General features: G+C 48.6%; 2 protein-coding genes and 1 long non-coding RNA gene across 11 annotated transcripts; 1 reads left to right on the forward strand and 2 right to left on the reverse strand.

Annotated features, from left to right (window-relative positions):
• Nucleotides 1-2536: 2536 nt before the first annotated feature.
• SGSM1 (small G protein signaling modulator 1) lies at nucleotides 2537-104603 on the reverse strand. 9 transcript variants are annotated; one of them, XM_053902235.1, is made up of 26 exons: nucleotides 104484-104602; nucleotides 104344-104387; nucleotides 72815-72890; nucleotides 69488-69650; nucleotides 67782-67934; nucleotides 64474-64541; nucleotides 64048-64193; nucleotides 63784-63909; nucleotides 53114-53238; nucleotides 47967-48034; nucleotides 46618-46781; nucleotides 46070-46202; nucleotides 41304-41468; nucleotides 39273-39411; nucleotides 37005-37069; nucleotides 34543-34688; nucleotides 31238-31366; nucleotides 26306-26488; nucleotides 24870-24938; nucleotides 22763-23353; nucleotides 20674-20798; nucleotides 18214-18296; nucleotides 12557-12666; nucleotides 11807-11903; nucleotides 10238-10405; nucleotides 2537-4745 (listed from the first exon to the last, which is right to left on the reverse strand). In XM_053902235.1, the coding sequence occupies exons 1-26, from the start codon at nucleotides 104500-104502 to the stop codon at nucleotides 4657-4659; spliced, it is 3444 nt and encodes a 1147-aa protein (XP_053758210.1). In that variant the 5' UTR covers nucleotides 104503-104602; the 3' UTR covers nucleotides 2537-4656. The 9 variants fall into 9 exon arrangements, 8 of the variants coding, with proteins under 8 accessions (XP_053758210.1, XP_053758209.1, XP_053758211.1 ...); XM_053902234.1 differs by having other exon boundaries at nucleotides 63784-63915; nucleotides 104484-104601; XM_053902236.1 differs by lacking the exon at nucleotides 104484-104602 and adding an exon at nucleotides 101773-101840 and having other exon boundaries at nucleotides 63784-63915; nucleotides 104344-104375.
• Nucleotides 20792-23710, forward strand: LOC109253509 (uncharacterized). The gene is made up of 2 exons (XR_008422181.1): nucleotides 20792-21362; nucleotides 21565-23710. It is a non-coding gene; the product is annotated as an uncharacterized LOC109253509 (long non-coding RNA).
• Nucleotides 54960-63701, reverse strand: LOC128777029 (uncharacterized). Its single transcript, XM_053902240.1, has 2 exons — nucleotides 61418-63701; nucleotides 54960-55455 (listed from the first exon to the last, which is right to left on the reverse strand). The coding sequence occupies exon 1, from the start codon at nucleotides 63399-63401 to the stop codon at nucleotides 62481-62483; it is 921 nt and encodes a 306-aa protein (XP_053758215.1). The 5' UTR covers nucleotides 63402-63701; the 3' UTR covers nucleotides 54960-55455; nucleotides 61418-62480.
• Nucleotides 104604-143675: the final 39072 nt, after the last annotated feature.

The following is a 143675-nucleotide window of genomic DNA, read 5'->3' on the forward strand; positions in this document are numbered from 1 at the left end:
GTACAAGTGTGCAGGTGGGGCACAGACATGGTCAGAATCATGAAGGTGGGCTGCAGGTGACCTGAGTTGGAAATGCTATTAGGAAACGTGGGAGAAGATTCATTGGTCGATGGGCCTGATGTCTCTCAGACTTCAGAGCATCTGCTGGGAAGGAAGGTAATCGGAAGGGCTTCTTCCCACTGTCTTGACTGCACCCCCTCCTCTCCGGGACTCCAGGGACCTGGGGCCTGGGAGGGGCATGGGGAGGGCAAGAAGGAAGGAGAAACCAGATGCAGGAATGCCTGCCAGGCACTCCAAAATGGGATGGTTAGGACCTCCCAAACCCTGTGCATGAGAAGTGCCCACGGCCTCTCCCACAAGCCGAAGGGAGAAAGCTCTAGGTAAACAGCAAATGAAGCACGGCTTTAAAAGAACGTAACAGCCAGAAGGGCCTTCACGCTGCGGGTTTGTCAGGCTTATTCTGAGGAACGGCATCATCCGGGTAGAAACTGGACGAGACACCATCCAAATGTTCTTGGCTACAAGGAAAGGAGGCAGAGGGAGGAGAGGGGGGAAAGAGAAGAGAAGGAAGGGAGGATGGCGGGAGGAGGAGGAAAAGGATGACCGGAGTCCAGCCACCCCATGTTCCATAAACACAGAAACCAAGGCCACTTCCCCATCCCGCCACGGAGTCGTTAAAATATGCCTGGTGATCCACGACTCCTCTTTTCCCATCCATGCAACGCTCAAACGCACATACTTAGGAAGGCCTCTGCAACGACAAAAAAATATTCTCGTGAGATTTCTTTTCCCGTAACATACATCGTCAGTGACCGTAAGTCGACGGTGCCCGTAACCAGACATTCGTGCGCACAGAACTGGGGCGCTGTGCTGCCTGACTCCGGTGCGGCCAGGCAGTAGCTGTGAGCCCTGGTGGGACCCTCCGGGAGGACAGCCACATGTACCAAACTATGGCTGGAATTGGAGAAATGATACTGGGGAAGCTCTGCAGCAGTGTCGGGACATCGGATCCGGTCTTTGCCCTCAAAAGCTTCTCCCCCCCGGGGTCGCCTGGGTGGCTCAGTCGGCTGAGTGTCTGACTTCGGCTCAGGTCATGGTCTGGCAGTCCGGGGGTTTGAGCCCCGCATCGGGCTCTGGGCTGGCAGCTGGGAGCCTGGAGCCTGCTTCGGATTCTGTGTCTTCCTCTCTCTCTGCCCCACCCCCTCAAAAATAAATAAACATTAAAAAAAAAAAAAAAAAAGAAAAAAAGAAGCTTCCCCCAGGAAGGAGCAGACCTTCCTGCTAAGAAAGCCCCCATCCGAGCTGGCAAAGGACAAATCCCCACCCGCCCACTGCTGTGTGCCTTCAGACTTACCTCTGCTGGCAATCTTCTGAGAATGTGACGACCAGACTCACCCAGGCTGCCAATGCCACCTGCCAACTCTGTCTCTATTTTGCGGGCTTCTTTGGAAATCTAACTTTTTCTACATAAAACCTGGAATTCTCACAGGTGCTCATTAGGTTAAATCGAGTTTTGCTTCTGCAGCCAAAAGCTAGTTGTTTCCCTCTGACCCATGTTTAGAGGCTGCTGGGGGTGGACATCCATGAGAGGTCGCCATTGCCTGATGACTAAGGTTCTGAATGGTAGCCACTAGTTGGGACCGTGGAGGTCACGGGAGAGTAGTTGGGCATCTGTGGACACATTGGGGGTGAGAGCTGAGCAAGCTCAGTGGGTGTCAACTTACAGGTATGACCTCGAGTCAAATGGCTGACCATCTGGGGACCTTTCTTGTGTTGTGCCCTGGATCTGGGGGGATCAGGCAGGCCATTTGCAAAAGTGGCCTCAATTATTTCTGTGACGGTATCCATTCTCCTTTTCCATGTCCCTCTGCAAAGCCACCCACCAAATGGTGGAGTCTATTTTCCCTTCCTTTGAATCTGAGCTCAGCCATGTGACTTACCCTGAGCAACAGAACAGAGCAGAAATGACTTTATGCCAATTGCAAGCCTAGGTCTCAAAAGGCCTTGCATACTTCTGCTTGCTCTCTTGAAAAACTGCCACCATGGCCACATAAACAAGCCTGAGCTGGCCTGCCAGGGGATGAGAGACACATGGCCCGGTTTCCCCTACTCTCCTGGCCAACAGTCAGCCAACTGTTGGAAGCAGAATTGCCTCACTGGCCTTTGGCTGACCACAAACACATGAAGAAGTCCATCTCAGACCAGAAGAACCTCCCAGATGAATACGGCCCATAATGTCAACCCACAGAATTGCGAGCTAATAAATAAATGGCAGTGTGAGGCCACTAAGTGTTGGGGTGGTTTGTTACGTGGCATTATTCATGGTGACAGCTAACTGATACAAGGGGGTGAGAAGTGCTTCACCTGCCTTGCACCTCCTGGGGCAAGACCAGGCAGCTATCATGAGGCTCTGTCCCCATCTGGGTATGGGCCACTGGGGTGCGGCTGGGAGGACACAGTCTCCTAAAGGAAACCATTCTTCCCTACGCATTAAAAAATTCCCGAAACACAGAAATGAAAAAATAACCCATAGTCACACATTTCTCTGTTTATATATATTTTCTCTCTCTATAGACACAACTCTTCAGTAAACAGTTACAAGATATGTTGGCAACACTGAGAGAAGGAGGAGGGCACTCCACGGACAGAATGACTCCCACGCACTCGATTCCCGGACACAAGGACGCACGATGTACGGAGACCAAAATAAACACTGTAAGCTGAACAAATAGGAGTTGTTCCAAATCACAACCACGGACACTTCTCTGGAACACCACGAGAGAAGGCGGAGAAGAGATTGTGTGCTATACTTTGGGACTAGTCTGTCGAGAAAAATAAATCAGAATCGGAAGGTCTGGGACCCGGGTCTTGCTAAAATAATGTCCTCTGTAATGAAGAGCTGAGTGGCTAGGAAAACTTTGATCTGGATGTGTTTTCCTCATCTTGGGAAGGTGGGGGACCAGAGCCAGGAGGTGCAATTTTCACGGAGCACATTCTTCAGAGGCAAGGGACACTTAGGTCTCGTCTGTCCTGCTCAGGAGGCCCCATGTGGGGGGCTGGGGGGTTGGGATGCAGTTGAAGGCACTGGGGCCCAAGGGCGAGCCTTCACAAGCACGCAGGGTAGGGGTTCCTCCCCCTCCTGGTTTGCTCAGGACAGAGGACTAATGTACCCTCTCTGTGAATGCTTCCTTGTGCTTATGAGTCTCCTCCCCTCTCCAAAATTCTACCTTCCATTCTGGGGAGAAGCCTTCCAACCTGACTCTGTTTCTCCCATGTGTGTTCTCAGAAAAGAGCTGGCAGGACTGCTCTATCAAAGGACAGGTAGGCAGGGTGAACCAGCTGACTCGGGGTCTGTTTGTGACTGGCGACCCTTTGTGTGAAGACCCGGAGGGGACCGCTTCCAGACTCAGCCATCCATGTTCCGGGGGCCAGTTCATCAGCATATTTTCCAAGGAAAACACCCATCACAGTCTACTCTGGTGGACCTCTGCCTTCCTGTTCTTCCTTTGTCCTGAGTGATCAAAGGCACCTAGGGAAAAGCCAGCTTCCCCCACCTCCCTTGAAGTGGTGGCCACTCACACACACCTTCCAAACTTCTGGAGCATCAGACCCAAAGTGCAGGAGAGGCGAGATCTTCCCTAGGAGGTGAAGAAAGGGATGTGGACTCCACCCTGTCTGGAGGGCTTTGGGCGGGACCTCGGGCTAACTCACACCTACCACACTTCTCACTGTTCCGCCCTTCCGCCCTTCCCTCCCTCTCCGGGGAGCCTCTCAGGGAGAGGCTTTCTTGAAAAGAAGGAAAGAAGTCTCTCCTGGGGTCAGGTGGAGGAGAAAAAAAATGAGAGACCACAACAAACAGAATCCAAGTCCCGAGAGAGATGTGGACTCCTGTGTGCCTTTTCTAAGTGGGAGAAAGCCTCAGGAGCAGGTGGTTAAACAAAAGGGGGGGAAAGAGATACACTTGCAGCCCCTCCTCTATGCCACTGGTTCTCAAGTGGGGACATGTGGCAAGATCTGCAAACCCTTCGGGTTGTCACAGCTGGGTTGGGGAGGGGGCGCTACTGGCATCTTGCAGGCAGAGGCCAGCGATGCTGCTTACCTTTCAACAATGCACAGGACGACCCCTCTCAGAAGACGGTTCACCCAGCACCACGTCAACAGCGCCGAGGGAGGTGCAGAAACTCTGCTCCAAGCCTGCCTGCCGGCCATGTTCTGGAACATCTCCAGAGGCCCCTTTCAGAGTATAGAGGTAGCCCCACAGACCTCTCCTACACTAGTTCCCCAAGAAAAACTCCTTCCCCAAGTCTCCCCTGACTGAACAGTTTGGAGGGGTTGGGACAGAATAAGAGAGAGGCAACCATTCTGGAGACCACAAACGAAACTGTTCCCTCCATCCACTGACGTACCCCAACTCCCACAAGGGAGAAATCCCAGACTTGGACAATCTTTGGTCAAACAGGAAAACGTAAGGCTGAACTCAAGGGGCAAACCCTCGACCCCACCTGCCTGGCGGCCAAAGTTGGGGCAGTTTCTCTCTGCACAGAAGTCCATGCTCATGAACAGACACCAGGACCTCGCTCCCGGGGCAGCCGGGAGGAAAAGCAGGCTGGACAGGTGGGTGGCGGCACGGCTGACAGGGCCGGGGTGAGGTGGCCCTCACTTGTTCTCAATCAGAGTCTGCACCTTGTACACGAGGTCCCGGGCCAGCTTCAGGACGTGTTTGGTGTTGTGCCGCTCAGCCATTTCTGAAAGAGCAGAAGGCAAAAATCTCATGAGCCTCCTTCTGTGTCCATCCTTAGGTCACTTGCAGCTTCTAGAAGGGAGGAGGGGAGTTGTCCCTGGGGCATCCTCCTCCTCCTCATCTGGCATCATCTCCAGAGGAGTTCCAGAAGCAGACACTTTGGAGAAGGCCTGCACCTCTGGGCCCTCGTTTCCTCATCTGTAAAATGGGGACTGCAATAGCATCTACTTCACAAGGCTGCCGTGAGATCAAACGACATGATGTTGGCTCACAGTGCTTGAAAAGAGTTACATCTTCCCACTCGCCTTGCCTCGTATAAACATGATGACTGGGAACCTTTTGAGAAAACCATGCTGGGCACATTGCAGGTGTTAAAAGATACAAAAGAAGGAAGCAACAGGAGAGGGGGGAGCAAAAAAAAAAATTTTTATTAAGTGCCACATAAATACCTAGGAATAAACCTAACCAAAGATGTCAAAGATCTGTATGCTGAAAACTATAGAAAGGAAACTGAAGAAGATACAAAGAAATGGAAAAACATTCCGTGCTCATGGGTTGGAAGAATAAATATTGTTAAAATGTCAATACTACCCAAAGCAATCTACACATTGAATGCAATCCCAATCAAAATTGCACCAGCATTCTTCTCGAAGCTAGAACAAGCAATCCTAAAATTTGTATGGAACCACGAAAGACCCCAAATAGCCAAAGTAATATTTAAAAAAAAATTTTTTTTTTAGTCTTTATTATTCATTTTTGAGAGAGAGAGACAGTATGAGCAGGGGAGGGGCAGAGAGAGAGGGAGACACAGAATCCGAAGCAGGATCCAGGCTCCAAGCTGGTAGCACAGAGCCCAACGCAGGGCTCGAACCCATGAACCGTGACATCATGACCTGAGCCGAAGTCGGACGCTTAACCGACTGAACCACCCAGACACCCCTAAAGTAATATTGAAGAAGAAGACCAAAGCGGGAGGCATCACAATCCCAGACTTTAGCCTCTACTACAAAGCTGTAATCATCAAGACAGTATGGTATTGGCACGAAAACAGACACATAGACCAATGGAATAGAACAGAGACTCCAGAATTGGACCCACAAATGTATGGCCAACTCATCTTTGACAAAGCAGGAAAGAATATCCAATGGAAAAAAGACAGTCTCTTTAACAAATGGTGCTGGGAGAACTGGACAGCAACATGCAGAAGAATGAAACTAGAGAACTGCCTTACACCATTCACAAAAATAAACTCAACATGGATGAAGGACCTGACTGTGAGACAGGAAACCATCAAAACCCTAGAGGAGAAAGCAGGAAAAGACCTCTTTGACCTCAGCCGCAGCAATTTCGTACTTGACACATCTCCAAAGGCAAGGGAATTAAAAGCAAAAATGAACTACTGGGACCTCATCAAGATAAAAAGCTTCTGCACTGTAAAGGAAACAATCAACAAAACTAAAAGGCAACCGATGGAATGGGAAAAGATATTTGCAAGTGACATATCAGATAAAGGGCTAGTATCCAAAATCTATAAGGAACTCACCAAACTCCACACCTGAAAAACAAATAATCCCATGAAGAAAATGGGCAGAAGTCATGAATAGACACTTTTCTAAAGAAGACATCCAGATGGCTAACAGGCACATGAAAAGATGCTCAACGCCACTCCTCATCAGGGAAATACAAATCAAACCACACTGAGATACCACTTCACACCAATCAGAGTGGCTAAAATAAACAAATCAGGAGACTATAGATGCTGGAGAGGATGTGGGGAAATGGGAATCCTCTTGCACTGTTGGTGGGAATGCAAACTGGTGCAGCCGCTCTGGAAAACAGTGTGGAGGTTCCTCAAAAAATTAAAAATAGAATTACGCTATGACCCAGCAATAGCACTGCTAGGAATTTACCCAAGGGATACAGGAGTGCTGATGCATAGGGGCACTTGCACCCCAATGTTTACAGCAGCACTCTCAACAATATCCAAATTATGGGAAGAGCCTAAATGTCCATCAACTGACGACTGGATTTATATATACAATGGAATACTACTTGGCAATGAGAAAGAATGAAATCTGGCCATTTGTAGCAACATGGATGGAACTGGAGAGGGTTATTCTAAGTGAAATAAGTCATACAGAGAAAGACAGATACCATATGTTTTCACTCATATGCGGATCCTGAGAAACTTAACAGAAGACCAGGGGGAAGGAGAAGGGGGAAAAAAAGTTACAGAGAGAGAGGGAGGCAAACCATAAGAAACTTAAATACTGAGAACAAACTGAGGGTTGATGGGGGGTGTGGGAGAGGGGAGGGTGGGTGATGGGCATTGAAGAGGGCACCTGTTGTGATGAGCACTGGGTGTTTTATGGAAACCAGTTTGACAATAAATTATATATATATATATATATATATACACACACACATATTTATAAAAGTGGAAATGCCTAGTGACTTTGACAATACTATACTTATACTATATTAAATATTATATATTGTATGCTAAATGCTAAATAAAAACGTAGCCAATACTAAATACATAAATAAATAAATAAATAAATAAATAAATAAATAAATAAATAGCGAGCCACATAAAATGATCGGATCTTGAAAGCGGAATAATCCTAAACCTAGACGTTTATCATAAAGAAATCATTTATTGGATTGGGGCGCCTGGGTGGCTCAGTCAGTTGAGCGTCCAACTCTCGGTTTTGGTTCAGATCATGATCTCACAGTTCATGAGTTCAAGCCCTGCATCAGGCTCTGTGCTCACAGTGCGGACCCTGCTTGGGTTTCTCTCTCTCCTCCTCTCTCTACCCCTCCCTGCGTGCACACATACACACACACACACACACACACACACACACACACACACACACTCTTTCTCTCTCAAAATAAGCAAATAAAACTTAAAAAAAAAAAATTATTTACTGGATGAAAAAAAAAAGGGCCTTAAGACCATGGTTCCCAAACTGGCTACCAAGGTACCCCAGGGTGCCACTTCTATAAGTTGTGAGGGAAACATACTGATATTCCGTATCTGTTCAACACCACATAAACTGGTAGCATCAGGGAGGTCACACATTGCCCTACATGCCTATCAATGACTTCATATCTTTGTAACGCTAGGTTTTCTGCAAGCAGTTAAGCAAGTTTGAGAAAAAGCAAAAACCATGAGAAAATCACTGTGAAACAGGAAATACATGAAGGTGAGGGTGTCTAATCTGGTTTCAGTGTTTGAGAAGCTGTGCAATGCCGAACAGGTGCACATATCCCATTAATTGTTGTGCTTATTTAAGAATGACATAAAGAGGCGCCTGGGTGGCTCAGTCGGTTGAGCATCTGACTCTTGGGTTTCTTTCGGCTCAGGTCATGATACCAGTTTCGTGAGTTTGAGCCCTGCGTCTGGCTCTGCACTGACAGCACGGAGCCTGCTTTGGAATCTCCCTCTCTCCTTGCCCCTCTCATACTCGTGGTGTCTCTGTCTCCCTCAAAAATAAATAAATAAACTTACAAAAAAAGAGAATGACATAAAGATATTATTTTCTTTGGACCAACAGGTATCATTTTTGCAAACAGCTGCTAAGTTGTTGGGATATAAATAGTTATCAAGTGGTTTGGATCTAACTACTTGCTAAATGGAACTTTTGGCCTGGGGTGCTGTGAAAATTTTACAGAGGCAAAAAGGGCACTTTGTTTTCTCAATCACACCCTCAAACTGAAAACAATCTAGCTACCCAGCAATAGGGACGGTTCCTTATGTTGCAGACAGTCGCTATAGGTACGCTCTACAGCCTTAAAAAAATGATTAAATGGAAGACACTTGTTAAAGTATTAAACGAGGGGCCCCTGGGTGGCTCAGTCGGTTAAGTGCCCGACTTCTGCTCAGGTCATGATCTTGTGGTTCGTGAATTCGAGCCCCGCGTCGGGCTCTGTGCTGACAGCTTGGAGCCTGGAACCTGCTTCTGATTCTGTCTCCCTCTCTCTCTGGCCCTTCCCCTCTTGAGCTCTGTCTCTCTCTCTCTCTCTCTCTCTCAAAAATAAGTAAACATTAAAAAAATTTAGAAATTTAAAGTATTAAGTGGAAAAAATGGGATACAATTGGATTCTGTGATGGTAACAAATACATGACTGGAAAAGATGAGAGGGGAAAAAAAGGTTTTCTATTGAATCCACTAAATGCCATGTGGTTTCTTGGGTTGGAAAATGTTGCAGCAGAAAAAGGGCATCAGGTGAAATCAAAGTCTGTAGTTTCGTTAATAGTAATGTACCGATGTTAATTTCTTAGTTGTGAGAAAAGTTCTAGGACCAGGCAACGCAGAGACCGAGGGGTGGCTGAGTGAAGGAGGGCAGGAATTCTTTGTACTATATCTGCTACTTCTCTGTAAATCTACAGTTATTCCAAAATAAAAAGCTTATTAAAGAAAAATCATGTTTCTGGGGTAAGGTCAAAGGTGGCTTTTTTTTCCTTCCTTCTTTTGCTTCAGGTTTTAAAAAATTAAAAATTTTTTTAATCTTTAAGAAGGCTCCACGTCCAATGTGGAGCTGGGACTCATGACCCTGAGATCAAGAGTCTCATGCTCTACCGACTGAGCCAGCCAGGCGCCCTCCCTCTTTAAAAAAATTTTTTTTGTCTTAAAACATTAAAAAAATATTTTTTAATGTTTGGTTTTGAGAGAGAGAGAGAGAGAGAGAGAGAGAGAGAGAGAGAGAGATCGACCAAGCGGGGAAAGGGCAGAGAGAGAGAGAGACTCAGAATCTGAAGCAGGCTCCAAGCTGTCAGCACAGAGCCTGATGTGGGGCTCGAACTCACAAACCCCAAGATCATGACCTGAGCTGAAGTCAAATACTTAACTGACTAAGCCACCCAGGCACCCCTTATTCTTAAAAAAATTCTAAATAGTGATAACAGTAGCAATAGCTTCTAGCTATGGGGCCCCTCATATGAGCTGGGTATCATGTGATAGGCTTTATCCATGTTCTCATTTAATTGTCCAAACATCTCTGTGAGGGAGGTGTTAGTAGCATTCTACCTCAAGGAATCTGAAGCCCAGAGACATATAAAGTCAGTGGCCCAAAGTCACACAGCACCCGAGTGGCTGGGATCAGAATCCATTATCTGTCTGATTTCAATGACTGTGCCCTTCTCATGCCACTTCAAATGCCTTCCCATGCCTGCTTTTGTGCATATCAACCCTCCGAAGAAGACGCTCTTATTCCATTTTACAGATGAAGAAGCAGATGGGAAACGGCTTATCTGTGGGCATAGCTGGCTGGTGGGAGAGCCAGGGTTTGCCCCTGAGCGTTATTTCAACTTCATGCTCCTTCTGCTAGATTCTTGAGAAAAATGCATTCTCAGTGTTACAAGATGTCAACCCTCCATTTGGAAATAGACATAAGAAGTGGGCGGAACCCCCCTATATCCCCTCCGAGGCCCCACGAAGGGGCCTGTCAGAAGCCCGCACCCCTCAGATGACACCGTAGTCATGTGGGTACCGTTAAAGAATTTGATGATGTCTGTGAAATCCATATTGTTCTCCAAGATGATGTCACGGTAGACCTCCACCAGAGCCAGCGCGATGAACAGGACGTAGTGGGCGGACGAGACGTGCTTGGCTGCCCAGATGGTCTCCCAGACAGAGAAGACGTCATCGTAGACAAGTTCTGCGTGAGACACCAGTACGCACATGCGTGGGGAGAGGGTCAGCCACAGAGCTCACGGTGCTGCCCTCCCTCTGGGAAAATCCCAGGCCAGCTGTGTCCTTCCTTCACTTCTGTCCTAGCACTGCAGAGAGCAGGCAGAACTCAGGTCAGGAGGTAGGAGACCCAGACTCTGTCATTTGACCGTCGGAAGCCTCCGTTTTCCCCATCTGTAGAGGAGGTTGTGCAGACTAGGGGGGATGTAAGTTTCCAGCTTCTGGAAAGGGAGGAACCCGGCATAATCAGGTCTGATTTACACCGACCTGTCCCTGCCCTTTGACTAGCATCCCCTTTTTCTCCCTGCACCTTGTATCTCCTTAGCACCCAGGAGGGTATTCTCTTGCCCCTGTACAAATGCGGAGCTGGCTGTTGTCTCTGGGGCTAGTCAAGAAACTGGAGAGAGCAATGGTTGAGAGCAAGGCTTCGTATGTCCACTAAACTCAGTCTGAATCCAGCCCCACCACTTGCTGGCAAGGTGACCTTGGGCTACCCCAAGGCTCTACCAAGAGCCTCTCTCTCTCCTCCTCTGTACGTGGGGGGAGGCTTGCAAAGATAATACATACAAATGGCTCAGCACACACTGCCCGGCGCGTTAAAAACGCCTTCCCGCAGGGTAGATACTCTTATGAGCATCACTCTGACTCTGCACAATAGCAGTGTGCTGTGCTCCACGTCATTTCCAAGTCACATGTGCACCATGCTGCGTGAGCTTCGGGGCACCTTGTCTCTGAAAGGTGGCAGAATAGAATGGAAAGGAACTAACTGGGCTTGGGGGCTAGACAGAGGCGGCCTAAGATCCTGGCTCTGCCGGTCCTACCTCTGAATTCGATTTTCAGCCTTGGCTTCCCCATCTGTAAAATGGGGACTGTCATGTGGCGGGGTCCCCTCCCTAAGGAAGGACAAAAAAACCTCAAGGTAATCTGGCTAATGTGTGTACATGACAACATCCCTCACGACCTTGTGACATGAGATCCCTTAATCGGACCGCATGTTTGTGTGTTCCCACGTATGGGAGACACAGAGGTGAAACATATATAAAAAAAACTACGCCACGTGGCGTTCGAGGCTCGGTTATTTGGGTATGAACCCAACTGAGCGGTGCCGGCGGGAATAAAGCTGCTTCCTGGAAAGAAAAGCCTGGGTGTCATGACTCTCTGTGCGAGAATCCTGCTCCAGTAACAACACCTACTGTGCGGTGTCACTGTGAAAGAAGGCAGGCGAGCCAACAGTCACAGCGCGGTAAGTGGGTGTTACTCTCTTCCTTTGGCTCTGCTGCAACACCCCTGCCCTCGCCTCCTCGGTACCTGTTCCCTGAGGGTCTGCTGCCGAGACTCTGGGAACAAGACCCCAGTTTGAAGTCCGTACCTCGCTTGAAATCCAGCAGGAACCAGCGGTAGCAGAAGTAGAAGTGAGTGTAGTCCCCGTTCTGATGCATCAACTCAAAGAGCTCGGAGTCCAGAATCTGCCAGCGGGAGAAAAGGTTGGCATCAGCCTCCCGGCAAGAGGCTGGGCCAGAGGGGACAGAATGAGGGCACAACCTCATACCGGACCCCACTACAGCCCCTACAACCAGGTGGAGCTAAAAAACGGGCAGAAGATTTGAAGTGAAAATCAACCCAGCTCAAGTCAACCCCAGTGACTTCTCTAAAGACCTGCAAGTAAAGATCCACAAAGCACATGACAGATGCTCAGTGGGATGAGTCAGGAAAATGCGAATCTAAACCGTAATGAGACAGCACTGCACACGCGCTAGGATGGCAAGAACCAAAATGATGGAGAACCAAGTGTCAGTGAGGAAGGAGAGAAGCTGGGTCTCCGGCACGTGGCCGGTGGGAACGTAACACGGCGCAGGTGTCACCTCACTCCTGAGTGTATCACCAAGAGAAATGAAAACATCTGTCCACATAAAAACCTGTAAGCGAATCTTCCCAGCAGCACAATCCACGAGAGCCAAAAAGTGGAAACCACCCAAATGTCCACGAATGAACGACGGGATGAACAAAATGGAATGAACTGGCTTGTGCTGCATTACACGAAGTGTGGCTCTGAAGTTGATTTGGGGTCCATCAGGCTGAGCTGGAATAAGTTATACTGTTGAACGGGACTGGGTCAAACCTGGATCAGCGACCTCATGTTGGCAAAGTGCGTGTCCATGGCGCCCCCATGGGGAAAGTTCTGGTTCATCCTCTTCATGAGCTCCGTGAAGCAGCTGAAGGCCAGGGCCTCTGGGGAAAGAGCACATCAGAAACGGCCAATGCTGCCACTGCCCAAGGAACCCCAAGCTCCCAAGGTGATCCCAAGGTCGAAGGCTCCAAGCTGGTTCTTGAAACCCACAGCTGAAGGAGAAACACAGAGACGATGGAGTGTTGGCGTACTGCACTTCAGGGGATGTTCTGCAATCTAAATACATACTTCCCTCCGTGGAGGGGTTGAAATGCCTTTCTTTTAGGAAATAGTGGTGATACCAGTTTCCAACTGGTACCATCTGCGATCTCTTTCCTTCAACTCTGCATTCTATTCCTTCTTCTAGAACTTTATGAAGGGAATAATCAAGTATGTATTTTTTATCTGTAGTGTCTTCCACTCAGTATATATACTTAAAAAAATTTTTTTTTAATGTTTATTTATTTTTAACAGAGAGAGAGAGCATGAGCAGAGGAGGGGCAGACAGGGAGGGAGAAACAGAATCGGAAGCAGGCTCCAGGCTCTGAGCTGTCAGCACAGAGCCCGACGCGGGGCTTGAACTCACAGACCGCGAGATCACGACCTGAGCCGAAGTCGGACGCTCAACTGACTGAGCCACCCAGGCGCCCCAGTATATATACTTTTAGATGCTTTAGTGTATTAGTTCATGCATGTGTATTGCTGACTGGTATTCCATTGTATGACTAGAGCACAATTTATCTATTCTTTTCTTGTTGGACATTTACATTATTTAGTTTGGGGGTTTTATGGATGTTAAGCTCAATGCACATTTAATGTATAAAAAAATAAAAGAAAATAATTAAAGATCCCTAATTTGCTCTAATAAAAAGTTGATGATGTTTTCTTGGTCCCCAAACTTTTTTTTTTCTTTTTCAAAATTCTACCAGTTCATGAAATTCTCAAGTCTGGGAATCACTGGATTAAGACAGCAATTGTCAATACTGGAAAGGCGCTGACAGGCATTATGCAGAGAAAGAGTCCAATAACTCTGGGAAATGCTAGAGAGTGACTACATATATTGAAAAGTAAAGGCTCTGAGAAGTCCTGCAATAAAGAAACCTGTTTCTTATCATTTATGAGCCAGCGTTTAGAAAACTTTATTTGAAAATGATACCTTTTTTTTTCTTTTAATACCTGGTAACTCTGGAGAAAGTTACACTAGACTGGAAGGTTTCCCAAGGCACAGTAAGACCTCATTCATTTTTAAAAACACTCTATTTTTCACGGGTGCCTGGGTGGCTCAATTGGTTAGGTGTCCGAATTCGGCTCAGGTCATGATCTCATGGTTCATGGGTTTGAGCCCTGTGTCGGGCTCTATGCTGACAGCTCAGAGCCTGGAGCCTGCTTTGGATTCTGTGTCTCCCTCTCTCTCTTCCCCTCCCCTGCTCGTGCTCTCTCTCTTAAAAATAAATAAACATTAAAAAAAAAATTTTTTTAATAAAAAGACTTGATTTTTTTAGAACAGTTTTAGACTTCTAGAAAAGTTGAGAAAGGAGTAGGGAAAATTTTTGTATACTACATTTGTTACAATTAACAACCCGCTGATGATACATTATTAACTAAACTCCATAATTTTATTTGTTTATTTTCTGTTCCAAGAACCCAACCAGGATAACACATTACACACAGGTGTTATCTCTCCTGGGGCTCCTTTCGGGTATAGAAAGGCTTTCCTTGTTTGTGATGACCTTGGCAGTTGTGAGAGTGGTTGTCACATATTCTAAGGGATGCTTCTCTACTGGAATTTGTTGGATGTTGTTCTCACGATGATACTGGCTTTTGGGGTTATTGAGCGAAAGACCACGTGGGTAACGTGCCATTTTAAACACATCATGTCAAGGGCACCTGTTATCCACATGATTTATGACTGTTAATGGTGATTTCGGTCACCTGGCTGACGCAGTGTTAGGTCTCTCCACCACAGTTTCCCTCCTGCCCGCACTGCCTTCTATGCTGAACTTTTTGGAAGGAAGTCACTGTGCACAACCCACGTCTAAGGACTAGGGAGTTATACTGCCCATTTATTTAACAGTCTTATTGAGATGTACATCGCATAAAATCCACCATTTCAAATGTACAGCTCAGGTTTTTAGCATGTTCACAGAATTGTGCAACCATCATCTGTAAGGTGGGAACGCTTCCATCACCCCCAAAAGACACCTGCACACATCAGCAGTCATGGCCCATCTCCCCCCCCCCCCGCCCCGCCCGCTCCCTGCCCCTGTCAACCATTAGTCTATTTTGCCTCTACAGATTTGCCTCTTCTGGACATTTCAAATAAATGGAACCATATGCTATGTGGCCTTTTGTGTCTGGCTTTTTTCACTTAGCAGAGCCTCTTTGAGGTTTCGCACTATAGCAAGTGTCAAATCGTTCTTTTTTTTGCCAAATCGTTCTTTTTTTTTTTATCATTGCAGGGCTATACCACATTTTGGTTACGCATGCATCCACTGATGAACACTTGGGTTGTTTCCACTTTGGGGCGATTGTGAGTAACGCTGCTGTGCACATGCTCACACAGAGTGTTTGTGCGAACACTGCATTTTCATTTCTCTTGGGGATACACTTAGGAACCAAACTGCTGGGTCATCCAGTAACTCCACCTTTAACATTATGCAGAACTGCCAGTCTGCTTTGAAAGTCTCAGAGACAATGTCTTCATATTGTTACTAACACTTGATATTTTCCATTGTTTTCATTCGAGCCATTTAGTGGGCGTGAAGTGGAATCTCATTGTGGTTCTAATCTGCATTTCCCTACCGAGTAAAGATGTTGAGCATCTTTGAATATGCTTACTGGCTACATGTATGTCTTTCATTCTGTTGAGAAATATCTAGTCAAACCTTTTGCTCATTTTTAATTGGGTTATTTATCTTTTCATTATTGAATTGTAAAAGCGCTTTACATATTTTTATTAACTGATTGATTGATTGACTGATTTATATAGCACGAGTGGGGGAGGGAGAGGGAGGCTCCACACCCAGCCCGGAGCCCGACATAGGGCTCCATTTCACGACCATGAGAGCATGACTTGAGCCAAAATCGAGACTCAGGCTTAACCGACTGAGCCACCCGGGTGCCCCCCTTTACATATTTTGGATATAAGTCCCCTGTATGATGTATGTGATTTGCAAGTATTTTCTTCCATTCTTTGGGCTCTCTTCATTTTCCTGACGGTGCCCTTTGAAGCACAACAGTTTTAAATTCTGTTCAAGTCCAATTCCGTTTTAATTTTGTCACTTTATTCTTTTGGTGTCATATCTAAGAAACCATTGCTTAAAACCCAAGGACACAAACCCAAGGTCACAAAGATGTACGCCTATGTTTTCTTATAATTTTGTAGTTTTCATTCTTATATTTAGGTCTATGATCTATTTTTTAATGTTTATTTATTTTTATGAGAGAGAGGGACCGAGTGTGAGTTGGGGAAGGGCAGAGAGAGAGGGAGACACAGAATCGGAAGCAGGCTCCAGGCTCCGAGCTGTCAGCACAGAGCCCGACGAGGGGCTTGAACTCACGAGCCATGAGATCATGACCTAAGCCAAAGTCGGTGCTCAACCGACTGAGCCACCCAGGCACTCCAGAAATGCTTATTTCTGGACTGCCAATTCTATTCTACTGGTCCACATGTCTATCCCTGTGGGACTACCACACTCTCTTTATTACTGTAACTTTGTAATAGGGTTTGAAATTGGGAACTGTGTGTCCCCTAATACCTTCTCCTTTTTCAAAATTGGTTTTGCTACTCCTGGTCCCCTGCATTTTCAAATGAGTTTTAGGGTCAGCTTGCCCATTTGTGCAAAAACTGCAACTGGGATGCTGATAGGGATCACACCGAATCCAGATCAATTTGGAAAGCACTCTGCCACCTTAACAGTACTAAGTCTCCCGACTCACCAACATGAGGTGTGTTTCCATTTATTTAGATCTTCAATTTTTTTTTAAACAATGTTCTACAGTTTTGGTATACAGGCATACCTCATTTTATTGCACTTTCCAGATACTGCATTTTTTACAAATTGACGGTTTGTGGCAACCCTGCATTGAGAAAGTCCATCGGCGTCATTTTCCAAACAGTATTTGCTCACTTTGGGTCTCTGTTTCACATTTTGATAATTCTTGCAACGTTTCAAGCTTTTTCATTATTGTATTTGTTATGATGATCTGTAACCAGTGATTATGACTTGCCGAAAGCTCAGATGACGGCTACCATTTTTTAGCAATAAAGGATTTTTAAATTAAGGCATGAACATTATTTTTCTAGGCATAATGCTATTGCATACTTAACGGACTACAGGGTAGTGTAGTCGTGACTTGTACATGCACTCAGAAACCAAAAACTTCATTTGACTCGCTTTATCCAGCAGTCTGGAATTGAACCTGCAAAGCTTCCACTTCTTCTGTTCAATTTATTCGTAAGGGTCTTCCTTTAGATAGTATTACAAATGTAAATGCCTTCCTAATTTTGTTTTTGCATTGTTCAATGCAAATGTATAGACATACAAACGACTTTTGTATACATATCTTGTATCTTGCAACCTTGCTGAACTTGTTTATTAGCTCTAAGATTATTTTTTATACCTTAGGATTATCTGTTTATAAAAATCAGATCCTCTGCAAGTAGAGATAGTTTTACTTCCTTTCCAGTATGGCTACCTTTTATTTCTTTTGCTTCCCTAATTGTCCTCTCTACAACCTTTTGTGGCAAAAGTGGACATCTGTGTCTTATCTGTGACCTTGGGGGAAAGCATTCAGTTTCTCACCATTGAGTATGAACAAGCTGTAGGATTTCCTTGGGTGCCTTTTATCGTGCTCAGGAAATTTCCTTCGATTCCTAGTTTGTGGAGAGTTTTTAACGTGAAAGGGTGTCGGATTTGGTCAAATGCCATTTCTTTGTCAACTAAGATGATTGTGTCATTTTCGTCCTTTATTCTATTAATTTGGTGAATTATACTGATTGATTTTCATTCATTGAACCAGTCTTGTTTTCCTGGGATAAATCCCATTTGGTTATGGTATATAGTCTTTTTCTAGATCTTGCTGGATTCAGTTTGCTAGTGTTTCGTTGAGGGTTTTTGTCTTTATATTCATCAAGGACATCACTCAGTAATTTTCTTTTCTTGTGATATCTTTGTCTGATATTAGTATCAAGGTACCAATGGGTCTTCATGTAAGGACTGGCCTTATAGAATGAGTTCCCTCCTATTCTGTTTTTTTGGAAGAGCTTGTGGAGAACTGGTATTAATTCTTCTTTAAGTGTTTGGTAGAATTCACCAGTGAAGACATCTGGGCGTGGGTTTTTCTTTGCTCCCCTTCATGTCTGTGCAATCAGTGGCTAGCAAAGGCCTGGCTGGCTGTCGGGCACCTGGTGATAAGTGTGGACTAACATGGAACAACAAGCCTTTCTATTTCCCTAGGACCTTGATGCATTCACCAGAGTCACAAAGTAAGGTTAAACCCCTCCTTTGCAGTGGGAGTCACAAAGTAAGGTTAAACCCCTCCTCCGCAGTGGGAAGGAAAGTGCACCCCTGGCCTTGGGGTGGCGGGGGGTGGGGGGACATACTCACCGTCATCCAGGATGACCAGCAGTGGAGCCAGGAGGTCACACATGCCCTGGACATAGCCGATCTCAATGTGCTGCCAGATGTAGCTACAAGAGAGAGACGATGGGCCTGAGGATGGCACTTACGACCTCTCTCTCTCCAACCCCCCTGTCCTCTTCCTCCTTCCTGCCACAGCCCCCCATTACTACCTGGACCGCTCACTCCCTCGGCTCCTGCCTCCACCCCTTCCCCAGTCCCACTCTCTTCAAACATCCTATTCTCAGCCACCAGGACGGCCTTCCTAAAGCCCAGCTCCAAGAGGCCACCACATCCTCACAAGCTGCCCACTGCGAGACAACGTGCAAACGCCTTCCCTGGGCATGTAAGGCACTCACTGTCTTCACCGCATCTTCACAGCCCCACCATCGCCTCCCAGTACTTCTTCCTTTCTGGCACACACTCACACCCCGGTGTCTGACCCTAGCACTTCTGTGCCTGGAGTTCCCAACTGCCCTCGAATAACAGTAACTACTGTTTACTGGGCATGTACTGTATGCTCAGCCACTAAACATATACTGCGCCACGAAATTCTCAAAATAATCACACGCAGAAGGTCCTGGCATATCCCATTTCACAGATGAGGAGACTGAGGTACAGAGAGAGAAGCGACATGCGTAGTGTCATACACCCAAGAATACATGGCAAGGGCAGGATCTGAGCCCAGGTGGCCTTACCACAGGGTACGTGTATGCCGGGTGGTTTGTTCAGTCTCTCCTAATTTTGCCAAGGGCCATCTTGCATGTCCCCGCCTCCGTGTGGGCTTCCACACTTTCTCCCAAGGCCATAACCCAGCAAAAGTCGGTCTATCCTTCCTTCTCCCCCAGCACCTTCTCATTTTAATGTAACATATATTAGAGTTAATTATATTTGTGTCTTGTGCTCGCTTCGGCAGCACATACACTGAAACTATATTTGTGTCTCCTCAACTCAATCTTGAGAGGCAGTGATTGCTTGGGAGACTGTAAGACAGAATAGTTATGAGGTAGTACTTATTAATAAAAATGAGTTAGAGCAGGGGTTGGCAAACCTTTCCTGGGAGGTCCAGATGATAATTAGTTTCATCTTTGCAGGCCTAGGTTCTGTCTCAACTACTCAACTCTGCAGAAGCAATCATAGATACTATGCAAACAAACAGGCATGGCTGAGTTCTAAGAAAACTGTATTTGCAAAAACAGGTGGTGGGGCTGGATTTGGCCTGTGGGCTGTGCTAGCAGGTCTTTTTTTTTAATGTTTATTTATTTTTGATAGAGAGAGAGAGAGAGAGAGAGAGAAGAGCGAGCGAGAGCCAGAGAGCCAGAGGGGAGGGGCAGAGAGAGAGGGGAACAGAGGATCTGAAGTAGGCTCTGTGCTGACAGCACAGAGCCTGACATGGGGCTCAAACCCACAAAATGTGAGATCATGACCTGAGCCAAAGTTGGACACTTAACCGACTGAGCCCCCGAGGTGCCCCCGTCCTAGTAGTTTCTGAACCCCTGAGTTAGAGTAGTATGGAAAGACACCCAGGATGCATTTTTTTTCATTTTACTTGAGAGAGAGAGAGAGAGAGAGAGAGAGAATCTTAAGCAGGCTCCATGCTTAGTGCAGAGCTTGATGTGGGGCTCGATCCTGCAACCCTGGGATCATGACCTGAGCTGAAGCACAGTTGGATGCTCAACCGACTGAGCCCCCCAGGATGTATTAAGTGTAAGAAGCAAGTGGTAGAAAAATATAATATTAATCCTACATAGGTAAAATTAAGAAGACATTAAAACACGTATGCACTCATGTTATATAATACACTACCTATGATGTTATTTTACATCTATATGCGGCTCGGGAAGACACTCACTAAATCCTTAGCAGTAGTTTCTTTTAGGCGAGGGTCACTGATAACTGGACAGGGAAAGCAGTCTCTCTTTATACCTTATGAACTTCTGGTTTCCTTGGTTGATCTAGGTATTTTAGAGTTACTTTCATATTTTAAGAAATAAAATATTTAGTATGTAATGAGAATAAGAAGCTCCAGATCTTGGCTGAAAGAAAAAGAAAAAAAAGCACAGATGTTTTTAGAGCCCGAGAGATGTGGGCAAGGGTTCCCGTCCAGCCACTGCCCAGCTGGGCGACTCCGAGCAGTATGGTACCCCTCGGCCTCCACTTCCTCACCTGTTAAATGGGATAATATTTACCCCATAGGCTTGTTGTGAGGACTAAGTGAAATGACGTTAGTAAAGGGCTCGGGGTGGTGCCTGGTATACAGTAAGTGCTTAACGGATGCTCTCTATTATTATCATTACTGTGATGGTCACCTCATCGTCAGGTGGGCAAGGTGCCAATGGCAGAGGCTGCGGTCTGGCTGGGCTCTCTGCAGCCCCCGCCTCTGCCACCCCCTCCCGCTCCCCTGCAGCCCACCCCCCACCTCACCGCCCCTCCCTGCCCCCCAGCCACCTGCACATGACGTTCCGCAGCTTTTCCAGGTTGGGGGGCGTGAAGTACCAGTAGCTGCGGTCACAGCGCTGCACATCCTTCTCGATGCGGTGCAGGTTGACGGTGTACAGGTCCAGGAGCTCCGGCTGCAGGCCCCCAGGAGGGGACGGAGAGAACAATTACACGCCAGCTCCTCACAGAGAGGTCGTGCTCCAGACGGTCTCCCGCCTCCTACCCCCCTCCTGCTGCCACTGAAAAGAACATCCTCTCCCCGGACCAGGTGGGCGTTTGATTTCATTTTTGTGGTTTTCCGAGAAAGCCTCTTTTCACTTTGTACGATGACAGTCCCTTTTTCTTTCTTTCCCTTTTATGAAACAAAACAATGCTCTAAGCTGCAAAGACGAATTCTCCTCACTGTGCACGAGGGTTGGAACTAGCTGGAGATGCACCCACCGCCCCCGCGGGACACTGGACAGGAAGACAGAGAAAGCGGACAGGAGTCCAGTTCTGGCACATGCCGGGCTTGCTGCCCTGATCCCCATCTGAGGAAAAGGTTCAGTGATATGGCAAGAAAAATGAGGAACGATTAAAGGCCACAAATTCACCACAAAAGCAAGAAATACCAAATCTGGCTTTTGCCTTGAGGAAAGCTTCCAGACTGGGAAAACTGAAGCTTGGATTTAATGGTTTGGGGATCCTTCTCCCTGAAGGTAAGGAATCTAATAAGAGATTTTCACGCATTAAGGCAGGATCCCCAAGAGCCCCATCCCCAGTAAGGGAACAGTAGAAAAAGCTACTTACATCTAGGGCCTTAAAGACAACTACCTGTCTTGAACATAGGTGTCAAATGAAGTATAAAATATACCTCCCTGGATAATTAACAGCCTCACACCAGGTTTATATCCTATGCAGGTGGATAACCTAAGAGCAGAAGTAACTTCTAGATGAAGGTGGAGAAAAAAAAAAATCTAAGACGACAGCTATTTACCAGGAGCAGAAGACTGGGGAAGGTCTGAGGCTCTCAGAGAGCATTCTTGAGGCATACAAAATGAACAGAAAACCTTGAGGTTTCTGAATGTTCTAGAAGAGATTTAGAAAACTGGCAGAGTTTGGGGGGCTGGGGGGAGCGAATTAATGATTCATATGTAGCAAACACAGGACAAGAAAACAGAGATGAGGAAATGAAAACACATCCAGGGAAAACAAAATTTTCTGGCAGGAAAGAAAAAATAAATAGTTTACTGCATGGTGTATATACATTGTTTCGTTACACTAGCGTGAACAACAGATAGTCATTGAACTAAAATTATTGTAACCCTAGCGGATGGATGGGGCTGGGAAGGGGTCCCTTGTGTTGGGGAGGCTGTGGGGGTGAAACGTTCATGTCTGGAACTAAAGAAAAAGGAAGAAGATCAGGAAGTAGCAATACAAGTATGTTATTTATAGACACGGGGGTAAACACCAGGTAATTTGGGCAGAACAAGTAACTGCTATTGCCTCTGGGGAGGGCTACATGGGGGCAGATGGGGGGCACTTCTGGGTTTTGTATTCAGCCTGGTCTGTTTCACTCTTTACATTATGGGCATGTATATCTTACATAGAAATAACACGCTCTTCAAAGGAAAATGGATATACACAGTGCCTGGCTCAAAAAACCTCCCATTCAGTTGACATCCTTTGGCTTGGACTTTTTGGCAACAAAGTAAACTGGAGTACTTAAAAGATGTTGGACCTGAGTGTACCCCAAGATGCTCATCATCGAGGCTGCTATTGATGGAAAGCTCACCGCACATCAGGCACAGAGGACTGGACTCCCTACTTCTGAGAACAGCTCAGGCAGGAAGGTACTCGACTGATAGAAGACTGAGACTCAGAAAGAAAAAGTGAGGTGCCTCAGCTGGGACTGAACCCGGGACGATTTGACTGCAAAGCCTGTGTTCTTTAACTACTATACTGTCTGCCCAGAAGGGCTTCTCCAGTGCAGCCTCTGTGATGGGGAAAATGTAACAGATCAGAGGTCATTCTGGGAAACTGAGGCTCGTGGGACACACCCACCGTCCCACGGCTGTTAGGTATGAAAATTAAGTGCAGGAGAATCCTGGTGACTTACAGAGTAAGTGACGCCACTGGAAGACACGGGGGACGCCTCGTTGTTGGCAGAAGTGGCCACGGCCAGAGAGGCCAGGGCGGGGAAGAGACTTTCCATCTCGGGCTCCTCTGAGAGGTTGTCCTCACTGTCCACACGGCTGTGCTTCCCCACCTCACTGTCTCCCCAGCCCTCCATCGCGGCCCCCTCCTTTCCGGGCAGGGCCACATCCATGCTGCCAGTGAGGGACATGAACTCGTCCATGCTCTCGTTGGCGAGGAGGTCGCTCTCCAGGCTGTCCTGCACGGCCAGGTCCTCGCGGGGGGCCTCATCCCGGGAGGTGGTGGCCTCACTGCTCTGCCCGTCATCCACGCTGCTGTCCCCAGGTCGAAGCACCAGAGGGGCATTCCGCTGGGCGTCCATGACACTGTCCTCCGTGCTCAGGCTGGGTTCCGAGGGCTCCGAGAGGCCCGAGGAGAAGTTGTGGGATGACGGATGGCCGGAGTCCGGGGAACAGGTGCCATTCACCAGGTTCCCGTTGGGGATCTTGGGCTGTCTCTCCTCCAACCTGCCTTCTGCCTCCACCTGCTCCACTTCGTCCACAGACTCAAACACCTGAAGATGAGGTATGCACACACGGAGAGATTAGGATGCCCACTGCTTCCAGCACCAATCTAAACATCCATCAGCAGGGGGCCGGTTCAAATATGGAACATGCACGTGGAATACTATACAGTCGGGGAAAGGAGTGGGACGGACCAGGTGTAATGTACACTCCCGCCGTGGGAAATAAAAGAGTGACCCACTGCATGGAAATGCCTAGAATAATCCAGAAAGAAGAAAGCACTGAAACTGAGGAGTATTAGGGAACCGGAGTAGCAGGAAGTGTACCTTTCATCACAAAAATTTTTTTGCATATAACTTTTTAAAGTAAGAAATGAATTTACAACATAGGAAACAGGCTAAAAACAGCATATTATATACATGTGGTTGATTATTACAGATCAATTTTCCAAAGTAGTTAGATGTAGATGAGACACTATGGAAAAGTCTCTGGGACAAGGGCAAGGGTTTGTTTGTGGTTCTTTACGTCCTCAGGCCATATCCCATCAAGGATAGATAGTATAAGACCATGTTCCAAGGTCACATGAAACATTTCTTCTCTGTGTTTATGTCACCAATATGATCTGTTAATTTCATGTGTTTCTGGTTTAAAAAATTTTTTTCTTGGTTCAATTGTTTTAAATTATGTCAATACAAAATTTGCCTAACTCCAAAGTCAGAACTAGGAAACAAGGGATATTCAGGGAAATGTGGCTTCTTTCCCTGTGTCCTCCCCTGCCTCCTGTAGGTAATAATTCTGTTTCATTTCTGGTTTTTTTATCCGTTGTTTTTGAAAACAGATATATTAACATTTCCTGTTTTAATGCCAAAGGTGTCGCAGTGTGCATGTTTTTTTGTGCTTTGCTTTTTATTTAATGTTGAGTGGGATGAGTTAACATTTCATGGAATAAAATGGAAAGCTGTGCAACAACATGTATAATAGAATTTATGTAGGAATTTCCAAAAATTACCAAACAGTGCAATGTATTGTCTTCATACTGTGTACATACTTGTGTGTATGTAAAGGCAAACAGACGGTCTGGAAGGATACACAGCAAAATGATGACATTTCTAGGGAGGGCAAGTGGGGGTTAGGAAGGGTCAAAGCCAAATTTAGCTCTCTCTGCAATATTTTAATTTTTTACAGGAGGAAGAGATTCACATATTACCTGTGTAACTAAAAACTCCTTTTTTTTAATTTAAAAATTTTTATTTTTTTAATGTTTGTTTATTTTTGAGAGAGAGAGAGAGAGAGAGTGCGAGGAGGGGAGGGACAGACAGAGGGAGACGCAGAATCTGAAGCAGGCTCCAGGCTCTGAGCTGTCAGCACAGAGCGTGACGCGAGGCTCAAACTCACAGACCGCGAGATCGTGACCTGAGGCCGAAGTCGGACGATCAACCGACTGAGCCCCCAAAACTCCATTTTTAATGCTAGCATAAAACAAGTGACCTGTAGATGATGGACATCCGATCCCTTTACTCCAAGTTGAAGGGGGGGGGGAAGGGGGGGCACCTCCCCGAGGGTCACCTGTGTGCTGCTGCTGGAGTCACTCTGCAGGCGGACGTGCTGGCGGCCTGAACTGCAGCTCTGGGAGGACTGACAGAAAAAGGGGCCAAGAGAGACAGAGACAGAGAGATTGAAAGTGTGCGTGAGGCTGCATCCCGGCTCTGGGGCCCTACACTCAGCTCAGGCAGGGATTCTGTAAGTGTGGCCTCATCTCTGTTCCTGACTTGGGCAAGTCCCCTGTCAGGGCCTCAGCTTCCTATCTGTACCACAAGAATAGGGAGGGGGGCGCCCTCTGCTCCCTGGCATCTCCTCAGGGGCCACAGCAGCCACTGGACCCCCCTCCCCCCTACTCTTGCAATCAGAAAAACCCACCTTTAACTGCCCTGTCCTCTAGACCTCTGGACAAATATTTAAGATCAACTCAGAGCTCGTGGTACTAATGGCCTGATTTTTTTGTTTTTTTTGTTTGTTTTTTTATTCCCCTCTCTGTATACATGCTTTTGTCCTATAGCTTCTAGTTCCCATCTACTCGGATGCTAGGCTTGGCCATGGGCCCTGCTTCGGCCACTGGGATGTTAGTTAGCAACCTCACCAGAGCAGAGGTTTAACAAGTACTGTGTATTTCCGCTTCATCTCTTTATGGTCTACGTTCACTATGTGAACGTGCCCAGGTCAGCCTCCTGGAGGATGGGACGTGTGGAGCAGAGCCCGGTCGCCTCAGACACGTGAGAGAACCCAGCAAAGATGAACGAGGCTTTTAGCAGACCAGGCACGGACAGCAGGCTGAAGAGTGAGCCCAGCCAGCCCTGCTCAGGGCAGAACTGCTCAGCTGAGCCAGACTCAGGAGTACACACGAAGGGCGTTAATGTTAGGAGTCACCGACTTTTGGTGGTTGCTTGCTATCCTAGGCAGTATTATTGTTGGCAATGGATGAGTATACAAGCACTGGGGAAGAGAATTAATTTTCTTCTCGGCTGCTCCTTTGGGCTGCTAAACTGGAGGTTCTGAGAGGGCAGGTATGTCTGACCTGGTCGCTGGAGTGCTCCTGGCATTCCGGACATTCCTGACTGTTGTTGGCACGTAGTAGGTACTCAGTGAGCACTGGCTGAAAAAACGGGAGCCTAGCACTGTGCTAGGCGCTTCATATGCACTACCTCATTTGAGCTGCACACAAACCTCCCCTATCCAAATGGTCGCGCCCTTTTTATAGATGAAGAAACTGAGGCCCAGAAATAAGGGTGCTTACCTGAGGCCCCAGAGCTAGGAAATGGTGAGGCTAGACTCAAATGCAGGTCTCTCAAACTCCACAGTAACCTTCCACCCAAGCGCTAGGGGTGAGACTCAGTCCAAAGCTCCAGATACCCAGCCTTCACCATTCCTACAACAGCTAAATGGAGCAGATCCTGGCCTTTATTGCCCCCCCCCCCCCGTGCTCCCAGATGCGTCCCGCCTGTCACCTCATTGCTGATGGTGGAGTCCCGGTGCATCATCCGGTGCAGGTGGCTGTCCAGGCTGGCCCCTGATGAGCATTTAGCCAAGGCAGCCGCGTGGGATTCCCGCTCCCTCTGCCGCACGATGGCCTCGCAGCCCAGCCATTCAGCCATGGTCTGTGCGTAGCACGCGTGAATCTGCTCGTCCACCTGCCAGGGCAGATGCAAGGTCACCCCTGGGGAGAGCCGGCCCAACCCAGAAGAGACTGCCAGCTCTGACCTGGGACCTTGAGCACTGGAGACACCCATTCATCATTCACGGACGTCCAACAGACATTGACCGGACACCTACTATGTGCAGGGCCCTGGCTAGGCCCTGGGGATACACAAACGTGCAAAGCTACTTCTTTCAATGTTCTCTTCCTCTTCTCCCTCCCCTCCCTCCTTCTTTCTTACCTTCCTCCCCTCCCTTCCTTCCTTCCCTCTTCCTCCCTCCCCCTTCCTTCCTTCCTATCTTCCTCCCTCCCTCCCTCCCTCCCTCCCTTCTCTCCTTCCTTCCCTTCCTCCTGCCTGCCTACCTTCCTTCCTTCTTTCCTCCCTCCCTTCCTATACACCATTCAAATACTTGCTGAGCTTCTCCTCTGCCAAGCAGTGTACTAAACCCTGGAGACAGCTGAAGTGAGAAGACTGTTTCTTTCTTATTACCTTCCTTCCCTTCTTCTTCATTCACTCATTCCCTTATCCTTTCAATTTGGGAAGCACCTACTCTGTGCTGGGTACCAAGCCAGGTATATGGGATACAAGAAGAGCAAGACGCTTCATGCCATCCATCTATCCACACACCCAACACATTTACTGAGTGCCTGCCATGTGCCCAACACAGGGCCAGGTGCAGAGGATACAAAGACGAAGAGAACTGACCTCTCCCTTGACTCTAGCAATGGCCTTAGAAAAGGGCTACAGGTTTCAAGCATTTTCCTTGTGGAATTTCAGCAGACAGAAGGGCAACTTGCGTTGTTTCTGTTACACAGCCCGGGTAACTGAGGTTCTGAAAGCACCAGAAGTCTGGGCACAAATGGGCGTGGACAAGATCTGAGTAAGGGTGTGGAGAGGCAGGAAGGGGAAGAGAGAGGGCAGGGAGCCTGCCTCCTGGCTAGGGGGGACAGGGAATCCTTAAGCTTTCCAGGGCTTCCAGAGAGAGGCTCAGGGTCCACCCTGCCCAAATTCCTGCCCTTCCTCCCACTGACCTACCTCCAGAAGACTCATCCAAGCATAACTTCCTATTTCCACTGCCTTCCTAGGCGAGGTTCCCATGACCCTGAACCAGGAGGACCCCAGTGGGCTCCTTCCAGGTGCCTGTTTGTCCCAGCCTGGCCCCTCCTTTGCATTTACCCCTCAGCAGACTCCTCTTTGTTTCCTCCCTGGCCCCACCTCTCACTGTTGCCCCCACCTCACTATCCTGTTCCAGCCACCACATCCACCATGTACTTGCCACCCTTCTCCCCACAAACCCTCACAGACCCACACACACACACACACACACACACACACACACACACACACACACTGCATCATACACATGTGTCCTCTACCTCTAGGGCTTTGCTTTTGCTGGCCCCTCTTCTGAGAGGACCTTCCTCACCGCCCTTGCCTGGAAAGCAAGCAGGTAGCCTTCTGCATGGCATAGGTGGCCCTGGTATGCTCTTACAACCCTGGGGTTTGCCTACATCTGACTCTGCACAAACCCCCACTACACTGGCAAGGAACTCATCTAATGCACCTCTGGGTCCCCGGTCCCAAGCATAGGACCTGGCACCCGGAACTCTGTTCCTGTTTGCCAGGAGCCCATGAGACAGGGGTTGAAGCATGGGAGGGCCTCGTGCTGGTCCTGAGATGATTTTAGACAGTTCACTGGCACAGGGTCTTATCATCTGGAATCACAGTGTGATTTCCATTTTCAGTTCCCCTTCTACTTTTCGGATTACGAGGAAGGCCAGTCTGGTGCTACCGTGCCTTGAACACCTCCAATAACACTTCATAATCCCCTCTTTTAACAAAGAGAGCAGGCCTCAGGCAGGCTACAGTATCTACATGGAACTGAGTTATATCATTTGGTCGTATTCTATTTATTTTTATAGCTTTCCTTCTGTTATGCCAAGTCATGTCAGTCTTCCATTAATGGCAGGGATATGAAATACCTTTTTAAATAAGTTACATACATTTTGCAGTGAGTCAATTTACTGACAAATATTTAGTAAATAATAGCACAGGTGGGAAATGGATAAGGAACGTAAAATGCCAGTAGGTATTGAAAACGGAGTATGAATAAAAGAAGTAGAATGTCGCAATACTTTTTATATTGATTACACAATGAAATGGTAACGTACTGGATATGTTGGGTTAAATAAAATATATCATTGAAATTAATTTCATCTTAAGGAAGTGATGTGGACCCACACGCACACACACCCACATCCACACACACCCACCCCCCCCCCCCCCCCCCCACACACGTGTATGCATGTGCGCGAGCCAATGCAGAAGTGACGAAAATCCTAAAGAGGTCTGTGGTGTAGCTAGTGATATTGTGCCGATGCTAACGTCCTGGTTTCGATAATGTGCTACTGCTCTAGGAGGTGTTTCCATTGCGGAAAACTGAGCAATGGGTACAACAGGACCTCTTTATTACAGTTTTTGCAACTTCTTGTGAACTGGGGATGATGTTTAAAACAATTCAAGGCATCTGTTTCCTTCTACTTTTTAAAATGGGACTATTAAAACACTAACTAAACATTTGTTTGTTTATATTTACTTGTTTAATGTGTATTTATTTTTGAGAGAGAGAGCACAAGTAGGGGAGGGTCAGAGAGAGGGAGACAGAATCGGAAGCAGGCTCTAGGTTCTGAGCTGTCAGCAAAGAGCCCAACGCGGGGCTCAAAGCGGGGCTCAAACCCACGAACTGCGAGATCATGACCCCGGCCAAAGTCAGACCCTCAACCGACTGAGCCACCCAGGTGTCCCATAACATTAACTAAACGCTTAAAATTAACACACGGGCTCCAGTCATCAAGACAGTGTGGTATCAGCTAAAGATTTCTCATTACAGGGTGGTATTAGATGAACGGAATGGAATGGAGAATCCACGCTAATATGCCCACCTGAGTGCTGACAAGGGCGCAAAAGCCAGTCAAGAGAGGAAGGCCAGCCTTTCCAACAAACCGTGCTGGAGCGACCAGACATCATAGGCCAAAAATTGAATCTTGACCTAAACCACTCACTGGATACAAAAATGAGCTCAACACGGATCACAGACCTAAATTTAAAATGTACAACTACAGAACTTGATAAAACTTTGAGAAAAGAAACACAGGAGAAAATCTCTGGGATCTAGGGCTAAACATAAAGTTCTTCAACCTGACACCAAAAGCACAATGTATATGAGGAAAAACTGATAAAGTGAACCTCATCAAAAATTTCAACATTTGTTCTGTACAAGATCCCATTAGGAGGATGAAAGACAAGGGGCACCTGGGTGGCTCAGTCAGTTAAGCGTATGACTTCGGCTCAGGGCATGATCTCACGTTTCGTGGGTTCGAGCCCCATGCTGGGCTCTGTGCTGATGGCGTGAGGCCTGCTTGGGATTCTCTCTCTCCCTCTCTCTGCCCCTTGCTCGCTTGCTCTTTCTCTCTCCCAAAAATAAATAAATAAACTTAAAAAAATTACTAAAATCAAAAGAGGGTGAAAAGACAAGACAGACTGGGGAGAAAATATTTGCAAACCATTCACCCAGCAAGGAATAAGTATCAAGAACATATGAAGAGCTCCCAAGTGCAACAGTAAAAACCCAAACGATTCACTTAGAAAAAAGACACGAATGGACATTTCATCAAAGATACACAGATGGCGATAAGCATACAATGCAAAGACGCGCAGTATCACCAGTCATTTGGGAGATGCAAACTAAAATCACAAGGACGCCATCATTTACCCCTTGCCTGAGTGGCTGACATAAAAAATAGTGACAGGACCAAACCTCGGTGAGGATGCAGGCGTGGGTCGCTCATATACTGCTGGTGGGAATATAAAATGGTGCAGCCACTGCAGAAGCTTGGCAGTCTCTTATAAAACTGAACAAGCACGCCATGTGCCCCAGCAACTGTCATCTTGAACGTTTAATGACACCTTATGCTCAAGGGAAAACACGAACGCTCACAGCAGCTTTATTTGTAAAGCTCAAACCGGGAAACGACCCACCTATCCATCAACAGGTGGATCGTCAAACATCCATACCATGGAACGCCACAGAACACTTGGCCATGAAAAGGATAGATTGCCAGAGGATTGTGCTGAGTGAAAAAGTTCATCCCAAAACGTTATACACCATATACTATAGGATTCCATGTATACATGTTCTGGATATGACAAAACTACAGGAATGAAGAACGTTCTGGTAATGTTGTCAGGTGTTATTAGGCGGGCAGTGAGAGCGGAGAGGCTGTGGCCACAAAAGGGCAACAGGAGGACCCTGGTAACATCAGAAATGTTCAGTTTGTTGACCATGAGAGTGATACACAAACTTACTCATGTGATAAAATGTGGAGAGCTACACACACACACACACACACACACACACACACACACAGACAAATGTGAATGCCCCGGTTGTGATATTATAGTTCTGTAAGATGCTACCATTGGGAGAAATCAGATAAACCCTTCTGTATTATTTCTTATAGCCGTACGTGAATCTATAATTCTCTCAAAATCAAGTTTATTTTACACAATGGCATCTGTGGCTTGTGTTGTATTTCTACCAGGCAGCATTGCCCTGGAGCTTCCTGGCTCCCCCATGTTCCCCTGTGCCATCTTGGTCCAACGTGGAACCAGAGCACCTCCATCCCCACAGTACCCAGCTCCTTTTGTTGCCAAAGACCCCACTGCCCATCAGGCGTAACCAACCTCCTTCCTTTCTGTTTCTGTCATCCCGAACTGGTAGTGGCCCAGGAGGAAGGGCCACACGGCCTTGCGGATCTCCGGCTGGATGCCTCCATAGTAGATGAGGCGTAGAAGCTCCTGTTCCTCGTAACTCTGTGGTAGGTGGGAGGAAGTAAAGGGTTTGGTCAACAGGAAAGATGGGCTCTGTGACCTGACAGTCCCACTTCTCAGACCTGGTCCTTAGAGATCATGGTGTGAATAAACAAAGCTGTATGTTCTGGGATATCTATCATGGCATCATATGAGAAAGCAAAACCCTGGAAACCCCCCAACTGCCTGCCGACGGGGGGGTGGTGGGGAACGGGGCATCCCTACACAGTAATACCAACAGAGAGTAAAAAGGGTGGAAGGTGCATCCATGAGAACTTCAACAAAAAGATGTTCGATGTATATTGTTAAGTGGAAAAAAACAAGGTGGAGAATACGTCTAGTGTGAGCCCATTTTTACAAAAAAAAAAAAAAAAAAGGCCAGTAAACAATGAATTAACATTTGTATTAGTCAATTTCGTGCATTGTGTTTATTTGGCCATACCATCTCAAAGTTATTAACCTTGACTCAGCTCAGAGAAAATTGTTTAAAAGCAAATCAATCCAAAATGAACATTTCCAGCTGGTTCTTCATGCACTAGTAACTTCTGTGCACATGAGGATAACTTTAACAACTGTTTGCTGTATTGTCAAATAGGTTTGCCCTCTTTTTAAAAGTCACATTCAGGCAAAGGCTTTGCAGTTATAATCAGTCACACTGAGGGGACCAGCAGGTCCCATCTGTGTGTGTGTGTGTGTGTGTGTGTGTGTGTGTGTATGTGTGTGTGTGTGTGTGTAAAACGCCAATGACTGCTTTTTGAAAAGCCACTCTGAAGGGCAGTAAGGTCCAGTTTCCTCCCATCTCTTTACTGTACATTCTAAAATTACAAGCATATTTCACATTTTTAAGTAGGCTCTACACCCAGCATGGGGCTTAAGCTCACGACCTTGAGATCAAGAGCCCCATGCTCTACCAACTGAGCCAGACAAGTGCCCCACAGATTTCCCATCTTAATGCTAGTCTTAGATGTACCTCACCACAATGGCAAAACCAGCCACTCTTTTGTCTCTGTTGGAAATTTTAATTCACGTTCTGCCGACAGCCTTGTCAAAGCAGTTTAAAGATCAGACAACTATTTGTGGCTGAGGCTGTAAATGCTTCATTGAAAATCCACCTGCTCGGGTCCTGGGGCCCACAGCTGGACTCCATTTCCCAGCCTCCTTTGCAGTTGGATGTGGCCATGTGACTAGGTTCTGGCCAATGGGATGTGATAGGATGTGATACAAGCCATTCCCAGGCCAGAGCTTTGAAGAAGCAGGTGTATTCCCTTCAGACTACGTATTTCTGCTCCGCTGCCTGGAGGCGATGACTATGAGGCCCCCGGGAGGATGGTGGGGCCACAAGAATGAAAGACTCTTGAGCCCCTGGAGGGAGGACAGATGCCCACCCACCAGGAATGCCCACTGAGGACTGAAGAGTGAGCAAGAAATACACCGCATGATGTCAAGCAACTGAAGTAGTTACTGTATTGGTTACTGCAGCTCAGTCCACCCTAATGCAATAATGCAACCAAGAAGGGTAAAAACATGGCCAGTTTGCGAAACTGTTGCAAAAGTGTTAGACAAAAAATACTCACTTTTGACTAATCTATCTTTTCAACCAACTTGTCCTTAGACTAGCACCTCCCAAACTGGGGAGATCACTAGAAGCATTTGGGGAACTTTCAAAAAACAGAAATTCTTGGGCTCCACTCCCAGGGATGCTAAATCAGTAAAGCTGGAGTGGAGCCCAGAAGTCTACAAATCTTTTGAATTCCTCAGGAAATGTGCACTCTCCCAGGCCAGCTGGGATTATGAGCACTAGGACTTTTTGGGAAAGTACACTGGCACATCTATTTAAATTGTAAATGCATATCAATCAATTTTATTTCTAGGAATCTACTCTCGAAATAAAAGCACTAGTCGGAATTATATGTGCTTATAAAGATGTCGACTGAAGCCCTATTTGAAATAATTTTTAAGAAGAGAAAGAGCCCAGGGGCGCCTGAGTGGCTCAGTCAGTTAAACGTCCGACTTTAGCTCAGGTCATGATCTCGGGGTTCGTGGGTTTGAGCCCCGCATCGGGCTCTGTGCTGACAGCTCAGAGCGTGCTTCAGATTCTGTGTTTCCCTCTCTCTCTCTGCCCTTCCCCTGCTCACACTCTGTCTCTCAAGAATGAATAAACGTTTAAAAAAAAATTTAAAAAAATTAAAAGAGAAAGAGCCCAGCTGTCTATCATTAGGGGAAGATCTGAATAAAGTATGGTCTACTCATCAACGAAGTGCGAAGGTTCTAACGTTCAACATTTCGCCTAGAGATCTGAAAGACATCTTTGCTATAAAATGAAGCTGTTGCTTAAAATACAAACTCAATGTCACCTCATTTTTTTTGTTACCTCATTTTTAAAAAAAATAAGAATTACAGGGGCACCAGGGTGGCTCAGTCAGTGAAGTGTCTGACTCTTGGTTTTGGCTCAGGTCATGATCTCACAGTTCATTTAGGAACATTTAGAAACTGTTCCATATGCTCTCCCCCCCTCCCCCTCCCCCGCCCACCCAGTTTCTTGAGAGCCATAAGCCTATTAGCCTAGCCAAGGTTCTGGGAAGTTCTGCAGGATACAGAAAAGCTGACCCCTCTCGCTTCCCAAGCTATTTGACTGTGAAACTTTTTTCACACATAAACATCTTCCTTGCAGGGATGTTTGCCTTCTAGTAAGAAAACCTTAGAGATGCGTTTCCAGGTGAAATATCTGACGGGAGGATTCTCAGGTCGTGAGGCCAAGTGGAAGGGTTCTGCACATTGGGGGGCGGTTTTCTGAGCCCAGCTGCCTCCTCTGACTTAGCTACCATCCTCCTAAGTAGCTAAGTAGTTTCAACCTTCCTGAGGAAGAGACTTACTGCACCTCGTGCAGCACTGTGCATACGTGTGATGCTTAATAAATCCTTGGTGACAGATTCTTTACTCCTTCCAGGAGAGGACGCGCATGCTCCAGCCTCCTGGATCCTCACACCCATGGGCAGAAGGGGGCCGTGGGTTTTAGAACTCTCAAGAAGGGCGGGGCCTTCAGGTGGGGTATGCAGACCACCCCTAAGGTGTCACAGCCGCCTTGAATCCCCGCAAGCAGGTGGGTTCATTGCTCAGATGACAAGACGGTCCCCCCAAGGGCTCTGCCCCACTGCAGGCAGAGCCAGGCCAAGCCTTACTGTGCTGTCCTGAAGGTACTGCTCCCAGATCCTGGCCGTCAGCCCATGTCCGGCATCACAGGGCAAGTCTGGAGACACGATCATGTGATTGACCAGGGCTGACAGGTGGGTCCTCACAGTGGACAGGTGTCTGCAGTAGGCAAGCCCTGGCGAGGGAAGGAAGGAGGGAAAGTGCCATTATCCACCATCCAGCCTGCCTTGCCTTGTCTCATGGATCTCGAAGCGCTGCCCCACCCTGCAATCCTAGTGAACCCTCATGACGCAGAAAGTCCCATCATCCTTCTCTTCCAGATGAGGGAGGCGAGGCTCGGAGGGGTGAAGTCACTTGCTGGCTTGACTGCTTAATAGTTCTGTGAGCCTAGGGAAGTCGGTCACCTTTCTCAGCCCAGGCCAGGGTGCCATTACCGCCTCTGCCCGGAAGCCAAGGCATTTAATCCATGGGCAGGAGGCAGACAAGGGGCAGGCAGGAAGGAGGCAGGGACTCCACATGCTCTCCAGACCTCTGGGTGCCTCCAATCCGTAGCAAGAGAGAAAGAGAATGGCAGAGGTGGGCAGCTCTTGTTCACAGTGCAGCTAGATAAAGAAGGCCCTGGGAGATGCACCTGGTTTGCTTTCAAAGACAGCCCCGCACTCTCACAGAATGCCTGCCAACCTGCCACCCTTCGTCCGCTCCACCCTGGGCACCTGGAGGGCACAGTGCCTGGTACACAGGAGGCACTCAGCCAATGACAGCTTGTGTTTGCTCTGACCATGTCCCCTCCCTTTGGCTGTCCCCTATCAACTCCTGGAGAGGACCCTGGGCTTTCTGGAGCCTGAGGACTCGCCCCTCCCAGCAATGAGGAGGAGGAGGAGGAGGAGGAGGAGGAGGAGGAGGAGGAGGAGGAGGAGAAGGATTAGAAAGAGGGGAAGGAGGGGGAGGAGGGTGAAGAGAGGCAGGAGGAGGGGGAGGAGAGGGAGGAGGAGGGGGAGGAGAGGGAGGAGGAAGGGGAGGAGGAGAGGGAGGGGAGGAAGGAGGAGGAGGGGGAGGAGGAGAGGGAGGGGAGAAAGGAGGAGAAAGAGGGGGAGGAGAAGAGGGAGGGGAGGGAGGAGGAGGAGGGGGAGGAGGAGGAGAAGGAAGGGAGGGAGGGAGAGGAGGAAGGAAGAGGAGGGGAGGAAGGAGGAGGAGGGGAGGGAGGGGAGAAATGAGGGGAGGAGGTAGGGGAAGGGGAGGAGGGGGAGGGGAAGGAGGGGCAGGGGGGAGGGGGAGGAAGGGGAGGAGGAGATGGCTAACACTGACACACGCATACACTACGTGCCAGGGAGCTGCCAGAGCTCCCATAATGCAACTCATTAAATTCTCACAACAACAGTATGAGGCAGGTACTCCTATCTTCTCCATCTTACAGATGAAGAAACTGAGGCACAGACTGCTCGTGTCACCTGCCTAGGTCACATCACCGGGAAGTGCAGAAATGGAATCTGAACCCCAGCTGCCCAGCGCCAGAACTTGGGCTCTCAACCACCATCAGGGATGAGCCATGGCATGCGACAACATTGTTCAAGATCCATCTTGACCCTTGACCCCTTCTCCAGGAAGCTTTTCCATTTGGGTTCCATAAACATGTGTCCACGCTCCCCTGGCTCCCAGCCAGGCCCTGCATCAGGCACTGGGGATGGGTGATAACAGAACAGGCAAAAACCTTGATCCTGAGAGCTCACGTTCTCCCTGCCTCTCCAGGCGTGGGGGGGACATGGCCTGAGCTGCTATTCTGCAGGCCATGCAGGACATAGTAACACTTTTCTGGAATCCCTGAAAATATGTGTTTTATCTCCCCCATCTAGGCTGGGAGGCTGGGGAAATAAAATGTGCTAAGAATCACAGCAGAATGAAAAACAAAAAAAATCAGGCTTTGTGGTCAGTGGGTTAGGCTTGAGCTCTGACTGTGTCATGTATTAGCAGTGTGACCTTGATAAGTTACCTTGCCTCCCTGTGCCTTAGTTTCCTCATTTGTTAAACAGAAACCATCAGAATGCCTGTATTTAAATTTTCATTTTTAACTCCATGAAAAGGGATCAGACCACCTGACTCTTCTGCCCACAGGTGAGGGGAACCGACTTTTATTGAGCACCTAGGACGTGTCCTGCTAGGTGTTAGGGGCTCTATACATGCTTCTCATTTAATCCTGAAAACAAGCCCTCCAAGGTGGGCACTGCGGATGCGATGGTGACTAACCAGACCCCTGCCACTGAGAAGCCCCGTTGTTTGCTGTCCCCCCTCAGCACCTACAAACACAATTTATCCTCAATCTATAGATGAGGCTCAGAGAAGTGCATGTAACTACGCTAAAAAGACACATTCGGGAAATAGGGGAGCAGAGGTTCACGTGCCAGAGCCAGGCACCTTCCCTTCACACTGCTGACATACAACAGGCATTTGATAAATGCCCCCAGAGACCACAATGGCAAGTAAGGCCAATACGCACATCCATAGAAGGCTCTGGAAAGGATCTGGTACTTCATATTGTCACAGAGGAGCTTCAGGGGAGCCCTGCAGGTGGAGGAAAAGACGACACTTAGGAAAGACCACACAGAGCCCAGGTTCCCTGGGGAAGCACAGCTTTTTGCCTGTAGGGAGCAGATTAAAACCAGTCAGTTAAGGGGACTGGGGGCGGGGGAACTATTATTTCTACCCATACAGCATCACTGCCACTTCCCCTAGTCTTTGGGGTCACTGCCTCCCCAACACTCTGGACTGCAGTTTGGATGAGGCTGATTCTACCCAGTACCTGACTCAGGTTGGAATCACAGTCCTTGAATAAGAGGTGGTCACGTGATCCAACCTGAGCCAATGAGAATGAGCCCTGAGACTTTTGTTGGAACTACAGGCAAACAGACCCATTTTTCTCTGTTCAAGCTCCTAAGCCAGAGGGATATAGGACAGTGGCTGCTGGGATCCATTTTTGCCACTCCATAGGAAAGGCCTGCCTGAGAATGAAACCACCACAGAGGCAACCAGAGGCAAGAGTTGAAGAAACAGAGAGATTTCTGTTTTGAGCATCTGGAGCCAACCATGCCTGAAGTCACCATGCCTCTGGACTTCTCCATCCTGTTGTGATTTCCTTTTGTATTTGAACTAGTCTGAAGTGGTTTTTCAGTGACTTGCACCAAGAGTTCTGACTTCTCAAGTGGCCCAGCTGAACCAAACTGAGCCAAACTGCGATTCAGAGTCTGGCTGATTGCAGAGGTGATGCCTCAGAGCTCCTCCTTGCGTGGGGGGTGGGTTTGGGGGCTGTTTTGGCTGAAAGAGGAGAGGGGAGTAAGGGCCAGCAGTGTTGGGGAAATCGAGGACTGCTGAAGGGAGTACTGTGCATGCTTGCAGAGAACAGGATGGAGAAATAGTTGCATATTTTTCTCAGGACCTCCTGGGGGCCACCCAGCAAAACCCAGGGAGACAGGAAGGAGGCATGGTTAATGTCCTCCAGTTACACGCAGGGAGGCATTAAACACGAAAATCACCCTCACTGTCCCCTCAGGTTGGTCGGGTGCAGACTTGCTCAGGTTACCAAAGAACAGCATCACACTGACCGTCCCACAGTGGACTTGGCTATTGAGAAAGGTAGTGAGTGCCCCATCACTACAGGTGTGCACACAGATGCCATGAGAGGGGATACTAGGCTGGAGCTGCGTTTTTCAATGGCCCGCGGACCACCACCCCAGGAATTGCTTGGAATTTCTCCAACATGTGGATTCCTGGGCCCCACAGAGACCTCCTCAATCAGGACCCCAAAGGAAACTGTCTTGGGATCAGTAGGCTTCCCTATCTCCCCCTGGTGATGCTGATGCACATAAACAGGTGAGACTCTTGTTATATTAGTGCTTCTCAAACTTAAAAGCACACACGTGATCTCAGGACCTTGTTAAATGCAGATTCTGCTTCCCTAGGTCTGGCAACATGGACTGAGAATCTGGCCCAGCGATGCTGCGGCAGGTCCGTGGACCATGCACTGAAAGGCAGGCCTCACATGACTTCAAAGATTTGATGCCAGCTCCCATGCCAGCCCCTATGGCTTCAGACTAGACCACTCACTGGGACAGAGGCCCAGCAAGGAAAAAGGGATTCCATTGTCCCCGGCCAGGCCAGGCAAGGTCAGTGGGAAGCAAGACCAGTCACGTGAATGCACTGAGTAGCCCTGAAGACACACAAGCTCTATGGGCGAGGAAAGAGATGATCTGGGGATTTAACTTTATCCAATAAAATAAGTGTCATTTTCTCAACATTCCCATGTACTGGGTACCAGATGCTGGCCACTTTAGACCAGGGTGTGATTTGTCTTACGACAGCTATATACACCAGGCATTTGTATCCCCATTCTGTGGAGGAACAAACTGAGGCATGTGTGCTTGGCATTAAGTAATATTTGGTGTCACCGGGCCCTTTAATGGGCAGCAAGCAGAGCCCCGAGCTGACCCAGGACAGACACATAGTACGCATGATAAATAAGTCTTTGCTGTAAGAAGCCACTGAGATAGCAGGACTGTTTGTTACTGCAACATAACCTTGTTTATCCTGACCGATACATGTAAGGAAGCTCCGCTAGCTAGGACTTCACAAGGCTAGCCTTTGACCCAGACCTGAGTGATTCTGTAGCCTACATCCCTCCTCTGAATTCAGTGCTGGGCAACAAACAGGTGCCTACAAATCTTCTGCAAATGTTTCCATTCCCTCGACCCATGGCGTAAGCCCCTCATACCTCTCATGGTTGCAGCCATTGGTTGAGCCACCATCGGCGGAGCCACTCTGTGAACAGGATGAGCAGGAGGATTTCCGGGGGCTGGGTTGCCATAAGGGTGGTAGGTTGCTCACGGAGACATCCATCAGGTCCTGGGGGGCTGTGGTGGATAGAAGGGATGGGGCAAGAGCCCCAGTTAAATCTATGTGGGTCACGGAAACCTTACCCCGAAGCAAGCAGCTCGCCCCTAGGCCAGCACAGGGATAGGGAAAGACTCTGAATGTGACAGCCAGAAACAGCAACCCCAATCATTATCTGACCCAGATAATGGCCTTTGAGCCCACCTGATCCAATGAAAGCCACCAGCAAGATTTGGGGCCCTTACCAGATGGGAAGTAAAGAAAGGAAGAAAAAGGAAGAAGGTGGGGTGGGGGGGGAGAGTGAGGACAGAAAGAGAGACAGAGAGAGAGAGAGCACACGCCAAGAGCCAAGAAAATAGACCCAGTGCCACAGCAGGAGGCCAAGCCTCACCATGTTGTCATTCAGCTGTCCTTATAGGAGACTGACAAGAAGGAAGAGGGGCCTGCTGGGGGTTTCTGGGCAAGGCTGATGATCCTGAGTCCCCCGGGGTAGACTCTCTGGGAGAGAGAATCTCTAGCAGGGAGGCAGAAGGGAGCCTAACTCAACAGATGAGGCAGGGCACCCAAGGGCAAGGGACCCAGCGGAGGCCCCGCTGATGAGGTTGTCTGCACTGTCCATCAGCCTGAGCCATACAGCTGTTCCATCAACGGGTCTCAAGCAGGCTGGCGACCGCCACCCAGCATCACGCTTGCTGAAAAGCCACATGCCAGTGTCCCACCCCGATCTACTGATTTAAAACCTGCTAGAGAGAGAGACCTTAAGTCTGTATATCAAAAACAATTTTGATAACAGCAGCCACATTCGAGAACCAAGAGAGCACAACTGATCTCCTAACGCTTGGATACTGGGGTGTCCTGATCAAGTGCTCCCAGGATACAGCACTTAGATTTTCCCTCACTGCCTTCTTTCCCAGCTCCATGGAAACCGTGGCATCTGCGGGGCTGCAGGACCAACACGACAGTGACACATGCGTTACAATTTCTGTCGTTAATTTCCTGGCTTCGTGACAGCTCCAGACAGGTGCAAAAATTTTATTTTCTCAAGGACAGGGCTCGGTAAACATTTTCCGTCAAGGACCAGGCAGTCAACATTTTAGGGCTTATGAACCATTTGGCTGCGATCACAGCCACTCAACTCTGCCTTCAGAATGCAAAAATAGCCATGCTCAAGATGCAGAGACATGAGCCCGGGTGTGTTCCAACAAAACTTTATTTATGGACGTTGAAACCTGAATTTCAGATCATTTTCACATGTCACAAATATTACTCTTTTGATTTTTATCGATTAATAAAAATATGTGGAAGCCATTCTTGGCTCATGGGCTGCACAGAATGAGGCTGGCTCCGGCCTGTGGGCCCTAGTTTGCCTAGGAGATTAAGAAGGGTTCACATCGACCCCACCAGCCACGCCTCCTCAAGGATGACCGGTAATCCCTGGCCTCTTCCCTTTGGCTGCAAGGTCGGGGGGAGGGGAATGGTTGCCGAGCCCATGCTACTTGTCATCAGCGCTCAGTAGCCGACAGGGCCCAGCCCTACCCACTGACAGTGTAGACAGCTGTCTTCACAATGTCACATAGAAAGCTCTTCCCCAAGGTGACTCACAGATGAGCTGGCCAAGAAAGCATAGTGAGCCCCTGTAAAATGTTCTAGAAAAGTATCCCCAGTTCTCTGCTTCCCTGATCGATTTCAGCAAGCTGTGGCAAGGCTGCCTGCACCCCAGCCCCTCGCACTCCACAGGCATCGCCAATGGATCCCTTCACCACGGAACCCCTGACATCCCGCACCGGGGAGGCTGGACAGCGTGAGGGCATCGGTCTGTCTCCCGCTTCCCTCGTTGGGACCAAGACTCAAATGACAACATGGCAGAGGTGGCCGGCACCCAGCCCCAGGGTGGGAGTAGCCCACACGTTACTGGGGGGCTGCTGCTTCGGACCCGGCACGGGGAAGGTGGCGTCCCATCTGGCTCGTGCCCACTGACTGCCCCTGGCCACCACTAGCACCGACCGGCCAGCAGGAAACACCGTCCAGGCAGGGCTCACGGAGACCGGGGGAGTGCTGCCCAAGCGGTCGGGAGCAACTTGAGACACAAAACAGAAAGCACCAGTGAAACGGAATGTCCGCGGCGGGCAGAACACTGACACAGGCGAAGAGCCAATTCCTCAGGGCTGAACCTCTCCCCTGCCCTGCTCCACACGGCTCCGTGTTTATAAAGTGCCTACTATGTGCTGGCTGCTGTGCGGGCACAGGATTGCCCTATCGTCCTCAATCGCCCCGTGATGGAGGCCTCTCTTCTCCCATTCTGCAGAAGGGGAAACTGAGGTTCAGAATGAGCCCCAGCCCCAGCAGGTGGTAACTGGCGTAACATTCCTTTCTGACTGAGGTCCCCCTCTCTTTCCGCCAACAACAGCTATCACCTACTGAGTGCAAGTACTACCACTATCCCCTTTTGCAGATTCGGGAACTGAGGCACGGAGCATGGGAGCAGCATGGCCAAGACCGTCCAGCTAACAAACGGTGGGGCTGGGATTCCAACCCAGGGTGTCAGACCCCGAGATCCTATTCAATACTCTCTCAACCGACATTCCCCCGACACCACCCTTGCTCTAGACCAGCAGCTGTCCACTGGGGCACTTTTGGCACCTTGAGGACATCTAGCGATGTCTGGAGACATTTTTGGTTGTCACGACCTGGGAATTTGCTAGATGCTGCTGGCATCTATCTAGTGGGTAGACGACAGGGATAATGCACCAGACCCCCCACCCCCACCCCACCAAATACACAATTATTCAGCCCAAAATATCAACAGTGCCGAGGCTGAGAAACCCTGCCCTAGACCAGCTCTGTTCAACAGGAATCCAACCTGAGCCACATGCTTACTTCAGAAGTTTCTAGAAGCTGCACTAAAGGGGGGGGGGGGGGACCAGATGAAATCAGTTTCAACAATAACTTCTGTTTAACTCAGTATATCTGTAATGTTACCATTTTAACGTGTAATCGATATAAAATTACTGAGGAGATATTTTATATTTCTGTTGGTTTTTCTAAGTCTTCAGAATGCAGTGTGTATTTTTTTTTAATTTTTTTTTTTTTTTAACGTTTATCATTTTTGAGACAGAGAGAGACAGAGCATGAACGGGGAAGGGTCACAGAGAGAGGGAGACACAGAATCTGAAACAGGCTCCAGGCTCCGAGCTGTCAGCACAGAGCCCGACGTGGGGCTCGAACCCACGGACCGTGAGATCATGACCTGAGCCGAAGTCGGACGCTTAACCGACTGAGCCACCCAGGCGCCCCTGCAGTGTGTATTTGACACTTAAGGCACAGCTCCATCCGAACTAGATGCATTTCAAGCGCTCGGGAGGCGTGCGTGGCTCACACCTGCCATCACAGACAGCATAGACAATCTCAGCAACACAGGAGAATGGAAAGGCCCTCTTCTGACTCTGAAACGGGCTCCATGTTTCAGAACTGGTCTCTGCCTCCTCTGTGCACAAGGACCATGAGACAGAGGCAAGAAGACACTGAAAGGGGGTTTAGAACCATCTATGGCCACATCATCCTGCCCACAGGGCAAAACTCTTCTCCCTTATTATTGAAGGCAGGCATCTGCAAACTTTTTCTATAAAGGCTCAGACATGTAAATATTTTTGGCATTGTGGGCCTACAGTCTTGGTTACAATGATCTCACTCTGCTGCTGTGGTGTGAAAGCAGCCATGGACACGCTGTCTGTGAATGCGTGTGACCGTGTTCCAATAAAACTTTATTTACAAAAACAGGCAGTGGGCCGAATTTGGACCACAGGAAGGAGTCTTCCCATTTCTGATTTAGGCACTTCTTCAGAAAGGACTTCATTGTCCTCAAAGGTGAAAACCATAGCTCTGGGGCTCAGGCCCCTGAGAAAATCAACCAAGCAGGGGGCACCATTTCCACGTGGGCTGAATCTGACTGAGCTTGGGCACGAAGGGGGTGAAACCACAGTGTCAACCGATCCTGGTCAAAAACGATCTGCATGGAGTGGTTGTGAGAGGTACAAGCTCTGGAGCCAGGACACCTGGGTTCAAATCCCAACCACGCCGAGGATTAGCTGCGTGGCTCTGGACCAGTTTCTTAACCTTTCTGTGCTTCAGCTTCCTCTTCTGAAAAGTAGGCGATGGTGAAGACAGTGGCACATGCCTAGGAGGGCCATGGTGAGGATTAGCATTGCATTAGGTGCCTGATACATCATCACACTGACTCCTCAGAATATGACACTGGGTGGGGAGGGTCTGTAGAATGTCTCCCCATTCTACAGACAAGGAAATGAGGCCTGGAGAGGGCAAGTCACTTGGCCATGCTGCAATGGCGGAGAGGTGAATGCAGTGATGTGTGCTTTACTCAGCCAAGGGCCCTTTTGCTCCCAGATGACACTCAGCAACGTCTGGGGACACTTCCGGTTGTCACAGCTTGGTGGTGGGGGAGGGGGCAGATTTGCTGCTTGGCCATTAGTAGCGGGAGACCAGGGATGGCACTCAACATCCTACAAGGCACATGACACCCCCCCCCCCCACCAAGAATTATTCCATCTACAACATCGGCAGTGCTATGAGTGAGAAGCTTTGTTCTAAATAAACTGAGTTCACTGGGGTTTCCTCACAGGCAGATGAGAATTCAAGTGCCGGGAGTCTATCTGGGAGATGTTTCCAAGAAGCATGGGTAGGCGAAGTGACACGAGAAGGCAGAGCAAAGGGCTGGTTACCGCTCAGGTTACCACTATGGGCAACTGGTGCTTGATCTCCTGGGGGGGAGGGGGCGCTCTGGGAGACATGCAGACACGCATGTCAGAGCTTTCTTACCGGGGTGGGGGGTGAGGGAGTCGGGGCGTTTATACACTAATTCCTGCCAGTCGTTGGCTGAAGGCTGCTCCAGGGAGGATCCTGGTTCCTGGACACCTCTACCCCACCCCCACCCACAGGCAGAAGGGACCCTCAGGCACAGAGACACTAAGGATGGGAGTCGACAGGAGAGCCCGCAAGGAGGGGTGTGGGTGGGCACTGCCAGCGTCTGTTCTGCTGGCACACGGAGAGCCCCAACACGCTAACATGGACACTTCCCAAGCAAGTAAGACCTCTGGCATCCAGCCTGGCTCCCAGCAGAGCCTACAAACTATATGTTGGATGAGCCTCTCTGGGGAGCAGAGACAGGGCTTCCCGGGAAGGCAGACAGGGGGCATCTGGCCCCTCTGATCATTCGGCTCTTGGGGGTGCTGTATGAACCTGGTACCGCTGACAGGCTGGGACGGCTCCAGACCCCGAACCGGGGTAGGAACAGATGTAGTAATGAACACTTCAGGACACTCTCAGGCTCCTAGTGATGCAGAAACACGAGGCTTTGGTCCTAACTGACCATGAAGGAATGAATATATGGGTGAAGATGAGAAACCAACCTGAGCAATATAAGACCTTACCACCAAGCCTGCCCCACATCCCCAGATCCCATTGAGCGGTGGACAAAAGCCAGCGCGTGAAGCGACCCGGCACGATAGCAAAGGCAGGCTCAGAGCCATTACCCATCAAATGGAACAACAGGACCACCAAGGGTAAAATAAAACGGGGTTGACAGAAAGCACCTACAGCTTAATACTGAGTTGTTGAAACAAGACATCCACATGGTGCTTAATAAATGCTGGGACTCTGGGGCACCTCGGTGGCTCAGTTGGTTGAATCCGACTCTTGGTTTCAGCTCAGGTGGTGATTTCATGGTTCTTGAGTTCGAGCCCTGCATCAGGCTCTGCACTGAGAGCTCAGAGCCTGGTTGGGATTCTCTCTCTCCCTCTCTGCCCCTCCCCAGCTCCCTCTCTCTCCTTCTCTCTCTCTCTCTCTGTCAATAAATAAATAAACATTAAAATTTTAATAAAATAAAATAAAATAAAATAAAATAAAATAAAATAAAATAAAATAAAAGCCAGGCCTCTGAGAACTTTCCAAATATCAGTTCATTTGATCCAAATAACACCTCCGTGGTAAAAACGACCTTAATGGTAACAGTCTCCACGAACCAAGCATCTATGTCACGGCAGTCACTGTCCCAAGTGGCAGACATATATTAGCGTCTCGTGTGCCAGGGCCTGGTGCTTTGCTTCCTGCCTTTGCTGTTTTTGACCATCATGTATTGAAGCCCTACTGTGTGTGAGACTTGATTCCAGGGACTTTACATTGATCACCTCATTATCTCACTGAATCCTGACAACGGTAGAGTGAAATAAAATACCAACAACCACATAACAGCAGCTAGCATGGACGTGTTCTGTGCCAAGGGCCTTCTCTAATTTAGTCCCCACAAGGGCCCGACGATGCAGGTGCTATGTTAACGTCCCCATCTTACAGATGAGGAGACCAAGGCACAGAAGGGTGAAGTGACTTGCCCCAATTCAACCAGGATTCCAGAGCCCACTCACTACCCCGTGGTAATTCCTGCTTCAGGTTCACCTTTGTTAAGCTCAGTAGTGCGTGGTTCTCACTGGGGGAAACTGAGATACTAACATCCTGGTTTCAAGTCCCCGCCCCCCCCCCCCCCCCCCCCCCCCCCCCCCGCTGGCCCCAGAACCCAGACCACCTGTCCACAAGCCCCAAACACCTGGAGTTATTTTCATGTTCAACTAACAGGTTAGATTTCGGGGGCCCAGAGACTGGGAAGCTTACCGAATTCAGACTGCATGCCGGGATAGATGATCCTGAACACATAATCTGTGGCCTCGTCATCTTCCTTGTCCGAAGACGTGGACTCGGCAGAACCCTGAGGGCTTCGCTTACGCAGTTTGGGAAATACTTTGCCCTGAAAGCACAATCCGAATGCATAGCTCTTGGGATACATCTGTCCCCACAGTCTGTGTACGGCCTGAGGGTCTCAGTGGGGTGTGCATGAGCCCACAAAGCCAGGTAAGGAGTCATGGGCAAGAACGACCACCCTGGGGCGCCTGGGTGGCTCAGTCAGTTGACCATCTGACTTTGGCTCAGGTCATGATCTTGCAGTTGGTGAGTTTGAGCCCCACATCAGGCTTGCTGCTGTCCGCGCAGGGCCTGCTTTGGATCTTCTGTCCCCCTCTCTCTCTCTGTCCCTCCCTTGCTCACACTCTCTCTCCAAAATAAATAAAATGTTAAAAAAATTAAAATAAAAAAAAGAATGACCACTCCCCACGGCTGACCCCCGCCCCCATCCCAGCCTCCCTGGGGCCCCCACGGTCACTCACCTTCCCCCGCTGAGACCAGAGTGGAGGGTCCAGCTGCCCATGAGGGAGCAGCCCATTTTCCAGGCACGAGAGGAACTGCAGGAGGTGCCCCCCCTTGGGGAAGCGGAACGGCGGCCTCTGGATCCCGTCCTGACTGACCAACACCACTGTGCCACCGCTGTCCACTGCCACCGCGACCCAGCCAGAGGAGACCCGGCAGAAAGTCACTATGGGGCATGGGATGGGGGTCCTCCCGGCAAACACATCGCCCTGGGCATGCCAAGTCAGACCCGTGGACCTGCTCCAAGGCTCTGGGAAAGGCCTGGGCAGAAGGTCAGGGGAAGTTTTTACCTCCCCAGAGCCCCTCCCATCCCACCGGCCACTGCTGCAGACTGGGAACTATGGGATATGGTCCAGAAGAATGTGGTCGCCTCCCCTGAAATCACCCACCAAGGGGAAACACCCCATGTCTCTCAAGTACCCTCTATGCATCAACCTGACCTATTTTTGTATGGAGGCTTTCAGACCTACCCCTTCTCAGGGCAGTAGTGACTTGCTAGCACGTATTGAGCACTTACTGTATATAAGCACAGCACATGAAAGGCAGTGTGTTATTGGAATACCCAAAATAGCCCTATGAGGTCTATCTATTATTGCCTATTTTACAAATAATGAAACTAAGGCTCAGAGAGGGTACATGACTTGCTCTGGGTCGCACAGTAGAGTCTGGATCTGAACTCAGGTCTGTCTCATTGAATAAGCTTAATGTGGGGCAGCTGGGTGACTCAGGTGGTTAAGTGTCCGACTTTGGCTCAGGGCATGATCTCATGGTTCATGACTTTGAGCCCTGCATCAGGCTCTGTGCTGACAGCTCAGAGCCTGGAGCCTGCTTCGGATTCTGTGTCTCCTTCTCTCTCTCTGCACCCACCCCTCAAAAAATAAATAAACATTAAAAAGGTTTTAAATAAGATTAATGTGTCATGCCTTGGTAGAGTCCAGATCCCTTGCTTTCTACAACAGAATAGCCCTCTGCTTGTTCTGAGTGTACCTTCTTTGAGCTCCGGGTTTGAGTCGAAACTCTGGAGCTTACAGGCTGTGTGACTTTGTGCCAACCTGCTTAGAGCCCTGCTTGGCACATCATAAGCGCTCCATTAAGTGTCAGCATCAAACACCGTGGGTTTGATGCTAAGTCCTGAACCTAGAACAATGCCATGAGTAGGTGTTGTTGTGATTCCATTTTACAGATGGGGAAACCAAGTCTCAGAGAGGTGAAATCACTTGTTTGAGGTTGCACAGGTAATGAGGAGGTGGGAGCAGGCAGGGGAGCCAGAAGGAACACCCCCACCCCATGCTCCCCCAACAGTCCCTACCTTGCTGGTGGCAGTGCAGGTATACAATCTCCTCCAGGCGGATGGTCATGGCATAGTCCCAGTAGACGCTGGAAGGGGAGGGATGGTTAGTTCCGCAGGATGCCTGCTCACTTCATCATGGGGAAGGGCCCATGAGGCCAGAAGACCACACCCATGGGCTCCTGAACCCTTTTCACTAGGACCCATCTGTCCCCAACATCTGTATTCAAGACTTCCCAGAATCTACCTTGCCTTCTTCTGGTCCCAGTACCCCAATTTTCTGAGGAACACACTTCCCTTGCTTCCATCCATGTGGCTGAGGCTGACTCCACCCACCCTCTATGCCAGGATTCCAGGAATAGCCATCTGATCCAGGCCTGGCCGATCAGCACATTCTACTGTTCCAGCCACAGTGATTGGTTCAGGGATGGCCCCATGACCCAAGCAGAATGAATGAGACTCAGTTGTTGGATTTATGTTAGAATAAACTGGGAAAAGGATGCTCCTTTCTGCTAGGAGAGTAGGGGCAGAGATGATAAAAGTCTGGAAACATAGGGAACCATGGCAAGAAAAAGCCTGCCTGACGATGGAGTCGACAGTCAGGAAAGCAGAACCAAGAGATGGGAGAGTTCAGGCCCCCATCATTTGAGTCCCTGGATCCAGCCATGCCTGAAGCCACTGTCCAGAATTTTTCGGCTCAATGCCTAAGTCCACTTGAGTTTAGTTTTCTGTCACAGGTATCTAAGTATCTTGACTCAAACCCCAATGCCAAACCACCATGCATCCGAGGGGTTAGAAGAGCCACTCAACAGCTTTGACCCCATAGGTCCCAGCAGTGTGATGTGAAGGCTTCTATGGGCCTCAGTTTCCTCCTCTGTAAAATGGGGGATGATAATTACCACCACACAGTGCGGCTGTGACAGTTAAATGGAATCACATATTTGAAGGGCTCAACACAATGCTGATACAGAAAAAAGTACTTGGCTCATGGTCTCTGTGCTTACATACTTTATGCTTTCCCTTTTCAGATCAAAGCCTACTGCTGTATTAAAACAGATCACTTTTCCCCTCAGAACACCATGGAGGTGGGGCTCACAGGAACTGGGGCTTTGTGGCAGTCAGGGGAATGCACTGCTTGGGTGTCCTTCAGATCTTGCTGTGGGGACCAGAGCTGACCAACAGCTTCAGAGGCCACCTCTCCAGATCCACCGTCATGTTTGTGCCAAGACCATGCTTCTCTTGGGCAGCTCTCAAGCAGGCCCGGGCACACGGGGGGCACCAGCGTAGGCCTATTCCTGCGGGATGGGGGGCTCCTCTGATGGTCAACTTTACCCCAGGGGCTCCCAACTGAGCTGGCTGAACATGCTAAGAACTGCAGCATATAAGACTCTCTCTTCCTTCTTTCCCCTCCCCATTCACAGGGGTCAACCAGCTTCTGAATATTCTGCCTGCCTCTTCCTGCTCTTCCCTTTCATCCTTCACAGGTTCCGCTCACGTTAAGTCTCTGCTGCATGTCTAATTCTGTTTGGGTCTGCTTCTTGGAGGACCTGAACCAACACAGGCTTCAAGGTCAAACTTCAAATCCCACTTTACCAATTATACTGACTCAGTCCTTTCTCCTCTCTGGGCCTCAGTTTCCTTAGCTGCAACATGAGGAAGTTGGAACAGAAGCTTTCTAAGGGACCTTCCTGCACTGGTCTATCTGTACCAGAGTCAGCCTCGCCAGGGTCCTTGGAGCGAACATCCTTGGAGGGCAGCTGAGTGCACCAACATTTTCAGAGCCTCTGAGCAGCCTCTGCTGAGTCCCTCACGGGCGAGTCTTGGCCAGAAGGTCCTTCCCTGGGCTTCCACATTGTACCCATCATACAGGTTGCGGTTGCCTGTTTTCTCCTGTCTCCCCCAAGAGGTGCTGAACTGGACAGCGCCTGGGTTTTCTTTACTTCTGCAAGATGCTCCGAGAATATTCAGAGTGAATGGTGAATACCCTAGGGTGCCCAGTAGACAAAGCAACTTTCCAGCTACCACCACACACCAGCAAAGAGGATCTCTGTGGCCACAGTCCCTTTGGATCTGTGTAAACTTAACACCAACAGTCCCATGACTGAGAGCCCTTTCTGGGTTCCAGTCTCCCTGCTAAGGGCATTACGTGCATTTTCTCATTGACTCCTTCCTGTACACCTATTCGGAGGTTCCATGACCACATCCCCATTTTACACCGGATGAACAAACTGAGGTTCAGGAAGGCGAAGTTGCCCAAGATCGCTCAACTGGGAAGGAGCAAGAGCTGAGCTTTTGATTTCATTTGACAGGTTTTAACAACTTCCTAGACCAGAACTGCTGGGTCACGTGGTAAGGGTAGGTCAGAAAACACTTCTAAACTAGATTGTCAAGTGGTTGGGCCATCAGCAGGGTATGGGAGTTTCAGCTGTTCCACACGGCAGGGCTGAGATCTGAGCCAAGTCCAGCCTGACTCCAGAGCCCAAATAGCCACTCTTTGGTGATATTTCCTCATGGACACGAGAAAACCTAGCGGGGGAGTTATGACCCTGGTTGTACACGAGGGGGGCCCTGGCTGGGACAAGAGAAGAGGTACTGAAGCTCCTCAGACAAGGACCATACCCCTTATCTTTGTTGTCTCTTGGTCCCCAAAGAGATGCCAGAGTCCCTGGGCACCTCCACATCCTATAGGCTAACCACCATGTTTCTGACCCTTGGCTTTTTGTCTCTCACTGGATAGATGGGGGTTGAGAACCCAAGGCTGGGGAAGTTTCTAGCCCCCTCAGTAGTGACCTGGGAAGTACAGGCTCAGTTGGAAGTAAATATTGATGCGCCTATGCTATGCCTGTTCTCAGAGGAAAAGATAATGATGAAAGATGGAGTCCCACTGATCTGAGCTGGAGGGGGTGGGAGGTACTTGGCAATCATTTGGCTCCATGCCTCTCCAAAATATCAACATTAAAAGTTTTCTGCCCAGGGGCACCTGGGTGGCTCAGTAGGTTAAGCGTCCGACTTCAGCTCAAGTCATGATCTCGCGGTTTGTGAGTTTGAGCCCTGCGTCGGGCTCTGTGCTGACAGCTCGGAGCCTGGAGCCTGCTTCAGATTCTGTGTCTCCTTCTCTCTCTGCCCCTCCCCCACTTGTGCTCTGTCTCTCTCTATCAAAAATAAATAAATGTAAAAACAAATTTTTTTTAAATTAAGAAAAAATAGTTTTCTGCCCAGGGGTGCCTGGGTGGCTCAGTAGGTTAAGCGTCCAACTTCGGCTCAGGTCATGATCTCACTGTTCGTGGGTTCGAGCCCTGCATTGGCTTGGAGCCTGGAGCCTGCTTCAGATTCTGTGTCTCCCTCTCTCTCGGCCCCTCCCCTGTTCACACTCTGTTTCTCAGAAATGAATAAACATTAAAAAACAAGTTAAAAACAAAGTTGGGGCACCTTGGTGGCTCAGTCAGTTAAACCTCCAACTTCGGCTCAGGTCATGATCTCATGGTTCATGGGTCTGAGCCCTGCATCGGCCTCTGGGCTGACAGCTCAGAGCCTGGAGCCTGCTTTAGATTCTGTGTCTCCCTCACTCTGCCCCTCCCCTTCACACTCTGTCTCTCTCTGTATCTTAAAAATGAATAAAAGTTAAAAAAAAATTAAAAACAAAAAGGTTTCTGCCCACACAATCCTGGGTGTAAGTCCAAATAGCAAACAGGGCCTTTGGGTTGTGCTATTTGACAGAAGACACTTCTGTGTATGGAGAGCCCCTGCAAACCCTTTGAGTTCTGGGAAGATCATGTTGTCCAGGCCTCTCATTTGATAGAAGGGGAGACTGAAGCCCAGAGACAGGGAGAGACAGACACACCCCAAATCTTCCAGCAGGATGAGAACCAAGCAAGCACTTGGGCCTAAAACATACACTTATCCATACACCTGTTTTATTGTGGTCTCCTTCAGTGTAAGGTAAGTACAGTGGAAGCTCCGAGAGGGTAAAGATTTTCCTCTCCTTCTGTTCATCTGCTATGTTTCTTGTATCTAGTACAGTGCCTGGAATGTAGCGGGTGCTCTGTTCAGATCTGATGACTGAATCCGGTAACTTCCCTGCTTTGCTTCACAGAGATTATCTAAGCACCTACTTTGTGCTAGGATCTGTGGCAGCTGCCAAAGAGAAGACATGAGTAAGACAGGTGCCTTGCCTTCACGGAACTGAGGTCTAGAAGCAACAGCTGATATACAAATAGGCACAGATTTATTACGTGTCCGCGATTCTATAAATGCTACGAAGGAGGTTCAGGGTTCCATGTGGGAGGGGTTGTGGAAGGCCTGAGGTTTAAGATGAGTCCGTGGAAATAATGCCCCAGGCCAAGGGCATCTCCTGGGTCCCACATTGTTCCTCGGTGAGGGCTTCTTTATCAGAAACTCTGGAGTCTAGCTAGAGCTGAATTATATGGTTCAGCCTAGAACCAACTCTACCTCCCACTGACCGTCTCTGAACACAGATGGCCACCTCTGCACAGGAAGTGGCTTAGAGAATGGTATTAATCACACCCAGGCCTCGTGTTACTCACACTGAAGCTTAACATGAAACAGAACACAAGAACAGTGTTCTGGTTATGTTCCTTGAAAGGAGCCCTTATTTTATATAAAGCTGCCAAGACTCCTCAAGCTGAAATAATCAGGTTGAGCCTTCCCTGTGTTTGGGCTCCTCCTAGGGCCGTCCCTAATTGTGCGGGAACACACAGGATTGTAGCAGGGGACCCTTGGTTTCCGTGTGTCTTCGGCGTGTGACTCCAAAGCCTTTGCTGAGTCTTGAAAATCCCAGGGTCACAGGAGACACAACCCTGGACCAGATGCCCACCAACCATCACCTCCAGCTTTCCTCCCTTACGGAGTGATGGGAAGGACGGCAGCAGATGGGGAATATTTGCCATTTGCAGGCTCCCAAGCTCTTAATTAAGATTTTTCCCTTTGGGTGGTGTTTGACCAGGGCCTGCCTAATTCCCGTATTAGATTCTAAGATTCTTCTAGTTGGTCTCCAGATCCTCCTAATGAGTTACCCATAAGGCCATAGCTGCAGGGGGGCTGGCCCAAGTGGCCGCAACAACCAGACAGAGCAGCGGGCTGGGGCAGGACACAAAGGACAGAGCACACACTTCCCTGTGCCGAAGGGGGAGAAGGACCCGGCGCCCTACCTCTTCTCATAGTCCAGGTCCCCCATCGACCCGTTCATCAGCTGGTTAGGCGTCCATTTCAAGGTCATGACGTCAGCTGTCTGGTGTAGAGACAGGTACCCTGGCACGGCCTCCATATCATCCCTCTGCAGAGACAGGAGGGCATAGGCTTGGTCAAAGTGCCAGAGTCACAGTGGTCATAGGCCCTGGGCCGTCTGACTCAAGGAGGCATAACCAGATCCAAGGGGTTGGGTCATGCCCTCCAAGGCTACGACCATTTGGAAGATCCTGTACCTCCTTCCAGGGGGCCATGCTAAGCAAAGCAGTCTGCAGCCAACCACCCAGGATGGGTTCTAGAGATGCAGCTCTGAGAGCTGCCCCCCTGCACTTTCACACTCCCACCCACCCCCCAACCAAGGTCCAGGAAGCCCTGCTGCAAGGGCAGAGCCGGGGACTCTTTAGAATCAGGAAGGGGCTCTATCCCTCTTTAATACCACGCTCTCCTTTTTAAAATAATGTTTTAGGGGTGCTTGGGTGGCTCAGTCGGTTGGGCGTTGGACTTCGGTTCAGTTCATGATCTCACGGTCCATGAGTTCGAGCCCCGCATCAGGCTCTGTGCTGACCGCTCGGAGCCTGGAGCCTGCTTCAGATTCAGTGTCTCCCTCTCTCTCTCTGCCCCTGCCCCCGCTTGCACTCTGCCTCTCAAGATAAAATAAAGACATAAAAAATTAAAATAAGTAAATAAATGTCTTATTTATTTATTGTGTGTGTGAGAGAGAGAGGGAAAAAGGGTAGAAGAAGAGGGAGAGAGAGAATCCCCGGCAGGCTCCGTGCTGCCAGCGCAGAGCCCAACGCAGGGCTTGAGCTCACAAACCATGAGATCATGACCTGAGCTGGAATCAAGTCAGACGCTCACCTGACGGAGCCACCCAGGCGCCCCAACACCACCCTCTCCTTGACAGGAGTCATTTACCTGGCATCATTTTGGCCAGTCTTAAGGGAGAACAAGAGGGCAGCCGAGTTCTATGCCCCAACCACAGACGTTATCCTGAATCTCCTCCTCCCAACACCCACACCATACTCACTGCCCAGCAGCCTGACCCTCTGTGTTCCCCATGAGCCTGCAGAACTTCTCAGCGGCTCCCTCTGCTTTATCCCAGGTGGGGTGTGGGGGGGGGGGGTCTCTCCAAGCCTCACAAATAAAGGACGCAAATTCACCTCAACGACATGTGGAGATGGACAGCCAACATTTACCGAGCACCTAGCATGTCTCAGCTTTACCCACACTGTCTCAAGTTAGCCACTCGTGCCTGCAGCCCCATGACGGAGCACTGCTGCCCTGGGTCATGAACGTTTTCCATGTTTTCCTGTACCTGAAGTGTGGATGTATCTTACAGCAGGTGGCATCTCACCATCGTGGCACAGTGGTCATTGCCTGACCTCCTGCAAACTCGGTCCTAGTTGTTCCTATGTTGTTACTTCACATGCGGAGAACAGGTGCTATTTTAAACGTCTTCAGAAAGATTAGACGGTGAGTCATCTTCGACTTCAAAAGTTTTTGTGTATGCAGAAACACGGGCAGCAGAGCAGTAGAGCACTGATTTGATATTGGCAGAGGAGACACATTATTCACCACTACAGCCATGCCCACAATTCCAGATGGCCTTGCAGAGCAACAACCAAGGACATGCACTTGTGAGAAACGCTGGGCCTCCTACACTCCTGATCAGAGGTCAGCAAGGTTTTTGTATAAAGGGTCAGACGGGGAGTAATTTTGGTTCTGTGAGATATACAGACTCAGGTGCGACCACTCAACTCTGCTGTTACAGTGTGAAAGCAGCCATACAAGATAGGTAATGGGCACGGCTCTGTTACAATAAAACTTTATTTGCAAGAACAGGTGGAGCGCTGCATTGGGCCCATGGGTTATAGTGTGTTGACCCCTTCTTTGGATGGAACAGTAAACAGTATTTGGGGGTGCTTGGGTGGCTCAGTTCAGTTAAGTGTCTGACTCTTGATTTCGGCTCAGGTCACGATCCCAGGGTCATGGGATCAAGCCGCACATCGGGCTCTGTGCTGGGCACGGAGCCTCCTTGGGATTCTCTCTCTCTCTCTCTCTCTCTCTCTCTGTCTCTGTGTGCAAGTGCACATGCTCTCTCTCTCTCTCTCACAAAGAAAAAAAAAGAAAACAGTATTTACTAGAAAAATACAAGCAGTGATGACTCTAAGTCAAAAACTGATATAGAACATTAAACCCTGAAATGTGAAGAAATTTTAGGACTGTCTTAACTAATGAATGTCAGTTATAAGTTCCCTTATGCATAGTTAAAAAAGCAATGTATGATTTAAAAAAAACCCTTTTACTTTTTTTTTTTTTCTATTTCATATTTTTTTTTTTAATATATGAAATTTACTGTCAAATTGGTTTCCATACAACACCCAGTGCTCATCCCAAAAGGTGCCCTCCTCAATACCCATCACCCACCCTGCCCTCCCTCCCACCCCCCATCAACCCTCAGTTTGTTCTCAGTTTTTAACAGTCTCTTATGCTTTGGCTCTCTCCCACTCTAACCTCTTTTTTTTTTTTTTTTTCCTTCCCCTCCCCCATGGGTTTCTGTTATGTTTCTCAGGATCCACATAAGAGTGAAACCATATGGTATCTGTCTTTCTCTGTATGGCTTATTTCACTTAGCATCACACTCTCCAGTTCCATCCATGTTGCTACAAAAGGCCATATTTCATTTTTTCTCATTGCCACGTAGTATTCCATTGTGTATATAAACCACAATTTCTTTATCCATTCATCAGTTGATGGACATTTAGGCTCTTTCCATAATTTGGCTATTGTTGAGAGTGCCGCTATAAACATTGGGGTACAGGTGCCCCTATGCATCAGTACTCCTGTATCCCTTGGATAAATTCCTAGCAGTGCTATTGCTGGGTCATAGGGTAGGTCTATTTTTAATTTTCTGAGGAACCTCCACACTGCTTTCCAGAGCGGCTGCACCAATTTGCATTCCCACCAACAGTGCAAGAGGGTTCCTGTTTCTCCACATCCTCTCCAGCATCTATAGTCTCCTGATTTCTTCATTTTGGCCACTCTGACTGGCGTGAGGTGGTATCTGAGTGTGGTTTTGATTTGTATTTCCCTGATAAGGAGCGACGTTGAACATCTTTTCATGTGCCTGTTGGCCATCCGGATGTCTTCTTTAGAGAAGTGTCTATTCATGTTTTCTGCCCATTTCTTCACTGGGTTATTTGTTTTTCGGGTGTGGAGTTTGATGAGCTCTTTATAGATTTTGGATACTAGCCCTTTGTCCGATGTGTCATTTGCAAATATCTTTTCCCATTCCGTTGGTTGCCTTTTAGTTTTGTTGGTTGTTTCCTTTGCTGTGCAGAAGCTTTTTATCTTCATAAGGTCCCAGTAATTCACTTTTGCTTTTAATTCCCTTGCCTTTGGGGATGTGCCGAGTAAGAGATTGCTACGGCTGAGGTCAGAGAGGTCTTTTCCTGCTTTCTCCTCTAAGGTTTTGATGGTTTCCTGTCTCACATTCAGGTCCTTTATCCATTTTGAGTTTATTTTTGTGAATGGTGTGAGAAAGTGGTCTAGTTTCAACCTTCTGCATGTTGCTGTCCAGTTCTCCCAGCACCATTTGTTAAAGAGACTGTCTTTTTTCCATTGGATGTTCTTTCCTGCTTTGTCAAAGATGAGTTGGCCATACGTTTGTGGGTCTAGTTCTGGGGTTTCTATTCTATTCCATTGGTCTATGTGTCTGTTTTTATGCCAATACCATGCTGTCTTGATGATGACAGCTTTGTAGTAGAGGCTAAAGTCTGGGATTGTGATGCCTCCTGCTTTGGTCTTCTTCTTCAAAATTACTTTGGCTATTCGGGGCCTTTTGTGGTTCCATATGAATTTTAGGATTGTTTGTTCTAGTTTCGAGAAGAATGCTGGTGCAATTTTGATTGGGATTGCATTGAATGTGTAGATAGCTTTGGGTAGTATTGACATTTTGACAATATTTATTCTTCCAATCCATGAGCAGGGAATGTCTTTCCATTTCTTTATATCTTCTTCAATTACCTGCATAAGCTTTCTATAGTTTTCAGCATACAGATCTTTTACATCTTTGGTTAGATTTATTCCTAGGTATTTTATGCTTCTTGGTGCAATTGTGAATGGGATCAGTTTCTTCATTTGTCTTTCTGTTGCTTCATTGTTAGTGTATAAGAATGCAACTGATTTCTGCACATTGATTTTGTATCCTGCAACTTTGCTGAATTCATGTATCAGTTCTAGCAGCCTTTTGGTGGAGTCTATCAGATTTTCCATGTATAATATGTCATCTGCAAAAAGCGAAAGCTTGACTTCATCTTTGCCAATTTTGATGCCTTTGATTTCCTTTTGTTGTCTGATTGCTGATGCTAGAACTTCCAGCACTATATTAAACAACAGCGGTGACAGTGGGCATCCCTGTCGTGTTCCTGATCTCAGGGAAAAAGCTCTCAGTTTTTCCCCGTTGAGGATGATGTTAGCTGTGGGCTTTTCATAAATGGCCTTTATGATCTTTAAGTATGTTCCTTCTATCCCGACTTTCTCAAGGGTTTTTATTAAGAAAGGGTGCTGGATTTTGTCAAAGGCCTTTTCTGCATCGATTGACAGGATCATATGGTTCTTCTCTTTTTTTTTGTTAATGTGATGTATCACGTTGATCGATTTGCGAATGTTGAACCAGCCCTGCATCCCAGGAATGAATCCCACTTGATCATGGTGAATAATTCTTTTTATATGCTGTTGAATTCGATTTACTAGTATCTTATTGAGAATTTTTGCATCCATATTCATCAGGGATATTGGCCTGTAGTTCTCTTTTTTTACTGGGTCTCTGTCTGGTTTAGGAATCAAAGTAATACTGGCTTCATAGAATGAGTCTGGAAGTTTTCCTTCCCTTTCTATTTCTTGGAATAGCTTGAGAAGGATAGGTATTATCTCTGCTTTAAACGTCTGGTAGAACTACCCTGGGAAGCCATCTGGTCCTGGACTCTTATTTGTTGGGAGATTTTTGATAACCGATTCAATTTCTTCTCTGGTTATGGGTCTGTTCAAGCTTTCTATTTCCTCCTGATTGAGTTTTGGAAGAGTGTGGGTGTTTAGAAATTTGTCCATTTCTTCCAGGTTGTCCAATTTGCTGGCATATAATTTTTCATAGTATTCCCTGATAATTGTTTGTATCTCTGAGGGATTGGTTGTAATCATTCCATTTTCATTCATGATTTTATCTATTTGGGTCATCTCCCTTTTCTTTTTGAGAAGCCTGGCTAGAGGTTTGTCAATTTTGTTTATTTTTTCAAAAAACCAACTCTTGGTTTCGTTGATCTGCTCTACAGTTTTTTTAGATTCTATATTGTTTATTTCTGCTCTGATCTTTATTATTTCTCTTCTTCTGCTGGGTTTAGGCTGCCTTTGCTGTTCTGCTTCTATTTCCTTTAGGTGTGCTGTTAGATTTTGTATTTGGGATTTTTCTTGTTTCTTGAGATAGGCCTGGATTGCAATGTATTTTCCTCTCAGGACTGCCTTTGCTGCATCCCAAAGCGTTTGGATTGTTGTATTTTCATTTTCGTTTGTTTCCATATATATTTTAATTTCTTCTCTAATTGCCTGGTTGACCCACTCATTCGTTAGTAGGGTGTTCTTTAACCTCCATGCTTTTGGAGGTTTTCCAGACTTTTTCCTGTGGTTGATTTCAAGCTTCATAGCATTGTGGTCTGAAAGTATGCATGGTATAATTTCAATTCTTGTAAACTTATGAAGGGCTGTTTTGTGACCCAGTATATGATCTATCTTGGAGAATGTTCCATGTGCACTCGAGAAGAAAGTATATTCTGTTGCTTTGGGATGCAGAGTTCTAAATATATCTGTCAAGTCCATCTGATCCAATGTATCATTCAGGGCCCTTGTTTCTTTATTGACTGTGTGTCTAGATGATCTATCCATTTCTGTAAGTGGGGTGTTAAAGTCCCCTGCAATGACCACATTCTTATCAATAAGGTTGCTTATGTTTATGAGTAATTGTTTTATATATCTGGGGGCTCGGGTATTTGGCGCATAGACATTTATAATAGTTAGCTCTTCCTGGTGGATAGACCCTGTGATTATTATATAATGCCCTTCTTCATCTCTTGTTACAGCCTTTAATTTAAAGTCTAGTTTGTCTGATATAAGTATGGCTACTCCAGCTTTCTTTTGGCTTCCAGGAGCATGATAAATAGTTCTCCATCCCCTCACTCTCAATCTAAAGGTGTCCTCAGATCTAAAATGAGTCTCTTGTAGACAGCAAATAGATGGGTCTTGTTTTTTTATCCATTCTGATACCCTATGTCTTTTGGTTGGTGCATTTAATCCATTTACATTCAGTGTTATTATAGAAAGATATGGGTTTAGAGTCATTCTGATGTCTGTATGTTTTATGCTTGTAGTGATGTCTCTGGTACTTTGTCTCACAGGATTCCCCCTTAGGATCTCTTGTAGGGCTGGTTTCGTGGTGACAAATTCCTTCAGTTTTTGTTTGTTTGGGAAGACCTTTATCTCTCCTTCTATTCTAAATGACAGACTTGCTGGATAAAGGATTCTCGGCTGCATATTTTTTCTGTTTAGCACACTGTAGATATCGGCCAAGCCTTTCTGGCCTGCCAAGTTTCAAAGGAGAGATCAGTCACGAGTCTTATAGGTCTCCCTTTATATGTGAGGGCACGTTTATCCCTTGCTGCTTTCAGACTTTTCTCTTTATCCTTGTATTTTGCCAGTTTCACTATGATATGTCGTGCAGAAGATCGATTCAAGTTACGTCTGAAGGGAGTTCTCTGTGCCTCTTGGATTTCAATGCCTTTTTCCTTCCCCAGTTCAGGGAAGTTCTCAGCTATAATTTGTTCAAGTACCCCTTCAGCACCTTTCCCTCTCTCTTCCTCCTCTGGGATACCAATTATGCGTATATTATTTTTTTTTAGTGTATCACTTAGTTCTCTAATTTTCCCCTCATACTCCTGGATTTTTTTATCTCTCTTTCTTTCAGCTTCCTCTTTCTCCATAACTTTATCTTCTAGTTCACCTATTCTCTCCTCTGCCTCTTCAAGCCGAGCCATCGTGGTTTCCATTTTGTTTTGCATTTCGTTTAAAGCGTTTTTCAGCTCCTCGTGACTGTTCCTTAGTCCCTCGATCTTTGTGGCAAGAGATTCTCTGCTGTCCTGTATACTGTTTTCAAGCCCAGCGATTAATTTTATGACTATTATTCTAAATTCACTTTCTGTTATATTATTTAAATCCTTTTTGATCAGTTCATTAGCTGTTGTTATTTCCTGGAGATTCTTCTGAGGGGAATTCTTCCGTTTGGTCATTTTGGAGAGTCCCTGGCGTGGTGAGGACCTGCAGTGCACTTCCCCTGTGCTGTGGTGTATAACTGGAGTTAGTGGGCGGGGCCGCAGTCCGACCCGATGTCTGCCCCCAGCCCACTGCTGGGGCCACAGTCAGACTGGTGTGTGCCTTCTCTTCCCCTCTCCTAGGGGCGGGATTCACTGTGGGGTGGCGTGTCCCGTCTGGGCTACTTGCACACTGCCAGGCTTGTGTTGCTGGGGATCTGGCGTATTAGCTGGGGTGGGTAGGCAAGGTGCACGGGGGCTGGAGGGGCAGGCTTAGCTCGCTTCTCCTTAGGGGATCCACTTCAGGAGGAGCCCTGTGGCAGCGGGAGGGAGTCAGATCCGCTGCCGGAGGTTTGGCTCCGCAGAAGCACAGAGTTGGGTGTTTGCGCGGAGCGAGCAAGTTCCCTGGCAGGAACTGGTTCCCTTTGGGATTTTGGCTGGGGGATGGGCGGGGGAGATGGCGCTGGCGCCTTTGTTCCCCGCCAAGCTGAGCTCTGCCGTCCGGGGGCTCAGCAGCTCTCCCTCCCTTTGTCCTCCAGCCTTCCCGCTTTCCGAGCAGAGCTGTTAACTTATGACCTCCCAGACGCTAAGTCGCGCTTGCTGTCGGAACACAGTCCGTCCGGCCCCTCCGCTTTTGCCAGCCAGACTCGGGGGCTCTGCTTGGCCGGCGAGCCGCCCCTCCGCCCCGGCTCCCTCCCGCCAGTCCGTGGAGCGCGCACCGCCTCGCCGCCCTTCCTACCCTCTTCCGTGGGCCTCTAGTCTGCGCTTGACTCCGGAGACTCCCTTCTGCTAATCCTCTGGCGGTTTTCTGGGTTCTTTAGGCAGGTGTAGGTGGAATCTAAGTGATCGGCAGGACGCGCTGTGAGCCCCGCGTCCTCCTACGCCGCCATCTTCCAATAAAATCCCTTTTACTTTTTTTTTTAAGTTTATTTATTTACTTCGAGAGAGAGAGAGTGAGCTGGGAGGGGGCAGAGAGAGAGAGGGAGAGACAGAATCCCAAGCAGTCTCCACATTGCCAGCCTAGAGCCTGATGCAGGGCTCGATCCCACAGACCACAAGACCATGACCTGAGCCAAAATCCAAGTCGGACACTTCAACCACCTGAGTCACCCAGGCACCCCTAAAAAAAAAAACAAAACTCCTTTTATCCAAATCAAAGAGCTCAAAGAACTCTTTCAAAAAGTGTCAAAATTTCCAAGTAATGAGAAAACATCTTCTAGAACTTAGTATCGTTTTTTTACTTCCTGATGGTTATGTTTAAAAATGGAGCATCTTAAATTCATAGCTTCTTAGATGTGAGGAGGTAGGATCTTGTACCCATTGTGATGTGGACATTAAGGCTCACAGGGAGAAGTGACTCACTCAGGGTCACCCCGTGATCACAGCTGCGACCACAGAGCTAGAGCAACTGGCAGCTTCCTCTGCTTCCTCCCAGCTGAGCCCAAACACCACACTGATCCACACAGTCTCAGGAAGGGAAAGGCAGAGGGGTATCTACTCCTTGAGGGTAGGGGTTTCGTGTGCCTGGCTCACCACCCATCTCTGGGGCTTGCACCAGCCAGGCCTAGAGGTGATTGATAAATGATTCAACTCCCACATCAGGCAGCCTGAATTCAAAGCATGACTCTGCCACTTACTCCCCCCTGTGCACATCTCAGCGTTATCATCTTGGATGACACTACTTGCATCAAATAGTTGCTGGGAGCTTTAAATGAGTTAATATAGTTAAAAGCACTTATGGTGCTTGACACAAAGAAAGCACTCCATAAATATCAACTGTGAAGGGGGCGCCGGGGTGGTTCAGTTGGTTGAGCGTCTGACTTCAGCTCAGGTTGAGATCTCACAACTCGTGAATTCAACTCTGCATTGGGCTCTCTGCTGTCACGGTGAAGCTCACTTTGGATCCTTCGTCTCCCTCTTTCTGCCCCTCCCCCATGCATGTTCGCTCTCAAAAATAAACATTTTAAAAAATATCTCAACCATGAAGATATTTATCCTGATATCCCAAGCATCCAGCACAAGGAAAGCTCAGTATAAATACTTGCTGAATGAGTGAGTGATAACAAAAGAGAATGGATGGATGGACAGCTAGGTGGACAGGTGGGTGGAGAGATGGACTGGAAAATAAATGGATAATTAAATAGATGGATGGACAAATGGATGGATGCAGGTAAAGATGGGTGGATGGATGGATGGATGGGTAGGTGGAAGTAAACATGGGTAGGAAGATGGATGGATGGATGCGTGGATGGATGTAAAGATGAGTGGATGGATGGATGGATGATGTAAAAAAGGATGGATGAATGGATGGGTGGGTGGATGGAAGTAAACATGGGTAGGAAGATGGATGGATGGGTGGATGGATGCCTGGATGGATGTAAAGATGAGTGGATGGATGGATGGATGGATGGATGATGTAAAAAAGGATGGATGAATGGATGGGTGAGTGGATGGAAGTAAACATGGGTAGGAAGATGGATGGATGGATGGATGGCTGGGTGGATGGATAAATGGATGGATGGGTAGATGGATGGATGGAAGTAAACATGGGTAGGAAGATGGATGGATGGCTGGGTGGATGGATATAAAGATGGATGGATGGCTGGGTGGATGGATATAAAGATGGATGGATGGATGGATGGATGGATGAAAACATGGGTAGGAAGATGGATGGATGGATGGATGGATAGATGGATGGATGGGTAGTTGGATGGATGGAAGTAAACATGGGTAGGAAGATGGATGAATGGGTGGGTGCATGGATGGATGGGTGGATGGATGGATGGATGGAATTAAACATGGGTAGGAAGATGGATGGATGGGTAGGTGGATTGATGGATGGATGGGTGGATAGATAGATGGATAGATGGGTATTTAGATGGATGGAAGTAAACATGGGTAGGAAGATGGATGGATGGATGGATGGGTGGATGGGTGGATGGATGGATGGATGGATGGATGGATGGATGGGTGGGTAGATATAAAGATGGATGGATGGATGGATGGATGGATGGATGGATGAAAACCTGGGTAGGAAGATGGATGAATAGGTGGGTGGATGGATGGATGGATGGGTAGAAGTAAAGATAGGTAGGTAGGTGAATGGATGGATGGATGGATAGAAGCAAATGTTGTCATATGGATGAATGGATGGAGAGATGGAGATGTGGATAGATGGATGGATGAATGGATCAGCAGCCTGGAACCAGAGGGAACTCCTCCTGTACAACCGGAAGCCAGACCCCCTGTGGAAGATCTGGGTCCCAGATATCTCTCACCGGCTGAACCAGAACGTTGTTCTTGCCATAGAGGAGCGTGGCCCGGGAGTTCTGGTGCAGGGACTCAACATAGTCACGGGCAGAAAGGGATGGTCGGTCGTCCATGCTGCCACTTGAATGTCTCTTCTGGATCTGGCAGGGTGAGGGGAGGTGGAGGGTGAGGCCTGCGGTGACCCTCAATGTCCCACTGCATTCTCACCTCCACACCAAATCTGGCACTGAGCCCAACTCCCTCCCAGGGCCCCAGAGTCCACCCCTACTCACACAGAGGGCTGGACGCTTGGTGGGTGAGTCCTGCCGCAGGTGCGAGCTGTGGATGCGGTGCCTCTGGACAAGCTCGTCGGCTGAGGGGTCAGTCCAGAAGTGATCTGCAGTCTTCATCTTGGTGTACTCCAGGGCACAGGGCCCCACTGTGGAGCATACAGGGGCTGGGAATCCATAGCCCTGAAAGTCCACCCTCCTGTCTACCCCCAGATGGGCCACCACCTTCACTGCCTCTCCCCTCCAGCCAGTGAGTATGCCCCAGGGTCCTGCTAAGGAGAGTCCAGCACAAGACCCTGAGAGCAAGAGCCAGGGAACAGGTAAGTTTTGATGGAGAAGGCTAGAGGGAAACGAGAGAGGCCCTTAGGAGATGCACCAGTGAGCCAACATCAGAGATCCAGATGAAGCTCAGAGCCCTGGACCACTTACCCAACAAAGACGCAAGGATGGGGCCATCTACCGGGTCCATCAGGAGGGCTTCCTTCTCATAGTATTTACTAGTAAGAGAAAAGGACAGGCAGGTCTGGATGGTAACCAGCAGAGGGCGCACAATTGACACTGACCTGATGCTTAAGAGCAGACTGAGTTCAGCCTCCCTCTTGTTACCCAGTTAACGCTGTAAGCCTCAAATGTCCCATCTGTAAAATGGGGGTAATAAAAACATATATCCTAGGGCCGTCAGAAGGACTTTAGAGGGGCACCTGCATGGTTCGGTTAAGTGTCTGACTCTTGATCTCAGCTCAGGTCTTGATCTCAGGGTCGTGAGTTCACACCTCACGTTGAGCTCCATGCTGGGTGTGAAGCTTACTTAAATTTAAAAAAAAGAAAAAGGGACTTTTGAAAGAGACAACAGATGTGGGCACTTAGTACCATGCTTGGCACTAACTGCTTAATACATGGCTGTGATACAGCCTTAATGAGAGTAACGGGAATAGTAATTAGAAGGCTGCTTCTGGCTGCTTCTATCAGCTTCTATCACATCTTCCATTTCAGGCGCCAAGTGGCTTGGGAGCTCAGATGATGTCAGCTCTTCTAATATTATTGAGGCAATAAAAGGCTTTTTAGCTGTGGCGTGTACGGAAAAGCTTTATTAACAGGACTTCCTGCGTGGATAACTGTGGATGACGCTGGCCTGACGTGCTCGCAAGCGCCCCCTGGCTTCTGGCTCTTCAAAATAACTTGTCATATGGGCAAGACAATGTTTGTGCTGAGTGTTTTTGGGTTTTGCTTCTTTGTTTGAGTTGTTGTGTAGTGCCTCCTAATTCTCTGCAAACTCCTACAAGCTAGGAACCGAATTTTAGAGTTGGAAAGGACCTTGTTCTACCTTCCCAAGGGATGTCAGGCTCAGAGAGGGTAAGTGACTTCTTGGAGGCCACAGAGCAGGTGGATACAAGCTATACCCAGCCAGCTTGGGTGTTCCCATCCTACAGCAGGGGTCGAAGAACACAGGATCTGCAGCGAGGCAGACTGAGTGGGAGCCCAGGTCAGCCACTCCCACTCTCACTGTGTGTCCCTGGGCATGTGACGACTACCCTCTCTGAGCTTTAGTGTCCTCAGCTATAAAATGACAAGAATGACAGAACTCACCTGCCCAGGTTGTTGGGAGGATTAAATATTGACCTGCTTTTACAGCAACAGCACAGACTCTGACACCAGGGAGTTCTTGCTAAGGGGTGGCAACATCACTGTAATTTGACCCCAGAGGAATCTTCTATCCACCAGGATATTGGCTGAAGCCGAACGGACATGCTCTGTGCATCCTCAGCAGCAAGTTTATCCATTTTGGTGTCAGATCTGAAGGTAAAACTTCAAGGCACTTTCCACTCTGCCACTCAGTCTCTATGCTGAAAACCAGCACCGTTGCATGATCATAAACCCTGGAAATAGTACCTTAAAAACTAGCAGGGGGGACTGGGGGCAAGATGTGACCATCGAGGGTAGCTCGAGGGAGCTTCTTTGGGGTGGTAGGTTTCATTGGAACAGTTCTATGTTGTGACTGTGGTGTTGGTTATACAGAATTACAGACTGTATTTATATTATGAGTATAATACATATACATATGTAATTTTTATCAAATAGTTAAATAATATATATTTAATTAAATAATACATATATGTATTTATACTGAATTTAACTATGCTAAAATTCCATAGAACTAGACAGAAAAAAATGAGTGTACATAAAGACTAGTGAAATCCAAATAAAGCATGTAGTTTAGTTAACAGTATTGTACCAATGTCAATTTCCTGTTTTGGTATTTGTACTATGGTTATGTAGGATGTGATCACTGAGGGCAGGCGAGAACTCTTTGCGCTAATGTTACAACTTCTATGTGAATCAAAAAAATAAAAAGTTTAGACAAAAAAAAAATAAAGAGATAGTTTGGCATTGCTGCTCAAATAAATTACTCATTCCTTCTACCGACTCATTCAGCAGAAAACACAAGGTCATATGCCAAAGGCAAGAGCTCCGGAGGCCCGCACTCTGAGGGCACGGGGCAGAGACGTATCACATTTTACTAGAAGGTGAAGAGATTAATTGGACTCCAGGGCCTGGATTTCTTCCAATTTGTCTCCTGCCTCCTGGCTTTGCACCTGCTATTCCCTTGGCTGGGAACACTCTTTTCCCTACCCACTTCACCGGGTTAATGCCTACGTGCCCTTCAAACTGATGATTAACTGCCATGTCTTCTAGGATTCTTTTCCTGACCACCCAGAGGAAGTTAAACACCACCCACCTGACTTGGAATACTCACCACATATTACCACAATTACTATTTTCCTGTTTTCCCTGCAACTATGTGAGGTTTGTGAGAGGAAGGACTCTGCTCTCTCCTTTCATATGTATTTTCCTAGCAAACAGGCAAAGAATAAAAGGTAATCATAATACCCACTGCATGTGAAGATGTGGTTAAACAGGCACTTTCATATACCGGGAGATGAGGAGATTCTCAGATATTTCCCTCATCGTGTTTTCTCCTTCCCACTCCCCCTGTCTATCTCTCTCTCCCCATCTGTCTATGGCTGGAAGGAGTGTTAGCCATGAAGGGTCTCAGGTTATACAAAAGCCCACATTCTTCACTGGCTCCTCTGTGCTCTTAGCATAATATCCAAGCTCTTAACATGACAGTTAAGACCAACGTATCTCCAACATCTCAGTTACTGCCTGGCACATGGTAGGTGCCCATTAAATATTTACTGGATGAATGAATGCATGGATGAATGCTTGCCAAGAGTACTCACAGTCTAAAACCTTTACACCAGGTTAATCTGAGCTAGAATAGAAAATGTAAAAAAAGTATCATACATTCCGAAAACACTGTGTACTCACTAACTCCCCTTCTCACCTCTTCTCCAGAATGGCAACAATCCCTGTCCCATTTATTAAAAGAGCAGCAGAGACACAGAGAAGCTACATGACTCTTCTAGGACCACAGTTAGCAAGTAGACTGTAGGCTTAATGCATGGGAGGAAAAAGATCCCTAAGATTGCAAGATCCTTGTTCCTCAGTCCAAATTTGAAGATCCTATATTATCAGGAAGTACCTGAATAGTCCCAGGTTCTAAGCTGAGCTCATTTAGAGGCAAACATCCAGAAGGCCTTTATCTAACTGCTTTCAAATCAAGTGCACGTCAACAGGAGAGAAAAGAAAGTTGCTTTGTGCCATAGGGTGCAGTTCCCAAAATGGCCAGAAGGTGGCGCCAGAGCACGCCACGGCGGCTGCTCTTTCTCACTCACCTGCTGTTTTCCACCAGGTAATGCACAATTTTGTCCAGGACCTTCTCAAACAAAGCAGTGCGGATCCACAGGTGCTTGATGGCAAGTGGGGACAGGCTGGGCAGCTTCGGCAGCTTCCGCACATTCTCCTGGAGGCCCTGAATCTGGTTTCGCCTTCAAGACCAGTACAGAAGGAGGAGGAATATTTGCAAAAAAGGAGATCCAACAGGACCAATGTGCAAACAGCAAAATGCCCAACCTCTCTAGGGAATGAAGGAACGGCAACTAAAACAACAACAAAAGCCCACGTTGCTCCTGGCAAGTGGGTGACATGTTGAAAAAATGAGAACACCCAGTGAGTGTGAAGATGCGATAAAACAGACACCTTCATATACTGTTGATGGGCAAGCCAGATTCTCATAGCGGTACTTCTCTTCATCTCTCTCTCTCATTCCCTCTATCCCCTTCCCTCTCTCATGAATGAGCGATTGCATGAATGAAATGAATGGCTCTCCCTTACCACCTGGCATGGGTATCTCTAATTCCTCCATGAGAAAGTCATTCCCGATATTACGGAAGGCCCATGGAAATCGCTCCCTTTCGGAAGTTATCAGCAAACACTTGGGAATTTAGCATACGGACTGGAAGGCACCTTGAAGACCAAGTGGCTGAGGAGTCTGATTCCGAAAGGGAGCCGGTGACGCTAAGTCCACAGCCTTGCCCGTCCCACAGTTCTGGCCAGCAGCTCTGGGCCGGCACAGCCTGCAAGGGAGGGAAAGGACCATCTCCCACCCGCTGAGGTGGAGTGATCACCCACGGCACACACAGCATGTGCGCCTCTCTCTCCCTTCTCTTGCCCGTCACACACACGGCGAATCAATCCACACATTCTTTCCCGGGAAGCCCAATCACGGCTCCGGGATCTTTCACAACAAGGTCCTGTGGGCGGCTGCTAGCACCAACGGAAGCTGAAACCTCTTTGCCAGCCCTGACCAGGCTCCAGACCGCGGCTCTGGCGTAGAGTCAAACTGTGCGGTCAGGACTCTGGTGGGAGGTTCTCGCGTACATGCCCTCAGGCCCTGAGCCCTCCCCCCAGGAAATCAGCCCTCCAGCCGTGTGAGTGAAGTCACCGTCCCCCTTGTTGTCTCAGTGTCAGTATCTGGTCCATGCAGATGGAGACCACAGTAGTTTCATTAAACTTGGTCTTCCTGCATGTGGAATGGGTTTGGCTAACAGCAGACACTCATTCAACAATCATTTCTTGAGCATTTTACCAGGTGCTGGGCACTGTCCAGACACTGGGGACAAAATGGGGAATAACAGATTTTAGTGGCCTGTTTTCGTGGAGTTCAGAGCCAAGGAGGAGAGATAGACAACAATCAAGTAAAAAGTACACAAAGGAATGAATAATTAGAGGTGATGATAACCACAGGAGAGAAATACACAGAGTGATATGTAAGAGAAATGGGGTGAGGGTTGGAGTTTATCCTTAACTGGGGGAAAGCCTGAATGATGACAAGGCACCAGCCCTGGAAGATGAGGCGTGTGAACCGGGTGGTAAGTAGAGCATGTGCAAAGGCCCCGGGGTAGGAGAGTCTGGCGGGTTTGAGGAGCGAAAGCAGAGTGCAGACAGTGCCAGGAGGTGCGGGTTCTGGCAGAGCTCAGGGAGGAGCCTGGACTGTCCCCTGCGGGAACGCTCCAGCCCATACCCCATGCTCCGCACTCACGCGCTCTCCATCAGCTGTTCCAGGTCCTGCACCTTGCGGCTCAGCTCTTCGGCCGGTGGGAAGTTCTTGCCCACTTTCATGAAGAGAGCTGCAATCTTGTTGCTGCGCAGAAAGCCAGCCGCCCGCCGCCGCAGCCCATGCAGGACGCAGGCCTCTACAGCCGCTGCAGGGACACAATGGTCAGCAGGCCCTGCCCTACCCGTGCTCCCCAGCACCCAGCCCAGCTCAGGTCTTCAGCCACACAGAGGCGCCTTGGAGAGCGGGGCGCCCCAGAATCGCGAAATCCACGAAAGCATCAAAGGAAAATCACGTACGTCTCTCTGCCTTCCACTCCCTCAAAAGGGAGCAGGAGAGCTTAGCAGTTAACCTGTGTTTGCTGCCCGAGGTCAGACTGTGTTCATATCCTCTCCCAGACACTAACCAGCTGCGTGACCTTGGGCAATGACTTCCTCTCTCTGTGTCTCAGTATCCTCATCTGTGAAATGGGGATAGTACGAACAGGCATCTGACATGGTTGCAGCAAGCGAGGTGGGGAAAATGCATGGCAAGCGCTTCACATAGTTGGGCACAGAGTGAGCGCTTTAGGGATGTTAGCTATTACTCCTGTCAGTGAGGGAGGGGAGGCTGACCACAGGACTGGTGGGCTTTATCTGGGCTGAAGAATCACATGATCGTCACCACTATTGTGATTCCAGGAACAGCTAACATTATGGATGCCATTCCATCTCTGCCACAGCCAAGGAAGAAAGGAACGCCATCTCCATTTCTCAGATGTGGAAACTGAGGCCCTAAGAGGGGAACTGAATTGCCCAGGGCCACCCAGACGAGCTGGGATCCAAACCCAGGTCTGAGCCCAAAGTGTGCTCACAACACTTGTGCCGCCACAACGGATCTGAAGAGAGAGGACTGTCATCATCTTCCCATGTCTGTGTTTCCCCTGGACACCCCGCCCAGCCCTGCTCAGAGCAGGAGACCTGGGCAGTAGCCTGGGCTCTATCACTAACTTGCTATGTGACCTCAGGCAAATCGCTTTCCCTCTCTGGGCCTTAGTGTCTTCCCCCCACCCCCCTCCCCCCGGGAAACAGTCCCTGTGCAGGCCATTCTGATGGCCCCAGTCTTATTTCTGGTACTTTCAGCAGCACTTTATTGAGTATTTTCTTATCTTCTGTCTTACACAGCAGACTGGGAGGGAGCTCACTCTGGTATATCATAGGAGCATAATCGATGTTGATGGAAAAACTAAGCATATTATAAGAGCTACTCCTTATTGGGTATCTGCTGGGTGTGAGACCAGTGTTAAGGTTTACCTTACCTAATCCTTGTGGAAAAAACCCAAGAAGTGAGCGTTCTAGTTACTGTGACTCCACAGAAGGAATACTCCAGCAGTCTGAGGGTTAAGAGCCTGGCCAAGGTTATGTTGCACACAAGGAGAAATACTGAGAGGTTTGGTGCAATTGCTTGTCTTGGTTTATTTTTGTTGGCAATTATTTGACTTTTTTCAAAACGTTATGATTATAGTTTTTCTTTTAAGGACGGTCCACGCCCAACGTGGGGCTTGAACTCACAACGTTGAGCTCCAGAGTCACGTGCTCTACTGAATGAGCCAGCCAGGTGCCCCAGCGATTACTTGGCTTTGAACGGATGCCCACCCTATTGCCTAATCTGCCCATGGGTTTAATATATTCTGGGTGAGCCTCTCTGAAATATCTTCATTTTTGCTTGCACACACTACACTTTTGTTTAGACTGCAATAAGTTAATTAACTGTTCAAGCACTGGAGACATGCCTCGAGTCTTTCTGACAATGGCTCGTAAGGCACAATGGAGCAGAGACACCACAGGGAGCCCCTGCAGGCCTCACCCTGCAGTAACATCACCCTTCCTCCCTCATCCAAACACTGGGGTTGGAGTTAGAGAATCATGATTTTTATCCCGTTCTATTCCTCTAAATCTTCAACAGGTGAGCATGGTCGCACACTCTGAAGTATGCCTACTATTTTCTTTGCAAATAAAGATGTCCAGGATAAAAAAAAAATTAGCATATATACATTCTCATGTTAACATTTATGCGTATATACACGTACATATGCAGACTTATATATATATATATATACACCTATATATACACATACAAGTATATAAACACACACACACACACATATATATGTAATTTAAATAAACATATCTCACTTTAAAAAGAAATTTGGGGGCGCCTGGGTGGCTCAGTCGGTTAAGCGTCCGACTTCGGCTCAGGTCATGATCTCATGGTTCATGGGTTCGGGGCCCGCATCAGACTCTGTGCTCACAGCGTAGAGCCTGCTTGAGATTCTCTCTGTCTCTCTTCCTCTCTCTCTGCCCTCTCTCTGCCCACACATTCTCTCTCCAAATAAACTTAATTTTCTTTCTTTTTTTTTTTTTTTTTTTGCCAAGGTCACCCAACAAACAAATGGCAGAGGAGGGATTTGAACCCAGGTCTGCCTGGCTGCAAAGGGGCTAAACTGATAGCAGTGGGCTCCCAGGTCACAGCATGTGCTCCCATGGGTAGTGCCTCCAGCCATCTGGATGAAGCTGAGGGCCGACCAGGTCTCCTCACTCTGGCCTCTCCTCGGAGCCAAGAGAGTGAGAGGGGAGATACAGCACGTCCTCCATTGCGAGACACTCCAGTCATGGAATGAAAAGGTTTTCAGGCAGAAAGAAACATTCCTGCTTATACATACACATGGATTAGAAGCTGAACCCTGACTGTGGGGACACGTAAAACATGTGTCTGTAGCCATTGTGGAAGGACAGTTAAGAACCTGGCAGCACGGTTATTTATTTCTGGAATCTTGTGAGCACAGCTGGTTCAAGGATACAAGTTAAGCTCCGAGCCCTAGGCCTGCCTCCTCTGCTGAGCCAGCTGGACATGATCCCTTAGGATGGATCAATGGCTCCCGATTCTCTATGTCTTTAAAGCCCATCCATCCTCCCCCTTCATTTGGCAACAGCCACAGGCAGGGTGAGGAAAGGGTGCAGAGTCTGTCGTCAGATGCGAGACCAACGTCACTAGGGGGATGGGTAGCCGTGAACTGAGCCCACACGAGGGGAAGGCAGTCCCTCCAGCGTCAGCAGTGACTAGCTCTTGCTGGGTACACAGGCCATTCTTCCTTTCTTCTCTCGACTTCTCCGTGGTTCCAAATTCCCTCACAGAGACCCCCGGGAATCCAAAAATAACTTCAGAGTCACAAAGTCAAAACACAGTGTGAGAATCCTTGCACAAAGACACCACTCCCCCAAGGCAGCCCACAGAGAAAAAAGCCCCTTTCCAGGTCAGGGTCCACGGACTCACCACAGAAGGAGATGATGTGGCTGCTGTCCTCGTGGACGAACTTCCGTGTGACTGCCTCCTCCATGATCTGCTTCACCTGCAAGGGCAGAGGCAGTTGGACGGGGAGACCCAAACGCGACCCAGGGTGCGGTCATCCCCAAGGGCCGTGTCGTCCTTCCTGGCCCTCTGAGGCCATCTGGGGTGCTTTGATAACTTCTCTCCTTCCATGCCCTCCTCATGGCGCCTTCTGTAAGTCTGAGGCCTGGGGCCTGTGAGAGCATCATGTTTTACTGAATTATTTCTTCAGGCCCTCTGCCTGGCTGGTTCTTCTCAGGTGTCACACGAAATGTCATCTTCCTTGAGCCCCTTATCTGACACAGCCCTCCCCTGACACCACTCACACCTCGTTACAGTCCCTTCTGGGTACATATGCTATTCCTGTCCTGTTTACTTGCTTACTATTACCTTCTTCTAAGATATAAATTCCCTGAGGTCAGGGCCTCACCTATCTTGTTCACTTCTGTATCCATGGAGACCAAAACAGTGCCTGGCACATAGCAGGTGCTCAATAAATATTTTTGGAAGCAGGGAAAGAAAGAAAGAAAGAAAGAAAGAAAGAAAGAAAGAAAGAAAGGGAGGGAGGGAGGAAGGAAGAAGGAAAAAAAGAAAGAAAGAAAGAAAGAAAGAAAGAAAGAAAGAAAAAGAAGGAAGGAAGGAAGGAAGGAAGGAAGGAAGGAAGGAAGGAAGGAAGGGGAAACAAGTATATAAAAGAATCGGGAAGGTATAGTGATAAATCAGGCCTGGAATCTAGCAGCTCTGAGTTCCAATCCCTGCTCAGGCACCTACCAGTTGGGTCTGTGATCTCAATTTGGGAAACCGAGGCTCAGCAAAGTGAAGCAAACTTGCCCAGAGAAGTAAAGCTGGCCCAGAGCAGACACCAAATTCCAGGCTGTCTGACTCCCTGGGGGTGTGTTTTCCTATTATCCTCACACGCTCAACAAATCTTTTTTGAGCGCCCCTGATGCACCAGGAGTGAGGGACACAGTGCTGAAAGGGCAGCTGTGCCTCTGCTCACAGAGATGACTCTCCAGTGGCCCGAACACCCTTCTGCTTTGCTGGATTCTGGCCCCCAGTCTGCCCAGCGTCACCATGGGGCTTTAGCCATGCATTTCTCCTCTCTAGAGGCTCAGTTTCCCCACCTTGAGGTTGAGGAGGCCAAGAGAGATGACCTCAAAGGCCGGTCCCAGCTCTGCATCGCCAGGGCTGCGACATGGGGTAACAGGAGCAGTTCTGAATCCAACCCCCTCCATGAGCAGCCGCTCCCTTCCTGGCTGCCCCGTGGCCTACTCGGCCTCAGCCAGGCCAGCTCAGCAGTGCACCCACCGGAGAGCGATCGCAGGCTCTCCATGCCCCTCTCCCCTTCCTTGCAGTTGCCTCCTGGAGGGGAAAACAGAACTCAGAGCATCCTGGCCATGCCCTGCAGTGTCTGCCCCACACAACCGAGTCAGCACTCACCCCGTGAACAGCGCTGACCTCTGAGCTAAGTGAGCTCTAAGCTGGGCTTCGCCAGCAGCATTTCCAAGTCTGAAAACTACCTAGCCAGACCCCTGGAATCAGCCCTGTTTACAGGTGTGGAAACTTGAGGGTCGGGAGGCAAACTGGCCTACTGAAGGCCACAAAGCTAGGAAGCCATGGCTGGACTTTTGGCTTAGGACTTATTTTTCCCCCCATCTCAGCTCCAGCTGCCATATCCTGGCCACTGTGGCTACTGATTGTGTTTCCACAGTCAAATCACATCACCTCTCTGAACCTTAGTTTTCTCACTGGGTGAAGGGCGTATAGGAACAGCACCTGCCTCATGGGGCTGCAGGAAGACTGAACAAGGTAATGCACACCATGTGTGAGCACAGAGCCTGGCACACAGGGTGCCTGCAGTGTTACTTGCCTAAAACCTCACCTGGTCTCTCTATTCTGGCTGACACAGTAACCTGTTCAGGAGAATAAAATTCCCCTACTTCCAGCGTCCCCACAGTGGCTGCTCTCGAACACCCATCAAATTGATAAGCACAGAGCCTGACGCGGGGCTTGAACCCACGACTGTGAGATCATGACCTGAACCTTAAGACACTCTTTTTTTTTTTTTTTAAACGCTTATATATTTTTGGAGAGACAGAGCATGAGTGGGGGAGGGACAGGGAAAGAGGGAGGCACAGAATCTGAAGCAGGTTCCAGGCTCCAAGCTGTCAGCACAAAGCCCAATGTGGGGCTCGAACTCACGAACCGTGAGATCATGACGTGAGCCGAAGTCAGTCCCTCGACTGACTGAGCCACCCAGGTGCCCCCATAAGAGACTCTTATATTCAGAGAACAAACTGAAGGTTGCTGGAGGGGAGGTGGGTGGGGGGATGGGCTAAATGGGTGATGGGCATTAAGGAGGGCGCTTGTTGGGATGAGCACTGGGTGTTGTATGTAAGCCAGTTTGGCAATAAATTATATTTAAAAAAAAAAAGAGAGAGACACTCAACTGACTGAGCCACCCAGGTGCCCCAAACCATACACAGCCTCCAACAACCAACGGGTCAAAGAAGAAATCACAAGAGAAATCAGCAAGTATCTTGAGACAAATGGAAAGGAAAAGGCAACGTATCAAAATCCAGGGGATGTAAAGAAAGCAGGGTACAAGGGGCATTTACAGCTGGAAGTGCTTATGTTCAAACAACAAGGAAGGTCTCCAATCAGCAGTCTAACTTGACACCTCGAGGAACTACAGAGGAACAAACAAAACCCAAAGCTAGCAGAAGGAAAGTCATCGCAATGTCACAGCAGAGATAAACAAAAGAAAGAGAAGAAATACAAGGGTAGGTTTTAACAAAACCAAGAGTTGAGTCTTCCAAAAGATCAGCAGAATTGACAAACCTTTAAGCCAGACTGACTAAGAGCAAAAAATAAAAGAGAGAGAGAGAGAAAGAAAGACTCGACAAAAATCAGAATTAACACCAATCCTCCTCAAATTCTTCTAAAATAATAATAATAATGGAAGAGGAGGGAATACTTGCGTTGCATGAGGCCGACATTACCTTGGAAAGCAAAGCCAAGCAAGTCATGACACGAACACTGGAGACCAATGTCTCCAAAGAGTGACTCCGTCAGAAGGCTCAACAAAACACTGGCAAACAGAATTCGGCAGGATCCGGAGAGCTCCACAAGCGCCATGACCAAGTAGGATTTACTGCTAAGATGCAGCGAGGGTTCAAGGCACAAAAACTGACCAACGCAAGACACCAGTATTAACATAACGAAGAGAAAAGTACCACATGGACATCGCGGCTGATACAGAAAAAGAATGTGGCAAAATTCAACACCCGTTCATCATAAAAACTCTCACCAAACTAGGAACAGGAAGAAACTACCGGTCACGTATGAAAGCCATGTATGAAAAACCCAGAGTTACCATCCCATGTGATGGTGGAAGACTGAAAGTTTTTCCTTCAAAGTCAAGAGCAAGACAAAGACACCTCTGCTCGCCTCTTTTACTTCACGTAGCATTGGAAGCTCTAGCCAGATGAATTAGGACAAGGAAAAGAAACCAAAGGTATGCAAATCAGAAAGAAAGAAGTAAAATGATCTCAGTTGATCTTATGCCCGGAAAACCCCAGAAACTCCACAAGAAAACTGTTAGCAGCCATAAATAAATTCAGCAATGTTGCAGGATACAAAACCCAAACGTGATAATTAGCTGTATTTCTAAACACTACCGATGAACAATCCTAAAACAAAATGTTAAATATTCTGTTTACAATAGCATTAAAAACAGGGGTGCCCGGGTGGCTCAGTCAGTTAAGCGTCCAACTTCAGTGGAGGTCGTGAGCTCGCGGTTTCTGAGTTCGAGCCCCATGTCAGGCTCTGTGCTGATAGTACGGAGCCTGCTTGGGATTCTCTCTCTCTGCCCCTCCCCTGCTCATGCTCTCTCTCTGTCTCAAAAATAAGGAAACACTAAAAAAAAAAAAAAAAAAAAGTAGCATCCAAAAGAATAAAATACTTAGGGATAAACTTAACCAAGGAGGTGAAAGACCTGTATATTGAAAGCTACAGTAAACCTGCTGAGAGAACTTTATTATTATTATTATTGTTGTTGTTGTTGTTATTTTTAATGTTTATTCACTTTTGAAGGAGAAAGAGACAAAGCATGAGCAGGGGAGGGGCACAGAGAGAGAGGCAGGCTCCAGGCTCTGGACTGTCAGCACAGAGCCCGATGCAGGGCTTGAACCCACAAGCTGTGAGATCACGACCTGAGCCGAAGTTGGATGCACAACCGACTAAGCCACCCAGGAACCCCGAGAGAACTTTTTAAAGATGCAAATAAATGGAAAGGCTTCCCATGTGTTCAGAGATTGAAAGACTTAATATTGTTGTCAATAAAACCCAAAGCAATCTACGTGTAATCGCCATCAAAATCCCAATGGCATTTTGTTGATGTTGTTTTGGCGTGGTGTTTTTGTTTTTTGTTTTTGGTTTTGGGTTTTTTTTTGCAGAAAAAGGAAAATCTATCCTAAAAGTCATAAGGACTCCCATGAATAGGCAAAGCAATCTTGAAAAGGAAGAACAAAGCTAGAAGTTTGGCATTTCCTGACTTCAAACTTCATTATAAAACTATGGTAATAAAAATACTAGCATAGTTTGAGGTACCAGCATAAATACAAGTGGTGAAGAACAGAGAGCCCAGAAATAAACCCTCACGTCTATCAGTACGTATGAAACGATTTTGACAAAGATGCCAAGACCATTCAGTGTTGAGGGGGGAGCAGTCTCCTACAAATGCTCTTGAGAAAACTGGATGTCCCCATGGAAAAGAATGAAGTGAGACCCTCACCTGTACCATACACAAAAATCAACTCAATTTGGATCAAAGGCCTAAATACCAGAGCGAACACTACAGAATTCCTCAAAGAAAGCATAGCAGAGAAGCGCCATGATTTGGCAACGATTTCTTGGCTGTGACACCAAAAGCAGAGCAGGCAAAAGTAACATGAAATAAACTGGACCACGTCAAAGTAAACAAACAAACTTCCGTACATCAAAGGACACAATAAACAGAGTGAAAAGGCAACACCCATGGAATGGGTGAAAATACCTGCAAATCGTGTATCTGATAAGGAGCTAATGTCTAGACTGTATGATGCGTTCCTACAACTCAACAACAAAAAACAACCTGATTCCCAAATGGGCAAAGGACCTGGACAGACACGTCTCCAGAGAAGATAAACAGACGGTCAAGAAGCACACGCAAAGATGCTCAACATCATTCATCATCAGGGAAGTGCAAATCAAAACCGTGATGAGATACTGACTGCCTCACACCTATTAGGATGGCTCCTATTGAAAAATGGAAAATAACAAGTGTGAGTGCACATATGGAGAAATCGGAACTCTCCTGCATTGCTGATGGGCACGTAGAATCGTGCGGTTCCTAAGGAAAAGAGGATGGCAGGTCCTCAAAAAATTAAACAGAAAATCAGCATCTGATCCAGCAGTTCTCTTCTGGGTATATACCCCAAAGGACTGAAAGCAGAGTGTTGAAGAGAGATTTGCACACCCGTGTTCACGGCAGCACTATCCACAAGAGCCAAGGGCAGAAACAACCCAAGTGTCCATTGATGGACAAATGGATAAACAAAATGTAGCAGACACATTCAAGGGAATATAACTCAGCCTTAAAAGGGAGGAAGTTCTGGGGCACCTGGGTGGCTCAGTTGGTTGAGTGTCCGACCCTGGATCTTGGCTTGGGGCGTGGTCTCATGGTTTGTGGGATAGAGCCCTGTGTCGGGCTCTGCACTGATGGTGTGGAGCCTGCTTAGGATTCTCTCTCTCTCTCTCTCTCTCTCTCTCTCTCTCTCTCTCTCTCTCCCTCTCTCTCTCTCTCCCTCTGCCTGTCCATCCTTCTCTCTCTCTCAAAATATACACATAAAGTTAAAAAAGAAAAAAAAAAAAAGGAAGGGAATTCTGACACCTGCCACTACATGCGTGAACCTTGAACACGTCACGCTAAGTGAAATAAGCCAGTCACAAAGAGACAAAATACTTATAAGCAGTGCCTAGAGGAGGCAAGTTCATAGAGACAGAAAACAGAATGGTGGTTGCCAGGGGCTGGGGGGAGGAGAGAAAGGGAAATTATTACTTAGCGGGTACAGAGCTGTAGTTTTGTGAGACGAAGAGAGACTGACCACACAACAATGTGAATTACTCAGCACTACCAAACTTAAAAATGATGAAGGCAAAATTTTATGTTATGTATTTTACCACAATTTTTACAAGTGTGGATACTATGTGTTAATATAATGTAAATAAATATTTTGCAGTTGACTTTTTTTTAATTTTGTTTATTTTTGAGAGAGAGAGAGAGAGAGAGAGAGAGAGAGAGAGAGAAAGGGTCAGAGAGGGGGAAGCAGGCTCCAGGCTCCATGCTGCCCGCACAGCAAGGTGGAGGCTATCAGCAGGTAGAATGGAGAGAATAAGTCCCGAGAGTGTGGCACTTTGTGAAGTTCTCTCCTGCCTGCCTTGCCCCATGGGATCATCCCAACAATTCAGGGTAATAGTCTCCCCATTTACAGAGGGGGAAAACTGAGGCTCTGAGGAGGACACTCCTTGCAATGGACTGAATGTTTCAGTTCCCCCCAAATTCCTATGTTGAAATTCTAATCCCCAGTGTGATGGGGGTATTACGAGGCGGGGCCTGTGGGAGGTGATGAGGTCATGGGTAGGATTGGTGACCTCATGAAAGAGACCCTGGAGAGCTCCCTTCCCTCTTCTGTCATGTGAGGACATAGAGAGAAGACAGCTGTCTGTGAACCAGGAAGCGGGTTCTCAGCAGACACTGTTGTTCTCAGCACAACAAGGAAGTTCCAGGGGTGAACCTGGTACCTAGAACTATAGACAGAGAAGCACAAAAACAAGGGTCTGCAAACCGTTTCTGTAGAGATCTACGGAGTAAGCATTCTTGGCTTTGCTGGCCATCTGGTCTCTGTCTCAAGTATTTAACTTCACCCTTGGATCCGGAGAGCAGCCGTATGCCAATGAATGAGCGTGGCTGTGTTCCAATAAAACTTTATTTACAAAACCAAGTGGAGAGACGGGTTTGTCCTTTGGGCAACAGTTTGCTGACTGCGAAATAATAAAAAAACATATACCTGTTGGTTTTGGCCCCCAGTTCCCCGCACAGAGCTCCTAAAACCCTGGTAATTTCCTAAGTGATCACAGCGCTAGGGGCATCTTCTAGTCTACCATTTGAACTTGACCTCAGTTCCTGACACACAATTTCTAAATCCCTTGGACTCTCCTGGGTGACAGGAATGTGCTTTGTTCTAATGAGGTGATGCCTGGCGGGCGCCTGGATCGCTTCGGGATGGGGACTGGTCACCAGAAAGACCAAGCTATGATGAGAAGCTTGGAACTTTCAGCGCCATGCCTCATTCTCGCGGACGGGGACAGGGAGGCAGACTGAGTTCACTCTTCACCATGTCTGTGTTAATGAAGCCTCCATAAAAATCCCCAAGTATGAGGCTTGGAGAGCAGGCTGCCGAACATGGAGGTGATGGAAGGGTGTCACAAGACGACACGGAGGCTCTGCGCCCTTCCCCCAGACCTTGCCCTACGCACCTCTTCCATCTGGATGTTCATCTGCGTCCTGTATCGTACCTTTTTTGTCATGAACTGGTGAACCTAAGTGTTTCCCTGACTCCTATGAGCAAATGATCAAACCTAGGGAGGGGGCTAGGGGAACCCCAGTATGTGGCTATCAAGAAGTACAGGGGGTGGGGCGGCTGGGTGGCTCAGTCGGTTAAGCGTCCGACTTTAGCTCAGGTCATGATCTTGCAGTTCGTGAGCCACATTGGGTTCTGTGCTGACAGCTGAGCGCCTGGAGCCTGCTCTGGATTCTGTGTCTCCCTCTCTCTCTGCCCCTCCCCATATTTGTGCACACGCGCTCTCTGTCTCTCTCAAAAATAAATAGATAAACAAAACCAACAAAGAAGTACAGGTGACAATCTGAGACTTGCACCTCAAGTGGGAGACAGTCTTGCAGGACTGGGGCCCCTAACCTGTGGGACCTGACACTGACTCCAGGCAGCTAGCGTCAGAATTCGGTTAAGGGGCGGCCACCCGGCTGGCGTCAGAGAACTGCCTGAGGTGTAGCAAACCCACACACCTCTGGTGTCTGCGGTATCGTCCAGGAAGAGTGTGGGATCAAGGAGAAACACACAGGAGTGTGTTTCTCCAACTCATTGATCCTGCGTGAGAATGTCTGGTACCACTGGGCTGGCCCAGGCTGCCCGCCCTGGTGTCACACAAGGGGACAGCACGGGGGGGAGCGCTAACGCAGCTGACCACCCCACACACAGGGCCAGCCCCAGCTCTTCGAAGGGGCCAGCCCTCTCTCAGGCAGCTTGTAGCCCTCCTGCCAATGTCTGCCTGCCCCTCGGAGGGGGCCATCTGCCTGTCGCCTGCCAGAGTGACTGTGACGCAGGGGCCCTGCCGTCTGCCCGCATCCCCCCTCCCCCCCCCCCCCCCCCCCCCGTGGCTAGTGCAGTCACCGCCAGGACCCACCTGCTCCGTCCACAAAAGGTTGCTGGGATGGAAAATCCCTAAGCTCTAAGTTCTGGCTGTGCTACCAACCAGTAGGTGTGCTCAGGTTGGCACTGCCCTGAGGGGCCTCAGTTTACCCCTCTGGCCTCAAAGACCTACCCAACTCCCACTTTCCAGGATGCCTTCACCTCCCCAACTGTGATGGGCTGAACCGTGTCCCTGCCCTCCAATCACATGCTTAACCCCTAGGACCTCAGGATGTGATCTATTTGGAGCCAAGATCTTTACAGAGGTAATTATGTTACAATGAGGTCATGAGGGTGGGGCCTCATCTGGTGTGAATGGTGTCCTTATAAGAGGAAATTGGGACGCAGACCACTACAGAGGGAAGGCCACATGAAGACACGGGGAGAAGAGGGCCATCCACAAGGAACGCCGGGAACAGAGCCTTCCCTCGTGGCCCGCAGAAGCCAACCCTGCTGACATCATGACCTTGGACTTCCAGCCTCCAGCACTGTGAGAAAATACATTTCTGTTGTTTAAGCCACTCAGTGTGTGGTACCTTGTTATGGCGGCCAGGGCAGACTGATACTCCCACCATCCGTATCCTCACTATCCGTATCCCTCTGAATGAGCTCTTCTGTGCCAGCGAATGAATGAATGAATGAATGAATGAATGAGTGATGAATTAGTTCTAGGGTTACCTATGTTATTAACTCACTATACTCTCTCCACAGCTCTGTGAGGCTTGGTTCTATTTTTATTTAAAAAAAAAATTTTTTAAGTTTGTTTATTTTTGAGAGAGATACAGAGAGAAAACACAAGCAGGGGAGGGGCAGAGACAGAGGGGGACAGAGGATCTGAAACGGGCTCCATGCTGAGCGTAGTGGAGAGCCCGACGCAGGGCTTGAACCCACGAACCATGAGATCACGACCTGAACCGAGGTTGGACGCTTAACTCATTGAGCCGCCCAGGCACCCCATGGTTCTACTTTTATACCGATTTCTCACACCATGAGAATTAAGATCAGAGAGATTAAGCCACAAACCCGAGGTCACACAGTGAACAGGAGGCCGAAGCAGAGTGTCAACCCAGGCTCTTGATGCTATTCTAGAAGCTTCAGCCAATGGCTTGTCTTTGAAAATAATAATAATGCTCCAACTTGCTAAATGCACAGCACTGGGCTAAGCATACACGGTGTCATGGACTGGATGCTTGTGTCCCCAAAGATTCACATGCTGAAGCCCTACCCCAGCCCCCGTGTGATGGTATTTGCAGGTGGGGCCTTTGGGGGGAAATTAGGGTTGGATGAGGTCATGAAGGTGAGGCCCTCAGGATGGGATTGGGGTCCTTAAAAAAAGAGGAAGAGGAGAAGAGCACAGGGAAAAGGTCATCTACACGCCAGGAAGACAGCCCTCGCCAGGAACTGAATGGGCTAGCACCTTGGCCTTGGACTTCTCAGCCTCCAAACTGCAGAAATCAATGTCTGTTTAGGCCACTCCATCTGTGGTGTTCTGCTTTGGCTGCCTGAGCTGAGACATGGGGCCGGCCCCCCATAATCCTCACAACACAGTTCCCAGGTGGCCACCGCCACCCCACTTGACAGACAAGTTCAGAGGTATTGGTTACTACCTAGCCAAGGGCATCAGAAAATCCAAGGTCACCTTGCTGAGGTTTATATGCTGGTCAATCTGACTCCAAAGGGAGCCTCTACCCACCACACTCTGCCCCAGAAACAGGAGTCAGATGTACTCCCTGGGACTGCCGGCCTCAGGGACATGACAGAAGACACAATCCCTTCCTTTTCCTCTCCCTCTCTCCAGAAGGCCTGGAGGACTCTGTAATCACCACAAGTGGTGGATAACAGCACTGATGCGTTTATTCCACATCTCAGCACGAGCCAGGACAGGGTCTGGGGGACTTCTGCTTCTCCGTGTCACAGGATGGCTGGGCCCAACAAAACTAAGATTCGGAACTCAGCTGTAGGCAAAACCATGGGCAGGGGTCTTCGCTGGGGGTTCTGTGTACTTGAGGGATCCAAGAGGGTTTCTTGGCCGGGGGTCGAGGGGTCACAGGACTCAGGGATAGGGAAGGAAGGGCAGTGGCGGCCACGAGAAAGCCTCTGTCCCCTCCCTGGCTCCGTGGGCAGGTTCTGATGATGTGGCAGGTGCCACAATGTGCCACACAGACCGCTTCAGGACTGGAGGCTGCTAGGAGGGCTCCTGGAGAGCCCTCAGCTGCCAGTCCCATAAAGGACAGGGATCCCTTCAGCCCCAGGGAGAGCCTCCTCCAAGGTCTCACTGCTTCCCTGGAGGACACCATCCGGTGATGGGAACGTGTAGGCTGTGAAGGTCTGGCATCCTTGCCCCCAACTTGGGACAGTGTGAAGGGCCATCCCAGCAAGCTGGCAACTCCCCACGGGGCTTCCATGAAAGCCTCGTGACCCATCTTCTCCCTTGGCCCACCGCCGCTCGCTTCACTTGGCTCCGCTGGGTGTTAATCCCAAAGGCACACCCTAATAAACCTGCATGCTGACCTCCATCTCGGCGACAGCTGCCACTTAGGGACCGCCAAGATACAGCATGGGTGCATCTGGGCGATAGTCAACAGGGACAAGTTGCAAACCATTCAAACACCGGTGAATTCAGCGGGACAAAGGCCCAGATACACGGGGTGCACAGAGCAGCAGGGATGGAGTCTGACAGTCCTGCCCTGGAAGACCTTTCGGTCCAAAGAGCCAAAAGGTAGGACAAGCTAGGACAGGTACAGGGCAAGCATGGTGCTGACGCAGGGCCCAGCAGCCCCAGCACCAGCACCAGAACCAGCTGAGAACCGGCTGGAGATACAGATACTCGGAAGCCACAGAGGCAGCAACTCTGGGGTGTTGATCAAGCTTTCCAAGCTACTCTCAGGCATGCTCACATTGCAGTGGGGGATTTCAGAGGAGACAGAAAACTAGCAGCCAAAGTCCTTAGGAAGACACTCAGCAGTCACGGCTCCTGTCTGGGGACCTTCCTCACACAGCCAGTCCCTTCTGGCCACCTCTCTTTGCTTCCCATATCAGACTGGGGCAGGCAACAGTTCCCGGCTCCCCACTATTACAACCGCGGGGTGCTGCACCCTTCTCCCCACCCACCCCACCCTGCCTTGGTCAATAGCACCCTTATTAAATTCATCTTCATGTGCTCAGTTTGGAGGAATCATCTGTTTCCTATTGTTACCCGGACTGTATACACATGTTGTCTCAAGTCCAAACCCCACAGAATGAAGGTTGTCTGTTTGTAGCTATGGACCCTGAAACCCAGACAGCGTAATCCCCAGGGAAGGCAGGCTCCTGGGATGGATCTGGGGCGGGGTGGGTAGTGGAGGTGGGGACACAGCACCAAGGGCGTAGTTCTCAGCCGGAGGGAGGGGTTCTCACAAGGGTTCTGTCTGCTGGCTCCCGACTTCCCCGGAACTTAATAATGCGCTGACAGCCTGAGGCCAGAAGAGGAAATTAAAAAGGCAGGGGGGGAAAGCCTCCCCCGGAAGATCAGTCCCTACAGCCTCACGGGAGAGGGCACTGTCTCACTGCAGGAAGAGGCTATGGCCCAAACTGGCCAGGGGAGGACCCATCCCCGGGGGAACCGACCGCACCTGTGGGCACGGGGTAGAGGGCCACAGAAGGCCTTTGAAATGCAGCTCAACCACCTTTCCCCTCTCAGGCTTCCAGGCATGAGCTTGGAATTGATCTGCTGTGGAGGTCAACAGCTTTAAGGAACCTCGGGGTGGTCTGGGGATGGTGGTGGCAGTGTGGCATCCTGGCTCCTTGCAAAAGCCCATGTGATTTTCTAAGCTTTGGCCCCAGAATCATGCCTGACTGAGGCAGCACAGAGGCAGTGGCTATGGGTGGTGCGACTGCAGCCACAGAGACCTGTGTTTGCATCCAGCTCAGCCCTTCATGTCCAGGGGTGAGGATTCAATGGGGTGTTATTTGCAAAAGAGGAGGCCTGGCTAGCACATAGTAGGAGTTTTATGATGCTAAAAGCTCACTGTTTTTCTTTTCTTTCGTTTTTTTTGAGCACTCATGGTGTTCCTGGGACTGTTTATGGCATGACAACCCAAGACAGATTACCGACATAGTCCCATTTTACAGATGGAAGAAACTGAGGCAGAGAGCTATTAGATAACCCACCCAAGGTCATGCAGAGGAGGCAGGATTCAGACCCAGGGTCTTTATTCTAACAAAGGCCTCAAAGCAGAAGCTGGAGACCATTTGAAATAGTTTTGTTACTGCCCAGCTTAAGAGTAAGAGAGTATGTTTACTGAGCACCTACTATGTGCCATGTACTTTGTACAGAATATCTTATTTAATCCTCGCAAAAATATTATCATCCCCATTTTATTTATCTATTTAAAAAAATTTTTTAACGTTTATTTATTTTTGAGACAGAGAGAGATAGAGCATGAACGGGAGAGGGTCAGAGAGAGAGGGAGACACAGAATCTGAAACAGGCTCCAGGCTCTGAGCGGTCAGCACAGAGCCCGACGCGGGGCTCAAACTCACGGACCGCGAGATCATGACCTGAGCTGAAGTCGGATGCTTAACCGACTAAGCCACCCAGGCGCCCCTCATCCCCATTTTAAAGTTTTTTTTTCCAGAGAGAGAGAGAGAGAGAGCGAGCGAGCACACATGTGTGCATGTGAGTGGGGGAGGGGCAGAAAGGCAGGAGAGAGAGAGAGAATCCCAAGCAGGCTCTGTGCTGTCAGCACGGAGCCCGATGCAAGGCTTGAACTCACAAACCATGAGACCATGACCTGAGCTGAAATCAAGAGTCAGATGCCTAACTGACTGAGCCATCCAGGTGCCCCTCTCCTCCCGTTTTAAAGACGGGTAAACTGAATTGATGCGATTTGCCCTAAGGCACACAACCAGGAAAGTCCGAAGCCAGGACTTGAACTCAAGGTCTGACAGTCAGCTCTGCCTCCAACCTGCCCAGAAATGGGTCAGGCCCTGTGAAATCCCAAAGTGCTAAGAAACCTATGAGAAGGGGTTCCTCAGTCTTGCCCAACGTGGGGACCAAAACAGCACTGAACTGGGAGTCAGGAGACCTGGGTCACCCGGATATGACTGTTACAACCATGTCCTGTGGGGGTCCTTTGGGCAGGGGGAGCCAACTTCAAAGGTCAAAGTGGTCAGAAAGATTTCGTCTCTGCCCAGCATCCATTCGGAGTCCTCCAACATCTGCCTACATTCCTCCAAATGATGGGGAGCTCACTTCTTTCGAAACCAGCTTATTAGCTCTAACGACAGGATGTTAGGAGGCAGTTGAGAGGCTAGGAGCCAGAATGTGGGGTCACTGAACTGGTGTTGAATCCTTGACCACTCATGATGCTGGACAAGTCTCCCCACCTGTACCATGGGGTGTTGGATAATAGTACCCCACGTCATCGGCAAATGAGACAGCACCTGGCACGGAGTAGGAATTGTACAGGCAGGAGCCACTCTTAGAGGGCAGTGACCGTAGGGTTCACGGCCTGGCCCACAGTGGATGCTCATGAGTGTGAGTTAGGTGAACAGGCAATTGCGAAGGGGCTCTTAGGCTCTGTTCACCCACCCCAGCTTCTCATCCACAGGTTATTTAGGACCTAGGTGGCCTCTGGGGCTGTGACCCCACCCCTCCACGTGCCACCAGTGAGCACAGGCCCCAGCACACTTCCAGCCCCACCCTGCAACCATTCAGAAACCAGCCCCGCCCTCCCACCCTCACCTGCAAATATTGAAACAACATATAGGAGGTGTAATCTCAGGAGGGAATCAGGCAGGGAAATCCGGACCAACCCGCAAAGCCAGAAGAGAGGGCTCCGGGCCTCTGGGGCCTGCCTTGTCTTCTCTCCTCACTCCCACCACCTGCCCACCCATACCAAGGTACCCTCGCGCTGCCCACCTTGAACCCTGCCAGGTTTCAGATCAGCCGCTACTCCCCCCTGCCTCTCGGCAGGGTTCTGTGCTCACCCCTCCTGTGCCTGGAGAGGAATAATACAGCCCAGGGTCCAGGGCTGTCGTAAGGATTATGGAAAATCTGGGCAGAGGGCCTCACAGCACGCAGCTGGCACCATGTAAAGGAAGGCGCCTGAGGGAAGTCAGCAAAAACTTGAGTTTAGGGAGCCACTAGGCCCAGGTCAAACTCCAATTCTGCCATTAGCGAGGTGACCTCAGGCCTCAGTTTCCTCATTCGTGAAATGGAGATGACACTCACACCACCCATCTGGGCTGCCATGTGCGGACTTCATAAAAACACACGCACAGCGCTCAGAATGGGGGCAGGGGCTCAGACCCACCCTGTGTAAAAGAGAGCTCCACTCCCGACCCCCTTCTGCTGCGGTAGACGTTTCCTTAGAATTTATCACGGCCTGACTTCCACTATACATCTGAGGGCGTTTAGTGTCCATCTCTAGGACGCTGACTAGGCAAACAAACAGCATGTGCTCAGTATATGTTTGGTGATCACTCTGATTATATTAGTAGCACTAACACCAGCAGCTAAAGCTCACTGAGTTTTGATCCAGGCAGTGTCTTTAAGTCCCTTGGATGTCTGATCTCATCTGCTGTGTGTTTAAGGCCAGGGTGGGCAGTATCTTCTGGAGAGGGTCAGACAGCAAACACTTCAGGTTCTGGAATAGGACTGCCAGATAAAATACAGGCTGCCCAGCGGATACCTAAACTTCAGATACACAAGGAATTTCTTTTTTGTGCAAGTATGTACAAAATATTGCATGGACCATACCTATGCTAAAAGATTACTTGTTTTCCTGAAATTCAGATTCAACCAGGCAATCTGAACTTTAAAAAAAAAATTAAGTTTATTTATTTTATTTAGAGAGCGGAGGCAGAGAGGGAGAGAGAATCCCAAGCATGCTCCGCCATGTTAGTACAGAGCCCTATGCAGGGCTCAACCTCACAATCCCCAAGACCGTGACCTGAGCTGAAATCAAGAGCCTGAAGCTTAAATGACTGAGCCAGCCAGGTGCCCCGCACCACCACCACCACCCTCCGACCCCAGCAATCTGAATTTTCACTTACTCCATCTGTCAAACCTATTTTCAGGCCACACAGAGTCTCTGTCCCACTGTCTCTTGTTTTTATAACCCTCTTTTAGGATGTAAAAAACCATTCTTCTCTGCTCAAGAGCAGTTTCACAAAAAGGCTGGACTTGGCCCAGGGGACCCCCTGGTACAAAGCCCCAGCACTGTGCCTGGGGCGCATATGAGGCCAAAATAAAAACCAGCCCGGTTGCCATCTGCTCCTCTGAGGCCTGCTGCCTCAGTCCTGACTCAGGGAGTACCTCACCCCAGCTGGGGTCTCAGGTGGTCGGCGCCTGGCAGTGCAGGTGGGCGAGTAACACTGACCCAGCAGTACCTAAAGAGACGGAGGCCCCTTGACTCTGGTCTGCCAGAAACTCACAGCAGAGAGGCTGGTTAATGCAGGGTATCTGGAGGGTGTCAGGGTGGCTTTAAAAATCATTCTCGGCATTTTGGGCAAAGTGAAGAGGAGAGGGGAAGAGCAGAGGGCAGGTTTTGCTGCTCTGCCTCCCCTGTGAGCGCCTGGGTGCTGAGGACCTAGCAGGCAGCGTCTCCTGCTGTGCCTTGGACCACGGACCCTCAGACGCTGCTCCCAAAGGCGGCGCCATGGGCTCCGCTCTGTGCCCTCGCTCACCTGTGCCTCCGGCCAGGTGCCCCTCCCTACATGCTCCAGCCAGCTAAGAGCAATTCAGGCTTCAGCCCAGATGTCCCCTCCTCCCGGGAGCCTTCCTGGACTCTCCCTACCCGAGCAGGGATCAGTGTACCTCTTCCATGTTCTGTGAATGCTTGCCTTGCCAGCATTTATCACAGGAGCCAAAACTGTCACCTATTCACTCAACATTTATGGAGCATCTCCTATGAGTTTGGTACTGGGAGCCAAGCAGACAGAATTCCTGTCCTTGTGCAGGCACCAGTCCATCAAGATAGACATTAGCCAAGTCCCACGAATGGGTACGTTAGGACCAAGTGAGGCCAGTTCTCTGCAGCAAAAGAATCTGGTTCTATGAGGACAAGTAACAAAGAAACTTGACCTGAGGAGGTAGGTCAGGAGGTCAGGGAGGGCTTCCTGGAGGAGGTGATACCATCCCCTACAACTGCCTCTACAGAGCCACCCTGGAGCTCAAAGGAAGGAACAGATGTAAGGACAAAGTGGCAGGGAAGAGCCCTACATGGAAATAGCTGGTAGCTTTTACTTTTTAATTTGTTATAGGTGGGGTGCACAGGAGGTGGGTTGGCAAGGGCTGGGGCAGGGCTGCAAGCTGTGACCGTTTCCACCGTGTGGCCCGACCTTCCTGTGTGGTCCTGCCAAGTCTTGTTCCCCCTCCCCGTTTCCCGCACGCACCCAGCTCCAGTCACACGTGCTGTTCCTTCTGTGTGACTCACATGATTGCCACTCCCTGCCTTTGCTTAGTGCGGTCGCCTCCACTGATGTCCCCACCCACTCCTCCCTCCATCTCCCACTCTGGGGAAACCACCCCATCCTCCAGGACTCACTAACAGGCCCTTCTCTTCACTCCCTCCGGAGAGCCCCCTCCTCCCCCCCCCCCCCAAAGCTGATATGACTCCCCTCTCTTCCAAGTTCCCTATGGTCGGCTATGAGCACCGGGCTGTCAAGTCAAACTTCCAGAATTCAAACCCCAGCTCTTGCACAGATGATCTTGGGCAAATCATGTCCCTTCTCTGATCCTCCACATTCCCATCAGTAGAATGGGTAATATTTGTATTAGCCTCACAGGCATAATACATCAAAAGCATTTAACACAGTAGCCGGCACACAATCAGTGCTTTATACATTTATTTATAAAGTGTTCCCTAGCCTGGCGGCTTGGTTAGGGGCATGATTCCATCTCATCCACAGGGTAATTAGGAGAGATGGGTATTGGCACTCATTTTACAGATGAGGAAGCTGAGTCTTGGTGAGGTTAATGCTTGCCCAAGGGCACACAGCTTTTGAATGGCAGAGTGGGAACTTAAACCCATGACTATCTGCCCTGCACCGAGGTGGGCACACAGTGGGTTCATTCATTCATTCAACAGACACCTACTGGTGCTTCCCACCAAAGATTCATAACAAGGGCGCCTGGGTGGCTGAGTCGGTTGAGCGTCCGACTTTGGCTCAGGTCATGATCTCACGGTCTGTGAGTTCAAGCCCCGTCAGGCTCTGTGCTGACGGCTCGGAGCCTGGAAGCTGCTTCAGATTCTGTGTCTCCCTCTCTCTCTGCCCCTCCCCTGCTCATGCTCTGTCTCAAAAATAAATAAACGTTAAAAAAAATTTAAAAAACACATATATTAAAAAAGACTCACAACAAGTGTGCGATGTGGGTGTCACTGCTATTATTCTGTTCTCCCAATGATGCAGCTGACCTAGGAGGGACAGAGACCATCTGGTCCGTGAAGAGGCTGGGATGTGAATCCAGGTCTCCTGCTCTGGAGTCCCGGTGGCCAACGCACCTGCTCCCTGAGCCTAGGGCACAGTCACAGTCACAGCCACGGCCAACTGCCTGCTCCCGGAGCCTGGGTCCCACAGCACTAGCCGGCTGCCCCACCTGTGCCCCGCTATCACTTTTCACCCCTCACCTCCCCGCTCCACACTGCTTCCGGCTCCCGATGCTGCACGTCGGTCTCCGAAGGACAATCACCGCGACAAAAGGAAAATGTCTGACCTGAAATGCTATTACTGGATGAAGAGGCCGAAAAGGCCACGTGCTGTACCATTCCAGCTGTAGGACGTTCTGGAAAAAGCAACACTATGGAGACGGTAAAAAGATCACTGGTTGCCAGGGATTGCGGGGGAGGGAGGGATGAACAGGCAGAGCACAGAGGAGTTTTAGGGCAGATAAAGAGATGTATGAGAAAGGTCTGTACTCTGCACTCAATCTTTACTGTGAGCCTCACACTGCTTTAAAAACATAAACAAAGTCTATTAAAAAGAAAGGGAAATGGAAATATCCTTTCTGTGCTCTGCTGCTGATGTAGGATGTCAGTAGGGATCCCAACGTTCCAGCACATGGGCGAAGCCCTCCTTCCAGAGGGGTTCCTCTGCATCCTCAGCCCATTGGGGCCTGCAATGCGCTGCAAAGAAGGGGCCTGAAGGCGTCTGGCACACAGTAGGAGCTCAGCAGACACTGCTCAACGGATCAAAGCTCTCCTTCCTACACTCTCACACGCAGTTCCAGAACAGACCTGCCCCACCCTCCCGCCCACACACATCCACCCTGCCCTCCACATCCACACAGATGGATGCTGAAAGCAGAGACACAGGAGGGTCATTCCACAGTCCCATCTGTGTGGGGGAGAGCCCGGGGGGGGGGGGGAAGGGGAGACAGAAGTGATAAAGCCGTGGCACATGATCTTCCGAGTGCTAGAAAAGTCCTCCCTCTAGCATGACCTTCTTAACCTGCCCTAAATGTGGCTGTTGGCCTTGCAAGGGAAGCAAAAGCCTCTCTCATTCGGCTGCTGCTAGCCTGGCCCCGGTTAATCGTTCACTGGGATGCTATAAATAGGCACCAGGCATCGTTCCGGCACAGGATAGTGCTTGCCAACCCGCCCTGACCTGGAAGGGGGGGTATTGTGGGGTTCGAGAATGGGTTTCCCACACACAGGACTCCCGTCGCTGCCCTGCACAGGTGTTCACATGGCCCCTGACAAGGAGGTCCCCCCAGTGCCTGGTTCTGGAGCATTCGCCTGGGGGCACCTTGGCAAAAAGGTCCTTCCAGCAACACTCCCGCACACAGCCACCCCTGGAGATGATGCAGTTGTGAAGACAGTCCCCACCGCCGCCCCTCCATTCCCAAAGAAAATGGCCTGCGTGTCTCACGTTCTCAGCCCACACCCTGGAGACCGGCCAGCTTTCTTCTGGGTGCTTCTGCCTGCTGCATGAGGCGGCTCCCCGGCAATGCTCCCCACTTCCACAGACCCACATGGGCCTCACAGATGAGGAAGGCACGCACGGGGTCTGGAGCGTGCCTACGTTCTCTCTGGGGGTCTGGGCCGCTGTAGGAGGTAAGAAACAAAATTCCCTGACGGTTGCTTCAAACACACCCAGGGCGAACCAGAGAACATACTAACCACCTTTAGCCTACGTTAGGGGGAAGCGCAGTCAAGTGTTGCATCTGAGGGCTGGGTTAGAATCCTGGCTCTCCCCCTCGGCAGCTGTGTGACCTTGGGCAAGTCACTTTACTTCCTCTATGCTTCAATTTACTCAGCGATAAAATGGGGTAAAATAGGACCTACCCTTTGGGGGTTTTTTTAAAGGTTAAATATGTTAAAGGATGTAAAGCACTTTGCACCAATGTCTAGAACACAACAGAATTTTTGGAAATGCTCTATTCCTGTACATTTGTCCAAAACAGGATCTCTAGCCACACGCTCTTGTGCCCTTGAAATCTGGCTAATGTGACTCAGGAACAGTATCTTTTATTCAATTTAGTTTTGCTTAATTTAAACGTAAATCAGCACATGTGACTAGTGGCTCCCATTGGACAGCGAGGGTCTGAGGCACAGTGGGTGCCCAATAAACACAAATTATGATTATTATCAGGGGTTGTTGTTATTATAGGGCTCACCAGGTTAGAAGTTAGGGTGCATTTAATCTCTGAGCACGCCGAGGTCAGAGAAACCATATTTATCTTGGTATCCCAGCATCTTCAGGGTGGTTCTGAACCATATTAGGGTTTTGGGGTTGTGGACCCTTCACGGTACTGAGGATATGCTCTCCCTACAGCAAGTACAAAGCGTCTGCACAATTTCAGGGTTCTGCACACCCCTAGAGTCGAATCTGTGGCCCGGCAGAGACACCTGGCACACAGCAGGTCCCCAGGCAGCACTTGGGACAGCAGCCAAGCACTTCCACACTTAGGGGCTGGGTTCCAGATGCTGGCGGCCTCACCCTGTCACACTGGACATCTGTGGCTTGTCTGCCTAGTTCCCATGTCCCTGTCTGGTCATTTCACCTTGACTCTCCGCTGGGTCCCCTCCCTCACTCTCACTGGGCTGAAGCCATACTGCCCTTTCAGGCTTGATCAATCTGAGCAACGAGTCCCACAGTGAAAGGGGCAAAAGCTGCATGTGACCCGGGCTGGTCTGATGAAATCTACTCCTACATCTTCCCCCAAAACCAAGGGGGAGGGGAAACTCTCTGTCTGCTGATGCCAAGCTGGCAGGCTGGACCCCAAGAGCGGCCGGGCAATTCTCCCCCCCCCCCCGCAGAGACAGGCGAAGCATAAAGCCAACGCACAGGAAATCCGCACAGAGATAAGAAAGCAGAGAAGGTCCTGATGACATCATTGGGACCCCTGGACAGAACTGCACCTGAAGCTGGCAGTCTGCACACCAACTTCCCATACCCTTGAACCAATAAAATCAGTTTTTTGAGCCTCTTTCCCTTTTGGCTTTGTGTTTCTAGATTTCTTTATTGTTCTAGCTAGCTCTGCAAGGGATTCCCCACAGTGAAATGGGTGAAGCTGGCTACAGCACCCTGCTGTGCTGCTTCTCAAGTTGTGTGACCTCAGTCCAGCCTCTTAACCTCTCTGAGCTTCGGTTTCCTTCATCAGTAAAGAGGAGTTGCTACTTGTACCTACTCGACAGGAAGCCTGCTTTGTGGATTGGTGATTTAGAGCAGTGGTTAATACGTGGGGGTTGTAAAATGTCTTTATTTCTCAAAAAAGGGAGAAAAAAACAAAAGAAGGAAAAAATGAATGATAGTTGCTATAATCTGAATTTACTAATGAAACATACCTTACTAAATAATACAAACTAAAGCACCATTCATTCAAGGTCCCAGGCATCACTCAAAGCCCTTGAACTCTTGGGGTTTCAGCTATCTGACTGTTTTTAATTTAAGGTTTTATTTATTTTGAGGGAGGGGGAGGGGGAGAGAGAGGAAGAGAGAGAACAAGCCAGGAAGGGGCAGAGAGAGAGAGAGAGAGAGAGAGAGAGAGAGAGAAAGAGAGAATCCCAAGCAGGCTCCCTGCTGTCAGCACAGGCCTGACCCCAGGACTGAGAAATCATGACCCAAACTGAAATCAAGAGCCAGACGCTTAACTGACTGAGCCACCAGGCGCCTCTCAGCTACCTGATTTTTAAAGGGAGGCTCACTGCAAAGGGAGCTGTTCCCATCCTTTATAAACCTGAGTTCCTTCCAGATTCTGTGAGAAAAAAAAGTGTAAGAATCTATTCACTTGTCTTCCTGTACCTACTAGAAGAAAAACACACCGCCTCCCACTGGAGTTCAGCACTCTTAGCTGCTGACCCCCGGGCGCACAGAGTGCTTAAGTGGCAGGGCCAGGAGGCTCACGAGGGTGTTGGACCTTCTTTGGCTGAGGGATTACTTCCATGGGGCCAGTGACCCACCAGACCCAGAGGGGAGATCCAGCTGCCCACCTCAGGATGGCGAGGCAGTCAGGCGAGACTCAGCCTTCCTGACCTCCATTTGAGGGCTCATTCCTTTGGACCCCAAGAAATACCCCCTTCCAGGTCTACAACACCCCGCCCCCCAGCCCAGGGCTTACCCAGGGAGAGCAAGATCCTGTGCTAAAACATCTGCAAGTTCGGATGTGACCAGACAGGGCAGCAAAACATCCTTCTGCAACTGAGTTCTTTTTATTTTATTTATTTTAGAGAGCAAGAGAGAGCGTGCAAGTGGGGGAGAGGGGTGGGCGGGGGTGAGAGAGGAGGAGAGAGAGAGAGAATCGTAAGCAGCCTCCATGCTCAGTGTGGAGCCCAATGCAGGGCTCGATCTCACGACTGTGAGATCATGACCTGAGCTGAAATTAGGAGTTGGACACTTAACCAACTGAGCCACCCAGGTGCCCCTCAACTCTCAAAGGGTAAGCCAAACACAGTGCCTGGTCCCTTCATAAATACTGGTGAATCTTCGGCAGCGATAGCACAATGCAGTGCCGTGTTGGTACGTGACCCCCCCCCCCCCTCCCCCGCCATCCCCATACATGAGGAAACGGAAGCCAGAAAGTTTCGTGAATCTGCCAATTGGCAGGGCTGGAACTTGAACTCAAGGCTGTCCAGCTGCAAAGGCGGGACCTTTCCCCAACTCCACATTCTCAGAGTAGCTCATAACCATATGCAGGTCACTGGCTTTGGCTCCAGGGTAATGCAGAGCAGGGTTCTAGAGCCAGAACCCCAAGCCGTACCACTGACAATGTCCATGACCTTTGGCAAGGCATTTGCCATCTGTGTGTATCGATTTCATTAGCTATAAGGGATAGTGGTTTATCCGTGTCGTGGCAAGGGGACAATTAAACGAGCTCATCTGTATGAAGTGCTCAATAAGTGCTGTTTAAAAAGTAAAAGATGGGGCGCCTGGGTGGCTCAGTCGGTTGGGCGTCCGACTTCGGCTCAGGTCATGATCTTGTGGTCCGTGAGTTCAAGCCCCGCGTCGGGCTCTGGGCTGATGGCTCAGAGCCTGGAGCCTGCTTCCGATTCTGTGTCTCCCTCTCTCTCTGCCCCTCCCCCGTTCATGCTCTGTCTCTCTCTGTCTCAAAAATAAAAAATAAAACGTTAAAAAAATAAAATAAAATAAAAATAAAAAGTAAAAGACTCTTTATCCTCAAGAAAGCCTTCAGTTGAGCCCTTGTTTTTCCTGAGTGGAATGGACACTCCAAAATAGTCTTAGCAGCTACTGAGTTTTAATGGGTCTTAAGTATGGGCTTGGCAAATGTGGAGCTGAGAAAACGTGGAAGACTTGGCTCTCAGAGAGTGATGCTGGCCAAATCTGATGGCTTGAGGCTCTTAGAACACTAGAGCTGTCCACCCTCATCCATGTAGAAAGCAGAACGACACAGGGAGGAGGGGCGTGGTTAGGGGCAGAACTGGGACAACGGTCTCTGGGGTCCTCAGTTCCCATCCTGGGACCTGCGGCCAGGAACTGCAGGCCCACTGGGGTGACAAAAATGTCCTTTTCTACCTGCCAACTGGCAACAAACGCTACCCAGCCATTTCCCGGAGCCCCCTCATGCGGTGACCTCAGGGGAGACGCAGCCACACTGCACAGGAGACATCACCCACACAGAAAGCCAGGGCCCCTCCTGCCACTCTCTTCGCATCGAACCAAGGTGCTGAAGCCCAAGCGCTGCACTAGCAAAAGCTCCCGGAAGCCGCACTGCCAGAGACCTGAGAAAAGCATCAAAACGCAGTGCGCACGGATGTGGCTGCATTATTCACGAAGAGCATTTCTGCCGTCTTAAGCCTGAAAACACGACACATGTGAACTGATCTGAGTCAACCCTAGAACCATCAGAGAGCCCCAAAATATCTGCACCCAGTATTCCTGCATTCAACTGGCAAGCATTTTTGGAACCCCTACTTGGCCAGGCCAGTGGGGAAGTGGGAAGAGTGGGGGGGCTGTGCTTTCTAGCCCAAGAATTGAAAGCTCAGAAAACAAGTTTCCTCTCTTGCCTTGGTGTCCCCCACAGTTTTTGCCAGTCCTGCAGCCTGAGCAGTCCACAACATGGATGAGTCCATGTTTCTTCCCTTGTGCCAAGTCCTCCCATGGCTCCCATCTCACTTCTGAGGGTCACAAGACCCTGTGACCTTGTCTCTCCTCCTCCTCCATTCTTGTTCACATCCACTCCAGGCTCCTTAGCCTCTTCCCTACTCACTGTTCCCCACTCAGGGCCTTTGCACATGCTGTTCCCTCTGTCAGGAACACCCTTCTTGCAGATGTCAGTATGGTCCCCTCCTTCCCTTTAGGTCTCAGTCCAAATGTCACCCAACCCTGACCACCCGCCTCTGGAGAGCCCTTCTCACACCTCTCTACCCACTTTCCAGCTTTATTTTCCTCACAGTACTTGGGACTTCTAATAGTAGACACTGCCTTTTTTTAAAAAATAAATTGAAGGTTTGTGGCAAGCCTGCATCGAGCAAGTCTAGATCAGCACATTTTCCCAACAGCAATTGCTCACTTTGTGTCCCTGGGTCACATTTTGGTAATTCTCACAATATTTCAAACCTTTTCATTATTATTATATTTGTTGTGGTGATCTGTGATCAATGATTATGACTCACTGAAAACTCAGATGATGGTTAGCGTTTTTAACAGTAAGGTGTTTTTTAGGGAAGCTTCCACTTCTCACTCCCTTTTAAAAAACTTATATAATAGAGGAGTGCCTGGGTGGCTCAGTCGGTTAAGCATCTGACTCTTGATTTTGGCTCAGGTTATGATCTCATGGCTTGTAAGTTCGAGCCCCACATCGGGCTCTGCGCTGACAGAGCTGAGCCTGCTTGGGATTCTCATTCTCTCTCTCTCTCTCTCTCTCTCAGCCCCTTCCCCTGCTCATAGCTGTCTCTCTCAAAATAAATAAGTAAACTTAAGAAAATTATGAAAAAAACTTGAAAAATTTACACATCATATACAATAAAATAAAAATAAAGTTAATATAATTATACGACATAACATAGTAGTAAAATTTTTTTTTAATGTTTATTTTTGAGAGAGACACAGAATCTGAAACAGGTGCCAGGCTCTGAGCTGTCAGCACAGAACCTGATGTGGGGCTCGAACCCACCAACTGTGAGATCATGACCTGAGCCCAAGTCAGACGCTTAACTGACAGAGCCAACCAGGTGCCCCTTAAGATGCATACATTGTTTTTTAGACAAAATGCTACAGCATAGTGTAAACATAACTTTTTAAAAAAACTGTTTATTTACTTATTTTGAAAGAGACAGAGAGAGAGGGAAAGCACAAGGGAGGGGCAGAGAGAGACAATCCCGAGTAGGCTCCACACCATCAGCGCAGAGCCCGACCACAGGCTCGATCCCATGAACCACAAGATTATGACCTGAGCCGAAATCAAGAGTCGTATGCTCAACCAACTGAACCACCCAGGTGCCCCTAAACATAACTCTTATATGCACTGGAAAACCAAAAAATTCCTTTTGACTTGATTTATCACAATATTTGCTCTCTTGCAGTGGCCTGGAAACCAAACCTACAATGTCTCCGAGATGTGCCTGCGCATATTTAAAATGTGTTTCTATCTATCTGTCCCCCAACTACATTCTATGCTTGAGAGCATGTGAACAGGATGCTGCTTTGTTCCTTCTTTACAGTTCCTAAGCTATACCTGGTACATAGTAGATGTTCAGTAAATATTTGTGGAAGAAAGGAAGGAAGGAATAGAGGGAGGGAGATAGAGAGGGAGTAGAGAAGAAGGTAGGAAGGAAGGAAAGGAAGAAGTTTTCTTCTAAGAAATGGCAGAAAGGGTCAATCCTGGCCCCTACTATCAGCTGAAACTTTCTGAAGTTCAAGTCTAAGCAAGACCCTCCTTGCTCTGAAGTCTTCCATAGCTCCCCACTACCTGACAGAGCAAAGGCTGCAGCCTGGCATTCACAGCCCCAAAGTAAGCTGTAACTAATGACTTTCCTGCCTCATCTATCTGCCCCCCACCCCACACCTGACCCCAAGCCATGTTTCCAGGGTCTCTGATGAACCTCCATGAGGCCACTCTTCAGAGCCTGAGAAAGCAGGATTTGAATCCTAGCTTCTCCACGGACAGGCTGTGTGAACTTAACGTGAGCTGCTTAACATCTCTGTACCTCCAGCTCCTCCTCTATCGAGTCAAGGAAATAATTATCCTCCCTCTCAGGGCTGTCATGAAGAGCGAAAGAAGGAACGCTTGGCATGCACTCAGCACAGTGCCTAGCACAGAGGTTTCTTAACCTCCACAGCAGTGCCATTCCAGGCTGCACACTTCTCCGTGGTGGGGGCTGTCCTCGGCATTACAGGAAGTTGAACAGCATCCCTGGACACTACCCACTCAATGCCAGCAGCACTCTCATTTCTCACCATGAGAAATATCCCCAGACGTTGCCAAACGTCCCCCTGGAGTAGGGCTGCCAGATTTAGCAATGCATACTGACACTCCAAAAGTACTTGCTGTTTATCTGGAATTCAAACTTAATTCTGTGACCTCTATGTTACCTGGCAACCCTACCTGGGGGCAACATTGCCACCCCCTCGTTCATGAAGTACCACTGGGTTAGACTGGAAGCACCATGGGGTTGACTCTCTTTCCTCCTATCTTCTTAGGAGGTAGAAACACTGGTTGACTCTCTTTCCTCCTGTCTTCTTAGCATGGGATGCCCTCCTCCCCCCATCCCATCACCCCACACCCAGGGGCTGGGAGGTGCAGCTCCCCAAACACACCCAGCTCAGTGGCAGTGACAAAGGCTCCAGTTTGCAGAGGTACACATGGCCTGCCCTCTAGCACTCCCCTCATCCCCACTCCCCCTCCAGGGGGTCGGCCCTCAAGCACCTGCCTTCCTTCCAATTAAGAGGCCTGCCAGGCCCAGCTCAAGGCAAGAAAACAAGGCGGTTAGTCACTTGGCTTCCCTGATCAATTTGTGTCATGGGCAGGCTCCTTTAATGGCAGTCGTCATGGCAACGAGAAGCCAGTCCCTGCTGCTCTGGGAACCAAAACAAAATTAAGGGGTGGAGGCGGGGAGAGGAAAGGAGGGGAGGGCAAAGCGGGCCTGGCAGGAGCCAGGATGAGAGTGGGCTGGATCTCAACTGGAAGAAATCATGCTGCGGCCACCCTGTCTCCGGCTTTCCCTGGGCGACACTGAGGAGACAGACAAAATTAGATACCTGCTCAGAAGCAGCTCAGGCTAATGCGGTGGCTGTTTGCCCATGGCTCATCCTGATAGGTGAATAATTTTCCTCCTGATCATGGATAAACCGAAACCCAGACCCTCATGAACAGAAAGACAGATGCTTGCCTGAGACTGCGCAATTTACAAGCAATCAATTTTAGCTCCACTCTCTCCTTCCGCATAGCTCATGTCCTCCCCATTCCTTTCCTCGTGCTTTTAGGATAGGACCACATGCTCTGCCCCTCTGTGTTTGGCACCATTCTCCTTTTCTCTGTACTCCAGCCACTTCCGAGCCCTCTCTCTTCCTCAAGTTCATTGTGCTCCCTCCAGCCACAAAGTCCTTGTAGACGCAGCTCCCTCTGCCAGAACGGTGTTCCTCTCTTTCCACCTCCTCCCTTTACCTTATCTTCTCAAACATCACTACCTCCAGGAAACCTTCCTGGGCCCCCTGCATGAGGTTACTTCACCCTGTCACACATTCTTGTGGGGCCAAGTGCCTCTCCTTCACACTGTGGTGCAAAAAGCCTGTAATGATCCTTTTAATCACACTCAGAAGGTCTATCAGGGTGTGCTTACCATACTGGGATGTCAGCCTCAAGGGGGCAGGACTATCTTGTTCACTGCTGTGTCCGCAGAGCCCAGCCTAATGTCTGGCACACAGACTCCCCTCAGTAAATACGCACACCAGAATTTGAACCACCAGAATTTCGAACCTCACCCAGAGCTCCTTCTTCACCTGTTTCACGGTGCTAGGTCATACTGGCTCCCCAAATCAGCACTGGACAGAGCTTCCAGCCCCACAGCCTCTGCTGACCTTTGTGGCTTCAGTGGCTTATCCCAAGCTTGCACACCTTGCCTAAAGAAACTGATTGTTGGGGCACCTGGGGGCCTCAGTCAGTTGAGCATCTGGCTTCAGCTCAGGTCATGATCTCACAGTTTCTGGGTTTGAGCCCTGCATCGGGCTCTGTGCTGACAGCTTAGAGCCTGGAGCCTGCTTTGAATTCTGGGTCTCCCTCTCTCTCTGCTCCTCCCCCACTCATGCTCTGTCTCTCTTTCTCCTTCAAAAATAAAGAAAAACATTAAAAAAATTTTTTTAAATAGAAAAAATAAAAAAGCAACTGACTGTTCAGCCAACAGTTCCAGAAAGAAGGGTGGAAGGTGTCTCTGGGCAAGGCTGTGACAGGCAGGGATGTGGCTCCTCTGAACCCAGAAAATGGGGAGAAGGAAGAGTTGACTTGACTCCTGGATTTCTAGGCAAAGAGCTTCCCTATGCCACTCCACTGGAGCCTGGCTCTCTGATACTGGGGGGAGATGCTCCCCAAAGAGGTAGGCAGAGAAAGGGAAGGAGACAGGAAGTCGGCTTTGGTGGGACGGGGGCTTGTTGCCATGCCCTCAGGGGTCACCCGTGCTGAACAAAGGGCTCACAAACAGAAGACCTGAACTTGTCCTTTACTGGTTCTGTGCCCTTGGGACATCATTTATTCTCTCTGGGCCAGTTTTCACATCCGTGTGATGGAAATCATGGCACCACACGTGCTGACATTGCAGTGCTGTGTAGATGTGGATGGACACATTTGGGTTATGACAGGTAAAAGCCTGGCTCTCATGTCAGACAGACCTGGGGGTGAAGACCCTGGCTCCACACCCGTCGGCTGTGTGCTCTTGAGCAACTCACGCCTCCCCTCCAAGCTCGGGTTCTCTGTGTGTAAAGTGGGACCATCGCACTCACCTCAGAAAGTTACCTGTACACACAGGGTACGGCACAGAGTAGCCCCCAGGAAATGGACGTTCTGATTCCTGAAATGATGTGCCCCAAGAAATACAGAATTCAGAATCAGCCACCAACTCACTACTGTAAGCCGTGCCTTCTGACTGCAGATCTGGAGTCAATGGGCGCTAGAGGCCTTTTGCCCAAATTTGCAAGGTTCTGTCCCTGCCCCCCTGAGGCACCAAGGGGGATGCCACACAGGTTCCTCTGATCAGGCAATGGCCTTGGCCTCCTGTCAGGCAGAAAGCTCATTCGATGCCCCAAACTCGGCTGCTCCCAGGAGAGAGGATGCAGGCCCACACCTCTGGTCACCAGGGGCAAAGTATACCCACCCCACCACCCCAGTCCCCCACCCCTCGGCCAATAATCCAAACTAGACTGACATGGGTGGGACCTCCAAGGACGCTCCTTCTCCACATGTGGAAACTGAGTCCTCGAGAGGGGAAAGGACTTGTATAGGGTATCGAGGGAGCTGCTGGCAGAGCTGGGACCAGGGTCCCAGCTGGAGCCCTGCCCAGAGGCAGATGCCTTGTTCACACATTCTTCTGCCTGTGGCCCCCACTCCCAGTTGAACAGCCAACCATTTCCTTGAAAACACAGCCATTCCAGTTGCAAACATCTGCAGAGCACATATTACAGCTAGGTTTGGTTAAACAATGAACAAAGAGTCTGCAGGTTTTTAACCCGAAGGCTTTTGGGGGAGGTGCTAGAGACACCCTCCCCTAACACAGTCATCAGAATACTGTAGGTCTGTATGTTTTGTTGGAAGGTTGTCCATCTACATAGACCTTTCTTCAGGTCCCAACAGGGCCTCTAAGAGGGCTAAACTGAAAACATCTGGGCCTTTCTGAGGAATTCCACACATCCCACCTTATTGAGAAATGCTAGAATGAGGGGTGCCTGGGTGGCTCAGTCGGTTAAGCGTCTGACTGTGGCTCAGGTCATGATCTCACGGTCTGTGAGTTCCAGCCTCGCGTTGGGCTCTGTGCTGACGTCTCAGTGCCTGGACCCTGCTTCAGATTCTATGTCTCCCTCTCTCTCCGACCCTCCCCCATTCGTGCTCTGTCCCTCTCTGTCTCAAAACTAAATAAACGTTAAAAAAAAAAGAAAGAAATGCTAGAATGTACAGTCAGCCCTGGAGCTGATTCTTTCAACAACGCAGGACATGCCACACATAGACACCTATACGCAGACATGCCCGAGCTTTCTGAGCAGGGAGGGACAGCAACAGGTCCAGGCTTCAAGCCTGTCCTTTGGTGGCTGTCTGCCACCAGGCGGGGAGGGGCTTCTTGGTGCTCAGTGCTGACACCACATGTGGACACCCTCAACACACATACACAGGCACAGATATGAGGCCAGCCCCCAAGGTCTGAGGGCATTTGTGGTCTCAGGCTGAGGACTCAAGATACAGGAGTGAGGGAGCTCAGCATTGACAGGGACCCAGATGTGAAGTGACATAAGGAAGGCAATAGACACACATACAATCACACATACATGGTCACGGCCTCACCCATGTACACAGAGACTCATGCATCACACAGATACACCTCATACTCACGAAAACACATAAACACACAGACCCATGTACACGCAATAAGAAGATATACTTGGATATCTCTAGACCGATGCACAGACATGCTCAGAGGCACTCACAGCCACATGTCCTCGCCCACATAGGCGTGTGCATGCTTTACACACACGCACACACACAGTCCAAGCATCTAAACGCTTCCCAGGAACCAACCACTATGGATTCTCCCCTCTGCGGGCAGTCCAGGGCTAGAAACTAAAGCCTGGACTGGGTTCCCAGTTGGCCCCAAGGAGAGGGAAGGGGCAGAGGGACAGTTGAACCTTGCTTGCTCCTCACTCTACTGCATGTGGGGGCAGGGTAGGGGGTAAGGGAAACCCACCTGCCAGAACAGCAGGGGACAAGCCCACAAATGGAGTCACCCACTTGCCAGGGGCTTTCAGGGATGGGGGGCAGGGGGAGTCTCTTGGCTCCTGGGGGTGGCTCCAAGCACTGAGAATTTGCGGGAAAGGGGAGATCTGGGACGAGGGGCATTTTTCCACAGTGAACCTTTCCCCCCTTCCGAAGTCTGGTCTTCCTTCTGCAGCTCCATTCAGCCCCCCACCACCCAATACACCCAATCAGCACCCCCAGGCGCTTGCCTCACCTTCCTGAGATGCAACCACCGGCTCCTCCACAAAGGAGGTCCTACCCAGACATATCCAGGGGTGCCCCACACCCGGGGGAGGGGGGAGGGGGGAGGGGGGAGGGCCCTCCCGCTGCACCCGCCCCTGCACACAGCATAAAAACATCCAGAGTCCCCTATACTCCAACCCCCAAACTCACCGCCTCCAGTTCCGCGGGAGGTAAATACCCAGCCAGGTGAGCCCCAAACCGGAAATGGCCGTCCCCGCAGCCGCCGCGGGCCACCGGCCACCTCTTCGTCGGGGACCCTTCCCCGGGTGCTTGAAAGCCCCCTCCCCCAGGATCGCGCCCCCCGCCCCCCCCCCCCCCCCCGCACCCACCTCCTTCTTGACGGTGCGCAGCAGCCTCTGTCGAGTGTCCGCCTCTGTGGGACCAGACGGGGGGCAGCCGGTCAGCCGAGCGCTGGGGGCGGGGGCCTGGGGTTGCCCTCCCGCCGCCCCCGCGCCCTGCGCCCGCTTACCCACGGCGACGGAGGCCATGGCCGCGCGCGCTGCGTTCCCAGCCCAGGCAGCGGCGGTGCCGGCTCTCTGGCTCTGCAGCTGCAGCCGCGGGGGGGCGGGGCCGAGCGCCTGGTGACGTCAGGCCCCGCCGCGCAGCCGCCGCGCAGCCACCGCCCCCCCCCCCCCCCCCCCCCACGCGCGAGCCGCCGCCGCGGCGCAGCCTGGCCCCTGGCGGGAAGGTCCTCGGGCAGACGCACGCTCTGGGCCCCTACCACCAGCAGCCCCGCCTCCGTGGGAAGCCCCGCCTCCCATGCCCGGCGCCCCAGGTCCCACTCCCCCTCTATTGGGCAGGGCGGAAATGCATCGTTCATTCCCAGATCCGCTCCTTGCCAGGCTGCAGGGAAGTGGCCTGAGGCGGTGGGGCCTGTTACTGACACGCTGCAAGCCTCAGGGTTCTCATCTTTAAAATGGATGTAATAGGGGCGCCTGGGTGGCTCAGTCGGGTGAGTGAGTGTCGGACTTTGGCTCAGGTCATGATCTCCTGGTTCATGGGTTCGAGCCCCGCATCGGGCCCTGTGCTGACTGCTCAGAGCCTGGAACCTGTTTCCGATTCTGTCTCCCTCTGTCTCTGCCCCGACTCTGCTTGTGCTCTGTCTCTAAAATAAATAAACATTAAAATATATGTATATGTATAAAATGGGTGTAATAGGACCACCTCATCGGAACGATATCAGACGTAAAAGAGATAGTGAATGTAAAGCACTTAACAGAGACCTAAGAAAAAAGACCAGCAACCATAAAAGCTGCCATTTTCATTATTATTATTATTATTATTATTATTATTATTATTATTAAGTCTTCCAAGATACAGTGGCTCTCCACCCGGATTGGCCAGGCCTTACATGACTCCCTCCCCCACACGCAGGTCACTGGGAGAGTGGCAGAGTGGGATCCTTCCAGGACCCCAATAGGGCACTTGTCAGCCAGGATCTCCAACACTCTTTGGGACCAACGCTTATTCCACCAAGTTCCTGACCGCGTCCACCCAGACTGCAACACCGGTTTACAAACGTTTATCGAGCACCTACTACATGCCAGGTTACTGTGGATACAGAAGTGAGCAAGATGGGCAAAAGCCTGCCCTCACGGGGCGTAGGACGTAGACAGAAAAATAAATAAGCAGATGACGTGGTATGTTGGAAGTTTCTGGAGAAAAATGAAGTAGGCAAAGGAGACAGGTGGGGTTTGTATTTTTGAAGTAGGCTCCTCATGGAGGCCCCATGAGGAGATGCCATTTGAGCAAAGAAGAGAAGAGTACATTGGGGGATTTCTAGAGGAAGAGCAGTCCAGGCAAAGGGAACAGCAAGTGCAAAGGCCCTGAGGTAGGAGTGTGCCACTGGGTGTGACAAATAGCTAGGGGGCCAATAGGGCTGGAGTGGCATGAACAAGAAGGGTTGGCAGTCTTCCAAGGCCTGTTAAGGCCTTGAAGTCCACTTAAAGGACTTGCATCCTGCCCTCAAGCGCCCCCCGGGTTTCAGCCCTCCTGTCACAGCTCAGAGCACACCCTCTTGCTGAGGGGATTCAGAGTCCCCTTTTCTCCATTTGTCAGTGCCATAAGCCAGAGAAGATGATTTTGACTACCTTAGGGAAAAGAAAATAAGCTGGAAGGAATAATGGGCATTCCCAGAGTCCAAGGGGGGCCTGGAAGACTGGGTTGAAAGCAAGGTAGCTCCAGAAAGAGAACCCATGGGAATAGTCGCCTGGCAAGGACAGAGTGGTTAGGGTGCCACCACTCAGGTGGAAGGAGCTCCAGCTGTTGGAGGTTCCAGTTCCAAGGAGGGAGCATCCTATTGGCCTGGCCTGAGACCTATGCCTGCTTCTTGCTGGGCAAGGGGAGTCTCAATCACAACCCACCGCCCCACTATTTCCAGTGAGAGTCCCCGGGGAGCCCAGAGAATATGAAATGGTTGCTTGGTAGCCAACCCCCCCACCCTCCTATATATTAGAACCATATATTGAGGACCTGCTGTGTGCCAGCCACTGCATTAAGGGCTTTAGGGTTTGGGTTGCCTGCTTTAAACACAACACGGACATAAGCCCAAGCTTCACTTTTGGCCTCTTAATATTATCTTCTTCAATATATTACATTGTGAAAGGTGAAATGAAATAGTCACTTATGTCAACAGGTTTTCAAATGGAGCCAGAGGCCAGTAAGGAGATGGGCCTTATGCACATCCTCACCGGTAGGAGAACCACGAATGTTGGAACCGGACCAAACTGCAACCCTTCCCAGGACTCGGCCAAAACACCTGCAGCTTGCTATAGTAAGAGACCCCGCTTAGTGATAGCCTTAGAAACCAGTTACGGTCACCAAGTTTAGTTTCCTGCCACCAACACCAATCTTGGTCATCAGAATTCTTGGTAAATGACATATACAAGCATTCCCTTTTGTCTTCAAAAACCTTTTCCTTTTATTCCCTGGATGGGGGTGGGGAGGGTAGAGGCACTATTTTGGTTGCTGCCCAAATGTGTCTTTCCCAAACTGCAATTCTGAGACCCCAAATAACTTTGTTTTTATTTCAGCTCTGCCTCTTCTCTCAGTTGACAGAGTTACATTGTGCATCGCTTCGTAGGATTGCACAAATGCTTTCTTCACAGCTTTTAGGCCTCTTCATTTTGATACAATTTGAAACCTGTGTGGGTGGTGGGCGGAGGAATTCAAGCACAGCACAAAGCATCTTGATATATTGATCAACTCAATTCATCAGTTGTTAACTGAGATTCACCAACTGTTAACATTTGCTGCATTACCTTTATGTTCTCTGTCTCCCTCTTTTTACAACAAATTGCACACATTGATTGTATACATCTTGATGAATTTTCTCCTATGCACTCACCTGTAATACCATCACTATAACGAAGGTACTAAACATATTCATCACCTCCAGAAATGGATGTGTGTTCTTTCGTGGTTATTTATTTCTTTGGGTAGGAACGTGTAGCATGTGATCTATCTCCTGGAAGCAGAGGCGTGGGAACAAGGTGTGGGAGGGAAACATGAAGGAAGCAGAGAGGGAGCAATTGATGTGATTTTATGCAAGGTGGTGTAGACAACCATCCCTTTTACCCAGGTTTCGCCATTACTTTGCAGAGGCCTGCTAATTATTCCTCTTCTCATCCTTTCCCTCTCTGTGATCATTTCTTCATTATCTTTGCAAAGATTCTCGGCGCTTTCTTTTTGTCTTCATTAGGCTTCTTGGTGGTTTAGCCGCTTAGCTGCTATCTTGATTTCTTAAAGAACCACCTTAGTTTTTTCACCTTCCATTTTGTCAGCCTCTTCCATTAGGTTTATTTTGGTGTGTGATTGTGTCTTCTCATTTCAGGTGTGTCATGCAAGAATGTGTGTGTAGGTCCAGTATATGTACAAACTGTATATCCAAATTGCATTTAGTTGTCTACCGCTTTCTGACTGTGTATCCCCAGTTTTCCAACTTAAATACCACCTTCTTTCCCACTGCCCTCCACTCCTTTTTTTTTTTTTTTTTGCCCAGAAAGAACCTGGCAGATTCCTGCATGTCATCAGGAAGGTAATGACAATCAGATCAACTCTGGCAATTGGGGTTGTCTATAAGAGTTATAAGTCAGGGGCGCCTGGGTGGCTCAGTCAGTTGAGTGTCTGACCACCAGCTCTTAGATGAACACTGGCAAGACAATCCTCTGCCCAGTTGATTTGCCCATAATAAATGGGAGCCCATTGCTTTGCCTCAGCCCACCTATGCAGTAAAGATTCAAGAGTTATGGGGGTGCCTGGGTGGCTCAGTTGGTTGAGCGTCCGACTTCAGCTCAGGTCATGATCTCGTGGTTCCTGCGTTCAAGCTCCACATGGAGCTCACTGCTGTCAGCGAGGAGCCTGCCTCAGATCTCTAAGGATCGCTCTCTGCCCCTCCCCCACTTGCACTCTCCCAAAACTAAATATAAGGAAAAAAGAGTTTTGTATTCCAAGAGGACAGTGGAAAATCTCCCCTCTGATCCAAATGCTAGTGTAAGCAACTAAGCCCCCACACCAGGTTCGAGTTTCTTTCTTTTTTTTTAAGTTTATTTATTTATTTAGAGAGAGAGAGGGAGCTCTCCAAATTGTCATCACAGAGCCTGATGCGGGGCTCGAACCCACAAACCATGAGATCATGACCTGAGCTGCAGTCAGACGTTTAACTGACTGAGCCACCCAGACACCACCAGGCTGGAGTTTCTGAGAGAATTCTGTGCAGCTCTCTCAGATGACAGCTGCATTTTTGGATTAGAATACTTCCTGATTCCAAGGATGGAGACAACCCCTTAGGCATGGATGCTACTGGCATAAAGGACCTCACATTATACTGAGGCATAAAGACATTCTTAGGTCTCAAGTGGTATTGAAAGGTCATCCTAGAAATATCTGTGAGACAGAACACATCCATAAAATGACATATGCTAAGAGTGGGGGGTATTTCTGCGAGGATGCAAGCAGATCAAGTCTCTGCCTCGAGGACTGGTAGTAGGGCAACCTGAGCACCTGCCCCCATTGTAGAGCCGAATGTTCTGGACTTTGTATCCCCCCACTCCGCTGAACTAAAGCAAGAGGCTTAGCTCTCTGAGGGAGTTCTCACATGGCAGGACTTTCATGACGTGGCTCCAGAAGCTACACCATGGCTCGTGAAACACAACCAGATTGTAATGTACTTGTCAAGGCCACCCCTCCTCACTGGCAATGACTTTCACCCACAGCCTCAGACTCTGAATCTGTCTCATGCTGGGAGGAAGGAAGTGTGTGTTCTGGGGGGTATCCTTCATCTCAAACCAGCTGCACTGTACACAAACACTGGGAAAGGCAGCACAGTGGGATCCTCCTTCCCATGAGATCATGTGACCACAGACCTCGGATCTGTAGGCATCTTGATTGGTGATGTTCAAAATCAAATTCATGGGGAGCACTGTGTGATGTACGGGATTGCTGAATCATTATGTCGTATACCTGAAACACAACATTGTATGCCGACTCTACCTCAATTAAAAAAAAATAACAACAAAACGAAATCTGGAGTACATTTGCAGATCTAATTCACTATATTAAGCAGTCCACAAATCCGGCAGCATTGCAGCTAGCAAGCAGAGAGATGCTCCAAGGAGTTGTACCAAATGGGAAGTTTCCATAAGGATAGGAGGAGGGTGAGGTCGCAGGCTAGGACATCTTCTTTGGTGGGGGTGGGGGGGACAGGAATGGCAGCGTTTTCATCATGCATATGACCTCACTAGTAATGATCAGGAAATTTCAGAATGACTTTTTAGGAGGTCACATTATAGAACTGTAAACATTTGCCCATCACTCACGTACTTGACTGTGGTCTCTGGGCAGCTGTATCGCCCATGCCGGATGGGCTCTGCAGAACAGTTCAGAGGAATAAATCGATATAGATGCAGAAGAGAAAAGACAGGAAGAAGCTGAGGATGGTCCTGAAGAAAATACTATCCGGTTCACAATTGGTTTTCATGGTGGGACTCTGTGTGCCTGGCTTGGGGTGTGTCTTTCAATGTCACCAAATTCAGCCTCTGAGAAAAACGATTAAATTTTGTTTAATGTTTGTTTATTTTTGAGAGAGAGAGACAGGGCACGAGTGGGGTAGGGGTAGAGAGAGAGGGAGACACAGAATCTGAAGCAGGCTCCAGGCTCCGAGCTGTCACTACAGAGCTCAATGCGGGGCTTGAACCCACAAACTGTGAGATCATGACCCGAGCCAAAGTCGGAAGCTTAACCTACTGAGCCACCCAGGTGCTCCCAAAATCTGTTAGATTTATGGCTAAGTGACCTTCATAATTTTACCTTCCCAACAAGTTGTCAAAGATGAAATCCATCCCCTCATCTGTGTGTCTATGAGTCTGTCTGTCCATCCATCATCGATCCCATGGATCTGTGTGTCAGCTGTTGGGCTGACAGTTCCAAACACTCCTTCCATAGCCACCAACTGTGTTCAACAAATCAATCTTATTTGATTGTGATTAAACAATCATATCTTCTCCTCCTATCTTTTTTTTTTTTAAGTAGGCTCAACATGGGACTTGAACTCACAACCCTGAGTTCAAGACCTGAGGCAAGATCAAGAGTGGGACGCTTAACCGCATGAGCCACCCAGGCACCCCATCTTCTCCTCCTATCTTATTTCTATATGCCCCTAATACATCCTCTGTTCCAGCCAGGCAGGTTTCTTCACTTTTACCCACATATACCAAGCTCCCCACACATGCAATACCATATTTCTCCTTCCTTGTGGAGAGAAAACAAAGACTGCTTTTTAAAGACATTTCTAAAACAGTTATTTCTTTTATTTTTTTATTTTTATTTTTTTCAGTTTTTAGAGAGCGAGAGAGAGAGACAGAGGGAGAGAGAATCTCAAGCAGCTTCCATGCTCAGCACAGAGCCTGACGCAGGTCTCTATCCCACACCCTGTGATCAGGACCTGAGCTAAAATCAAGAGCGAGATGCTCAACGGACGCTCAACTGACTGAGCCACCCAGGTGCCCCTGAAACGGTTCTTTTTTTTTTTTTTTTTTCAGATTTTAATTTTTTAATTTTTTTTTTAACTTACATCCAAGTTAGTTAGCATATAGTGCAATAATGATGACGAGTAGATTCCTTAATGCCCCTTACCCATTTAGCCCATCCCCCCACAAGCCCTCCAGTAACCCTCTGTTTGTTCTCCATATTTAAGAGTCTCTTATGTTTTGTCCCCCTGCCTGTTTTTATATTATTTTTGCATTCCTTCCTTTTTGTTCATTGTTCTGTGTTGTAAAGTCCTCGTATGAGTGAAGTCGTATGATATTTGTCTTTCTCTAATTTCATTTAGCATAATACCCTCCAGTTCCATCCACATAGTTGCAAATGGCAAGATTTCATTCTTTTTGATTGCCGAGTAATGCTCCGTTGTGTGTGTGTGTGTGTGTGTGTGTGTGTGTGTGTGTGTGTGTGTGTGTATACCACATTTTCTTTATCCATTCATCCATCAATGGACATTTGGGCTCTTCCCATACTTTGGCTATTGTTGATAGCACTGCTACAAACATCGGGGTGCATGTGCCCCTTCGAAACAGCGTACCTGTATCCCTTGGATAAATACCTAGTAGTGCAATTGCTGGGTCGTAAGGTAGTTCTATTTTTAACTTTTTGAGGCACCTCCATACTGTTTTGCAGAGTGGCTGCACCAGTTTACATTCCCACCAGCAGTGCAAAAGAGATCCTCCTTTTCTGCATCCTCACCAACATCCGTTGTTGCCTGCGTTGTTAATTGAAATGGTTATTTCCTATCCTACTTCCTTCATGAGAATTTCTCCAGCAGCCGTCCCCCACCGCAGTCTTTGTTTATCTAATATTTTTAAAGGCATTAACAGTTTTTAGCACTTCAGGGTATGTTTTCTTCAACCATACACTAAATTGGTTTGGTTTGGGTTGAGTTAGGTTCTTTGACTTGAAGACTGGGTCAATGTCTTCTCCTCCTGTTTCTTTTGTCTATCAGTGATCCACAGGAAGCCTGGCCTATAGTTATTCTTTCTTCTACTTAGTTTTTGTCTGATTTTGGTATTAAGATCACAGTGTTCTCATCGAATTGTTTGGAAAGTAGCCCTTTTCACTATTTCATGGAACTATTGGAATAAGATTAGAATGACATCTCCAATGAAATTTTGGTATTTAGCCAATAATACCAATAAGGACTGGTGTGTGTGTGTGTGTGTCTGGGAGTGTGTGTCTGTGTGTGTGTGTGTGTGTGTGTGTGTGTGTGTGTCTGGGAGTGTGTGTGTGTCTGGGTGTGTGTGTGTGAGAGAGAAAGAGAGAGGGAGAAAGAGAGAGAGAAACAGACAGGAAAAAAAAGCTTTTAAACTATGATTACATTTATTCAATGGCTATAAGACTATTTAGAGGTCACATTTCTCTAAGTATCAGTTTTGGGGGCGCCTGGGTGGCACAGTGGGTTAAGCCTCCGACTTCGGGTCAGGTCATGATCTCACAGTCTGTGAGTTCGAGCCCCATGTCAGGCTCTGTGCTGACAGCTCAGAACCTGGAGCCTGCTTCAGATTCTGGGTCTCCCTCTCTCTCTGTCTGCCCCTCCCCCCCCGTCAAAAATAAACGTTATAAAAAAAGAATCCATTTGGGAATTTGTGTTTTTCAAAGACTTTGTACATTTGGTACACATTTTTCTAATGTATTGGCATAAATGTGTTCATAAGATCCATTTGTTGTCTTTTCTATCTCTGCTGTACCTATAATGATGTCTCCTTTTTAATTCTTAATTTTTTAACGTTTATTTATTATTGAGAGACACATTGGTATCAGTTATGTACTATTATCAATAATACTGAATGGGACATAAGCTATATATTCATTGGTTGTTACATAAGCTATATTTTTTTCTTCAATGATTGATCTTAGAATACGAAGGAAAAGATGTGGATATTTAATATTTTGGTAAAAATGAAAGATTGGCATTCCAAAAAGAAATCACCAATTTAGGGTACCACCATCAGTATATGAGAATTCCTATTTACCCACAGCCTTGATTGCAGAGAATATGATCAATCATAATTAGTCAATTTGGTGATTGAGAAATAATTTTTCCTCTTAACTTCTTTTTCTCAAATTATTAGTGAGATTGCATATATTTGCATATATTTAATAGCCATTTGTATTTTATTCTTCTGTCACTTGATCTTTAATCATTTCCTATTTATAGAGAAGTGTTATTTATATAGTCTGTGGGCTTATTTGCATATGAGTCACAAATGTTTTTTCTTAAAGTCTGTGTCTTAACTTTTAACTTTGTGTTGTCTTTTGTGGTACTGCTGCATTCATTTTTTAAATTGTGCTAAAATACGCATAATATGAAATTTACCGTCTTAATCCTTTTTAAAATTTATTTATTTATTTTGGTGGGGGGAGCTGCCAGTGGGGGGGCGGGGCAGAGAGACAGAGAAAGAGGGGGAGAGAGAGAGAGAGAGAGAGAGAGAGAGAGAGAGAGAGAGAGAATCCCAAGCAGGCTCCGTGCTGTGTGGGGCTGATGACCTGAGCCAAAATCAAGAGTCGGATGTTTAATCCACTGAGCCACCCAGGCGCCCCTGAAGTAACTTCTGCCTTGAGTGTGAGTGTGAGGTCCAACTTCATTCCGGATTCCGTGAACATTTATAGCCTTTCCCTCTGCTTGGGCCTCAGCCTTGGCGGATGCACAAGGTTCCCACTCATTTTTGCTGCGCAGGAGCGGCCTGTCTGAAGCCTGAACGAAAGGACACTGAGTGGCACTGTTGGCCCGTAAATGACAACAAAGGCAACTACCAGCTGCAGTAGTTTAAGCTTGTGGCTGATTAGATTGCTTCATCCTCCCAAGGACCTGGAGCAGGCAGTGAGGCACAGAGAGGCCAGGTTACTTACCCAAGGTCACACAGCTAGGAGGTAATGGAACAAGACTGAAATCCATAAACCAGTGTTACAAGTTACCAACTGTCCCTGCCTGGAAAGGGCTATGGTTCATTTTTTCTAAAGTTATGTCCTTCTTACTCTGTGTATTAGGATAGCCTCCCTTTTAGGAAATGATGGAGAAAATGGATATGTAGTGTGTGTGTGTGTGTGTGTGTGTGTGTGTGTGTGTCCTTAATCACCAAGGGAAAACATTTCCTATCCAATACCTTTTTGCCACAGTTTTCAGGCCCCAAATACTCAGGATTGAACTTTTTCCTTAATGAACAAGTTGGAGTGCTCAGTTAGGACATACTGAGCCAACAGAATTATGCTGGTATCCATTCCTACTGGAGTAAACTCAATAGTGCAGCATATATCGTTACAAATGCACCAAGCAATGAGGATTCTAACACAAAGTTTTCATATCAAAAGTCACCATTCATGAAGAGGAAGAGATAAATTTCAAACAGAATCAAAGATTAGGCTCTTGGATTATTTGATAGTCAACTTAAGAAAGTGGAGTAAATCTTAACCTATTGAAGGAATAGAAAAAGTTCTGACTGACTGGTTTCACACAAAATCAAGATAATAGAAAACTCTTTACAAATTTACATTGATGACCAATTAGTTACTGAATGTGATTACCTCAAAGAGTATTAACAGTTAATCAGTTCACAAGGAACACTCAAAATGCTCAGATCATGGACATTATCACATAATGATAGAAGTTCAGGAAAGTCCTTCCCAAATTTGGCAACAATCTCAAAATTTTAGATGGTGTTACAAATGATGATCTGTGACACTGACATTGTTTGTTTTTCAGTTTATTTATTTTCAGAGAGCCAGAGCACTAGCAGGGGAGGCAGAGAGAGAGAGAGAGAGAGAGAGAGAGAGAGAGAGAGAGGGAATCCCAAGCAGTCTCCGCAGGGTCAGCACAGAGCCCAACATGGGGCTCGATCTGACAAAACTGTGAGATCATGACCTGAGCCGAAATCAGGAGTCGAATGCTTAACTGACTGAGCCACCCAGGCACCCCAACACTGACATTGCTTTCTAAACTAAGAAAGAACAAGTTGGTATCTTCTATGTTAGAAGAAAGACTGCAATCCTAGCTTACTTGTTCTTTAGAACGTATTAGAAACAGCATTGCCCTATGGAGAAGCGATCAAAGACCATGACATCAAAGTAAATTTTTTTTAATTTAAAAAAAAAATGAGAAGAAGTGTTATACGTTTGGCAGGAAAGCATTGTTTTCTGGGTTTTGTAATGTCGCCAATATTTTGACTTTTTCTTAACGCCGCAGTTTGCCACTTTTGAACCGAAATTTGTTTTTGCAGTTTTAATTTTTTCCTCAAAGCCGTCTTCAAAATTCTGGCAGTTTCAGACCCTACGATATGTAGATTGGCACTTGTGGCCAGGCATCAACTCATCCTGTCCCCACCCCTACCCCTCAGCCACCTGGGCACCTGGGATCTTGTTCACCCCATAGTCCCAGGTGCCCCCAAAGGGGCAATACACATGTGCCCAATGAATGGCTAAATCTTTTGTTATTATTGGTGGTTGTCATGATTATTGTTAGCAACAAAAAGGAGAGGAAGAGGTTCCTGACATTTTGTTGAGGAAGTTAGGACGAGGGTGGCTTTGAACTTGTAACACTAAGTTGGCAGCTGAACTTACACACCTGTGGGATATACTCTGGATCAGAAGCACTAAAGACAGTGCCTACATTCAGAATCGTCCACCTTCATCTTTGGATAAGCTAATGGAGAGGGACCAGGAGGGAGAAAAGTCACAGGCGCCTCAGGGATGTGGGAATCTACGGAAGCCACTGGAGACCACTCTGTAGGCGTGGCCTGGGAGCCCAGAGGCTGGTGACTGGATTCCTGCTTCCCAGGAGCTGCCTCCTGACTCCCCTGGATGCTGCAGCTGTCCCCTGAGGTCCCCAGAACCCATCATGATACACAGCGCATGGCAGGAATTTGATACGAATTTGCTGATTGAATCCATGGCACCCTTTGAGGTGCGGTTCTGTTGGTTTTGAGTGTCTGTGGTCTTCAAGATCCTCTACAACCGAGATTCTTAACTTAGGGTCTAGGAAGCCCCTGAAACTGGATGTAAACTACAGGCTCATGTGTGCTTTTCAGGGGGAGGCATCTACAGAACTCACCATATTCTCTATACTGTTTAAGGCCCCCAAGAAATCGAGAAACACTGGGAAAAACGAAGAAGCATGTGCCACTGGGAAAGTCATCCTAAACCACTGTTTTACAGAGAGCGGCACTCCAGGAGCGGGAGGAGTCTTTGGGATGGTCCAGTGGGGCTAAGCCGACAGACCCGAACAGATGCCTGAGGACCCAGACAGATGCCTGGATGGGAAAAACGTGAGGTCCCAGGACATCGTCTGTCCTGCACTTTCCCTCGGATGGACCACAAAAAGTCTTCAGACTTGAGTGCTTATTGTATAACCAATACCTGTTCATTTATCCGTCACTGACTGAGGCCTCAGTCTGTGCCAAGCTCTGTGCTAGATGCTGGGGACATGTGGGGGCTAGGTTCCCAGGAGAGGGGACACAGTGAGTCTGTCTTATTTATCTCCGTTCTCTAAGCTTTGGCTGCTGTCCAGCACATAGAAGGCACTCAGTCATTAGCCACTGCCTTAGACAATGGGACAGAAAAGTGGTTCAGTCTCTGGTGTTTGGAACCTAGGAACCTCGGTGCGAATCACAGCCTGTCCACTCACGTGCCGTGTGACTCTGGGCAGGTCGTGTCCCCTCTCTGAGGTTCAGTTTCCTGGAAATGTAGGGCAGGAACTAACTTCAAGGGGCCTGGGGGTGGTTAAGAAGCTGACAGGTGAAAAAAGCCTGACTCAGGCTGAGTGCCTTTCCAGCTCTAGCTCTGGGAGTTAATATTGTCACCATAATATCAAGGAGCCCAGGTAAACACTCGGATCTCCACTCACCTTCCAGGGAATGGGGAGGACTCCCCAGATCACCTCCGTGCCTCGTCCACACGAGGATGTAGGAATCAGAAATGGGGGTGTTGTGAGGGACGGTAGAGCAGCATCTAGTGGAAGGGAAGGACATTTGGAAGAGAAAGTTTCAGAGGCTGGGACAGACGTTGGCACAGAAACCAGGAATGTGACCCGCATGAGCTGGTGGCCTCAGCACAGGAGGTTAGACAAGGTCCCCTTAACAGGACCCAAGACTCAGGGCCATTGCCGGAACAGCCTTCTCCCTGCCTCCCGCCCTCCTGGCCTCCCCAGGTGCTAGGTCTCCGGGTCCGCGGGCTCAGAGGCCCATCTGCCCTGTTCTGCTCCATCTGTACTGTGTCCAGCTAAGGGCACTGCCTCCGCTGCCCCCAAGTCCCCAGCGCTCAGGATGCCCGGACAGAAGAAGGCTCTGTGCAGGGCACAGCTGGGCATCTCCATGGCTCTGGGCTGCCCGTCAGCAGCTGGGCCTGCGTCCCTCTGGACACCAGGTCCTTCCTTGGGTCCTTCCTGGCTCTGCTGGTCTCTACAGGAATGTTCAAGAATGCTGCCCCTTCCCCTTTCCCCACTACCCCCCTGCCCTCCCTCACACCCCTGCCCACAGCCCTTCCCCTCTGCCTTCTGCCAAAAGAATCCAGAACAAAGCAGCGTTCTCTCCTGGCCTTGTCTGCCTGGGAGAGTGGTGAGAAGGGACAGTGCTTTCAGGTTCATGAAATAAACATTTGGTAGCAGAGGTCGTGAGGGTCTGGGGATCCTTCGGAAAATCCTGGAGTGGGGTCACAGGCTGTGGGAAAGGAGTGGACCATCTAAGAGGAGATGGGACTCTGTCCCCTGTCCCTGAAGGGTCTAGGGATGGATGATGAGTCCCACAGCCTGGATTTTGGAGAGAAAGGAAGGAGCAGGGAAGGTGCCCTCTCAGAGCCAGTACAACCCCTCCCTGCTGTCAGGCGGGCCTTAGCCCAGACTGCTTGGACGGTTACTCAGACCAACAGTCAGTGAAACACTGAGAGTCCCAGACTTCATTCAATAAACCACCAAAGCACCAGCCCAACAGGCCACGTTCCCAGTTGGTTCACATTAGCTGCTCAGCCAGGGTTGGCCAGTTGAAGGGAACCTAATTCTTGGTAGAGCCATCATGTGACGGTTGGTTTGGGACGTCCTGGCTTCTGAGTCAGCTTGGGAGCCGAGCAGACGCCTGGCCACTGACGGTGCTCAACTGGCCATTGGGGAAGGCGCCACACGAGGCGGCTGATGGTGTGAAGGTGTGGGGGCAGGATGTGCACGGCTGGGCTTCCCCTGCTCCTTCAGTGGGGCTTGGTTTGGGGAAAACAGTGTCATGTTTTGGGTCAGGGATTGGTAGACACAGAGAAGAGGCTGAGCTGTGATTCAGGCCGCTTTTTTGGCTCAGACGCCTCCTCCAGGAGGAACATTGGGGCAGGAGGAGTTGAGGATTGAAGGGAGGGAAGCCCTCAGGAGTCAAGGAGTCAGGAGTCAGGAGGGAAGCCCTCAGGAGTCAAGGGCATGATCCAAAGGACTTGCTTGGGGGTTCGGGGATCTCTGTCCCTGGGAACCCGTTGCATTCCTGTCCCAGATCCACCACTCATCGGTGTTGTGAATCTCTGAAGGTCTCTAAGGTTCCATGCCGGCAACTATAAGATAGGGGTCCCCGGGCCCTGCTCTGAAGCAGGCTGCAGGCTCTGAGCTGTCAGCCCAGAGCCTGACGCGGGGCTCAAACCTAGGCATTGTGAGATCACGACCTGAGCTGAAGTCAGGACACTTAACCGACTGAGCCACCCAGGCACCCATATCTGCTGGGTTTTTTAAGTGCACACAGCAAGATCCTGGAGCGCAGGATCAGCTCGTGCACAGGAGATCAAAAGTTTGAACTGTGAATAAGTCATTACTACTTTCACTGTGATCTTCTGCCGGCCAGGTGCCCACTAGCTCTCATTGTGTGAATGCATTCCCCAGAATGGTATGAGATGGATATGGAAAGACAATGTGTTCCTCATTTAAGAAGACACACACCTCACCCCCAGCAGCGGATAACAAAAACTGCATCCTGCCGCACCCCAGGGTGCACCCCGCAAACAAACCAATGGAAGGTACTGTGGAAATTCAATCATTAATCAAACTCAATACTGATGGAAGTTTATTCAGTGTACCCGTATAATGGAAAAGTGTAAGATGCTATGCCATATGCTCTTTTATTCCACATGTGAAAAGTTCTCATTGATGGTGTCAGACAGACAGTAACGCTATGACCACGGAAGTAAACATGGGTTAACAACTCAGCCTTGTTGACTTTGCATGGGAAACAATGTCTCAAGCTAATGTTTGCATATTAACTGGTTGCTGAACATTAGTGGAGCTAGATCTCTCCCTGAAACAGGGCTGCCAGATTATTTTCAAATTAATAAACCAGGTGTTTTAAAAGCAATTTTTGCTCTTCAGATTAACATAAAAATGGAGCAGATAACAGAGAAAGTTCTCCTATGCCCTATCCTCTCCCCCCATCCTATTTCTTTTATTACTCACCCCTAATTGTTTTGTGCTATACCTGTCACTATTAGGGAACCAATATTGATGGATACTTGACATTGACGTTCACTCCTTGTGTTGTATGTTTCTATGTTGTTGAAAGATTTATTTTGGAAAGAGAGCGTGCACACGTGCAAGTGGGGGAGGGGCAGAGAGAGAGGGGGAGAGAGAGTCCCAAGCTGTCAGTGCAGAGCCTGACGCAGGGATCCAAGCCACGCACTGTGAGGTCATGACCTGAGCCGAAATCAAGAGTCGGATGCTTCATAATCAACTAAGCCACCCAGGTGCCCCAATTTCTATGTCCTTTTTTTGGAAAAATATTGAACATTTGCTATCAACCAACCAGAAGAGTCTCACTGCTCTAATGATCCCCTGGTTTCACCTGTTCACCCCTTCCTCTTTCCTTGAAACCCCTGGTCTTTTTAGTGTCTCTCCAGATCTGCCCTTTCCAAAATGTCATACAGTTGTAATCATGAACATTTCACGGTGACTTAGATAGCCTTTACTGGAAAGTCAAAAGGCTCTGTTTCTCATTTCTCTTCTGCTTCTTCCCATTGCCTTCCTTTTCCACCAAGGAAAACCCTGGTCATGGTTATTAACTAACCGGCTCCATAAGCCCCCTTCCATGCCCAGTCGACCAAAGCTGCCTAAGTGCCAAGTAGCACCACTCATGACTGGCACGTCGTTCTAGATCCCCCCCAGGGCCTATAGAAGAAATTCCTCCTGACACAGCAGACGAAGAGGCTCCATCTAATGCCAAGGTAAAGTCTCCTGTCTTTGTCTGAGATCGATACGTTGCTTTGGCGGTTTATTTCAGGTTTGATGGATTTCACGCAGGACGATCTGACAATGTATATTACGGATGGCATATGCAGTTTCCATGGTGGGGAGAGTGTCAGTTGGGAGTTTCTTACCAACAGATACCTGAGTCAAGAGGGCACTCCAAAATGACAGCATCCATTCCAAACTGGACAGCAGTGAACATCTTGGCATTTCTCTTCCTTGGAAAAGAATTTTATAATTGCCAATCAAAATGGACCTGAGACCTACTGTCCAGGAAAAGTTGGTGCCTTTTGGCATAAGTACACTTGCTCTGCTCTTGCTTTTGGGTTCCCTTGAGTCAACTGCTTTTTCCCATCTGGTTTTCTAGACTCACCAAGAGAACAAAAGCCCCATGCAAGCAGAATACAGTATGACCTGACTCTCACTGTGTTTTCATTTCTGTGATTGCAGGGGGACTCAAGGCCCCGTGAAAATGGTATGTGTTTTAGAATCATTTACCTATGGAGGAAAAATCCTTAAGAAAGGAAAGGTGGGGCTTTCTTGCTGGTTTTAGTCTGGAAGGTTACCCTGTTTCCAGCTTCCTGTTGGGAAAGGGGACATTTCTGTAAGGACCGGTTTTCCAGATAAGAACCATGGCCAGTGCTACAGTCCCTGGGAACAGCCACACTCCCTTACACGGTGTGGGTCTGTGTGTATGGGCTTTAGGGGCAGGGTCTCTGTGTGCGTCTGCGTGGTGTGAACGTGTGGTGCGGGCAGTGCCTGTGGGTAAGAGCATGTGTTTCCCCAGTAGATATATGCCCCATGTAGACGTCACAACGCTGGGTCCTTTTTCTCAGAAAGAACCCCATCACCCCGCACGCTTTGCATACATTGTCTTGTTCACCCCTCGCCACAGCTGTGCTGGCGTTGGCTTTCTCTCCCCACCCCTCGGAGAGAGGGGCTGAGGTGCAGAGATGAAGGGCCCAAGCTCAGGAGCTACCATGTGGCCCCCAGGCACGTGGCTGCGGCTCTGGACTCTGACCTGCACTCCTCACGCGCACTCGACGTGGGGCGAGGGAGTTACGGCATCTGGGAACATGCCTGGAGCACCAGAGTCCACCCAGGTCCCAGATCCTGCCAGCCTTACAAGGTGGCCTCATCGGTCACGCAGCCCCCCCGCATTCAGCTGACTTCGGCACGGTCATGAGTGTGAAATGCGCGTAGCAAGCCCTGTGCTCCCGGTCGACCCACAGTTTCTGAGAAGTGTGAGGCCACCTCGGACAATGTAGGTCAACACCTGTCAGTGCTGGGCTCACTCCTCAGCCTCTGGCCCAAAGCAGATAAGACTCAGGGAGATACTTTAGGGCATTTAATAAGAGGATCACCACAAGCCCTGGAATTGTCGGGTTGTGTGAGCCTAACGGCCGGGGACAATGACAAACAGGAACTCAATATGCGCTTTATCAGCCCGGACTCTGCCTCTCTCTCCCTTCCCGCCCCTCTCTTTTGCCTCCTTCCTTCACCAAGACAGGTGGCCCGGAACAGCTCAGTTCTTGCTTGTTAACCCGTTGCTGCCAGGCAGGCTGGGCCCGTGTCATGTCAAGCAGAACCCCCTACGTGAGCACAGCAGCACCACCATTGAATGATAGTTACCCTGTGTCCTCCTGGCTGCCCCCCGAGGGCCTGGCGGAGCAGCATCCTGGGACAGGAACGAGGCAAAGGGCCCGTCCAATGCCACGGTGAGCTGACCTGCCTTTGTCTGAGACACAAACCCTGCTTTCTAGGTTTCTTTCAGTTGAATTCATGTGTGAAAATGTGGGCATGCTCATCAGAGACGATATTTATCAGTTCCTTGTTGGGGTTGGGTGTCCAGTCCTACCAGTGACATCTGGTTCATGCGGCTGTTTGCGAAGGGTTGCACCGGCTCCTAGACTGGGGGGGGGGGGGTTGAGGGGGGCAGGGCTTTCCTTAGCAGAAATCCCCCCTCATCGGATTAAGAATTTCATGATTGGCAACCGACACGGACTTGAGAGGACGTGATCCAGGAATTTTCAGCAGCATTCTCTACTCTGGCCATTGGGGCTTCTACTGGATGGTCTCCTGGCTAGGTCTCTAAAGTCACCCAGAGGACACATGGGAGCGATCTGATCCTCATGCTTTTCTGCCATTGCAGGTGGTCTCGGGATTAAGTGAAAATAGTAAGTTCTGCGGAGTCCCACACTTGCTGGGGAAAGATCTAGGTGGTGAGAGACGCGGGGCTTTCCTGCTGGCTTTCATTGGGAGTGCCACCCCGATTCTGGGTGCCTGCTGGGAACGGGGGCTGGGGATGTGGGGAACGAGGCTGACACTATAGGGAAAGAACCATGGCCATTTCTTCACAAGCACTTTTGCTCCCTTTGGGTGGTGAGGGTTTGTGTATGGTGGTGGGCTCTTCCCTGTGTGAATCTAGGTGGTGTGGCTCTGAGTGTGTGTGTGTGTGTGTATCTCCCTAGACTGGTGTCCCCTCCAAAAACACAGTTGACAACATCAGCTTCTAAGTGAAAATTCCCATCACCATTGTTTCCTGCAATTCATGTACTTCAAACATGATCAAATTCTGCACTTTGAGTGTGCACAGTTCGTTGTATGCTAATAAACTTGGGGGAAAATCCCATTGCCAGCTAGGAAGGGTTCCCAGCATTCTAAGTGGACAAAACTGTTTCAGAATCACCATTATTGGGTCAATAACCACTTCATTTAATGATAGATCTCACCTCTGAGCAGGCTGTTTCCTTAACCCCATGGCAGGTGGATCAATCCTAATTTAAGAGAAGGAGCCCTAATGGTATCTAATTGGCTTCTGAGAAAAGGGAGGCCAGAGAGGGTGATGGATTATGGGGACTAGCACAGCCTGTGGATGGGGAGCCAGGCACTGCGACGAGACCCTCGGCCCTAAGCCCCATGGACTGTCTCTCACCCATCCCCTGCCTGGGTACCACTTATGAGCAGGGATGAGGCAGGACGAGCCGGGGTGCCGGGTGAGAGCACCGCATGGACATCGTCCTAAAAGCCCGGGGAGAGGGCCTTCCTTCCTGTCCCTGCCTCTTCTCCATCTACCAGACTCTTTCCTTCATTGACACTGGGGAGGGGCAGACAGTGGAGTCAGGTCTCCTGTTCTCCCACCCAGGACACATCACAGAGATGGAACCAGAGCCAGGCCAGACACAAGGAGGTTCCCAGGCCTGATCTACTGGGGGCCGGGGGGGACCAGTTTGTACTTTTCACCTGCTTCTGGGGGTCACCTGACAACCAGTCCTTGTCTACACACTGTTGGCCAAGACATGTTTGGCTGGAAACACATTCATACACAAGGGATCTCACCCCACGTGACCAGGGCAGCTGTAGAACATTCTAGTTGCAGAGGAGGTGAGAGGGGCACAGGCTCCAGTGCACAGGGAGTTCAGCAAAGTGGTGGGGGCTGATCCCAGGGTTAAGGTAGTCCTGGCTGTACCTTTCCCTGGCTCCGAGGACATCAGTTGGAGAGTTTGTCTGACAGGTATTGGAATTCTCGGTTCTAAACCCCATCCGTTCTAACCCTTCCTTCCACTCGTGGACACAGGAGCCCTAGCCCTGGTGGTCACTACAAGGGCACTGACAGCATCTCCCTCACTTTTGTCTCACACAGTGCTCAGCACTGGGAAGCGCCTCTTGTAAAACCTCTGGGCTGGGATCTAGTTCAGGAGTGGAAAGGTCCCTCCTCAGCTTGTCCCAGCCTGTTGGGCCCCACACTAAGTTGAGGATCTGCCCCGGCTCTAGTCCAGATCCGAGAGAGGGGGGTGGTTTCCTGAGGACAGTGAGGTGCCCCCCCCTGCTGCTCTGATTACATCCAGCACAGGTGTGGGGGGTCATGCTCTTCACTCTGCTTACAAGTGGGCCCCTGCTGGGATTCCTCTAGGGCTTGGGTGGTGGCCATCCTCTCTGAGCATCCCCAGGGACCCATGGAGTGCCTGGCACATGTGTATGAGCCCTGAGAACCTATTAATGAAAGATCGTGTCAGGCCAGCAAATCCTCTGCAGGCACCCCCAGGGCAGGCACGTCACGTCTTCTGCATCTTTGGATCCGACAGCTGCACTATCCAGGGGGGAAGCCACTAGCCAGATGTGCCGGCCCATGTTTACATTAATTAAAGTAAATGAAGTTAAACATTCCATCCCTCATCACACTAGCCACAGTTCAGGTACCCAGCAGGTGCATGTTTACAACACAGAGCATTTCCATCCCGACAGACGGCTCTCCTGGGCAGCTGCTCTGAGCCTGGCCCAGGGTGTGCTCATGGAACCCACCTAACCCAACATGTGTCCGTCACAGTGGGAAGGTCAGGTTGGTTCGTGCCCAGGTGAGAGCTATCACGATCCAGTGCAGCTGGGGAAGTGCCAGGTGAAGGTGGATCCTTTCTCTCATTTGAAGTTTTGCAAGTGTGGTCAATGTCTCATTGAAGGACTCTGACTCCACCGAGCCCAGGGAAGGACATGATGCCGGGTGGGCCAGCATGGCCTCAGCTGGAGCAGCAGGAACAGGGGAGACCCTGTCTCTAGTACCCTGCTTGCTCATGCTTGTGTCTGTAAAGATTGGATTGTCCACTGATGCTACGATTCGAGCAGCGAGGATGAAGAAGCCCTAGGTAGGGAACAGCCCTCAGGTGTATCAGGAAATGGTTTCTTGGAGCTGTCATGTTCTACCTGCAGCTTTGGAGACTGAGGGAGGTGGGTATGAAATCAGAGAGAAAAGGAAATGTGCATCCTTCTCATATTTTAATGCTGTAGGAATAAGAGCTGTTATGTCTGTTGGCTTAGGGTGTACTGTTCGCAATCTTTTCTTGCTTTGTTATTTAAAGTCTCTCTTTCCGCTAAGACCTGCTCTCTTCTGCTCTGCCTCTGCCAAGCATCAAAGCCTTGGTTACGGTAGGTTCCCACGTCTTGGGACTTGAGCAGGGGCAGTTTACTGGGTCGGATTTGGTGTGATCTGTGACAGAGGTGGTCTGATGAGGCATATTCTGGCATGCACACTTGAAACGGAGACAAAGTGCTTCCATGTGAGCTGGGTGCTGGGGACCCGGGGACCCTCTCCCTCTGCACCTTCAGGTCATGGAGCAGCACCTGTATGGGCTACCTTCAGCTTTGCCCCTGGGTGAAAGGGTGCTCCCTGGGTGGGCATCACAGAGAATGTTTCCTCTCCAGCTCCTGCAAGTGCTCCTGGGACTGTCTGAAGAAGCGAGGTGGGAGGTGCTCCCTGGAGCAAGTTCTCTCCTCCTCTCCTCACCCAAATCCTGGGTCCCTGGAGCCGAATAAATCTTGTACTTGCCTCCACGTGGGAGGGACCTCTGTGCAGCTCCCCCCCCCCAACACCCGCTGATACACTCCCTGGTGGCAGGATTTCTAGAGGCCTGTGTGAATGCTGCTGGGCCCTCGCACACACTGGGTCTCCAGGCCCCACCGAGCTGTCTCCTGGGAGTGAACAGCCCCAGGAAAGAGGCTCTTGGCAGTGGGGCTGGGGTTCCTGCCCCTGTCAGATCCCACTCCTCCAGCCACACAGCAATGGGCCTGCGCCCCACACCACGGTTACAGCCCTCCGTGTGATCTTTCTTGTGCCTGCCTGGGTCCTCCCCCACTCCTTCCAGTGCTCAGGGCAGAGGCTGGCAGGCACAGGTGTTTCTATGGCTGCACCTGTTGATGTTTTCCCCTCGCTTCACCTATAGACTGGGGGACTTTGGGCAAGTTATGTTACCTCTAATGTCATGGTCACTGTCCCTAAGGGGCTGGGACTTATGTGGAGGAAAGGGCTGTGGGAACGTCCAGTGTCCCCCAGGTACCTAAGGTCAGAGCAGGCACAGGCCAGCCACACGGTATGGGGAATGGATTGTCGTCTTCAACGGCCCAGCACAACCATGAAGGTGCCCCTGGATTTGGCTGGATTGATTAATGGATGGATCGATTGGTTAGGGAAGTGGCAGTACAGCCATGGCATGCACACTTGGGTTACACTGTCCCCATATTGGAGAAAAATACAAAGGTGGAGGCTGACCAGGAGACGGGAAATGGACAGGAATCGAGGCAGGAAGGAGTCCAGGTGGTCATTGGGGAGGGAACTTGGGAGGCGGGCAGTGTATTGCACACAAAGTCCTAGGGACAGTGACTGCCTCTTGGAGGGATGGGGTGGCTCAGGTGCTGCTTCCTGGTCCCAGGTATGGAATCTGAGGACTAGGAAGGGCCTGGAGTCCCTGGACCTGCTCCTCATCACATTGGAGAAAGGTGGGAAGAGGGCCCCAGGGGGATTGTAGTGTGAGGCCACAGTTGCCATCTGGGGTCAGGGATGTAATCCCAGAAGCAGCAGCCTGAGTTCTCACCTCCCCTGACCTCATCCTCTCTTTCCCACGGCCACCCCATCACTGTCGCTGCCCTTGTGCAAGCAGAAGTCTGTTTTACAGAACCTGAGGATTAGGATTCAGACACTAGCCATCTGCATATAATTTACTTCCTACTTCTGGTTCTTTTCTATTTATTTCTGGTGCTTAAGTCTCCTGTGTGACCCTTCCCTGCTCCCTCTTTGGTTGATTCCCATCCTGAAGGACCCAGTCCCATCCAGGCCCAGGAGGGCCTAGCATCTCCAGTATCTATATAATCTCCCCAGCATCCCGTCACCAGCTTTCCCAGCAGCACCCTTTTTCCAGGGCTGAGCAGCCCTGTGTGGTGGGTTGGGCACCAGGCTGGAATGAGGAGGGCTGGGATCGCTCTGCTGGAGGGCCCCCCTGGGAGCCTGTGTCTGCCCTGGCCGAACCCGTCTTGGTGCTCTCCTGCCCCAGAGATGGGGATGGGGGCCTCTGCAATCACATGACTGTCTTCTGCCTTTCAGCTACCAAGATTACACAATTTTAAAACAAGAATTATTCCATCAGGAATCTGATTCCAGAAATCCTCCTGTCGTGGATGAAAGAGAATGCGTCAAGAACGAAGGGGCATGGAGTGGAACAGGAGGAGGAAATGGAGTGCAGAGAGGCAGGAGGAAGTGCAGAATTCTGGCAAACAAGTGCCCTTCAGGGAACCTTAACACCCAGGAGCTAGCTGGGGCAGCCCACAATGCACGTGACCTTGCAGGAGGACATGAAGGTTATGGCCACGTGCCACAAGTGAAGGGTGTACTGACAACATATCCCAGGGAGCAGATAGCCATGCCCTGCCCAGCCCTAACTTTGTTGGGCCACTGACTCCTGACTCCACTGACTCCTGCATTTGGGCGATGGGGCTGGAGGCCCCTGCAGGGCCACATGGAGCAGGTCACATTGTGTTCTTTGGGAAAGGTGTCCCTGGAGGGTTCAGCATCTCAGTCCTGCAGGACCCTATGCTGCCCAGCCCTCTCAAGGTAAACAGGGAGCACATCAGCCACTCAACAAGGTGAGATAGTGCAGGGTGGGCTGGGTTTTTCCCAGTTCAGGCTCCTGGGGAAAGAGGGAGGAGGACAGAGGCCGGGGGTCTCCCTGTGAATCAAGTAAGGTGGTTCCCCTGGCTCAGCTCCGCATCCTCATGGGCATAGAGCAGCCTGTCTTTAAGTAGGGGCCACAGCAGCCTCCAGTGCGGGCTGGGAGTTGCCGAAGGCCAGTCGTCCCCTCAAACCCTTCAGAGTCCTCTGGACGCCCTGGGTCACCTTGTGGCACCATTTCTCAGGCTGGGATTCCACAGATTTGTCATATATACAGAAAAACCAAAGAGAGCAGACAATTTTGAAGCAAATTCAATGCGGTGCTAACTTTGAATATGTTAAGGAGTAAGGTTCTCCAGTTACTTACATTTCTCTTTCCAATTTTGTAAATATATATAAGAAATAGAACTTGTATTATATTTTAAAAATCAGTGTCTTCTGTGACCTTACCTTCCTGGAATATGCTAAAGACATATAATTCATGATTTCAATAGGACGCGTACGGATTGTGTTTTAATTGAAAGCTGTAGGCAAAGTTTGACGGGTGTTAGGAAGAAGGATTATGAGTGAGGAAAAGAAGGGAGAGTTTCACAGTCCATTGTGACTGTGCAGGTGTCATGATAGGCTGTATTGCATGTGGGGTGGGGAGCAGGGTCACCACTATCACCACCCTGTATCATTAGACCTCTTGTTCCTCACAGGGCCCAGAGGGTGGGACTTGGGCTTTTCCTCTTGTGACTGTTTCCGTTAGCTTCCCCAATTGCAGCTTTGTGTAGAGAGGAGCTTGTCTGCTTCCCCCTGGGAGAGTGGTAAAGCTTTCCTTGCCCATAGGAAAGGATCCGGTCTATAAGGGCCACCTATGTTTGCTTGGACCTTGTGTTTCAACATCTAACTTAGCCAAGGCCGATTCCTACCTCCTGTCCCCGGACGTGAGTCAGAGGACCTGGGACAGGACAGATGCCTCACCTTGGTATTTCAGCATCCTTCTGTGAAAAGGATGAGGATAGTTCTCCAAGGCCACTCCAGGTCCTCAATCTCGGACACCAGCTTCCCCAGCTGACCACCTGTCTTGATCTTATCTTTCTGAGTGACCACAGACAAAATGGGCACAACAAAATATCCTCACAGGGCTCCTTCTGGCATGAATTGACACACTGGAGGCAGTGGACATCACCACATTTTAGGAACATGGGTTTTTCAAGATAACTGAAGCAGACGAGACATCTCCTTCCTTCTTTAAAATGTTCAGCCATACCCACCCTCTGTAGAAAAATGAGCGTGATATTAGAGTTTCCTAAGGACCTACAGGAACAGGACTGCGTGGGGTTTTATCCTCTTTGCTTACATAACCCGAAAACTAGTTCCGGGTGCAGACGGGAGTCCCACCACCAACCAGGCTCAGATAGATGCCTCCTTCCCCTTAACTCGGCCCCAGTGGGATTTCAACACGGCAGAAGGTAAGGAGAGGCTCCGGGTCTACCGCCAGACTCTAATGGGGGGGTCTCCGAATGGCTGCTAGAAAGCCAACCAATTTGGCCAAGGTAGGAAATATACAACAGGGAAAAGATGAATCTCCGGCTGCCTTTTTAGAACGGATCATGGAGGCATTCCGTACCTATACCCCCATGGATCCAGAGGCTCCGGAAAGCAAGGCAGCTGTTATCATGGCCTTTGTAAACCAATCGGCCATAGACATTAGGAGAAAATTACAGAAAATAGATAGACTAGGAGAAAAAAGTCTGCAGGACTTACTGGTGGTAGCCGAAGAGGTATATAATAACTGGGAGCCTCCTGAGGACAAGCAGGCTCGCGCCATGGCAGCTGCCAGCAGTAAGCAGACTCGAGACCTGGCCAGAATACTACTAGCTACCACTGCTGACTCCCCTGAGGAACGAGACCGCCGTCTCTGGCAGCTGGCAGACGATGCAAGAAAAGGTAAAGGAACCACCAAGGGCTGGGGGTGGGGGTGGGGGGGAAGCAGAGGCTGCAGAAGGATCAGTGCGCACACTGCAAGGAGATAGGGCATTGGGCCCGAGATTGTCCAAAAAGGGCCGGCGGGAAGGGAAGTGAGACCGATCGAGTAAAAGTCCTAGAGCTAGATGAACTAAGTGATTAGGGGAGTTGGGGTTCGGACCCTCTCCCTGGACCCAGGGTAACTCTTAAGGTGGAGGGGACCCCTGTTGCCTTCCTTGTCGACACCGGAGCACAACATTCGGTCCTCCGCACCCCACAAGGAAAACTAGCCAGCAAGAAGTCCTGGGCACAAGGGGCAACTGGTATGAGCCAGTATTCATGGACTACCCGAAGAACAGTAGATTTGGGAACGGGCCGGGTATCCCACTCCTTTATGGTAATACCAGAATGCCCCTACCCGCTGTTAGGACGGGACTTACTGACCAAGATTGGAGCCCAGATAACTTTCAGACAAGGGGGGCCTCAGGTCACCGATGGCAAGGGCCACCCCATCCAGGTACTGACCATGAAACTGGAGGATGAATACCGCCTCCACCAGGAGGCGCTCCCGAGAGAGGATAATATAGACAGATGGCTACAAGAATTCCCCTCGGTTTGGGCAGCGACGGGGGCGGGGGTGGGGGGGTGGGGGGGATGGGACTAGCCGCTCACAGGACCCCAGTCCTGGTAGAGCTCAAGCCAGGAGAGAGTCCGGTAAGGATCAAACAATACCCCATGTCTCAGGAGGCCCGGAAGGGGATCCAGCCACACATCCGGAGACTACGAAGCCTAGGGGTAATAGTTCCTTGCCAGTCTGCCTGGAACACCCCCCTACTGCCGGTCAAAAAGCCTCACACAAATGACTACCGACCGGTACAAGACCTCCGGGAAGTAAATAAGAGGGTCAAGGACATACACCCAACTGTTCCCAACCCATATACTCTCTTGAGCTCCTTGGTGCCCTCCAGGGTCTGGTATACTGTACTAGATTTAAAGGACGCCTTCTTCAGTCTGCCGCTGGCACCCCAGAGCCAACCCCTGTTCGCCTTCGAGTGGCATGATCCGGAGGAGGGCTACAGTGGGCAACTCACCTGGACACGGCTACCTCAGGGATTCAAAAATTCACCCACCATCTTCGACGAGGCACTACACGAGGACCTGGGTGAGTACAGAAGGGAGCACCCTGGCCTCACCCTTCTACAGTACGTAGATGACATCCTGATTGCTGCCCACACGGCCAAAGACTGTGAGCGAGGGACCCAGGACCTGCTGGCTACCCTGGGGGCCTTAGGGTACCGGGCATCCGCTAAGAAGGCTCAGATATGCAGGGAGAGGGTAAGTTACCTGGGATATATCCTGGAGGGCGGACAGCGGCGGTTATCAGATGCCAGAAAAGAAACTGTCCTAAAGATCCCTACTCCCACCTCCCGAAGAGAAGTGAGGGAATTCCTAGGATCAGCTGGCTACTGCCACCTCTGGGTTCCAGGTTTTGCTGAGATCGCTAGGCCCCTATATGAAGCTACCAAAGAGGGGAAAATATTTAAATGGGCTGAAAAAGAAGAAACTGCCTTTAATCAGTTAAAAAAGGCCCTCCTAAGTGCCCCAGCCCTGGGCCTACCAGACATTACGAAGCCCTTCCACCTCTTTGTAGACGAGCATAAGGGAATAGCAAAAGGGGTTCTAACTCAAGCCTTAGGCCCCTGGAACCGCCCGGTGGCTTACCTGTCTAAGAAACTAGACCCAGTGACTGCCGGCTGGCCGCCATGCCTAAGAATTATTGCGGCGACAGCACTCCTAGTCAAGGATGCAGACAAACTGACCCTAGGACAGGAGATCTGGATCACGACCCCACACGCCATTGAAGGGGTCCTGAAACAGCCTCCTGATAGATGGATGAGCAACACACGTGTGACTCATTACCAGAGCCTCCTACTCAACCCTCCACGAGTGCGGTTCCACCCCAGTGCAGCCCTCAATCCTGCAACCCTGCTGCCCGACCCTGACCTAGGTGCTCCATTACATGACTGTGCGGGAATCCTGGAACAAGTACATGGATTCCAGACGGACCTGACCGACCGGCCCCTCCCCGATGTCGAGGCTACTTGGTTCACTGATGGCAGCAGCTTTGTGCGAGACGGACACAGGTATGCGGGTGCAGCGGTGGTCACTGAAACGGACACCGTATAGGCAGAGGCTCTACCCTCCGGAACGTCAGCCCAGTGAGCAGAGCTCAGAGCCCTCACCAAGGCGCTGATGCTGGGAGCTAGAAAACGGCTTAACATCTACACAGACAGCCGTTATGCATTTGCCACAGCTCATATTCATGGGGCAATTTATCAGGAGAGGGGGTTACCGACGGCAGAAGGATGGACTATAAAAAATAAGCAGGAGATACTTAACCTGCTTACGGCCTTATGGCTTCCTGCCAAGCTAGCCATTATCCACTGCCAAGGGCACCAAAAAGCTGATAACCCAGTAGCTAGAGGTAATCGAAAGGCTGACCAGGCAGCCAAGGCAGTACCCCTTACTTCAGTCCCCACCATGACCATACAACTACCGGACCCAGGAGACCCAGTTTTACCAGACCAGCCCAAATACTCCCAGGAGGAGTTACAGTGGATCAAGAAACTCCCCATGGCCCAGGAGATAAAGGGATGGTGGTATGCACCTGACAAGGAGCTTGTGCTGCCAGACCGGCTCGGAGTCTCAATATTAGAGCACATGCATCGGTCTACTCACACGGGGGCCCGAAAATTAAAAGACTTAATCCGACATGCCGGAATCAAGATTCACCAACAGGACACCAAAACAGAGCAAGTTGTATCTGCCTGCAAGACCTGCCAACTCACCAACGCGAGAGCCACGTCAAATAAGAAAGAAACCAGGCTCAGAGGCACCAGACCGGGAGCCCAATGGGAAGTCGACTTCACTGAAGTCAAACCAGGAAAGTATTTACAGACACCTTCTCTGGCTGGGTGGAGGCATACCCAACCAAGCATGAAACGGCTCGGACGGTGGCTAAGAAGCTACTAGAAGACATCTTACCCAGGTATGGTTTTCCTGCCATGGTAGGATCAGACAATGGACCAGCTCTTATCTCACAGGTAACACAGGAAGTAGCCAAGGCGGTGGGGGCAAGCTGGAAATTACATTGTGCTTATAGGCCCCAGAGCTCAGGACAGGTAGAAAGAATGAATAGAACCCTGAAAGAGACCCTTTTACCAAATTAACCATGGAGACTGGCGGGGACTGGGTGACTCTCCTACCGTACGCCCTTTACTGGGTTAGAAACACTCCTTACACTCTGGGTTTTACTCCCTACGAGATCATGTTTGGCAGGCCACCCCCTGTTATTCCCAGCCTTCGAGCTGAACTTATTGCTGAGTTTAAAGATCAAGAACTTTTTCTTTCCTTGAGAGGGCTCCAGAGGGCACACGAGGACATTTGGCCGCGCCTCCGTGCCATCTACGAGGCTGGCCCGACCCCGACACCTCATCAGTACAGGCCGGGAGACTGGGTCTACGTCAAGAGGCACCACCGAGAGACCCTCGAGCCGCGCTGGAAGGGACCCTACATCGTGGTGCTGACAACCCCCACCGCTCTCAAAGTAGACGGCATCGTGACCTGGGTCCATCACACCCACGTTCGGCCAGCGGACCCCTCCTCGATCCGGAAGGACTTCGTCACGCGATGGGCCATCAGTCGGGACCGACACAACCCGCTCAAGCTCAAGCTCCAGCGCATTTGACCCACCTAATATTGGTAACTCTGTTAACTCTGCTTGTCATTGCTCATGCTGCCGGGAGTTCCCACGCCCCCCAAAACATGACCTGGCAGATCATAGACACCAGCTCGGGGATAATACTTAATCAGACCTCCCAGAGCCACCCCAGGGACACTTGCTTCCCAGAACTTTGCGTAAACCTCCAAACTCCGTTCTCCTTGTCACCATAAATGCAGCCGGTCCCAAGATTGGGCCCCTAAGCTATATGACAAGGGGGGAATGAAAGGGCGGGCCTACGCCGGCCGACTCCATCTTGTTCTGTGTCCTCCACCTTGAGTGACTATGTCCCCGACATGACCCCTTTTCCCGGGAAAATCGCAGAAACCTCAGACCGCGCCTCCTCCCCTTGAGTAACCCCCTGCTCACCCATTCAAACTTCCTGATCAAAACACGCCCAGCGACCTGCCTAACAGGACTCCGACCCTTCCTCAGCCAATCGGCCGAGGCCAAGACCCTTCCCCAGCCAATCGGCTGAGGCCACAGCCGTTACCTCACCAACTGCCCCTAGGCCCCTATAAAACCTTTGTGCTTTTGAAACTCGCTCTCTCTCCCTGGTATCTCACCGCTGCATGGGTGCAGGTAGGGGACTGAGCTCGGGCTAGCTCGAATAAAGGCTCTTTTGCTTTTACGTCGGACTCGGCTCCCTGGCAGTATTTGGGGATCACAAATTCTGGGCATAACACATGTAATTTATTTTCAACACAGAGAATGACAATGTGTGAGACCAGGGTTCAACTTTTGAAACAAAAGCACTTAATCTCCAATGGTGCCCCTGTCTCTGTAGAGACGCACCTGTCCACACAGCAGAAGTTGGACGGTGTGCAACTGCATTCCCCATGAAAGCTCTGTTGCCATGGCGACGAAATGAGGTAAGATGCCCTTTTTTCCAACTGCCAGTCTCTGAGCTGAGCAGTTCAAATCTGATAGCGAGTGGGTTCTCAGATCTGTACCTAGCGTCTTCGAAGATGGGCAATCTGAATTGTTGCTGCGGTGGTATGTTCATAAAGATCTTCTTAACACTGTCTGCTACTAACTGGACAGTTAGCTGTTGCTCAAAATATTTTTTCCGTGGTTTAAAATCTCCTCTCCCTATCTGGTCGTACAGAGTTATGAATGTTTTATAGTTTTGTTTTATCTCTTGATTTTCGGTTACTCTATCAAGATAGCTCCCTTGGTATTTTTTCTCCATTGAGAAAAATGGACTATATCCTGCACCCCTTTCTTGTCACCACTAGGTATTCCTAGGGGAAGACATACGGCAATGTCTGTTGTAATGTAAGATCTTTTAAAACTCCAGAAGTATGTATTCAAATTATTCATTACAGAAATGTAGAGTGAATCCAGAATGGTTGATATGGAAGGTATCCATCATTGTTTTTAATACGCTTTCCCTATACTCCTTATACCAAAAAGGGGTATTGGGTTCAGTATTTGGGGAGATGTGCTCCTTCATTCACATAAAGAGTTGTCCAAAAGAGATCCTAACAATATGAGAGTTTCAACAATTTGTGGCCCCCAAACACACATTTACTTTTATCCTTTGGGTGTTACCCAGAATTACACTGTATACAATGAGTGATCCAACGATCACTCTGGAGAACAATCATGAATATTTCTGGTCAAGGGCCACAGAGAGTAGGATCCAGGGGTCACCAACAGCTTTTTCTTTTTTCTTTTCTTTTGTGTTCCTTTATTATTATTATTTTTGATGCCTCTGATTCTGTCAAAACTAAAGTGTGTTGAGGTAAAATGATAGTTTTTCGGCAAAGCAAAGCAGCTGTGTGTCATAGAACAACGGTTTGGGAACTCAGACTCCCAGGTTTGAAGCCACCTCCGGAACTTGCAAAATTGTAAGGTCTCATTTAATATCTATACCCTCTAATGAGTCTTTCTGACCACTTGTCATACACCGCACACTTTACATGCAATAATTCATTCAATGCTATCACAAACATATGTGATGGTTTGTTACTCTTCCTACTTCTAAGGAGGAGAAACTGAGGCACAGAGATTCTTGTGTCCAGGAGAATGAACTCCTAAGAGTCAGGATGTGAACCCAGACCTGTAGTCCCAATGCTCATGCTTCCTGGTAGCAGTACTATAAATCAGACATTTGAGACCATGAGTCACTCAAACTAAATGAACAAAAGTTAAAAATATTCATGCCTAGAACTAACTGAGCATAGTATGAAGGTATATTACATCAAAATGACCAACACATAAGTGAAGAAAGATATTCTCACATTAGAAGAAATAGATATAAATATCCTTGTAATATAACAATGACTTTGTCACAACACTGACACAAAAGATCAACTCCCTAGTGTGCTTCTAGGTTCTCTTTCCTTTGAGAAACCAGACTTGTCAATGCTAATCCAGGGCCAAAACTAGTTGTTCTATATGGAGCTAATAGTTAGCCCATTCCAAGTGCATGGCTCCCAACCTCTTGGGAGGACTCTCTCTCCTTACAAAGGATGTAAAGGCACAAAATCTTCCCTGGAGGTATAGGCAATAAAAGGAAAAACAGACTCCTGAGCACACTGATTCCATCCATGTAGCTGGGCAACTGGAGAAGTCATCAAATATTTGTCCTTGACGTCAGCAGACCTAATAGACAATGCAGCTCATGCTCAGGGGCACACCGAATCCGGCTGTTGTCTTTCGCTAAAGATATTATAGATCTTAGTATCAGCTTTAGCGTTCTTTTAAACTGGAAGGTGTCTTTGCCATTGCCAGCACACTTTATTGTACCTGGGTTAACACCACCAGCAAGATGGAACAAGCCACATTTTAAGAAAAAAGAAAGAAAAAGGCAACTTGATACTAAGATAGCCTCAGGTAGGTGTGGGATTTGTTTTATTGGCCATTGCTGGAAAATACTGGGTCATGGTTCTGGAGTATCTTTCAGGTACTTTTTTTAAATACCTTTTTTTTTTTTTTTTAAATAAAGGAGGCTCCAAGCCCCGCCCGGAGCCCAACATTGGGCTTGAACTCAGATCAAGAACTGAGCTGAGATCAAGAGTTGGACACTTCACCTACTGAGCCACCCAGGTGCCCCAATACTTTTTTTCTTTAATAACACTTTCATATGTCTCATAATCAGTATCTGCTGTCCAGAATCTTAAATGTTCATGCACAGACACTATTCTGCCAATGGATCAACAGATGATACGAAGACAAAACAGGATAAAATCATGCTGATTGATTCTCGAACTGAGAACCAGCCCTCTACAAACAAAACCTCACTTCAAGGGGAATCAACAATAGTGATGCAATGTGGACAATTCCTGCAGCTTTGGCTGAGAGGATTTGGATAAGGGATACTAAGGATGAGCGGTTCCTATTCTTTGTTTTCGGCTACGGCAGGAACTAACCACCAGAACTGGTTTGAAACCTGTCTCACTTGATTAATGACAACGTTACATCAATAAGCACATATCTGAGAACTAGCCAATCAGTGGCAGCCCCAGGCTTCTGGAAGCCAGTAAACCCAAACAGATGCACTCCAGTAACTACACTATCACAGATAAAGACCAGCCAATCTCTAAATGCTCTCTCTACAGTCAGTAGATCTTTACACGTCCAAAATCCCATTGAAGATCAGCTTTCTGCTTTGCTAAAAGAGACCATTCCTAACTAGGACAGCTCTTCCCCTTGCTTTGCAAGGGATAAATTCAGTTTTTTGTTTATTCCTTTGACAGAGTGTTGGATGCAATGGGAGTGAACCTCTAGCCAAAGTATCTTCAACCTTAATGCTTCTGCCTTGAAGAGTTGATGCCTATTATAGGAGATGAAAATACAATGATTAACAGCCTTCTTTGTTTTCCTCCTTTGTTCTCCTTTTCTTCCTTTAAAATTTTCTTCATAAGTTTTTTATGTTGATTTATTTTTGAGAGAGAGAGAGAGAGAGCATGAGGGGGGGAAAGGAAGAGAGAGAGAGAGAGAGGGAGACACAGAATCTGAAACAGGCCCCAGGCTATGAGCTGTCAGCACAGAGCCCGATGTGGGATTAGAACCCATGAACCACACGATCATGACCTGAGCCAAAGTCAGATGCTTAACCGACCGAGCCACCCCAAACACCCCTAAAATTTTGTTTTGTGTAAAAATTATACCTGCTATTACAAAAAATAAGTTGAGGAATGGAAAGAAGGAAACGAAGGTCAATAATTGCAAATCACACGCTCATAAAGAACTACTGTCAGTGTTTTGACATCCTTTTACTCTTTTGTATGCAACTCTCTTTATATATATATATATATATATATATACACACACACACATATATATATATTATATATATTATATATATAATTTATATTTATATAATGTATAAATATTGTATGTATATGAGATATATTTTTCTAGCTTTATTGAGGTATAACAGACCAATTATCTGTTTAGATTTTTATTGTGAACGTATTTTTTATTATAAATAAAAAGTGATGTTTTATGGATGTGTATTAATTTCATTTAACAAATATGTATTGACAATTGGCTTTGTGACTTGTTATGTGAGGTATCGGGAACAGAGGCATGAAGAAGATCAACATGATAAAGGACCTCATGGGTAGAGAGTCTGGCAGGGTTGATATACAATACGTGAGGCACAGGCAACAGGATGATTGCGGATTATAATATCCACTGTGACAAATAAGAAAACAATGTAATGCAACAGAGTAATTAAGGTATGTATACATGCTACTTTCACTAGGAACAACCTGAAGGATGAGAAGAAGACAGCCAGCCTGAGAAAGGGCCAAAGAGCCTGAGAAGTAGTTTTTGAAGTAAATGGAGAAAGTGCAGAGATCTGAGGTAAGAAAGAAGCAGGAAAAAAAAAAAAAAATCAGGGGCGGAGCCCAATGTGGGGTTCGAAATCAGGAATCATGAGATCATGACCTGAGTCGAAACCAAGAGTTGGATGCTTAACCTACTGAACCACCCAGGTGCCCACTTTTTTTTCTTTTTAACCCATACATTGAGAATCACTGCCAAGTGTTGGTTCCAGGGATGGGGGCTGTGTACTTATACACAGGCATGTTTTTCATCATGCTAGCAGTTGATTTAGTTTGGCCATGTGTTCTTTTTACTTTAAAATGTATCTTTACAGACTTTACCATTGCAGCTGTTTAATGCCTGCTTCAGATTTCTTCTCCTTGTACCACTAATGTTTTACATTGAAATCATCACAACCCTACCTTGTGGACTTGTTTAGCTAGAGAAGGTGCAACCAGGGCGTGTTCTCTATTCTCTTAAGACTGTCTCTGGAAGACAGTCAAGGCTTTCCTGAACTTCCTGCCTATCTGGTACTTGGAGATAAAAACCAAATAATTGGCCACTTTGCTTTACTTTTGTTTTGCTTATAATTTCAGGGATTCTATGTTAAACTCCATAATTTTGTGGGACAAATAGAAGCTGCTAGGCTAGCAGTGATACAACTGTGAGATCCAGACTCATTCCAATATCTGGAGGCTGCATTTTCTAGACACTTTCTAGAACATGTCAGAATTATAAACATCTCTTTGCTTCTGGAGGTGAGAGCAGGAAGTGTGTCTCTCCCTTGACTTTATAAAGGTAGTCTGTTTTCTGATTGTGTAAATAATTATAATTTTTATAGAAAAGTTTTGGAGGTTAAAAAGAGAAAATAGGGGCGCCTGGGTGGCTCAGTTGGTTAAGCGTCCGACTTCGGCTCAGGTCAGGATCTCGCAGTCCGTGAGTTCGAGCCCCGCGTCGGGCTCTGGGCTGGTGGCTCTGAGCCTGGAGCCTGCTTCCGATTCTGTGTCTCCCTCTCTCTCTGCCCCTCCCCCATTCATGCTCTGTCTCAAAAATAAATAAAGGTTAAAAAAATTAAAAAAAAAAAGAGAGAAAATAAAAACCATTCATCACGCAATCACCTAAAGACAGTTTTTATTACCATTTTTGTATATTGTGTTTTGGAGTGTAGGGTTTTGATGCATATTTTTAAAGCCATTGGGATCATTGTATATAGACAGCTTTGTATTTAGTTAAGGTTTGACGGCTTTGGGTTACATAGGAAGTTACAGATATTTCATCCATTTGTTTGTGTATCAGGAAGAAAATAATATTCAGACTTGGCTTTTGTACAGCCAGCCATGAGGATTCATGTCTTTAGAAGTTTGCAGTGGCCTATTGTGTGCGATGTGATTGTGATAGTTTTTTTTTCTTCTAACTTCTCATGACCCCTGGCAAACACTTAAAGTCTTGGGCAATGTGAGATTTTGACGTTGGGGAGTCACTGTAGTTATGGCCACTTTGACCACAGGGAAGTGGCTTTGTATATAGCCCGTGTTACAGATGTTGGTCTTAAGCTAATAGTGGTTGGTCCTGGTACCTAGCAGAGATTGGCTTTAGAATTTGGATTACTACAGTTTTATTCTGAATGACACTGGTGTTTAATAGCCTTACAGGGTCTCTGCAGACAGTGGGCCGTTGGCGTCTCAATAACAAGTGCTTCTGAAGCAAGGGATTCATTCAAAAGGACAAGAGCATCTTGACTGGGGATAATTATTTACTGTTTTTACAAGTTGACTTTCAACCAGGTCTCAAGGCCAAGAATTTAGTGCAACTAAATTATGTGTGTGAGCCTAAGAACTAACATGTAAGTAAACATTTTTTATTTTTGAGAGAGAAAGAGAGAGAGAGAGAGAGAGAGAGAGAGAGAGAGAGAGAGATGGGTAGGGGCAGAGAGAGAGGGAGAGAGAATCCCAAGCAAGCTCCGTCCTGTCTGTTGTAGTTCAGAGCCCAATGTAGGACTTGAACCCAACCCACAAAACTTGAGATCCTGACCTGCGCTGACACCAAGAGCCAGATGCTTACCACCCAGGTTCCCTGAGTCTGCTGCTATTTCTATTCTCACTGTTCCCATCAATAATTGTACCAGGCAAGTAGTGCAAATGTGTATATTTACTTCCTAGTCCTATAAAGTACAAATGTCTTTCCTATTGAAGTATATTATTAAATTTAAGCATAGCTATTTAAATTACTATATCAACTTAGACTAGGAGGTCCTTTATGCTAGCACAAATGCATATCACCCAAATATTATCACTTATGAGGAGATTCCTTTAGAGTCTTCATGGACTGATGTGCCCATGGATGTACCAGATTGCATTTATAATGTGGAGGAAGGTCTGCTTCTGCTTCTCCTGGCACCATTTTGTATTCAAAGTAAGGATGCATATGAGTCAGCTCTTGGCATTTTCCTTCAGTCTGGCATATAAGATGTGGGGCATTTGGGATATTTTGGCTCATGCTCATCTTATCTCTTTGGTCAATCCAAATACTTCTGGGAAGAAGTATTTTAACGCTTCTTACGGCACTGTGTTTTCTGGAAGTCAACCTGCACTTTCATGGACTCTTAAAAATCAAATCACATGCTGTTTCTGGTGTTTGGAAGCATCTCTCAAAGACATTTGCTGATTACCATGTTAATGCCTAAAAACTGTTTTAGAGCTTTTTTCTATGAGTGCATTACCTTAGCATTTGGGATTTAGATCTGTCTCCGATTCAAAGATCAAAGTATAATCATGGGAACTATTTTTTCAGGAAATTAGATTTTCCTGGCTGAGATAGCAACGAATCTGATTGTCAAGGAAAATTCTACACATTAACAATATTCTAAAGGAGGAATCAAGAGTCTTTATCTGGGTATTTCAGAACACTGAGGGAAATAATTGTTTAAGGTGGGCCTGATTTTGGCAATGATTGTTTGTTTAAAATATTGAAAAAAGGAAGATAAAATTTTTATTTTTACTCCTTTATAACCACAAGATGGCACCATTTTTTAAAGTTTGACACTGCTGTTTTTCATTTTTTACATTTTTTTCTAAGATTACAAGCTGTTGGGTGATGTTTGGTTATAACTTTCCCTCAAATATGGGCTCATAGATTATAAGACCTAGAGTTCCTGCATTAAATAAGAATTTGTAGGTAGAATAAGATTTGTAATGTTCATTGCTTGCAACAAAGCTTCAATGTGGAGGGAATGACTAATGAATAAGGTGGAACACTGCAGTAATTTTGCTCACAAATGTTAAATTACAGAGTAAGTTTCAAACTTAAAGCCTCATATTGGCAATTTTATTAGCATTTTCTCATACAAACTCATATCTATGACTACAAACCAGCTACTAAAAAGCAATAAATACTAGAAATCTATTTACATGCTTCAGGATCTGGCTATATGTCTTGTCTTTGTTACCATAATTCTAATGCATTGAAGAGTCTGGATGGCCAAGACCAATAATCAAAGTATATTGTATCTAATTGCTTCCTGCTAGCTTTTGTAGATTATCCAATAAATAAAATTGGGATTTCTCAAAACGCCTACAAAATAGATTTGGGCTAAACATTCCACAATCACATTTTCTATGATGTTGCTTTTAAAGCAACTTGAAGTTGTGACATCCTTGTTAGACTCTAAGCCCTGGCGACTTTGGATAGGGCCCAGAAGATGGTGAGAAGGCATTGACAAAGCAGGTCTGTTATAATTGTTTTCCACATTAGTTTACAAGTGTTAGAACTGTTCCAAAGGACATAAAGCAGAAATGAAATTTTCTCATTCAACTGAAAAGTCCACAGATAACCTGGCTTCCAGGACAATTGGATTCTGGGCTCAATATCATTAGGGCTTGACATCCAGCCCCTCCATGCCTCTTCTCTGCCTTGCACTGGGCTGGCTTTATATGCAAGCTTCCCCGTCATGGCCACTGGGACTTAGAGTCTCCCTCTTCGTGGCAAAATGACTACATCAGTTCTAGACTCAGATGAGTTCAAGATTTAAGCCTAGCGGGAACACAAGACCCTTTACTGAGAGATCTGGGAATCACACATATGCCCACCCAAGAACCAAGCTCCATGGGGAGGGGAATGTGGATCTGAGACATATGGCCCACCAGTGGAGCAGTGGTAGAACCCACCCAGAGTACATGGACTAGATTGAGGGAGGAGTAATCTCCAGACTGAAATAGGGGGCTGTTATGAGAATGGGTGCGGTGAGAGGATCTTACTCTCGAATAGTCTTACAAGGCTCTGAGCCTAAGGTAAAGCAGTACTGGATGCAGAGGAGATCTCTATGCTTCTGAATATATTTTGTGGAGGTATCAGTTACCTAGACTTCTGCATACCTGTGTGTCCCCAAACTTGCTTACTTCCTGCCAAAAAAACCCTCACCTTTCCAGAATACCATTCTGTGTTTGGTATAATTTAAGCGCTAGATATTACCTCCTGGATTTTTAATGCTTTAATTCAAAAAATGACCAATAATATTGAGTACTTCTGTGCATGCCTGTATGACTTATTATGTTGTAAACTTATTATGTGGAATGTGTTTTATCCATCTCTGTGACTGATGTTAGCTCTCAATATATGTCGGTAAAATGAATGAAGGAATAATAAAGATTTAAAACTTAAGGGAGATGGGACCAGCAATTTGTGCTTTTCAGAGCTTGGAAACATCTGCCTCTTCTGACAAAGAATCCCTAATCTTCCTGCCTAATTATAGATCTTCAAATATTATAGCATGTGGTGGTTAAGGCCAATACTGTAGCCCATATGTAAAAGTCACTAGTGAAGTGTTGTTTTGGTGCTTGTCAAATTGTATTTCCTTCTCTGGGCCATGTTAAACCTTCTTAGTTATTTTGTTCATTCTTTAGAGGTAGTTGAGGACAACGTTAGCTATTTACTACACTCTCAAAATAATTTACAACATTAGCTATTTACTACACTCTCAAAATAATTTGGGGCAGAACAGTATGTGTTCTCTGAGTTTTCTTTTTTTTTTTTTTTTCTGGATCAGAGGATGAACTAATAGCTTGTGCCAGAGAAAGAGAAAGGGCTGCATAGGTGAAATGTGATTACGTGCGATTACTGTCAATTGTGGGTATTGAATGGTCCAGTCCTGGTAAAGAGAGGAGAGGGAGTGAAGTGTGGTTGGTTCCATTTAAGTAAGGTTAGATTAGTGAGAAAGTGTCCGAACGTATCTAATTGAGAATAATAAATAATATCAGATATGGTCTATAATTTACTCAAAAGGTTTAGAGAGGAGATAATGTTGCCCAAATATATACAAGGGCCATGTCATTTTTAAATTATATTTTCCTTAGTATACAAATGCTGTGATCCACTTAAGTGTGTGCATAATGAGAATTCACAAATGCTGTCAAGGCAAATGCTACGATGGTGTATGGAAGCCTCTTTGGTTACAGGGGTGGAATATACATGGTTGGAATTGCAGTGG

The sequence above is a fragment of the Panthera pardus genome, unplaced genomic scaffold (assembly GCF_024362965.1).
Source record: "Panthera pardus isolate Hobbes unplaced genomic scaffold, ASM2436296v1 HiC_scaffold_15, whole genome shotgun sequence".
NCBI classification, from domain to species: Eukaryota; Metazoa; Chordata; class Mammalia; order Carnivora; family Felidae; genus Panthera; species Panthera pardus.

Coding starts and splice junctions, on each gene's coding strand:
- LOC128777029 (XM_053902240.1), bottom strand. CDS start 63,401: ATGTTTACTTCCATCCATCTAAATACCCATCTATCCATCTATCTATCC.
- SGSM1 (XM_053902234.1), bottom strand. Junction 46,203..46,617: donor TCTGGTCTCAGCGGGGGAAG/GTGAGTGACCGT, acceptor TTGTGCTTTCAG/GGCAAAGTATTTCCCAAACT. Junction 34,689..37,004: donor TTCCAGAGCCTTCTATGGAT/GTGCGTATTGGC, acceptor TTCCCTCGCCAG/GGCTTGCCTACTGCAGACAC.